At 41.6% G+C, this 144,179-nt stretch overlaps 2 protein-coding genes across 2 annotated transcripts; one reads left to right on the forward strand and one right to left on the reverse strand.

Moving 5' to 3' along the window:
• Nucleotides 1-20,156: 20,156 nt before the first annotated feature.
• Nucleotides 20,157-88,181, forward strand: SLC44A3 (solute carrier family 44 member 3). The gene is made up of 15 exons (XM_063105796.1): nt 20,157-20,183; nt 20,656-20,763; nt 24,104-24,246; nt 24,852-24,988; nt 25,904-25,997; nt 36,474-36,634; nt 38,456-38,545; nt 39,818-39,942; nt 44,576-44,762; nt 51,573-51,738; nt 58,384-58,540; nt 61,200-61,283; nt 84,394-84,531; nt 86,664-86,900; nt 88,056-88,181. Exons 1-15 carry the CDS (start codon nt 20,157-20,159, stop codon nt 88,179-88,181), a joined length of 1,980 nt encoding a protein of 659 aa, XP_062961866.1.
• Nucleotides 88,182-90,026: 1,845 nt separating this feature from the next.
• Nucleotides 90,027-114,595, reverse strand: CNN3 (calponin 3). Its single transcript, XM_063105163.1, has 7 exons — nt 114,267-114,595; nt 96,045-96,166; nt 95,782-95,848; nt 94,803-94,940; nt 94,319-94,435; nt 92,430-92,576; nt 90,027-91,130 (listed from the first exon to the last, which is right to left on the reverse strand). The coding sequence occupies exons 1-7, from the start codon at nt 114,321-114,323 to the stop codon at nt 90,789-90,791; spliced, it is 990 nt and encodes a 329-aa protein (XP_062961233.1). The 5' UTR covers nt 114,324-114,595; the 3' UTR covers nt 90,027-90,788.
• Between the last annotated feature and the right edge of the window lie 29,584 nt (nt 114,596-144,179).

Genomic DNA, 144,179 nt, shown 5'->3' on the forward strand with positions numbered 1-144,179 from the left:
GGGATTTTTGCCCAGTCAAACTATAAACTCTGCTCTGGAATTCCATTTCCCTGATTTTGGAATTTCTGTAACTTCTGTGACTGGTACAATGATTCTGCTTCCCCATCTCCTTCTCTAGACAGTGCTCTGCTTTTTCTCACCTTATCAGCCTGAGCGAATCCACTGACAGAAATCTATATTAACTTGTCCCATTACACAGGCCGCAAAGCTGCTCCCTATTCCAATATTATACCTTAGGCTATTGCATTCCTCATGAAATGATGACATCCTGTCCAAAGAAAACAGTTCAAACTGAGCTGTCCTTGTGTTTACCCATGAGTTACAAACCTTAAATGGCATTGTGTGTGGGTGAGGAGACTCATTATAAAAGAAAATGGGGAATTACAGAAATGCATGGAAAAAATAATTTTAAAATCATCCATTGTTCCTCCAAAGTCCATTATTAACATGGTAGTACATTTCCTTCCAGTCTTTTTCATTGTAGAGTGATCTTAGGTTGCCGTAGTCGTATTATAGAAACAATTAAGTAAATCTCTTTCTTCACTTGGTATTAAATCAAAAGTATGCACCATGCTATCATTTAATTTTCAAAAACATTTTAATGACTGCGTAAAGTTTTCCTGAGTGAATAATTTAATCATTTTTCTTTTAAAGGACATTCAGGTTGTTTTCAGGTTTAAGCTATTATAAATAGAACTTTGAAAAAAGATTTGTGCATGAGCCTTTTATGTATGTAAAATTGTTTCAGCTTTTTACACGTGTAGAATCCAAAAAGTGAAATTACTGTGTCAAAGTTTATAAGCATTTTAAGTCTTAGGGTATTTGTTGACATATTACAACTGACTGCATTATCTAATAACTTTCCTCCACTGGAGATGGCATCATAAATTGTTAGAACTTTAAAGAAAGCACTGGTAATAAGGATTAATTTATATGCAGTCTTGTTCCAAAAATCTTGAAGCAGTTTATAAAAAACACAGTTAAACAATATTTAACTGGGAAAATTAGGGTGAAAGGGGAAGATACGAAAAGCAACAATTAGCACTTATTGAGTACTTGTTGTGTATCAGCATTGTGTTAAGTCCATCTCATATAATCTCATTTAATTCCCACAGAAAAGAGGTAGGTATTATTATGCCCATTTTACAGAGAGGAAAACTGAGGCCTGGAAAGTTGGTAACTTGTCCAACTTCACAAAACGAATAAGGGACAGAATAAATATTCAAACTCTGGAATTTGAGTTTTTAACCATTATTTGAGCTCTTGACTTCATTTGGGAGTACTGAGGTACATTTACTAAGGCTGAGCCAAAATAAGTCTTTTTTCCAGTGGTCTATGCAGAGAGACAGGAACATGTGAAGATTCATAGTGTTTATAAGATAAACACGAAACAATTTCTTCTGTGAGTATACCTATTTCATAACACTCTCTCCAACATTTGGGTCGTTTTATTTTTAAATGTGTATAATTAAGATGTTTATGTCAGTGAATTCTGTATCACTGTTGTTTTCAGTTTAGTTTCAGGAGTTAGGCATTTTTCCATATGCTTATTTATTTCTGTGTTTGTATGTCTTATATGTGTGATGTGCTGTATCTTTAGACCATTGAATCTGCTCCACAGAACTGTATCCTTTCATTGTCGTAGCTGTTATTATGCTGATTAACAACAGTACTCCCTTAACGGCTCAGTCTCCTTTTGCATTTGACTTCTTACCTGAATATACACTTAGATAAATTTTAAGACTATGTTACCAAGACTTTTACTCCACAAAATAATCCCATTGGATTTAGCTTGAAATTGCATTCAACCTATGAATTAATTTTGAAAGAAGTCACATCTTCACAATTTTGTCCTTTCCAGTGCCACCCAGCCTTCTTTTGCATTGCTCATTCAAATCTGCGCCTTTGTTCCTATCTGTCACATTTAGTTCTACCTTCTCCTGTCCTCTCTTTAGTTTCACTTTGTATCCTCCTGTTTCCTTAGAGGATGAACCTCCAACATCACACAGTAGGACTTTTATTTAGGGTACATGAGAAATTCTGGATCAGTTCTTTCATTAAAAAAATAGTTAACGAAAACATTGCCAAAGAAGCCCATGCTGCACCTGGAAGGGTAGAGTTCTCTAAGCCATTGTTTTATCTGGTTAATAACTACTTAGAATAAGAGAGCTGTGTGCTCTCTTTAAAGTTACTTGGCTCTATCTTCTGGGTTGAATTTCAGGTATTTGGAGAAGGGACAGTTGAATGTTTGCAGAGCAGGGCTTGGACTAGGATGAAGTGAGGTGGGTGCCTACAGTCAAGGTCTAAGGAAGCACCTGCCCTCAGGCCCCCCGTGCCTCACTCTCTCACCCTGGCCCAGTCTGCCGCAGTGCCAGTTAGTATCTGGCAAGAGGTTGGGAGAGGGAGCCACCCTCTGCCCCAGCCCCCACAGCTCTGCCTCAGGGCCCATAGGGTGGGAGTTTGTCTGTCACCATCTGTGAGGAGCACTTGGCCCTGCCTGACAGATAGCCACACCCTTGCTTATCCAGGTCACTTTTGCATTTTGGTAGCAAAAGACATCTGCAAGCCAGAACAGTATGACACCCATCTGAATGCTTTTACAAGCTCCCTATAGCCAATCAATTTCAATTCAAGAAACACTTTGTTTGAACTGTTTTATTGGTCAATGGGGTCATGACCCTCACTCTGGCCTCTGCTACCCCGAACTCCCCATAACTGTCCGGAACAACCACCAACCCAGAAGTACCCAGAAAGGCCTCAAGCACAGGATCCAGTTAACAAAATCCAAGAGCTGAAAAAAAGCAGATGAAAGCAGCTATAATAAAATATTATAAAACCTAAATGTGGATATATGTGAGGCTGGATTTCTATAGTCTTTGTGTAATATTCAAACATATAGAGGAAATGCTTTTGCTTTTGTGCTGTTTATATTTAGTAGATGTTTTAATATCTTTAATCTATGTACATTTTTGAAATCTTTAGTTATATGACTTTTGAAGTAAATACTCAGAAAATCATTGAAAGTTGAAGGAGAGGTTTGGGTGAGGAGAAATTTAACTTAGTTAACAACAGGGAGCATACATTCTCATTGGTTAAAAATGGCTCTAAAAACAAAGAATCTAAGATGATAAAATTCAGAATGAGAAATGAAAGAGAAGGGAAAAGAAAAGTGGTGGAGGAAATAAGAATGAGAGAACACTGGAGAGCAGAAATGTGACCAGAGCGGCAAGAGGCACTCACATGAGAACACGAAGACCCTGGGACCAGGTTCCAGGCAGCAGGCAGGGCTGGGGCATTAAGTATAGGGCAAATGGGCCTGCCCTCCAACATCCCACACAAATTGCTCATAATAATCCTCAAAACTATCCAGTACAATAATTTATCTTCCTAATAATGACCATTTATGATCAAGAAAGTCGAGGCATGCATACCTCCATTTAAAACAGACATATTGCTCTGTTTCATTATAATGCTATTTATCTCTGAAATAGTGTGCTATAAAAGTAAATACATCAACCCATACAGGACACCATGGTCTGTATTTTCCCATGCTCTGAGTGGTGCTGTAAGCTCTGTGACAATAACAGCTGTCTCTCTGGCAGTGAACGTTAACTCACATCTGTAAATCCTCTCAGCCACAGAGCCCTCTACTGCCCCCTCCTAAGCTGATATCCAGCACTGTGTGTGTACTCCACCATGGTCTTGCCTCCAGTCTTTTAACTTGTGTCCTAGAAAACAATTTTGACCCAGAGTGGGAGACCAAGTAAACAGGAATGATAGTGCTAGACCTGCCGCTAAATGTATATGTATACATACGCCTGTCTACATACGCACATATGCAAGCATACTTCAAAAAGTTCATGAAAAATAGAACTGAAAAACATTATGAATCTTTCCACGAGCTTTTTGAAGTACCTTCATTGCACATATACGTATATGTATATATATGATAGGGAAATAGATATAAATTCAAGTTTTTTGGTACCTTTAGTTGCCTTCAAGGAAAATGTTTGAAGAGGAAGACAGTTAAGTTCAGTAGAAACCTTGATATTTTGAGGGGCATCATAAATGTCACTGGAGCCTTGAAAGTCTGACCAGAAATTGCATGAATGGCAGCTGGAAGAAAGCGTACCCAGACACAAGTCACGACAGTGGGGGCTGGATGACCCTGGGAGCCCCTCCTCACAGAAACCTTGCTCTGTGTAGAGGGCTGATCCAACTGCCCCTTCCAGCTCCATAAGTGCATCTCCCAGCTCCAAATACCACGTATTCTATTCGCTGTGCTCTGTGTACTGAGAAAGAGAACCTGAGCCTGAGACATAGGAAGCCATCAACAATATTTGTTTGAATAGATAATTGTCACTGAAAATGTTGAAATAGTGTTGTATTAGTTTGCTAGGACTGCCATAACAAAATACCACAGACTACGTAGCTTAAATAAGAGAAATTTATTTCCTCACAGTTCCAGAGGCTAGAAATCTGAGATCAAGGTATTGGTGAGTTTGGTTTCTTCTGAGGCCTCTCTCCTTGGCTTGTAGGTGGCACCTTCTCCCTTTGTCTTTACATGGTCTTCCCTCTGCACGTGTCTGTGTCCTAATAGCCTCTGATAAAGGCACCAGTCATATTGGATTAGGGCTCACCCTAATGTCCCCATTTTAACTTAGTTACTTCCTTAAAGCCCCTATTTCCAAATATAGTCATATTCTGAGGCGCTGGGGGGTCAGAGCTTAAACATATGAATTGGGGGCTTGGGGGATACACAATTCAGCCCATAACAAGTGTAGACATTTAAAAAATTAAACTTCAATTATCTGGAACTCTCACTCCCCAATCTAGTGTCCTTATTTTCTGACTATTTCACACAAGAAGATGCACTTCTTCACTGGTAGTGTCGTGACACAAGACCCACTCACAAAAGTGGCAGAATATCCTGCAAATGCAGCTGACTGTGACAGGTCAGCAGTTCATAGGGAAGTGGGAAGAGCAGATGGAACCAGAGCTGCCCTATAGTTTCGTTTTTCCACCATCCAATAAACAAATTAAAATCACCATATCATTCATGTACTAGAGAAATTAAGATAAATTAATACAATGCCAGCACTAGTCCATAGGAACTCATGTTCTAGCTCAGAGTTATCACACTTTTGTGTCCCCACAAACAGTAGATAGAACTTGTTTAAAGGACAGATTTTGTGCCCCATCTCTAGAGATTTTAATCTAGTAGGTCTGAGAGGGCCCAGGAATCTGCTTGTTTCCCAAACACCCCAGGAGATTCTGTTCTGGGAACCACACTGTCAGAAATGATAAAGCAGTGCCACCTGGGCTGAGTGCCAGGTGAGGGCCCGTGCCCGCAGCCCCCAAGCCAAATAGCTAATTCATTGAATACACAGGTGCACTCTCCCAATTTGTTGTAAATTAAAGATGTCTGTTTCATATTTCATTGGTAAGCTAAGCTTTTTAAAATTATATAACACTAGCTAGAGGTTATTGAATCTGTTTTGGGCCAAGTTATGTAGTGGGCATACAATAACAATCTTCCAAATAAGTCATTGCTATTACCATTTTAAAGATGAGGAAACTGAGGCTTAAAATAAGTAACTTTCCCAAGGTCACACAGCTGGAATGTGTCTAAACCTGGCTTCAAACCTCCGAGTCTCCCCAACCCCAAAGCTCCCCTGATCCCCAAACAACTACATAGTACACTATTTAAAATTCTTCAGTAAGAACTTTTATTCAATGCTTTTAAGTTCTCTGTGCAGGAAATCAATTCATTCCAGACAGTGCTAAGATTCATAACCTACTGAATTTGTCCATTCTAAGACAATTGTAAGATTTAATAAGAAGCAACATCAATTTAACAACAGCTTTGGGGAGCATAAAACACTACGATAAATATTTATGTCGAGTATAAGATGCCTCACAATTTTGGTAATAGTAAAATGAAAAAAATAATAAAAATGAAAATAAACATGGGAGAAGCTACGTTAGAACCAACTAAAAAAAAGTATACAATTTGTGGCTGGTTTGACAACACAGCCACTGGCTTATGGTGCCACCTGCTGTAATGAAGTGGCAACCACATTAGCTTCAAGCTAGGGTTTTACCAGGGCTCTTAGGAGGGATGGTAACCTCTTTATTGCCCAGGTGTCTAACTGAGCAGATGCCCGTATCTAAGGCATGAATATGGAATAAAGGGGAAAATACAAGTAAATTAAATGCTTTAAAATGTTCTATACAGAAAATCAATTCATTCCAGATAGTGCTTAGATTCATAACATATAGAACGTCCTCCATTCCAAGACAAGTGTAAGATGTAAAAAGAAGCAACATCAATTTAATAACAGCTTTTAGGGAGTATAAAACTCTACAGTAAATATATATGTCTTTATATATTTACTACGTATATGTACTTAGTCTATATGTATGAGGGTACTTCAGAAAGTTCATGGGAAAATTGAAAGATAATACAAATCTGTCCGTGAACGATATATAAACATATATATTTACTATATATGTCTTTATATATTTACTACAGTAAAAACATATAAAGTATAAGATGAGAGGGGAAAAAATTAAGAGAATGGGAGAGGAAAAGCAAAGCAAAGCAGGGAGGAGGCACCATTCTCAGTATGAGATTAGTGTCTACCTCTTCTTATTACCTGCCAGGTATTTTGCATATTTTATCTCCAACCTGTTTTATTGGTCTGTCTTACCAGAGGCCTGCCTCTTTTTTCCCCCAATCTTTTCAAAGAACAAGCTTTTGTTGTTATTGATCATCTCTATTACGTTTTTGTTTTCTATTTTACTTATTTCTTCTCTGTCATTTGCATCCTTCTACTTACTTTGGGTTTTTAGTTTCCATACATAGGCCATGTGATTTTAAATCATAGAATTTCAGGGCTGGGAGGAGACAGAAGAAGCTGGATCTCTTCTCTCACTTACAGACAGGCCTGGAGAGAAGGGGGATGTGGCGTGTGTCCTACGGCTGGCACTAGGGTTCCACATTCACGCTTAATTGTTCTTTCTCCATTCATACCACCGTGTTCCCGTGATCCCTTTTTCTCTCTCCCTTTCCTTTCCTGCTTCCTCTCACTCAGAACAGAAAAAGATAACACTGTTGGATTGATAAAATTTGGGATAAATAGGCAAATTTCCCCCTCAAAAGATTTGCATATGAGAATTTTAAAATCAGAGCACATTTGTGTTGGTGGTTAGTGGTTTTCCTGTTTTAGAACCCTGCACATTTACTCCAAATGAACGGGTCACCTGATGAAGGAAGAAAAAGTCACAGGACATCAAATGCAAACACATTTTAGAAAACAAAATTCAATCTGCCTTGTAGAAGCTTATACTTGTATCCATAAGTATCCATAAGTATGGATATAAATTCTGATATTTATATCAAACATTTGGCAAGAAACAAAAACAGATGGTATCTTAATTTATCAGTAATCAGAGTCAAAATGCAAATGTAGTCTTACATTTCAGATTAAACAGATGAGCACTGCCAAATTTATTGAATTGTGCAGTAGACTGGCCCCAAGAAGGCTTTTAAAAAGCGGAAGTTTGATTTCTGGGCCCCATCCTGCTTTTCATGCCACCTCTTGGCCTCCAGAAGCCCTGGTGGCCTGAACGTCTGGGTCTCTTCCTCTCTCCATCAAGACCTGTGATAAGTAAAGAATCTGGTATTAGTCACTCATAACTTATTAAGGGTCTATTACCCAAGGGCCCTCTCCCAGGGCCATTTGTATTTTAAGCTTTCCTTCAATGTGTGTCAAAAGGTTTTCTTCTCTCTCTAAGAATTTTAGGTGGCATTATCGGGTAGGGTGGGCAGGGGGAGGGGGGCATTCCAAGTGCCTTGGAAAGCATTCCACTCACTCTGAGACTCAGCATATTTCAAAACAAATTAAGTTGTCCATGTCATCCAAAAATGTACAGTCTTTAACAGCATTTCCTAAAATGTGTTAATAGTTGTTGCGTGTATACAGGCGAGTGCACACACACACACACATACACACACACACACGCACACACACACAGGGACACTGTAGCCAAATATCTAATATGTTGATGAACATTGTGATACTCTAAAAGAGGAATAGAGAGCAATATTTCCAAAACATGTCTAACCATAGAACATTTTCTTCAAGGGCCATCTACAGGTCTAATGTTCCTCAGAACACACAAGAGGGATCAGGTCACAACCTTCTCTTCTGTTCAGTCTCCAGCACGAGAAAAGAATCATTTGAAGGACTTTCTTGTAGCTTTGCTGTTAGAACTCTCATTATTCATTAGAAGATGTAGAAAGAAGAAAATGATTTCTCAATCGTGGTGTGGACCATAAAGAGCTTCAGCAAGAGGTGTCCTAGACACAAGTACAAATACTTGGTGAGGAAAAGTAGATTTCTTGAGGTCATTCATAGGAGGGCTCTGCCCTGCACAAATGCAGAAATGTAAGAGATGAGGTGGGATTAACATACTCCTAGCAGTAATACCTAACCAAACAGAAGCGTGGGACAAAATGAAGCCAACGGCTTAGTCCAACCAGCCAGCGCCTGGCAGTTCATGCATCTTCAACAGAATTTGAGGACTCAGCAATCTGACTGCTTTGCTCTTCTACACCACACTCAGAAAGTCTGCGGTTAAATTGTTTGGTTCAGTCTATAAAGGGCCAACCTCAATTTTAAAAACCACGCATGACAGATCCCCATACTGGCCAGCCGCCAAAAAGAAAAAAAGAATTAAAATCAATCACAAATGAAAGAAACAAAGTTGAGTGAAAAAAAAGTTCCAGATGACTTTCTCCCATACACCATTTTATGTAACATCCCTAAAAAGCAAACTAAAGTATGTCATTTAAGGAGTAAAGTAATGTGAGATAATAAGTATATTTAAGCAAGGGAATGATAAACAAAATTCAGAACAGTGGTTACTGCTGAGATTGAAGGTTGGCAGGGGTTGTGTCCAGGGAGGAACATTATGGTAATGTTCTAGTTTTTAAATTGGGTGGTGGGTTCAGGGGTGTGCATGTTATTATGCCTTATAACTTAGATATGTTACATGTTAATGTACGTGTGTTACATACAATTTTATTATGCAATATTTATATCCATAAAAGAATATATTAACATAAACAATGTAATTTAACATATATGATCTTTTGTAATTAAAAAATAATTTTTTTTAACCAAACCAAAAGTGCCTCCTTGGTACTTGAGGAGAGCTTTGTTCCAAGGAACACGTTTAAGAAGGGCACCTGGTGACCCGACTGTCCCCAGGCCCCTTCCTCATAGTTTTCTCACTTGATTCTTGCTGTCCCCAGCAAACTCAGCCCTGAAATTGTCACTCCCACTCCCCTCTTCTGAGGTTCTAGAGGAACACAAGCTCCTCTCTTTCCAGTCTTCTGAGCATAACCAAGTCAGGGTAGCATTTTCCAAAAGCTGTTCTACAAGCAAATGAGGAAAGATATAATCAGAGAAAGGCAGCTCCCTGGTGTGGCTTCCTGGGCCCTAAAAGCTGGGTGCATTCTGCCTCAGACACATCCCTTCCTCTCCTTGTCCCTCCTTCCCTCCTCATGTTCATTCTCCAGCAGTACTACATCGCTTGGGGCCCTCCACGCACTTCCATTCATCCAGGCCTTTGTCGTGCTGTTTCTTCTGCCTGGAATGCCCTCCCCACCTTTCTCTGCCTCACCATCTCTTATTCATCTTTCACCACTTAACTCAGGCATCCCCTGCGAGCAAGGCTTCTGGGAACCACGGCACCGGGCAAAGAACCCTCATCATTAACCTGCAACTGAGAACAACCTTCGTGAAGAGGGCAAATATACCTTGTTGGTATTTGTGCCCCTTGAGGTGGCCCAAGTCCTGGCAGAAGGCAAGAGTTCAATAAATCCTTGTTGAACAGAGATAGGCTAAAACTAACCAAGGTTCCAGAGATCAAATATCTGATCCAAAGATTTCAAGGAGAAAAGAAGGACTTTTTTGAGACTCCAATTTCCTCATCCTGAAATTACATGATCCAGCTCCAGAGAGCAGGGACGCCTTTGCACATACACCTTGCCTGGCTCCCTTTCCCCCCACCTCCTTCCCTGTCTCTTAGCCAAATGGTCCCTGGTGTCCCCATATCTGTTCAGTACATCTTGGGCCATTCCTGGACCAACTACAAAGACCAAAGTTCAAACCCAAGACCCCATGCCTCTCTCATCTTATATCTGGCTTCCAGGCTGAGGGACGAGTCTCCATGGCTGTCGGGAAAGGCAAGACGATGAAGGGTCTGGACCTTTAGGCCTAGGTCAGTGATCCTGCTCCACCTGGAGACTCTAATAAGTGACTCTCTAAGGTGAGCCCCTTCTTATTCATGGAAGAGAAATTGTTTTATCAGAGCTTAACTCCACAGTATTTTAACCATAGGGTTTCAGGCTCAAAGCATGGTGGGAACTCAGCTATGGGAGCTGATGAGAAGGAAGCTTGAGAAAAGTGAGATAAAGGAAAATCTGACCTTTCCCAGGGAGCTAGGCCCAAAGAACAGCATCAGTAAGGTATGCAAGCTGAAGCTTAGGCCTGCACCTGGGAGACCTGACCAATAGGGGTGATGACCAGGCACTTGAAGCAGAGCAGGCCATTTGAGTGGTTCTGATTGCATCTTCAGTGGCCAGATTGGTGCTCCAGCATCTGCAAGGAGCACCTACAAATTCAGGAAGATGCCAAAGCCTTTTGGAAGAGATTTGGATTCAAATATCAGGAAAGACAAATATGAAGATCATGAAAAACTTAGGGATAGATGGCAGAAGGAGCGTGAGGGAGGTGATGAAGAGACACACAGACAAGAGGAGAAAATGTATGGCCAGAGTGCTACCGAAGCACCGTGGCCTGGATGGGGTAGGAGTGGGGAGATTCCGTGGTGGGTAAACTGTGAGACCTTGGCACCTTGACTTGAATAGTTCTGGAGACACAAGAGCCTAAGGCCCAGCAGAGGGTGTTGCCTCAGAGAGAAATGGATGGGGTCAGGCCTGAGTGCTCAGGTTGCAGAGGGAGCAAGGGAATAAAAAAAGCAGAAATAAAGGAAACAAGCAGGTATGTTCAAGAACAGGTCCATTCACACAGAAGAATTAAAGCATGCCTTGAATTAAAGCACTTCCTAAGTGAGACTCAGGAGGTGGTATGCATTTGTTTTCTGCACATGCATGTGTATGTGTACAGTTTCAAATGCACAAAAGTAGAGAAAATAGTTTAATGAACTCCTACATATATTTGCCCCAACTTTAGCAATTATCAATAATGGTCTGTCTTGTTTTCCATGTACCTCTACCCATTTCCCTTTGCCCTGGACTTTTATAAAGTAAATTTCTGACAGCATATCATTTTGTAAAAGTTTCAGTATGTAAATCTAAAATATAAGGACTCTCCTTTTTAAAAATTAACCCCATGCCAGCATCAGATCCCCAAACCCCTTAATATAAATTACTTAGTATCATCCAACATCCAATCAGTGCTCACATCTTCTGGATTGTCCTCCAAATGGTCTTTTCTTTTATTTTTCCATTTGATCTAATCTAGACTTAACAATGTCCTTACACTGTAGTTGTTAAAGTACCTCTCATGTCTCTCTCAATCTGTAGGTTCCCTCCTCTTTTTTTCTCATAACGTTTTTGCCGTCATCGTTGTTGAAACACTGGGTCAATATCAAGACTTTCCCATTCTCAGTCTTGTTAAAGTCATCCCTGTGATGTCATATGACTTACTTGTTCCTCTTGTCCCTGTATTTGTTTTAATTAACACATTGTAATTATACATATTTATGTTTTCATATGTATATATGTTGTATAATGATCCAACAAAGGTAGTGCATCCGTCACCTCACGTATTTGTCATTTCTTTATGATGAGAACATTCAAAAGCCTCTCTTCTATTTTATGATATATAATACTTTACTATTAATCATAGTCATCCTGCAATAGAACACCAGAAATTAAATCTCCTAATTGTGATCATGTACCTGTTGAGCAACCTCTTCCATCATCCCTGCCCCCCTCCCCTCCCATCTCTGGTAACCACTGTTCTACTCTCTGCTGCTATGGTACTTTTTTTTTTTTTTTAACATTCTACATGTGAATCCAGTCCTTCCGTGTCTGGATTACTCCACTTAACATGATGTCCTCCAGGTTCATCCGCATTGTTGCAAATGACAGAATTTCATTCTTTTTACGGCTGAATAGTATTCCATTGTGTATGTATACCACATTTTCTCTATCCATTCATCTGTTGTTGGACAGTCCCTATATCTCTCGTAAGTTGGTAATCAGATTCAGCTGGACTCTTCTAGCATGACTGCTTCACGGGTGGCAGCATGCTCTTTACTGGGAGGAGGCTGATGGCTGGTTGTCCCTCTTTTGTGACATTTTAAAAACTGTGATATCTTGATTCTTCCATTCCTTCTGCACCTATAAGCCAGAATGTCTACAAAGAAAAACCTTCATCATCAATTATCTGATTACCCTGAAGTATTGTTTATATAGGAGAGGCGGGATATATGCTTGATTCTTTCCTTTTTTGAGTTGGCCCCTAGAATGTTCTAGAGGCAAACAACAAGGATTTCTTTTCATTTAATACTATTTTGAACTTATGACTATGAACATATCCACTGTGTTTCAAGGATGGGATATTTATATGGCTTTTAGGGTCGGGTATAAGATTGGTCTTTCAATGTGGGAGGCCGACTCGGATTCAACTGGGCAAGTTTGTCATATAATAGTTGAGGGTGGACACAGCAAGGGGAAAGTCTGCAGTGAGCCTTGAAGGGCACAGTCATGAGCTAGCCCAGTTGCGTGATTTGTGCTTCTGAGGAGGGGATATTATCCTGATAAGAGCTAGTTGAGTAGCCAGTCTTTGCTTTAATAAATGGATTTTTAGGAAACTCCAAAAAAAAAACAGTAAAGGTATTTAAAATGTCATCTTAATTCACAAATGAAATACACCTTTTTTCCCCCTTATGTAATTCTTATTTGGTTTTGGAATCAAGATGATGCTTACTTCATTAAACAACCTGGGCAGTTTTTCTCTTTTTCTATTTCTGCAGCAACTTGTGTATTATAGGAATTAACTGTTCCTTAAAGGTTGAGTTTGTTAAACGCCTCTGGACCTGAGTTGAGGGTGGGAGGAGGGTAGGAGAGATATTTGACTACCATTTCAATTTACTTAACTTTTACTGGACTATTCAAGTTATCTATTTCTTCTTATATCAATTTTTACATTTTATGTTTTTTAGGAATTTACTCATTTTATCTAGGTTTATATGTATTAGGGTTTCTAACACTTTATAAAAATTTAACCTCTATAGTTATTTTTTCCATCATTCTCAGTCTCATTTTGTTTGAATCTTCTCTCCTTTTACTGGATCGGTCTTGCCACAGATAGGTCTTATTAACCTTTTCCATCGAATTAGCTGTTTTATTCATCTTCTCTATTTTTCTCTCTTACGCTGATTTCTGCGCATATCGTTATTATTTCCTTTCTTCTTGTTTCATTGGATATGCTCTCACTTCCTGAGTTCTTACTTCTTAGCTCCTTTACTTTTAACCTTTTTTGTTTCCTGATAAATATATATCTAAATGTACAGGATAAACATATGAACTATACATTTCCATCTAAATGGCACTTTAACTGTATCTCACAAACTTTGACATGTAGAATTTTCATTATTCAATTCTAAATATTTCTTAATTTTCTTTATAACTCAAGTGTTGATGTTATTTTGTTTCCAAACATACAGAGTTTTTTGGGTTTGGGCTTTAGTTTTTCTTGTGGGTTTTTTTGTTTGTTTGTTTGTTTGCTATTCTGCTGTATTATTTATTATACATAACAAATTACCACAAATGTAGTGACTTAAAACAACACATATTTATTATCTTACAGTTTCTGTTGGTCAGGAGTCTGGACACAACCTAACTGGGTTCTCTTTCTTATATAATGTAACGTAATCAGGGAAATGACAACCAACAGGATAAATGTATATGTGTATAAAGAGATTTATTATATGGAATTGGCTCATGGGATTATGGAGACTGACAAGTCCAAAATCTGCAAAGCCAATGTCCCAGTTTGAGTCCAAAGACCAGAAGCTGCTATAGAACCAAGAAGAGCTGATGTCCCAGTCCAACGGCCATCAGGCAGAATTCTTTTCTTATGCGGGGAAGTACCAGCCTTTTATTCTATTAAGGTTTTCAACTGATTGGATGAGGCTCACACACACCACAAAGGGCAATCTGCTTTACTTGGTCTACCAATTTAAATGTTAATCTCATCCAAAAACTCCCTCACAGAAACACCCAGAATAATGTTTGATCAAATATCTGGGCACTCTGTGACCCAGCCAAGTTGACACATAAAATTAACTATCACTATTGGTTAGAAGCAAGACATAGGTCCCACCCATACCCAAAGAAGGGAATAATACAAGGGTGAAAGCACAAGGAGGCAGCGATCGTGGGGGCCTTAAAGTCTGTCCACCACACCAGTCATTTGTCATTATTCCTAAGTTTATGACACTGTGGAGCTCATTGAGCCTCCCTTTAAGACCTAATACACAGTTTATTTTTTGCTTCAATGTTCACATATACGTGAAAAGGGAAAAAATATGTATTCTCCATTTGATAAAAATGTGTAGTTGTAATATCTAATAGCTCGTTTATTAATTATATTGTCCAGATATTCTATATCTATTTTGTGTGTGTGTTGGGAGTGGAGAGGGAGTGTCTACTTGATCTATTTGCTTCTGAGAGGAGCGAGTTAAAAATCTCCAATTACAATTTTGATTTATCTATTTCTGCCTAAGTTCTGTTAGCTGTTGCTTGATATCAAATATGTGTCTAACAATACAGCTTCAATATATATATTTATGGCATCACTTATAATCTTTTTGTCTTAACTTCCATTTTGTTGGGTTTTAAGATTACTGCATGAATGACACAATTAAAAAATGGGCAAAGGACCTACACAAACATTTCTCAAAATAAGACATATGAATGGCCAACAGGCACGTGAAAAAATGCTCAATGTCACTAATCATCATGGAAATGAAATTAAAACCATAAAAAACCATAAATATCATCTCACTCCAGTTAGAATGGCTATTATCAAGAAGACAGAAAATAAATGTGTCAAGGTGTGGTGAAAAGGAAACTCTCTTACATTACTGGTGGGAATGTAATTAATACCGCCATTATGGAAAACTGTATGGAGGTTCCTCAAAAAACTAAAAGTACCTTATGACCCAGCAATCCCACTACTAGGTATAGTCACAAAGAAATCAATATATTGAAGAGAAATCTGCACTCCTGTGTTCATTGCAACACTATTCACAATAGCCAAGAGATAGACTTGACCTAACTGCCTATCAACAAATGAATGGATAAAAACTGTGATATATATACACAATGGAATATCATTCAGCTATTAAAAAAATGAAATCTTGTCATTTTCAGCAACATGGATAGAACTGGAGACCATCACGTAAGCCAGGCACAGAAAGACAAATACCGCATATCACTCATGTGAGGAATCTAAGGGGGAAAAAGTGGTTTTCATAGAAATAAAGAGAAGAATAATGGTTTCCAGAGGCCAGGAAGGGAAAGGAGGTGGAGGTAAAGGGAAGTCATTGACTAACAGGTACAAAACTGCAGGTAGATAGGAAGAATAAGTTCTGGTGTTCCAGTCTACTAGAACTAATATTACTATACTGTATATTTTTATTTATTTATTTTTATTTTTTATTTTAACTTCTCAATATACATTGTAGCAGATTTTGTGACCCTTTACCCATTCCTCTCCCCCATTCCTCTCTCCCCTCCCCCTCACATCATATCTATTCACTTATCTTAGCAAGTTCAAGGAATTGTTGTGATTGTTGTGTCTTCTTCCCCTCCCCTTTATTTGTTTGTGTGTTTATTTATTTATTTTTAGTTCCCACAAATAACTGAGAACATGTTGTATTTCTTTTTCTGTGTCTGACTTGTTTCACTTAATATAATTTTCTCTAAGTCCTTCCATGTTGTTGCAAATGGCCATATTTCTTTTTTTTTTTTATAGCAGAGTAGTATTCCACTGTGTAGATATACCACAGTTTCCTTATCCACTCATCTAATGATGGACATTTGGGTTGGTTCCAACTCTTGACTATTGTAAATAGTGCTGCAATTAACATTGAAGTACAGGTATCCCCTTGGCATGATGATTTCCATTCCTCTGGGTATATTCCCAGCAGTGGAATAGCTGGGTCATATGGTAGATCTATCTGTAATTGTTTGAGGAACCTCCATACCATTTTCCATAAATCAAGACCACTTTGAGATATCATCTCACTCCAGTCAGGATGGCTAATGTCCAAAACACTGAGAATGATAAGTGCTGGAGAGGTTGCAGAGAAAAAGGAACTCTCATACACTATACTATATATTTCTAAATAGCTAGAAAAGAGGATCTTGACTGCAATCATCACAAACAAAAGACAAATGTTCAGGAGATGGACATGCTTTCTATCCTAAGTGAATCATTGTACAATATATGCATGTATTGAAACAACACACTGTCCCCCACAAACATGTACAATTAAATTTTGAGAAAAAGAAAGAAAAGATTACTACATGAACTTTCTTCAGTTGATGTTTGTCTGCCAAATCCATTTTGAGCCTTTTAGATTTAACCTTTCAGAGTCTATTTGTTTTAAATAAATCTCTTGTAGAAAACATATTCTTGAATTTCTTGTTTTTATTCAATTTGAGAGAATTTGATTTTTAATTGGTGAGTTTAAGCCATTCACATTTACTGTAATTGCTGCTCTATTTGGGAGGCAGTATGGTATAGTTGTTCCAAGTATGGGCTCTAAATCCAGACTACCTGTATTCAGGTCTTGGTTCTATCAGTGTTTAGCAAGTTACTTAACCTCAATTTCCCCATCTATAAAATAAGGATGATAATAATAATAGTACCTACCTCATAAGGTTATTATGAGGATTATATCAGAAACCCTCAGAAAAGCATCTGGAACATATTAAGTGGTCTGAAAAAGTGAGTTAATATTAGTATTTTACTTTTGCTATCAGATTTCATATATTCCAATTGTTATACTTTCTTTTTATTCCTTTTCCCCCTCTTTTCTTGACTTTCATTGATAGAATTTTATTCTGCTGCTTTAAAAGTCCTGCATTCAATACTTTCCTTTATGATATCTGTCCTAAGAGCTAAACTCAAAAAATATTTATTTATTAAAATTAGCAACATTTTCACCTTTCCCCTAATAATAGTCTAATACTATTGGCGTAGTACTCTAACCCAGTACTACTCAAAGTGCCATTCCAGGAGGAGATAAGGAGCTTGAACCTGAATATAAATCAATACATAGCTTCCTTCATCAAGAAAGTCCTATGAAAATAATGTCAGCTGAACCAAAGAGTTAACTCATGACATAGCTAATCTGCATTCTGGTGCAAACTCCCCATCTCATTGAGAACCATTATCAAATAGCTTGTGAACCACCCTTTCAGCAGCATTTCTTTTGACTGCTGTCATATCATTCAAAATCTCATTCCTCTCCAAACCCTATATCTCTCACAATATTAATATTGTCTAGAATTTTAGCTGTGGGCTGTTATGAAGGTACTTTTCTTTGTTTCTAGTCTATTTTTTTAGAGTTTTAAAATGTCAGGTTTAATGACATATAGTTTATATACAGTGAATTAACCCGTTCTAGTGCACAATTCTGTGTACAGTTTCTAGTGTACAGATACTGTCAGGTAATCACCACCACAGTCAAGATGATAGAATGTTTCCATCACTCCAAAAAATTCCCCCAGGCTCCCTTCACCCCAGCATTTCATAATCATTGATCTATTTTCTGTCTCCACACTTTTGCCTTTTCTGAAATGTCACTTAAATTGAATCATAGCATAGTTTATTAGACCTGGCTTCTTTCACTTAAAATCTTTTGAGATCCATCTATGTTCTTGGATATATAAGAAGTTTGTTCCTTCTTAATGCTGAGTAGTATCTCATTGTATGGACGTATCACAGTTTGTATAGCCATTCACCCGTTCTTGGATATTTGGGTTGTTCCTAGTTTTTTATAGCTATGAATAAAGTTCCTAGCCTTTTTTTTCTAAGACAACAACAATAAATTTAGCCTAAATATTTGGCCATTCTCTTGCTATATGTACAGTATCATCTCCTGAATATGTTTCTCTTCTTGTTCCATTATTATTCCTTCAAGAATATCATCCAAATAAGTCTTTCATAAGAATATTTTTATTCCATCCTCACATTCTAATGATAATCTGGTTTAATAGGAACTATTACTTTAAAGTGATTGTTCTTGAATAATTATATATGTAAATATTTTGCTTGAGATAATGCTTTCAATCTGAGGCTTACTTCTTTCTTTCAACCTTGGAATTTACCTTTTTTGTCTTCAAATATTTCTTCCTCTCTATTTTTATATCACTCCCTTTTTGTTCTAGTTGTACCTTTGATATGTTAGAAAAAATTTTAAGTAAGCTACCTTATTTTATTTTTTAAAACTTTCCCCCTGCTTCTGGAGAGTTGCTAAAACTGCTCTTCTGATCACTAATTCATGTTCAGCTGCATCTGTTCTACTATTTATCCCACATTATTAACAAATACCATGAATAAATATTCATTCTATTATATTTTTCATGCCTAATATTTCTATTTATCTTAGCTTCATAATATTTTTCTTGATTTATATTGCTAATATCATACCTCATCTCCTTTATTTAAAAATCTCGGTCCATATGCTCTAATAATTCTGTTTCAGATGGTATATGTTATTCAGTTGTGGTCTTTTGATAGTTGTATTCCTCAGGTGTCTAGTTATTTGTCCTGTGAATTCACAGTCCCCTGGAGTTTCAGCTACTGCCTGTTAAATGCACCCAGTTAGGCCAGAGAGTTTGGAGTGGGAGGGTGGTGACGAGCCCAGAAGGAAGTGAACCGCATTTTCTGACATTATACCAGATCATTCCTCCACTCAGGTTTCCACCCCTCAGGGAGAAGCAGCACCGAATCGAAGCAAGAACTAGCAGCGCAGCGGGTGCAGAGGGGGAAGGACAGAGGCGTGAACTGGGAGAGCGGGGAAGAGAAGAAAAGATCGGTCTGCAGTTGTTTTTATTAATTCGTCACCCCAGCAACACTTTTCTGCTGATCTAACATTACCTGGACAACTGCCCCGCCAGTGCCTTCGGTGGTGGCTACCATTGCAACGTTGAAGTTTGGCAATGTGGGAGGGAGTTCAGAGCGGAATCCAGAATTCCTTCCCCCCACCCACCTCCTACACACGCACAGAACAGGCAGTCTTCAGGCTTCCCGGGGATTTGTTCTTGTTTTAGTTCCTAGAATCCGCGGTTCTCCAGGCTGGACGGTGCGGGAGAGAGCCAGCCGCCTCGGGGAACGGGAGACCCCCGAGTGTCTGCTGAGGGACCGCCTTGAGAGCCTCTGTCGCCTTGAGTGTCTAGGTTCAGTTCCTGCCTCTACAGCTTACTTGCTGTGTCTCCTCGAGCAGGTTACGTCGCCGCTGTCCTGTGCCTCAGTTTCCCTCACCTGTAGATTAGGGATAGTTTCCGCCTTGGTGATTACTTAAGAATACTTGTAACGCGGCCATTACAGCGCCGGGCACACAGGGGACGCTGCTCACCTGTTAGCTTCGTGTAACACACCGCTGCGCTGCTCCCGCGCTCAGGACGGACGTGCCGAGACGTTCCACCTCCGGCCCGCGCGGCGGCAGACCACCTGTTAGCGGGGTCGTGTCGGGCCGGCTCTGCCCCGGGGCCTCCGCACTTCCCCGGGCAGAATGCACCTCCTGGGAGCCGCCGCCGCGAGGTGGTTGAGGCCGGCGGGCAGGGAGGCGTCCGGGGCCTCTTCCGAACAGGACAAGACACCGGCTGAGAGTGGAATGAGCGGAGCAGCAAACCGACGCGGAGCAGGGGCGGGCCGGGCGGACGGCGGGGCCCGCAGCCTCTGGGGAGGGCGGCCGGGACGCGGGCTCGGCGCACGGAGGCGGCCGCGGGGCGGCGCTGCGCCCTGCCCGCCCCCGCTCGGCCGCCCGCCGCGGGCGCTGCGTCCTAGTCCCCGGACCCTACTGCCGAGCGCACCATGCAGTGCCTGGGCGCCGAGTACCTGGTAAGTGCCGGGCCTCGGCTTTCGGGGGTTGAGCCCCGGGGGAAGCGCCAGGCCCCTCCTGCACGCACCTGCCCCGTCGGCACATTTCTGCCTCCCCCACCTCTCTGGGATACAGCCGCCGTGCCCTGGGGACACTTGGCTGGGAGGGCCCAGACCCAACATAGGTGCGGGGTCGGGGGCGCGGGAGACGCTGGCCCGCGGGGCACGGATTTGGGGCCGCTGCCTTCAGGTGCACCTCCAGGTAAGGACAGGTACACCTCCAGGTAAGGACTTGGCGGATTGGGGAACTAACGTCTGCTTCGCACGGAGCAGGTGTTTCGGGCGTGGTGAAAGAGCTTCAGATAGCCACGTTAAAAAAAAAAAAAAAGATCGGTTATTTACAGCAATCTTCGAGTAGGTGTGGGTTTGGTTTTCAGGTAGAGTCCACCTGGTTATTTATCCTTTTCTGCTCAACTCTCCCTTTTTCTGGAAGGTTTCTGAAGAGAGAGCCCCCAGGCAAAGAGAGTGGCGACCTCAGATTTATAGAAAATGCACAGATACGGCATGGTTATTCCTGTTCTTTCTCTTTTGGACTGGTTTGGTAAGTGTGGGTGCTTGGCAGGGAAGAGGCCAGAGTGTCCCGAAATAACTGTGCCCCAAATGTAAATCGCTTAAAGTTTGTGCTGCAATAAGAGACTTATGCCTTTAGCCCGGAATAAACATGCGAGTCTTCGGGAGTTCTTATCACGCTGTCTTCTTGCTGCAGGCCATCTTCCAATGGCTGACGCCATTACGAAATAGGAATACCAGTTTGCAATGGGGTCGTTATATAGTAGGGCCAGAGTGTCTCCTCTTATTAACCGAGCTCAGTGAGTGGAAATTATTTTACCCAAAATCAAATATTCCTCAAGCTTTTGCTGTGCCTCTAACAAAGGAAAATCCAGGGAAAACCTAAAAATAGATTACTTTTACTTGAGCTGAGCATATGCACCCACTGTTAATATATTGTGTTTAGCAACGGGCACTTGCTATAAACCCTCTAGTTAAATAGGTAGTAATTTTTCCTACTCTAGTTTCCAGATGTGTACGACTGCTTGTAAACCTCATCAGGCTGTGCAATGTTAGTCCTTAGTCTTTTGGAAGTTGAATCTTCACATTTTTATACTTATTTTGGAGTTGTGTGTAACAGCAGAAAAAGCCTCACTCAACTTTTTCAAAAAGTCATGTTCATGAAATCATCCATGCCAGGTTGAGACATTCTACTTGCTGCATGGTAAATGATTAATTTGTAAAGCCCGATAATAACTACCAGATTGTGATTACCTTTGATGAAAAGAATTCAATTTGAATAGACCCTAAAATATCATGTTTGTTCCTCTTTCCAAGTAAGAAAGGTATTTGTTCACTTGTTGACTTTACCGACTGGTTTTAAACAGACAGACTTGGTTACAGGCACAATGGAAGGTTGGACCTGAAAAGTATAACCGGGTGTTTTTGTTGCTTATATTGTGGCCCTTGGAACTCTCCTCTAGGAACCTAGAAAGACAGTGCACCAACAACACCTTCTGCTTAACTTTCCCACAGATGGTTAGTGTTTTTAATCTGCATCTGCTGTTGTATAAATGCAGGGAGCAGCCACCCTGCCTCATACCTGGCAACTTTGACTTTGGGCTGTTAATGTTATTTAATAACCCCCTCACTGTTCAAACCTGGTTGTCACTACCAGACTCACAGCCCAGCTGCTGTCTGGGGAAAGGATTTGTAGAAGACCCATCACAGCCTGAAGAATTATAAACCAGCTGAGAGGTGGCGCAGAGCTGGAAACTACTTTAAAATTACATTTCATTTGCAAAGTAAATCTGAAGGTTTCAATTTGCCCAAGTTTTCTTTACTGCATTCAGTTCTAATAATAAGAGTTCCTTCTTAGCTGACTGACTTTTAGTATCTTCTGCAACATTTTTTAGCCACAGATATTTAAAACAGAGCAAGGAGTGTTTTTTCTGTCTCTGCTGTTTTGCTTCCAGGTCTTGTGACAGACATCCTGACCTGTGATGTGTTGAACAGGGTTATTGATGGTGGTGCCCTGAGTTAGGGCTGGACCAAGGAGACTTGGGGGAAAGGGCCAGAAGTACAAGCAGGGATGGTCTCTTGCAAATAGAAAGAGCACCAGCCTGTATTTATATTTGCATAAAACACGCAGAACAGAAAGTCTCAAAGTTTGGTCCATCTCTGCCTCTGCTTACCTCTGCAGTGCCTTCTCCCAACTTGCCCTTTCCTATTTATCTTTCAAGACTCTGTTTCCCTGATCTCCCCAGACATAGTTGACGGTGACCTCCTTGGTGGCCCCACCAGGCCAGGATATGAACTTCCTGTATCACGTGTCATATGGCATTGCAATTGCATTTTTGAAATGAGGACAATGATGGTTTAAAGTAGTAGTTTTATGGCAGGGGCTCAGGAATACCCAAATCCCATCCCCACCCCCCACCCCCCTAAATTTTCCATTCTTCCCCACAAGCATTCCAAGGGAGATAGCACATAAAGAATGATGGTAAATGGAAAATAGCCCTTCATTATTAGATCTCTGGTGAGCGGGCAGAAGCACATGACCCCTTTCCTCCAAGTCCAAACCTTACCACAGTCGAACTTGGAAGGACAGGAGACAAGCATATCAGGGCTCAGTCAGCCTATCATGCCAGCCATGTGGGCACACAGACAGTCACACCTACATCCAGCCTTTAAGTAAAGGGTGAGTGACCCTGTCTACTAGCAAAGGTGACCCGCTCATTCTGGAATCTGACCAATCGACGGAAGAGGAGCTTGGGGAATGGAGAGGGATAGGGAGCCTCCTTCCCCACAGGGTGTGCTCTTGATAAGTCCTGCTGGTTCTTCTGGCCTGAGTTCCTTGAGGACAGGGTCTAGGTTTTGTAGATCTTTTGTGTCCTCTACAGTAATGGAGTCTCTGGCATGTACTGGGCCCTTGAAGAATGTTTGGTTTTTTTTAAATTTCTAAATTAGTAATGAATTCAGAATATCTGAAACATTTGACTTTGGGACAAGGTACCCTTGGAACATACGGTATCAATATTATATGTCACTGAATGGTGTACTGTATCCTTTCTCCTGGAATGACCTTGTCAGTATCAAGCATTAAATGCTATTCAGTGTATTGTATATTGGGAAACTTACAACAGTAAGTTTATGTTATGGGAAGATACATATTTAATCTTCGTAGAGGACCTGTCAATGCATATTAATGGAACAGTTGTTTGAACTGAAATTTTGAATATTCCACATTCACTATCAGATTGGATAAAGATGACTATAGATTGCAAGATGTTTTATCTAACAGAATTCCTGAGATTCTTCATTTTATTTTAAGCTGTTATTCCAAAACACCATTTTCAGACTTGTGAACAGTATTTTGGTACATATCAACTGTGTTACCTCTATGGAGTCCCCTAAAAGTAAGACAAAAAGAAAACCCGGGTGGGGGGGAGAAAAGAAGGAATGAAGGGGGGGGGAAAGAAAGAAAGGAAAAGAAACAACTCAGGGAAAGAATTAGCATAGCACAGATGCACTTAGAGAAAGCAGGAACCTCAAGAGGAAAAAAAAATGAGTTGTCCTGGTGAAGTTAGACCAAAACCAAAAAATGACGGACTCTTGAGTAAGAGGGTAAGAAGCATAAAGAGGGACGAAAATGGAGAGGAATATATTCCAGTGGATTAGAATGGTCTCTTTACCTAAGCTGCTAAAACAAGTATTAGAATAGCAGGATCCTATTTTGAGTTGCTGATGTTGTTGCTGAAGGACAGAAGTGCGGTGATGCTTGAAAGATTCATTTTTTACCTGGTTCCATTTCATATCAACATTTTCAGGGAGGCGGGGACCATGTTTTCAGGCCTTTGGCCAGGCTCTCACGTGCCCCTGGGTTTTGCTAGATGTTCATCGTGGGCTACGCGGTGGTGGCTGGAGCCGCAGGAAGACTCCTCTTTGGCTATGACAGCTTTGGCAACGTGTGTGGCAAGAAGAACTCCCCCGTGGAAGGGGCCCCCCTTTCAGGGCAGGACATGACGCTAAAAAAGTAAGTATCTAAAAAAGTCCCTGACCTGTAAAGGGACTGCATTTCAAAACTTTGTATAAATTGGTCCTTTAGAGCCTGGAAACTTTTCCCATTCAAAACTCTATTAGCCCAGCTCATAAAAAGGGAGGTGGGGAAGGGGGAAGCCATTCATTCCCAGCCTCGGCCCCTCCTTTTCACGTCTCACTGCCCTGTGCTCGGTTATTCTCTGAAGTCTGTTTCAACACTCTTAGGAACAAATATGCTTTCTGTGGATTCCATTGAGTAGTTTGTGCACTGGCCTGACCTCGCAATCCATAGGCTGTATTATCAATCCCTCTCTTCCTCAGTGACTTCCTCAGGTAGCTCCCTAGTTTTACTACCCCAGAAAATGCTGAATCTGGTGACAGTAAGCTTTGTTACGGTTTGTGCGTGTTTCTCAAGCTGCACAGCTCTGCAGTGACCCCCAGTAAGCATAATAAGTGTTCAGTAATGCTGAAGCATTAGAGTAGAAAAGTTTGCCTTAGTAATTCCCGCATTTGATAGCATGTGGATATTTTTTAAGGTCCACAATTAAACCCAATGAGAGGTAGTGCTCTAAGACATTCTTCTGTTTTGTCTCTCCGTAGACATGTGTTCTTTATGAACTCCTGCAACCTGGAAGTGAAAGATGCAAGGCTCAGTTCCACTGCCCTGTGCGTATCCAGCTGTCCTGAAGAGCAGCTTGACACCCTGGAAGAGGTCCAGCTCTTTGCAAACACCAGTGGTAGGCACTGAGGGGCTGGACTCTCTGTCCCCCAGGGTGGGGTGACCTTCGGGGACTAGATGAGATCCCTGACCCAGACCCTGCTTTCCATGGAAAGTTGAAAATTGTCCTTCCTTCTGGGTGCCTCTTCTTGTGTGGAAAAGGCCATAGACATTTTCCCTTGAGCTCGTTCAATTTCTTTCAGGTCTGTCTGAGTTACCCAAAACCCTAGCTACTCCCCAGTGTTCCCTGCTCACTGCAAGGAATGGTCTTCCCTAAAGAGCACAGAGGAGATAGCCCACATTTTGGGCCCAAAGGCAGAGTAAGATGAAGGTCAGAGAGCTCTGTGCACATGGGCATATTCAGTCCTAGAGAGGCCTCGGGTCTAATTGCCAGCAAGTAGGTTCTTTCATTAAATTGTTGAGGCCAGTGGATACTTGCAATGACCAGTGGGATAGCTGTAAGTTGTACCAAAAGCACTTGTGTAGCTGAAGTACCTGCTCTGGGCCTGTGGTTCAGAGTTTTAAGGCTTAAACAAACAAAGGAAAGTAAAAGAAATTTGAGCAACACACTGCAAATTTTATCTGCCTGAGAAATGGTGTGCCAGGTTTTTAAAATTATTTGCAAAGCCGGGTTAAAAAAATATCAAGCCTCTATAATAAATCATCTTCAAATAACCTTCAAATAGTTTTAGGACCCATCATATAACTTTCAGTTTTGCATTTTGGGTTTTGGAGAGAAAGAAAGAGAAGCCCTAACTCAGCCTCAGATTGCATGCTGATTCTTTTTGTGTTTAGACCACCTGTTTTCTATATCTGGGTAATGGATTCTGTCTCTTTCCTGGTTTGGTAAAATGGCTGTGTTTTCCTTCCTGGCTCCCCTAGGAGGATAGGCCCAGCATAGAAGGATGGTACAGTCTATGTCTTCTGCTTCTAGGGTCCTTCCTGTGTGTTTACAGTTTGAATTCCTTCAACTACACCCAGAGTCCACAAGCAGACTCATTGTGCCCCAGGCTACCAGTTCCTCCAAGGTAAAAGCTTCCATACTTTTTCCTTATCCATCAACAGAAGTTATTGGGTACTTGGTGCATGTCTGTTACTCCTCCAGGTATTGTGGAAAGCACAAAGGAGACATGGGATAGAGCTCCTGCCTTCAAGGAACTTACAATCTACAGGAGGCCAGGGATAAACAAGAAGGGATTATTTGCAATATCCATAATGTACAATGGATTAGTAACCAAGCTCAATAAGGAGAAAACTTAGAAAACAATACAGATACACAATAAAGATGTAGTCTTCAAATAACGTGAGAGCTGGCAAAAGTAATATATGAATTAATCATGCAATGAGTGATTTTAGAAAGTACTTAGTGTAGGGCCGAGCCCGTGGCGCACTTGGTAGAGTGCTGCGCTGGCAGCGCGGCGACGCTCCCGCCGCGGGTTCGGATCCTATATAGGACTGACTGGTGCACTCACTGGCTGAGTGTTGGTCACGAAAAAACGACAAAAAAAAAAAAAAAAAAAGAAAGTACTTAGTGTATTTTTTCTACTCCAACTGTTTATCACAAAGTATAAATCATTACTCTTGCTTTTTTATTACAAGCAGACATTGTTAGTTTTTATAGCTCTAGATTTCTCCATAAGTAGCTACTGTTCCTTTCTTGTCAATGAAAACAGAAATCAAGAACCCACTCAGTGAATTTCTTGCAGTTCACCTCTATCAACTAGTATACTACCTGGCATGCAGGAGGCATCTTATAAAATTTGTAGAATAAAATTGTAATGATGCAGCAGTGGTTGTCATGGTCAATGGCTCACGTTTGCACCATTGAGAAGGCTAAGGGAAAAAATACAATTAATATTCTTTGCCACCATTAGGGTGCTGAGATGTTCTAAAGAACGTTGATTTATTTTGCAATGTCATTCTTTTGAAAAATGTAAGTGTGTTTTCAGTGAATGAGACCTCTGTGCAAAATCCCTGAGAAATACTAATTTAAGTTAAACAAGGCATTATGCCAACTGTCTAGTACAGTGTTATCAAATTCTTGGTTGGGATCCACAGTAAGAAATTATATCACAACCCTAGTACACACATACTTTCATACATACTTAGGTATACAAAATGAAAAAGAAATCTCACAAAACAAGATTTCCTCTTATTACATGTGATTCATACTAATAGTTTCTATTCCCTTTCATTTTTAAAAAAATAATTTATTTCATAATATAACTGGTTGCACATGCAGCTTGAAAAATGCTGACCTAGCAGGTATTTTTTTAAAAGATTCAAATAGAGTTTAACTGCATAGGAGGCAGAATATAGTTAGCCATCCTTCTAACATTATTTCCAAAATAATTACTTGTGTTATAGGAAATTGAAGGTGAGAATTATTATTTTTTTAGAGAATTATTTGCAGAGGGGAGTACTCATTCCATTTTTCTATAATATCTTATTTGTAAAATTCTGGTTATTGTCAGATACCATAAACATGTCTCAATGAAACATAACTGAATCCAGGAAAAAAGTAGAATGTTTTAGTAGGTTGAAGCATAATTATTTAATATTTGGAGAGAATGATTTTTTAAAAAAATGCTATTTGTAACTGTACCTGCAGGTGGAATTGAAAGAGAATGGAATTTTTAACATTGTAATTTAACCAGAATTGAATAAACTCTCCTACTATAAATAGGATGGCAATTATAATTCCACGGGAAGCTCGTATCTTGATACTGATGATGATGATAGCAAACATTTATTGAGCTTTTGATACTTGCCACATACTTTTCTAAGCTCTTGACATGTATTAACTTATTTGGGTTTCACAAAACCTCTGTGTGGTAGAAATTGTTTTTATCCCTCTTTTACAGCTGAGAAAACTGATGCAGAGAGAGGATAAGGTCACACAACCAAAAAGTGGAAAAGCTGGCATTCATACCCTAGCAGCATTCATATTTGTGGCTATAATCCAAAATAAACAGTCAAGGCTGGGGTGGTTTTATTTTGCCTGGCAAGTAGCCTCTGTAGACTCACATCAGCTGCGGGGGAAAGTCCTGTACTGTGTGTCCTAAGGTCACCATCTCTTCTACCTCTCAGGCCACTACTAGTCCTTTTCACCCTCAGTTGTGGACCTTTACAGTACTAACTTTTCAAGTGAAGACAAAACTGTTGACTGGCTGGCCTTTCTTGGACCAAATAAGGGAGATAGAAATAGCCTTGAGGGCTCCATTTCCTTTTCCTACACAAGCAAGTGTTTGTTTAAGATGGAAATGATCATATTTATCATGGAAGAGCAGTGCCAAGATTGAAAAGCTGGAAAACATGAGAAGTGTGGCTATAGGGCCAAAGAACATTTTCTAAATAACTCTTTTTGACTGAACTGATTGTTTCTTCTTTCTCTGTCAATCACGTGAGGTATAACATACCCTTTTAGAGCAATAGCTGGTTATCAAGAAGGTTTGCATACCTAGATGTGAGCTTTTAATTGCAGGGGAAAAGTACTGCAGAATATAAGCAACATATCTTTTTCTCTTTGGTGTTCAACGTGATACTGTATTTTGAATCTCGCCAGTATTTAAAATCTAAAAGCCTTGGGATTTCCCCACCCAGTAAATTCTACTTCTAGGTGCCTGTGTGTATCACTGAATCATTTGCTTGGATGAATTCCATATATAGGGTCATTAAAATATAAAGGCAGCTCTCCACATTACTTCCTGTGAGTTTGAGTGGCTTTGCTAGTGGAAAGAAGAAAAGCAGAAGTGGGAAGAAACCTCAGGCAGATGCATCCCTGCCCCAGCTAATGGAACACTCATTGGGCAGCTGGCCAGCCACCCAAGGGTGACCCAAATTTAAATGCTTCTCTGTGTCACCCTCAAGGATAAGATAGGTCATTCTTTACCAGCAAAAGATTATTAAATGCTAAAAACATCACAGTTGACAAAACCATGTTGACAAAATTAAGGCCTTAGGGAGGATTGTGCCTGGGGAAAAACAAATAAAATGACATTAAATCTTTATCCGATCTTATATTTTAGAAATACTAAATGAAAGTTCAGAAGATGTTTGCTTTCAAAATAATTCAGATTTATTGGTGTTAATAATCTGTTTAGTAATAGAAAAGAAAAAGAAATTCAAGGTTTAAAAATTGGAAAGCAGGAGGTAAAATTACTACCCTGCAGATGGTATGACTATAGACCTGGAAACCTTAGAGAACTAAGTGAAAAACTCCTACAGATGATAAGAGAACTCATTTAGGTAGCATGGAACAGAATGGATATACTGAAACCTGTAGCATTCATATATTTTTAAAAGACTCCTTTTGCCACAGCAAGAAAAAACACATGCAAAAACACAAAAGTGCCTAGAAATAAATTTAATGAGAAATATACAAGAACCATAAGAAGAAAACTTTAATATGTTCTTGAGGACCAAAGAAAGCTTGAACAAACAGAAAGGTATACGGTGTTCTTAAAAACATAATGCAACATTATAAAGATATCATTTCTCTCTGCATTATAAAGATTTCATTTCTCCCTAAGTTGATCTATAAATTTATCATGACTGCAATAAAAATGATAATAGGATTAGACCCAAATTCTTACAGGAATTTAGTACATGATGAAACTGGCATCTCAAATCAGTGACAAAAAAATAACTATTCAACAAATGGCGTTGGGACGACCAGTAGACATCTAGAAGGAAAAGTTGGATCCATACCTCATGCCTTGTATGAATAAATTCCAAATGGATTAAAGTTTTGTTTTTTTTTTTTGTCTTTTTCGTGACCGGTAAGGGGATCGCAACCCTTGGCTTGGTGTCACCCACACCGCGCTCAGCCAGTGAGTGCACCAGCCAGTCCTATATAGGATCCGAACCCGCGGCCGGAGCGGCGCAGCGCTCCCAGCGCCGCACTCTTCCAAGTGCGCCACGGGGTTGGCCCTGGATTAAAGATTTTAATGTCTGAAATAAAACCAGAAGGTCCTAGAAGAAACCATGAGAGAATTATTTTATAACCTGAGAGTGGGGAAAGGCTTCTAACTATAACTTAAAACTCAGAAGACAACTCAGCATCCGGGAAATGCAAATCAAAACCACACTGAGATACCATCTCACCCCAGTTAGGATGGCTAAAATCCAAAAGACTCTGAATGATAAATGCTGGCGAGGTTGCGGAGAAAAAGGAACTCTCATACATTGTTGGTGGGACTGCAAAATGGTGCAGCCTCTATGGAAAATGGTATGGAGGTTCCTCAAACAATTGCAGATAGATCTACCATATGGCCCAGCTATTCCACTGTTGGGAATATACCCAGAGGAATGGAAATCATCAAGTCGAAGGTATACCTGTTCCCCAATGTTCATCACAGCACTCTTTACAATAGCCAAGAGTTGGAACCAGCCCAAATGTCCATCATCAGATGAGTGGATATGGAAAATGTGGTACATCTACACAATGGAATACTACTCAGCTATAAAAACGAATGAAATACTGCCATTTGCAACAACATGGATGGACCTTGAGAGAATTATATTAAGTGAAACAAGTCAGGCACAGAAAGAGAAATACCACATGTTCTCACTTATTGGTGGGAGCTAAAAATTAATATATAAATTCACACACACACACACACACACACACACACAAAACCGGGGGGGGGGAGAAGATATAACAACCACAATTACTTGAAGTTGATACGACAAGCAAACAGAAAGGACATTGTTGGGGGGGAGGGGGGAGGGAGAAGGGAGGGAGGTTTTGGTGATGGGGAGCAATAATCAGCCACAATGTATATCGACAAAATAAAATTTTTAAAAAAAAGAATTGTTTCTACAAATAAAAAAAAAATTTAAAAAAACCTCAGAAGACAGAAAAGAAAAAATTGATAAATTTGACTATATAAGAAACAAACATTTCTACATGATTAAAAGCAGTAAAAGCAAAATTAACAAGCAAATGAGTTGCAATTCATATAAGAAAAGAGATTAATTTCTCTAATTTGTAAAAAGTCTTACAAATTAATTTTTAAAAGACCAATATCTCGTTATAAAAATGGGATAAGACAAATAGACGCTTCAAAGAAAAAAAGCACAATGTTTCTTAAGCATACTAGAAGAGGTTGGACCTCCCTTGTGATACGGGAAATTCCATTTAAGACTGCAATGTTTTCACCTAGTAGACTGGCAATGTCTAAAGGTTTGACAATGTGCTATACTAGCAAGGGTGTGGGGAAATAGACACTTTCATTCATTGCTGAGGTGGTGTCCTAAGGAGGGAAATTTGTCAATATCAGTTATGAATGTACATACCTTTTAATCAGTAGTTCTCCTTCTAGAAATTTAATCTGCAGTTATACTTGTACCCATATGGAATGGCATTTGTTCAGGGTTATTCACTTCAGTGTTTGTAATAGCAAAAGAGTGAAAATCTAAGTAGCTGTCAATGGGAGGCTGCTTAAATAAATTATGGTATATCATTTAATGTAACACTATTTAGCACTTTTTAAAATGAGAGACTAGCAAATTAGGAATAGCTAAGAACTTTCTCAGTCTGATAAATGGCATCTATGAGAAATCTATAGTTAATAGTATGCTTAATGGTGAGTTACTGAATGCTTTCCACCTAAATTAGAAACAAGGCAACGATATCTGCCCTTACCACTTCTACTTAACTTTGTAACGGAAGTCCTAGGAATTGCAAAAAAGTAAGGAAAATAAATAGAAAAGAAGTAAAACTATCTTCATTTAGAGATGACCTGATTGTTTACATAGAAATATCCAAAGGAATGTACAAAATTACTAAGCAAATTGATCAAAAGTGCAAGATATAGGTCAAATTATTTCTGTAAACTAGCAGCAAACAATTAGGAAATAATTTTAAGTCCATCTTCAGCAGAATCAAAAAAATATACAATACTTAGGAATAAATGTAACAGAAGACGTGTAAGACCTCAACTGAAAACTTTAAGACATTGATGAGAAAAATTAAAGAACTTCTAAATAAGTGGAAAAATACACCTTATTCATGAACTGGATTTTTTAATATTGTTAGGATGTCACTTCTCCCAAAATTTTTCTGTAGATTCAATGTAATCCCCCTAATGTAATTTTTGTAGAAATTGACGTTTGTTTTAAAAAACATAAAAGCTAAAAATCTAGACACAAACAAATCTAGAAGAAGAACAACATTAAGGGATCACACCACATGATTTCAAGAGTTGTTATATAGTGACGGTGATCACGACTGTGTGTGTCTACGGCCATTCCACCTCGAACATGCCTGAGCTCTTCTGAGCTCAGAAGCTAAGTGGGGTCGGGCCTGGTTAGCACTTACTTGAGAGATTGCCTGGGAATACTGAGTGCTGTAGGCTTTTAAAAAGAAAGACAGTGTGGTGTCCAGAACAAGGATAGACAGATATATAAATGTAATAGAATAGCGTTCCGAAATGGAACTACATATATGTGGTCAAGGCTTTTCAACAAATGGTGCTTGAACAAGTGGAAAGACATGGGAAAAAAAGATTCTAGACTCTTATCACATACCATACACAAAAATTAATTCAAGATAAATCTTAAACCTAAACATAACAGCTAAAACTATAAAGTTTCTAGAAGAAAACATAGAAGGATATCTTTACCACTTTAAAGTAGACAAAGATTTCTTTGAGAGGACACAACAAAAAACACTATAAATAAAAAAATGATACATTGGACTTGATCGAAATGAAAAACTTCCACTCATTCAAAGACACCATTAAGAAAGTGAAAAAGAAAAAAAGCCACAATCTGAGAGGAAATATTTACAATACACATATATGACAGATGACTTAAATCCTGAATATAAAGAATTTCTTTAAATCAGGGTCTGTATGTACTGTTTTTCTGTAAAAGTCCAGATAGTAAATATTTTAGACGTTGTGGATCAAGACGGTTTCTGTCACAGCTACTCAACTCTGTCAGTTAGTGCAAAAGCAGCCATAGAAAATACATAAACAAATGGGCTGTGCTGTGTTCCAGTAAAACTTTATGTACGAAAACAGGCAGTGGACTGAATTTGGCTGATTCTAACCTTAGGTCAATAACCAAAAGACAAATAGTCCAATAAAACCATATAGAACTGGTAGGAGTGTGAATAGTGTAGCCAGTTTGGAAAAAAATTGGTAGTTTCTTACAAAGTTAAGCATGCACTTACCATATGAACCCAATAATTCCACTTTTAGGTATCTATCCAAGAGAAATAAAAAGGTACATCCGTAAATTGTAAGACATGTATAAAAATGTTTATAGTGCTCAAATGGCCATCAACAGGAGGATAACCAAATTGTCGTGTGTCATGTAGGGGAATAGTGCTCAATAATTAAAAGCATAATATGTTGATACATGTAGTAGCTGAGTGAAAAAAGCTGGACACAAAAAAAGTTTATTCTATGATTCCGTTTAAATGCAGCTATACAAAAGTCAAAACTAATTCATTGTTGTAGAAATCAGGTCAGTAGTACCTATAAAAGGATGTAAATTTGTTTATCACAGGGGTGCTGGTTAGCAATTCTAAAACTGCATACTAGAGTTGGTTATAAGGGCCTAGAATCAGTGATACCTCAATATCAATGAGTCAGAAAGCAAGGAACTATTCAAGAAAAAAAAAAAAAAAAGAAAAGGATGAGGACTATTCAAGAAAAAAAAAAAAAAAGAAAAGGATGAGACATAGCAAAAGGACACAGGGGCCAACCTTAAAGACCTTCTTGTGGTGAAAGCTGGAGCAATCTGAGCAACTGAATAGATAATGATCATATTAGATTATAACTCAAAGAACAGAATAAATATCCATGAGTCCATGCTGTTGTAATTGACTGAATAAATAAACAAATGGGGAAAAAGGGATAAATCTTTACAGAAGAATCCTGAATAATATATGTGGATATTTTTCCCTCCAGTAGGTGGAGCTTAATTTCCCTCTGCTTGAGAGTGGGCCAGACTTAGTGACTCACTTCCAAAGAACAGAATAAGGAGAGAGACAAATAGTAACTCTACAGTGGAGAAACCCAGCAGGTACCACCTTAACCCAGTCATCAAGGGCTCAGCAGTATATCATGTTCCCTGACATGATTCTATGTGAAGGGCACTTCACCTCTGGGTGATCTTGCCCAAAACCTGTGATTGCAGTCTAATCATGAGAAATCATGAGGGAAATTCTACTAATTGAGGGACATTTTACAAAATACCTGACCATGAATCTTCAGAAATGTCAAGGTCAAGTAAAAACAAAAAAGAATAAAAGGATATGTCATGGTCATGAGAAACAAGGAAAAACTAAGAAACTGTCACAAACCAAAGAGGAGACATGACAACTAAATACAATGTGGTATCCTGAATGGGATCCTGGAACAGAAAAAGGATGTTAGTGGAAAATGGTGAAATCTAAATAAAAGCTGTAGTTTAGTTTATAGTATAATACCAGTGTTAAATTTTAATTTGCACAGATTACTGTGGTTATGTAAGATGCTAACTTTAGGAGAAGGGGAATGAAGGATACACAGGGACTGTACCATCTTTGCAATTTTTTCTGTAACTCTAAAATTATTTCAAAATTAAAAGTTTATTTTTTAGAATGTTCTTCTAATCAACTTCCAGCCCTTTTATGCTCTCAGTGTGGGTGTGGGGTTTAAGAAAAATTTCACCAGTTTTCTCCCACCTCTTTTTTGGCAAGCTCTGTGTTGGTGGGGTCTGGTGTCTCATTTCAGAGTATAATTTTTATTAGTTTTGAGCTCAGCTCCATTTAAATTTCCTATTACATTTACATATGCTAGAAATGTCTCTAGAATGATATGCAAGAAACCAAAAACAGTGATTGCCTACAAAGAAATGTACTTCAGAGGCTTGGGGACCAGGAAGGGCAGATGGTTGTGGTTTAGTCTAGTGTATCTTTTGGAATTTGAGCCACGTGAACATATTACCCCTTCGAATATTTAATTTAAAAAACTGCTCTGTAGTGTTACTCTTCTGTTGAATCACTATTCAGTGACTCACGAACTGTTTCTGTAATATTGTGACTTTCTGAGAAAGATTCTTTCACATGTTCCATGCTGTGCTTCAGTAGAAGTTTTGAAAGTCCTTTTTCTCCTCGTGGCAATGTACTATTGTTTGCATTCGGGTTCTCCTTTGTTTCATCCTCATACATCACACGAAATGACTGGTGACTACCTAGATTTTTAGTAGCTTGTTAGATAATTTGTCACTTCTTGGGTTGGGATTATTTCCATCATTTGGGGCCCAGGGTTAGAAAAACAAGCAGGACCCTGGGAAGGTATTGGTGGCCTCCTTAAGATTCATTAGAATGTGTATTCCTGGGCATTTTTACATTTCAGGATGGGGCCCTTAAAAGGTCACCTCTCTCATCTACCCATGGCAGTTATCAACAGCATCAATCACATGTGTATTAAGCACTTTCTCTGTTCACAGCAAGCCTCTAAAGCACTTACATACCTTCCTAAAAAGGGTAGAATAAAGCTGGTAGTGTAAATGCAGCTTTCGGATGGTCCAATCCATATCCCTAACAGTCCCTTAAAGAAATGTGATTCTTGTGTTGTTGGAGTTTGTGTGTAGGAAGGACCAAGACATGAGAGTCTAAATTGTTGTTCTCCATAAAGAAAGTGTGTGTGTGTGTGTGTGTGTGTGTGTGTGTGTGTGTGTGTAGGAATATTATTCAGCCTTTAAAAAGAAGGAAATACTGCCATTTGCAACAACATAGATAAACCTGGAGGACATTATGCTAAGTGAAATAAGCCATATACAGAAAGACAAATACTGCATGATGTCACGTAATCTAAAATAGTCAAATTTGTCTGGCTGGTTAGCTCAGTTGTTTATAGCACAGTGTTATAACACCAACATCAAGGGTTCAGATGCCCATACTGACCAGCTTCAATAAAAATAAAAAAGTAAAAATAAATAAGTAAGTTAATTTTATGCAGACAGTAGAATGGTGGTTACTGGGGAATGGAGGGGAGAGGGAAGAGGAGGGGGAGATAAAAGGGAGATGTTGGTCAAAGAGTACAAGATTCAGTTATGAAGGATGAATAAATTCTATAGATATGTACAGCATGGTGACTGTAGTTAATAAAACTGTGTTGTATACTGTACTTGAAATTTGCTAAGAGTGTAAATCTTAAGTATTCTGACCATAAAAAAGTGGTAACTGTGAGGTGATAGATAATGTTAATTAGCTTGCCTGTAGTAATTATTTCACAATGTATATGTATATCAAAACATCACCTTAAATATATACAATTTTTATTTTAAAAAATGTTGCTCCCCAAGTTTAGGTTTTTGGTTTCTATGGGTTCCTGTAATTAGTTTAAATCATTATAACAGAGCTCAGTTGCCTGGCTTTCTAAGATGTGCTTTGTAACAGAATGCTAACCCCCTTTTTATTACTGCAGACCTTATGTAAATAAACATCTTTTTTAAGATAAGTAATCAAATAAACATTTTTGCCATCTATTCTTTTATTTTAGCAAGTCTTTTCCTTTGTTTAACCGATGCATACCTCAAACACCTGAGTGCTATTCCCTGTTTGCATCTGTTTTGATAAATGATGTTGACACCCTTCATCGAATTCTAAGTGGAATAATGTCAGAAAGAGACACAATCCTTGGACTTTGTATCCTCGCATTAGGTAACTCTCTGTTAATTTTATTTTAGTAACTATTTATGGAATGCCAAAGTTTCTAGCACTTATATGCGTTGTACAATGAAAATTAGTTCTTGACTTTAATAAAAAACTTCATATTTATTTTCTGTATAGATATTTTCAATGTTTCAAGTTCAAGTGGGGGAGGGGCAATAAGAATGGGGGAAGACCGTCTGGCTCTCTGCTGAAAATCCTCATTGGGTGGGTTGACTTGATATACTGACCATGTTCCAGTGTCTGGTCCTCAACTCTGCATAAGATGGGAATATTTAAAGCACACTGCCAATTTATGAATTGGCCATGAAAAGTGCAACTGTCAGCGGGATGGGAAACCATGTCTTCTGGCCAATATGCCCTCTACCTGTAGGTGATCAAGATCGGAAGGCTGCTTGGTGAGCAAGGGAAGGAGGTGTGTACATCCACATTAAATAGAATCAGACTGCAGTGGCCTAATGTGCCCTCCTCCTCAGAGGAACACACTTGCTTTGGGTTGTAGGTAGGTCAAGGCCTTGAGCTGAGGCATGCCTTCTCTGGCATTTCTGGAAGCAGCTACCCACTCTTGGCGCTTTGACATCCTATGTTCTATGTTTCTGCTTGCTGAGCCCCATTAAGAGTCGACTTTCTCTTCAAACAGGTTAATCCACTCTGCTACTTTTAGACAATAGCAATAATAGCCTGTTATCTATCCTTCCCAGTGGCGGCCCTCCAGCCTCTTGGTTGAAAGATACACTTCCATCAGCCATTAACATATCTCTGCCAGTTTACCAATTGCGTTTTTCATAATTTTATTACCAAAAGGTTACTAATTCCTGAATGCTTTGGGATACTTAACTAGTCACCATTATGTAACTTCCAGACTTCATATTTAGGCTGAGAATGACTTCAAATGGCCCAAATAGGATGCCTTGACTCCCAAATACTGGCATGTTGACCATATATACCAAAAAAAAATTTGGATTATTCCTGATATCATATATTGTGACCTAATATCCCCACAAGGACTGTGTATTTATTAGATTCATAATGGTATTAACAACTGTCACTTACTGAGCACTTATCATGTTACCTGTAACATTGTGCTTATTCTTACCTCATTAAAACCTCATCAGAATCCTGCCCCCACTTGCAGGAGAGGAAACTGAGGCTTAGCGAAGTTAAGTGACTCGACCAGGGTTACACATCGAGTGGAATAGGGAGGTGTCAGAGCTGAGACTCAAACCCAGATCCTTCTGATTCCAAAACCCATATTATTAATCACTACACTGAAATACCTATATGCAATTTCTTGTTTAGAAAATAAAATAGTATTTATAAATTTACTCAAATAGCTAGGAAAAAAAATTGTAAGACTAAGAGCCCAAATACTGGCAAATTAAATGCAGTATTTTACACATAATAGCTTACTTTATACTAGTTAGAATCTTAAAATTTTCATTTTAAAGGCATTAATCTTTCCTGTTTAATAAGAGTATCTGAGAACATTTAAAGTTAGAATTTTTCATGGGTCCAAATTGGAGTATTTGGGAATAATACCCGTTTTTGTATTTTTTTTTTTTTTTCAAATTCAAGAAGAATGCTAGCACTTTCAGAGACAGGCTTACTGTAGCCGATTGAACTGACCTGTGCTTCAGAGAGTGCCCTGGGTGTATCTGGTTGCTTTCGTTTGGTGTTTGGTAGGTGTCCCAAGGTATTCAGAGATGGAATAAAGTCTTCAGCTCTCACTTTTCCAGAGGTTTTGGTAATCACAGCCCCGCTGTCGCCCCTACCCTTTGTTGTTGGGTTCACACGCTGTGCTTCATTTTTCAGCCTTGTCTTTGGCCATGATGTTCACCTTCCGATTCATCACCACTCTTCTGGTTCACATTTTCATTGCACTGCTTATTTTGGGATTGTTGTGTAAGTATTTCTAATCGATTGATTTCTTTTTGATTAAATGAAAAGCCCTTCCTTTAAGTATAGAACTTCAGAGTTGGAATTTTTGAGCTAATTGGGGTCTTAGAGAGTACCTAGTTCAGCCTCATCATTTTACAGATGAGAGAACTCAGGGCAGAGAGGACAATGGGAGTTGCTTATGTATCAAATAATAGCAAAGTCAGTGCCCGATCTGTTATTTCTTCTACTACACCATGCCGCTCCTGAGATGAGCCTTCCAGTTGAATGATCCTGGCATCCATGATGTTAAAAGAGAATTCCAGTGCCTGTGGGAAGCATTTTAAAGGATGTCTTCTGACCTTGCACCCTACCCATTGGCATGTGGGTGCCCACAGTTGTCATGCAAAGGCTCTGGCCAGTCTGAAGAGACACAGGCCTGAGCAGGAGCAGGGTCCTGGAGACCCTGTGCTGTGCCCCTGTTTCCCTCTCAGCTGCTGGATTGTGGGTCTAACCAGGGGTTGTTGGGAAAGGGGGTCCTAAGGGAAGGGGCATGTGGGAGTCTCAAAACAGCAGCTGTTTATCAATTGGTACAGGGTATTTTAATTTTTAATAACTGATATGACTAGTGTTTCATTCGACTGAATAATCAGCTCTGCCCTCAGCACCATAGAGCCTTGTAGCCTGTGCTGGAGGACAGGCACAGTGACTTGTGAGGGACACTTTTCCCCATCTACAATGAGAGAAGGCAACTGTGACCTTCCTATGGTTTCTGTGGATATGGCATAAGGTGGTGTTTTGTTCCTCAGTGCAGAGTATTTACAATGTCAGGGTGTCCTCAGAATGAGCCTCAGACTCACACGATTTCCACAGGCCATGTAAATCTGCCCAGTTTCACAGGTGAGAAGCCAGTATCCAGGTTCCTGGTTACTGTTTGAAAGTTTTAGACTTTGGGCTCTAATGTGTTCCTCTCACCCCCTTGTTGGTGCAGTTACCTTCCTGCTCATGCCCAGACCCAACCTGTGGGCTAAGCACCTGTGCTCTGGGGCCACCTCCCTGCATCTCACAAAGACAAGCATCCATGCCAGGACTGGTGGGTCCGCTGCGGGCTGCCCTGGCTCTGCTCAGCTCCTACAGAGGGCAGCAGTTGTCTGCAAAGCCCCCGGGAACTTGGGACCCACTGCCTGAGCAGGGCCACTGGTCAGCCAGTGTGGCTGGGTTTCCACATGGGGTTCTCCAAGCTGGGGGCAGATGTCTCATGGCCTGCGTGCTCAGCTTCACTGCTGTTTTGCTTTCTAGTTGTCTCCGGTGTCTTGTGGTGGCTGTATTATGACTATACCAATGACCTCAGCATAGAATTGGACACAGAAAGGGAAAATATGAAGTGTGTGCTGGGGTTTGCTGTTGTGTCTACGGCCATCACGGTAAGAAACCCCTTACAGCAGTAGGTCAAGTAGCCAGCCAGAACTCTGAAATCCAAATGATTTGAATTCTAGCCAAACACAACTAGAATTTGTTTTTCTTTCACCTCAGAATGTGCATGCATGATTCAGTGCCTTTGGATTTGAGATACCTGCATAGCAATAAATCAAAACCTCCAAAAAATAATAAAAAGTTCTTTCCAAATCTCATGTCTGCCATCTCCCAAAGACTGATCTGTTGTCCTTGCTGTTGTTCCGTTTTCACCTCCAAGGGCTGTGAGGTAGAGAGGCCGTTACCACGGTTCCCATTTCCTGTGTGTGAGGAGAGGCGCGTTCCTGCCAGTGGAGGCTCAGCGCTCAGGCCCAGCTCGGCTGCCCGCGAGCACACAGGCCCTTTGTTTCCAAACCTGCTGGCCACAGGGTTATTTTGGTTGTTAGAGAACCTGCTGCCTCCTCAGTGAACGCCCTAGTCGCAAACAGGTTAACTTAGAACATTGAGGTGGCAGATTCTGGGAAGGGTGGTTGGCAACCAAAAATCATCAGGTCATTCCCCCAGGCGGCGTTGGAAGTGCTACCGTCACAAGACCCTGGGGAGGGTCTGGAACTGACTTCAGGTAACCCATGGTCCTCCTCGCTGGTGTGCTGCTTACTCACCATTTTATGGAGGAGCAGCCAGGGGTTTCCACAAGCCCATTACATCTTTCAGCAAATGAACATTCTCTCACCAACTCAATACTCTCCTCTCAGGAAGTTCTTCAGGTCCCCATTTGTCACAGTCTCCACATTCTGTCCTTTCCACAGTGAGGTTTTGGGTTGTGATTGTCACATAAAATGTGTCAGAGAGCAAAACTACGACAAGTAAAGCACTGCCTCATGCATCCTCGGGCAGGGACCGGCTGTGCCGAGCAGGTGTGTGAAGGAGGCTGGAGGAGAAAGGGCTCCCCACGCCCAGGCTGGGCTGCTGGGGCTGCTGGGCGCAGGGAGGAGATGTGGTGCTTGGAGTTGGGGGGTGAGCCCAGGTCCTCCCTGAGCCTCCACAGGACTCCTTTTGTCTTCACACACTGCATCATTCATGGCCACCAGGTCCCAGGATCAGGGGTGCATTCTCCTCCTCCCCGAGGGTAAGGGCAGGGGAGGCTGGGAAGGAGAGAGCAGCTCTTTCCACCCGTGTCTGTGAGGCCCGCACAGGCTGGCCCAGAGGGCAGGATGGAGCCGCAGCTCACTACCATTCACCTGGCATGAGTTCCTACTGAGTGCCGGCTGCTGGCTGAGCTGGCAAATGCTTATCATAGAGCCCCAGATTCCTTTTCAGCATCACCATTTCTGCATGGCCCCTGTTTGCACAGGGCTCTGTACTAAGCAGTGGAACCAGCAAGACATAAAATACAAGACAGCACGTGCCCTGTGATAAGGTGAATTACACAGCAAGCAACGTCACAACGTGGCACACAGGGAAACACAGGGAAAGAGCCCAACCTTTGCAGTCTCAGGACTGCTCTGAAATCCAGGCCCTTTCACCTACTCTGTGACCTGGGAGGAATGACCTGGCCTCTTAGGCCTCGGTCCTCTCATCTGTCCAATGGGAGTACTGTTGCAAAGTTGCCCACTGGAGTATCGACTTCCCTTCCACTAAGGGGTTTATCCACCAGGGAGCCCAGCGTTCACCAGAGAGCACCCCCTGCCCCCTCCCCCCATGCTACCTGGCAGGCTCACTCACTTGGCTGAAGAGTTGTCTGGGGAAATTGGTCTGGCTACAAGGCAGGAGGATGCCTGGGAGACCACTGCCCACCCCGCTTTGCACCCCTGCCTGCCAGCCCCGGCTCTGCTTGCACAGACGTTGCACAGGGCCTGCAGAAACAGAACTGAGAGAGAAAGCTGAGTTCTGTCCCCCTAGGCAGGCACTGCTCCCTGCCCCAGCACTGGTGTCTGAGGGGAAAAAGGAGTGATCAGCCTCCCCTCTTCCCTTCTCTCTAACCCCTTTTTCACTCCCAATTTCCAGGGAAGGGGCATAAAGGGGAAAACCAACATTAGCAGGAGAGGACTAAAAAGAGAAGGAGGGTCACCTCCCTCAACACTCATCCTTTGCTCACCTCAGAGAACCCGGCTCACTGACCACCCCCTCCCTCCCTCCTGTGTGCAGCCCAGCAGTGACCCAAGAGCCTAACCCATGGCCTGAGTCCCTCCTGGGAGGGATGTGTTCCTGGCTCTTGAGTTCCCAGATGCCGCCTTACAAATACACTTGAGAACATTTTTCGGGGAAGATGGGGCAGCCTGTGCCTATTATTTAAGTAATTTCAGTATAACTGCTAGCAACGATGAAGAAAATGGGGTGCATGGCAGTAAGTGCTTGCCTCAGGGCATCAGCCTAGGAGGGTAGGTGGAAATGCAGTTCCCTGAAGCTGAGGGCCCTGCGTGGTGAGGAAGCTCTGCTGCCTGCGCCAGCCCAGCCCTCACCTAGCCCAGCCCTCATCCCAGCATCATCAGGATCAGAAGACACGACCTCCCTTGGTTAGAGTTAACTCAGCACTTCTGAAGAACATCCTTGCACCACATTTAGAGTGCCAATACGGCATTCTGTGCATACACATAGTACAAGTTGTGAAACACACACATTTATATACACACATATGCTAGCATTCCACTTAGGAGCTAGAAGCCAAGTTTATTTGCCTAAAGATTATATCACTTTGCTTTGTTAAAATTTTAAATAAAAACAAGCAAAAGTCCTACTTCCTTTTTGATTGTGTTAAGCACTGAGAACACAGAGAAGGGATTTCCTACTCATCATTTACAACCAAGGGGTCTCCTCTGGTGTCTTGCTTGGCCTCTCCAGACACACACCCCTAGCCTCACCCACAGGGTCAGAAGGTTCTGCTCCCAGATCCCAGAGCAGCTTCTGCACAATTTATCCCACTGTCCTCTGACTGTCTTTTTTCCACTTGACTGTGAGGTCTTTGAGGTCAAAAATGCTCCAGGCCAGCTGGAAGAGAAACTCAGGCCAAGGGAACAACATGCACAGGATCACATGAGCAGGAGAGTGACCTGCAGGAAGTTCCTTTGGCAAAAGCCAGAGATGCAGGTACAGGGAGGATTCATGTCCGGAAGGTCTTAATCTGCGGTAATAGTGAGTTTGATCTCTATCCAGAGGCACTAGGGAGCCATTGATGGATAATGAGCAAGGAGATAACATCCTTGGCTTTACTCTTTACAAAGGTCCCTTCAGCTGTGGAGTAGAGGGGGATTGAGGTGGGAGCAGGAAGATTAAATGCAGAAAGCTAATGAGGTTATTGGGGTCTAGATGAGAGAAGATGAGACTGGAGTTGTGACATCAGTCATGGGGACAGAGAGGACAGGATGGCTTGAGAGGTATTTAGGAAACTGAATCAGAGGTGACTGGGATTGTGCTGTGCACTTTGTCAGTCCTGACAATGAGGATGGCTCTGCTCTCCAAGAGCTCAATCTAATGGGAAGTTCAGACAAGTAAAGCTTCTTGGTAGAATATGTTAAGTACTACAGTGGGATAAGTTGTGGATAAAATGGAAGCACACAAGAGAAGACCTCACTTATTCTCAGAGAGTCCAGAAAAATTAGAGCCTCTGGAGATAGGGAATGCAGGGGGAAAGAGAGAGAGAGTAGTATGAAGATAACGAACTTGGTTCAGGACAGGTGGAGTTTGAGACACTGTAGGACTCCCATGGCCTTGTCAGTAACTGGTGTGCTTACTCACCCAGCAGCTGGAGAAAGGTGAGGCTGGAAATTTGATTGATTTGAAGGTTGTCAGTATCTAGGAAGGATGCTGAAACCACAAAAAAAAAAAAAAAAAAAAATAGGAGATACTCCCAAAAGATCCCGAGAACTAGAGCCAAAAGAGAGAAAAAATCTTGGAAGCCAAGGGAGGAGAAAATTTCAAGAAAAGCGGAGTGGACAAGAGATTCGAATGCCATGCTGAGGTCCAGCAAGACCTGGAATGTTCCACGGGATTTGACCTCGGGGAGAGCAGCCTCAGCAGAGTGTTGGGGTCTGGAGGTTTGCAGGCAGTTGAAGAATGGGTTGGGGTGTGGAAGTGTAGATGGTGAGTGTAGACAAGCCTGGAATCTTGGCTGTGAAGAGAATGAGAGACGGCAGCAGCTGGACGGGATGTGGGGGTGAAGGATGATTTCTTTTGTTAACATGAGAGATTTGTAGATATTTCGATGCAGGGAGGGAGAAGCCAGTAGAGAAGAAGGTACAGATGATTGCTCGTACTCACTGCCCTTGCCCTATGCAGCGTGTTGGGATCTCTTCATATCCTGGGTTTGGGGCAGGGGGAGGGAGCAGAAATAGAAGAAAGTTCCCTGACCCTAGAGGTCCTTACTCTCATTTTCTCTTGCTCTCTAACCAGACTGCAAGGTCTGTTAGGGAGGGGCCGTGTCTTGTTCACTGTTATTGCTGTAAGATCTAGCATGGGGGCCAGCACATAGTAATAGATGTTCAAGCAGTGTTTGAGAATGTATCTGTCCAATTATAACAAAAGTAATGAGTGACTGTCTTCAGTGAACTGTTTGCTGAGATGTCAGTAAAATATTAGGGTTTGTTTTAAGCTCTACCCAGTTTTTCATTATTTTGAAATAATTTACTCTCACCCCTTTCTCACCAGGCAGTCCTGCTCATCTTGATTTTTGTTCTAAGAAAGAGAATAAAGTTGACAGTTGAGCTTTTCCAAGTCACAAATAAAGCCATCAGCAGATCTCCTTTCCTGCTGTTCCAGCCACTGTGGACATTTGCCATCCTCATTTTCTTCTGGGTCCTCTGGGTGGCTGTGCTGCTGAGCCTGGGAACTGCAGGTAAGGGACATGGGGTGTGAGTTCCATCACCTTGGGGTCACACACAGAGGGCGTCACCATCTGGGAACCATTGGCCTGTTTCTGGAGGCACCTAACCTCTCATGCATGCAGAGGTGTTCGGTGATAACAGTGACAGTGCTAGGGGTTGTGTCGGGGGGAAGAGGGAAGTTCTTTTTCCTCTTTTGTGTTGGCTTTAAAGAAGCTGGGTTTGTGTTCATGAGAGAATAAATTTAGTAAGTACTGAAAGCTTTAGGAAAAACGACAGTATGAACAAAGGCCAATAGAAAGAATATTTCTCCAAGTTTAAATTTTATCCAAGGTAATTTTCCAACCTCTGTCAAATCAGTGAGTGATAGAGAACCCAGGAAAGACTCTACTACAAGTTTGTCGTGCCCAGCAGAGCCAGCGGAAGTTTACAGCAAGTGCATCTAGAAGTTGTTCACGTTGCTTTGGTCCTGGAAAGATAATATGGTACCCTCCACCCTCCTATCATATCCAAACAGTGGTTCTCTACCATGGCTACTGCTCACAATCAGCCTCGGTGCTTTATTCCAACACAGATATGTGGGCCCCATCCTCAGAGATTCTGACTCATTTGGTTTGGATTGGGGACCAAGTATAAATATTTTTTAAAGCTCTGTAACAGGGTAACCACATTCTAGAGCAGTGTTACTCAGTGTGCTGTCTGAAAACAAAAAGCTTTTGCCAGACTGTATATTACTCCATTGCTTCCTTCACTGAGAGAGTCTTGCTATGAAAGAAAAATGTCAACTGAGAGAAATGATGTGTTTAGTGATGCAGTTGTTCTCCTTTCTGGCACAAGCTCCTGCCTCATTGCAGGCTAGTAACAGACCGTGTGGGGACAGGCAGCTAGTCTATGGACCACTCTCTGAGTGTCGCTGTTCAACTTCTCTGATTTGCTTAAGGTCCAGATTCGTTCCCTGATGTGGGTACAAAAGAGTACGTTTCTTTCTGAGACCGTCAGCAGGCAGATAAGAACCACAGCAGATGTCAAGTCTACAGAGCTGATGCAGTTCCTTAATGTTTTATCAGGTTTATTTTGTCCCTTATTGGCTCAAGTAAGAACAACTGCTGTGTAGTAGATTCTTAGTAAACGTGGTTCCCATCCCTCTCCCCTGGAGTTAACTAACGCCCCGGAGTCAAGATGGTCCTCAGGCTCCCTGGGAGTCGCAGCTCTTGGAGGCTCATATTTCTGGCTCCAGAGATGGAGTAGGGGTGGTCTCTTCTGCTGGGGGTCTCTGGGAACTTACCAAAGGCCTGCAGTGAACCTCTGATAACTTGGTCAAACAGGGATAGGACCGTGATCAATTAGGATGAGGTTTGGCTGGAAGTGAAAGAAAACGCACAGAAACAGTGATTTAAACAAGAGGGAAGGTGGTCTCTCTCGCACAGATGAAGTCCACCAGGGGGAGATCCATGCCAGCATGGTCGTCCAGAGGCCAAGCACCCAGGCACCTTCTTTCCTGTTATCCAGCCTCTACCTTGCTTCCCCCTCTTATATGAAATGGCTGTTTGGGTTCCAACCCTGTGTGTTATTCCAGCCACTAAGAAGGTGTCAGGGAGGAAGAGGAGCATGCCCTTCCCTGAAGTCAGGCAGCACTTCCAGCTACACCCTAGGGGCCAACCCTTGTTACACAGCAACATTGTCTGTGAGGGAGGCCGGTAGTTTCATCTCGGGTAGCCATGCACAGTAAAAAAATCAGAGGTCCTATTACTAAGGAAGGAGGGAAGCAGATACGGTGGGACAGTTGGAAGTCTTCTGCTAGAGCAACCCAAACGGTCTCCGCTCGCTTGCAGGGGTCTCAAGCAGTCCTGCTCAGCAGGAGGCAGTGGCCTTGGAGATGAAGGGAAACAAGACTTTGTTGAAAATGTCCTAGATTCTCAGCTCTGTATTAAGCGCTTTCTTACATTCTCTCCTTTAAGCATCACAGTCCTCTTGTGATGTGTATGGGGAAAGAAACACACTGTTTTTCCTCTGCTCTCACAGCATAATCATCACACAGAAGACTTCTGTGACCAAATATATAGGAATTTTTCCCTACCAGTAAGCAACCAATTCCCCAGTGGACACCAGCTGGGTGTACTCTAATTCAGTTCCAACACTGTCTACCTGGAGACAGCCTCAGATCCCACAGGTTGAGGGCTCAGTCCCCAAAACTGCCGCCCCCATCTTCTGATGCCAGTTGCAAGCTCCAGGTTGTTTTACCTGTGCTTCTGACCGGTGCTAAATTGGGATGGCTGGCCACAACCACTTCCATGGGTTTGATTAATTTGCTGAATGACTCCAGAACTCAGAGAAGCACTTATGTATACCACCTTATTGCAAAGGATATTTCAAAGAATACAGATGAAGAGAGGTATAGGGCAAGGTATGGGGAAAGGAGTGTGGAGCTTCCATGCCCTCCCCAGGCACACCACCTTCCAGGAACTTCCAGATGTTCAGTTATCTGGAGGCTCTCTGAACCCTGCATTCTTGGGTTTTTAATGGAAGCTTCATTATGTAGGCATGATTGAAGTATGGACAACCGTGCTGAAATGTGATTGGACAAAAAGGGTGTGATCTAATACTATTAGACTGGGGAAACCTGGCAAGGCCTGTTTGTTCAGGTTCTTCTCGGCCTCTCTGTGCAGCATTCCATTCCTTCCTCCCAGGTATGGGCTGGGTCGCCTTCTGATATGGGGCTCTTATGACCTACAATCACGGTAGGTCAGAGAATTTCTTTATGGCCAGCTCCAAGACAGAAAGGCAAGTGAAAGTTAGAACAAGACAGGAACCATGGATGAAAACCAAAATATACATATCCTAATATCACCCCGTGGAAGGAGCAAAACACTTGAGAGAGAGGAATAGAAAGAAGGGCAGGAAAGGAAGCTGGTGCCCAGGACCTAATGTGGGCATCTGTGGGCAAGTGGATCTTAGGCTTCACAGGAGAGAATGTGCCACACAGAGCCACTGGCTCCGCTCCCCACTGGGTCAGGCACTGGAGGAACCAGATTAGCTCGTCCCCTCAGGCCACCTGATTCTCCTTTCCATTCACCTGTGGGCTGGCCCAGGTGCACAGAATCCCCTTTGTTTTCAAAGGCCTTTTCACCCAGTGCCAGATCGACCCAGCCCAGGGCTGGCAAGTCAGCAGCGGCATCACTTTTTGATCTTCAGAAGGTGCCCCAGCTACACTTGCAAGAAACTTCAAGCTGCTTCCACATCTCAGGAGGAGAGGGGGAGTCCCTCAAGGTCTATGCCTCAGTTAGAAGAGGTAGTCACAGGGGTGTGTGTGGCATATATACAGTGTCCTTGGGACAGACAAGGGGCCAGCTCAAAGAGGAGGCAGCAGGGTCAGATAGAGGGTTTCCCAAGGGTTTCCCATTAAAGGGCCTGGGATCTGGGCTGGCTCTGGCCTTTCTTTATATTAATCCTCTGTGCCTCCCTTTTGCCATTCGTGTAATGGAAAAATGATGTGAGGCTGCCTCACAGGATGTTAGGAGACTAAGATGGGCCGAGAGCTTTGCTTTGCAAATAAGGGACCATATGTGTTCTTTATATTAGGAATTAGTGTTGACTAAGGAACATCTAGTACTACCTTCAGCTCTGTGGTTTATTCTCTGATCTGCCAGGCATATTTGAGAACACAGTTTAAAAGAAAAAAAATTTTTTTAAGTTATCAGAGATCCGGAAGATAATTGAACTTATAAAGGCCTGCTAGCAGCCGAGCCCTGTCCTAGGATCAGAGTAAAGGGAGATTGCACAGGAGGGATTTGAAACAGCTCCTGTTTCTCACAAGTTCTGGTCCTTTTGGGAGGGTGCGGAGGAGAGCAGTGTCCCTGCACGTCTCTGTGCCTTTGCTCCTGCTGTGGTCCTCTTCTGGAGTCCCCTCCCCTTCTCAACTCTCACCACAACTTTCTACGCCAACTGCTTCAGAAACTAGTCATTATTCAAGATGTGTTTTGAGTATTATATTTCTTGGAAAATCTCCTATGAATTTCTCAAGTATACTTAGATATTTTTTCTTTGCATTTTGTATATTCTTTACTCTTTCAACAAATATTCATTGCATACCTGCCATGTGCTCAGCACTGGCATTGTACTGTGTGCCTGCTAGTGAGCAAGAGAAGGCCCTGCACCCCAGGCACTTACATTCCAGGAATGGGGCAGAGCAGCAGTGAGTAGGTCAGTGTATTACACATCTCGTGGTGATCAGTGCCATGAAGAACTACAGAGCAAGGAGTGTTGTCACCCCACAAGAGGAAGAACACCTTGAGGGCAGGGACCTCGGATTTCTTCCTGTCTCTGAGATGTGACTGTCAGCCTGTGTGACTCTCAAGCTCAAACCCATAACCAGTGCCCCAAGGTGTCAAATCTGAGCCTGGAAGCAAGACTTCTCCCAGTTCAGTGCCCTTTCCACCACCAGCCCATAAGACCCATCATATTTTTGGATCCATCCATAGTCCAGCTCCGTTATCACCATGAGCTACCCCTAGCAGTAGCTGTAGTGTACAGCCCATAGTAACAAGTTACTGGTTGTTTGATGAGGGGATCTTGCCTGCACTAACACAGCCATCCAGGAGAGGGCAGTCATGTGCGCATAAGCATGTCTGCCCCACCAACGGGCTCCGGGCTGCATCCCACTTCTTCCAGGTTTTCACCCTGATTCTTTAAAAATGTGTGCTTAAAGCAGTGGTTCTCAAGCAGTCCCCCCAGGTGACATTTGGCAATGTCTGGAGACACATTGGGTTTTCATTACTAGAGAGAGGAGGAAAGATCTTCCTGGTATCACGCGTATAGAGGTGAGTCATGCTGCCAAATAGCCTACAATGCTCAGGACAGCCCCCACCCCCACAAAGAAGTGTGTGGTCCAGAAATCAATTGATTTCATTGAGAGGTTGAGAAACCCCACCCTGAAGGAAAGCCCATAAACAGCCTGGTTAACTGGCCCAAAGGAACAAGTAGAAGATGGCTTCAATAAGGTTGTTCAAAAACAGCTGCGGTCAGTCAGAAATAACTTATGGATTCTGCTTCTTTGGGGAATGCTGAAGGTTTTAAGATCTAAGCAGATCTCTATTTCTCTCTCTAGCTGCTCCCCCCGCTGACTGTTGCCACCAGTGTGCCTCGCTGGGATGTGTGAATGTGTGCTCTGGCAGCACAGGGTGGCTGGCAGGAAACACTGTCCCCTTTAGCATCCTGGCCTGTGCACTTACCTTTTGTCTGTCGGAGGAAGTCATCCCTCCTGCTCTGTGGAAACATTCTCCACCCCCAGACCATTTGTGATGTTGTGAACCTGTCCTTGCAAAACTGTCATCTGTCCCCTGGGAGTTAGAAGGTGAGCAGTGTGCCTGTTCCCTGGCCCCAGCACTTCTCAGGTTCAAGGGAGTGAGTCGCAAAGTCTCTACTGACCTGGTCTACCTAAACATGCACTCTAGTTGGGAGGGGCTGCCTCCTTTGGAATTGGGAATTTTTTTTCTGAAACATGCCCATATTGGGAAGGCATAAGCCTTTACACGTGCCTTATCTGAAACAGCGATTGCCTCCAAGCCAAAATGAGCCCAGTGTTCAATAAAATATTAACTTCTCTCAAGTCAAGCAGCTGCACCATTTCTTACAACGTGACTTTTGTTCCACAGAACACAGAGCACAAGGAAGTAAGACTGGCCTTAGTCTGTGGAATCAGTTTTGTTCCATAGCAGGATTACCTTTACCCACTTCCTCTGTGCACAGACCCTACTGTGAAAGTCTGAAAACACATGAGTTATGAACCTAAAGTCAATTTATGGCTGTCTTCTTCCATAAACTTCTTCCATAGTTTATTTAAAATCCATAGAAGAAGGACATCTAAAAATCACATGCAGCCACAAAGCTGGGATTTGCATTTACCAGTGTCTTCATAACTAAGTCAAGGGCTTCTTTAGATGGGGGGAAAGAAAGTAAGGTATAGCCATGTGATGGCAGGACATTATGAAGGCTAGTTTGCTGGCCTCAGTTTAATGCGGTACTGTGTTCCTGAAATTTAATAATAGTCATTATCACTTATGGGGTGATATTTCTGCACCCTATACCAAGCATTCTCCAGGTACATGCTTTACTCCATGCTGGAAACTGCTACCAGGAAATGGGTACTCTAGATAAAGATACTAACTTGTCCCAGGCTACTCAGGAAGGAGTAAGGCTGAGATTTGAACCTAGGAAGGTTAACACTGAGGCCCAGTAGACATTTTTAATATGCTCTAAGAATTTGCTCTTGAAATGAAATCTGAATGGAATCCCTTTGAGAAAACAAAGATCCTTGTCTCTTCTATAAAGTCTAAATTTTGGGTGAAGTAGGGTTCTAGAACATGGTCCTAATGGCTTTGTGTGGTTTCATCAACAAAACAAGTTTAGTTTGTATCACAAATTGGTATGGTAGAAAAACCATGGGTTTTCGAGTCCGTTGTGTCTAGGTCTATATTGTCTTTCCAATAATCATGAGCAGTGAGACTTTACAAAGGTTACTTGACTCTTCCAAACCTCAGTTTTCACATCTACAAAGCAGGATAAGTATTAGAGTACATGTCAGGTGTCTTGCAGATTGCCTCCCAATCAGTCACTGTAATTATTGATGTTGGTATCATTTAAATGTGTGTTCTTAATTTTCAGTTTTTGCTATGGAGATTTTAAATTTCGTTGGTACTTCCAACTTTACTTTGCATCTGTGTTTCGTGTTATGCTAAAGGCCAAGCATGAAGAAACATGGCCTGTTGAACTGTCTTCCATGCTTAGGAAGACACTGGTGTAAAGCACGGTTGTGTTTTAAACTTTAGGATCTGCCCGGGCTGTCAAGGGCGGCCACGTGGAATATAAGCCTCTTTCCGGCATTCGGTATATGTGGTGGTACCACTTAATCGGCCTCGTCTGGACTAGTGAATTCATCCTTGCCTGCCAGCAGATGGCGATAGCTGGGGCAGTGGTTACTTGTTATTTCAACAGGTACGTCCAGCATGTTTCTTTTGTCGCTTGTCTATGTGCTTCATGTTGTGTGCCTCAAAAGATATTTGGGAGTTTTGACCTGACATTTTAAAAGGCAAGAGTAAAAGACTAAGCTAAAAATTGGGCTGGACACCCATTGGGTAGTGAGAAGAAATATTATACCTTAAATTTGCCACATTTCCAAGCTCTTTTGCTTCAAGCTAGAAAATTTAGGAAGAAGCCAAACAGGGAAGTGATCACGTTGCTTGGAATTGAAAGATATCTGAGAGGAAGGGTTGAGTTCTCTTATAAATATCCATTCTTATTGACTTCAGACTTGACAAAATTACTGGTCTACTCTGAATACAGTAAGTTCTGTGAACCTCATTTTGTCCTATGTAAAATCAGGAGAATGGTTTCTTGGAAAACAACTTTAAATCCTAAAGGAATTGTATGTAACTATAAAATATAATTCATGTCCATGTAGATAAGCACTAGTGAATTAATTACTTGCTTCTATGTTTATACACCATTACCTCCTGAAAATGATTGAGGACAGTACACACACCTGAATCCATTACCTCTTGTGTGTGTGACTTTCCATGGGGCAATGATAAGACCTCAGGCCAGAAGACACAGCCAGGACAATGACAGGGTTGGACTCACAGAGGAAGTTTACTCCCAGTAGAGCTGATTCTCCTCTAATCTCTCAGACCAAATGAGTAGATAAACATGAGTTTCCATGGGGTAAGAAAGTCAACCAGGGATGATTCATGCCACTGAGCAGTTATCTCCTGATGATAAAGAACACTGTGGGTTTTTAATATAGTGGTGCTGTTTGGGAGCCTCCATCATTAGAGACTCTGGAGGACCCACAGAGGGCCATTGCCCTTGGCATTGAGAACCTCCAAGCAGCCAGAAGTGGGTGGTGTGTGTTGCTTGCTCAGTAGGGGAGCAAAGATTATTTTAACCAAATTGGCCAGGGGGTAACATTTGTCTGACAGAGTGATTTTGTGCTGTCTTTGAATAATGAAACCAAAGCATTTTCAATGAGGGCTTTTGATGTGGACTTCCGATGAAGCATATGCATGTATCTCCTAAACCCTCCCCTCTCCCCAGCCCCCACCCAAAATCATGAAAGAATGACAAAGGCACAAACACACAAGGGCAGTGAGAAACTGAGTGGCAGTGACAGGAGCAAGAAGTATCAACCAAATGGTGAAAACCAAAGAGAGGATGGTAAGTGGTGACTGTGATCATGCTGGAGAAGATGGAAGAGCCTCTGCGCGTGTGCTGGCTGGCTGAGAAGGTGCAATAAGATGAGGCTGACGTGAGCCCCAAACCTGGAGAGGCTCAGGAATTCATGTGTAAAATGTACTTCTGGAGATTAGCTGAAAGTCTTCCTAAGGAGGACATAGACCCCCAGATCCCCTCCTCCATACCAGCAGAAGAAGGGAGCTTTACTCTCTGGAAAGATAAATCAGAGTGGGTCTGGATTTGGAATATCTGGCAAAGCTGAGGCTGGGGTGAGGCTCCATACTGAAGAAGAGGGAGTAAGCAAAAGTCTAAATGCTGAATAGTGAGGACCACCCCCCTCCCACCAACACCCCACATTCCATGGCTCAGCTCCCACGATGTGGGCAGCCAGATTGATATCCCCCAGGAAGAGGCTAGAGGATTCTTCTCAGAAGAAACTGTCTAACCCAAAGTAAAGACTTAAAGATGGTGCCACATGGGAGCCCCCAATGAAGTGGATTCCCACACAGAAGCCCCTCACACAGAGCTCCCAGGTCTCTCTTTACAGGCTCACTCTTAAATTTGAACTGCTCACCAGTGATTATTAAACACTTAAAGAAGCCTCTAGTGAAAGAAAGAGATCAAAATGAGCAAAACAAACAAAAGGAATTTAGGGAAAATGGAGACAATGAAGGCTGCAAAAGAAAACTACAAAAAGCAAAACTATGATATTATCAGAGAGAACAAAAAATATTGCATCCATAAACCCCCCAAAAAAGAATAGTGAAAGAACAAGAAAGACCCCTTCGTAATTGAAGATGTGATTGCAAAAATAAAAATGTTCTAATGAAGGATTAAAATATGAAATTGAAACCTCTTTCAGAATGTAGAACAAGAAGAGATGGAAAATAGGACAGAAAGGATAAAAAGTTAGAGGATAAATTTAGGAGACCCAACATCTGACTAGCATGAGTTCCAGAAATAGAGAACAGAAGAAAGAAAAAAAGAAAAGAAAATTGTCAAAGAAAATTTCCCAGGGCTAGAGGACATAAGTAAACAGAAGATCCCAGAAGCTTCTCAAGGGAAAAAAAACATCACAAGCGAAAGATCAAGTACTATTATTAACATTAGTCTCAGTAAAGTTGGTATAAAACACTCTCACTGCTAAATCTGACTCGAAAAAAAAAAAAAAAGATGAAGAACAAGAATGAAATCTGACTTTCAACAGCAACTCTGAACCAGGAAAACAGTGGAGCAAGGCTGTGAAAATTCTAATGAAAGATTATTTCTAACCTAGAGTTCTATACCTATTCCGACTATTGGTAAAGGAGGAAAAAAGTCATTCTCAGACATGCAAAGTCTCAAAAGGTTTTCCTCCCCACATCCTTTCCAGAAGGCTGTTCCTCCACTGAAACTAATGAGTTTCAGGGAGTTTTCCAGGGAGGAAACATGAGTTTCAGAAAATGGGTTTCAGAACAGAAAAGAGAAGGGAATCGCCAGGGAGGCAGGTCTGCAGCAGGTGTAGAGAACATGCAGTCCAAGGGGGAGCTGGAGGGCAGTGGGCTCCAGGAGGGATGTCTCCAAGAAAAGAAAATGAAACTGAGAGAATACCAGGTGTGTTTGAACATGTTGAGAAGACTTACACTTCAGTGAAGCATTTGATGAAGCCCATAGAAAACTAAGTAGGTAAAAAATGTGAAACAATTACTAACTTCGGGAAAAACCAAAAGTTACACAGGAGAGGAAATATCAGAATATGCTGCTTGGATCAGTTTTGAATGTTATTCACAGTACATATTTCTTATGTACTCATAATATAAACACTAGCTAAAAATAATGTAAACATTAACTAAAAACTTTGATGCAATTACATTAGGATGAAAGGGGGATGGGAAAATTAAAAAGGGGGGTGGGGGTGTACGATTTAGGCTCTGTAAGAAAATGAATCCTGAATCTTCCATAGTGGCAAGTCAGCAGACAGTATCTGAAGCTGAAAAATTCAAGAAATAGCAGTAAGAACGTGTAATTTTGAAATGTGGAGGTGAGTTCCAGAAGAAAGAGCTAAAGTATTATCTCTAGGGAAAGAAAATTAGAGATGGGGGAAAAAAACTGCTGTTTTTCCTATTAAGCCTAGCAATACTACATGGCTTTTTAAGATGCTTACATATTTCTTTTATAAAAAAAAAAAGAAAAGAAAACACATGATTTATTTTTAGCACTACTATTTCATTTATTAAAGAGTTCTGCCTTCTTTTTGACTTTCTGCCTAATTTTGAAACCTCAAGGTTTTTCCTTATCTCAGAGTTCACAATTCTTTAATGCCGTGTTCTGACCTGTGCATAGGGTGAGGATTAAATGAAGCCAGAGTGCATTCATCTTCATCCTTCGGTTAAGCACTAAGAGGGCTGAAGAGTTCATACAAAGACCACCAAGTACCAGGCTATGGGCAACCTGTAAAATTTACCTTTTACAACCATTTGCTTGAAGAGGGGTCAACTGAGAATCATAAAGATACTGTAAGGGATGTGACAGGAAGGAGCTAGAACTGTTCAGCTTGGAGAAGGGACGCCTGGGGCATGACTTCATCATCATTTTCAAATATACAAAAGATGGTTTCCAGCTGTTCTGGATCTGCTGAGGAAGAAGTGAGGAAATGGATTCTAGTAGAGCCTAAAGAATTTAGGTTAAAATAGATGAATTTCCTAACCCTAGCAAGAATTACCCAGGACAGCTAAAGAATCCTAAATCCTATCCTTTATAATAAAGACAATTGCCATTTTCTGTAGGATCGGAGGGTGGACCTTACAGCTTCCTCATGGCCCTCCCAATCCATCTTGCAGTGATTTTGCTGAAAGAAATATCAGAAAGAGACATGGTCTTTGTGGGGACCATACAATTCTCCTTCACTTGGTACCAGCTTTACATTAGAGGCCAATTCCATTGCATGCAGCCCAGACCTTGTCCAGGGGCCTTCACACAAAATTAATTTCCATGATGTTTGAAGACTTTGTAGTGAGCAACAGGCCCGGATCTAACCAGAGCTAAAACATGTTCCTTGGACCCTGAAGTTGCTTGCTTGGCTTTCTGCTCTGTGTTGTCCAATGGAACTAGTTGCAAACAGTACTTATGTACCATGACCCAAAGTTTCTATAGGACTTGGATGGATGGGACCATTCAACCCTTTGCCTGAGGACTTGGACTGATGCGGTGTTCTGGGGACCCCGCTTCATGTATGAGGCCAGGAACCTTTAGCTCTCAAGGCAGCCACAAGTTTAAAAGAAGGGGAAGCTAGGCTTCATGGGGCACATCCTGGAGTCACCTTACCCTCTCACACTGACTGGATTGTCCTTACTTCCACTCCCCACAGAATTGGGGTGGATGTGTCCCAGTGGGAGGTACTCAGCACTCAGTACTCCCTGGGAACAGATGAGTAAGCCTTGCTGGAGGCTCAGTCCTCCCCAGCCTCCTATTAAACTCATCCCTGAGCTGCCCAATATGCTCAACACTGAAGTGCCATCCCTTAGGTCAATTCTCGAAAAATGGTTAAGTCCAGACATAAGTATTATTTTCAGCCTTATTGGGTGAATCAGATCCTCTTTGTGAAGGCAGGTTTTGCTGGGTGTGGGGGCAGTGGAGCTGAAGGCATGAGCCACATGCACAGCGAGGAGGAGAGGGTGATGTTGTCTTTGAATGGGGAGAAGGATCTAGAAGAGAAGGTGGGGCTCCCAGACACTCCACTTATCTAGCCTTTTCTCTAGGGCTGTTTCTAGTTTTGAGGGCAGGTGTTGAGTGACTCTTGGCTCCGTGAGCTGGCTGGGGTTGAAAGGGCCTCCTTTTTCAGCTCCCTCTCTCATCATGTGATCACCTAGCTTCTGGAACCTCTGCATCTTCTTCCAGCCAAGCCCTGCAGAGCCTCAAGTCAGGACCAGGATGTGTTATGGACTAGAGAAATCAAGGCAGTACAGACCTTCCCCCGCCTGTAAGGGTTAATCCTATCGCAGTGAAACCTTCTCAGAAAGCTGCTGCCTAACCCCAAACTTCAGTACCTGGAGGGCTAGACTCCAAGGCCTCATTTGCAGTGGCCCATGAATCATTTGTGTCCCTGCCAGATGGAAAGCAGGTGTTGTCCTCTCCTCCCCGCATCCCCTCTTGAGCACCATAATAAGTTCTAAGGCACATAAATCTCCTCAATGGAAAAGTAAACATTCATCCTTTAAAATGAAAAAAAAATATGAGGAAAGGGAAAAAACGTGTCAGATTTTCCTGTCCTACGCTGCTTTTCTGGTTGATCACATCACAGTGATTTTCTGTCAGCAGCAATTTCCGTGGTCTTTCCTATTTTAATTAATATTGGGTTGAAGCGCACGTCACCTCTTTATGGGACAACTGGGTTGCAGTTGTTCTGCTCCCGACATTACTTTCATGTTCTCTTTTTCTTCCTGGATGATTTAAGTAACAGCGAAATACAGTCATTGCCAACTCTGGAAACATTTCTGGCTGCATTCCCTTTCCTCCCTCAAAACCTAGGCTGTTGTCAAAACTTTAATTCATCGTGACTTATTTGTACCAGAGCAAGTTGTAGAATAATCCGTTATGAAGACACCAAGCTTCACTTGGAACCCATGAAGTTGCTTCTCGGAAAGGGCCTCATTTTCTAGAACTGGCATCAGCGGGGATGCAGCGGGTCACCCAGGGGCTCCAGCAGACGGCCTCTTTTGTTCGTTCAGTTTGGGGGCAGGGTGGAGGCTGTGCCCATTCCTTTCTCTTCCACTTTTTTCCCCTGCCTGTGAAACGGACTTGTACGCATTCTTGGGAGCTGTGTCATGACAAGTCCCGTAAATGATTCACACTGAAGTGACCTTTCAAGAGCAGAGTAGAAATCAGCTGGACTTTGGGAGCCTAGGGCTGTGCCAATGCCAAAACAGCCAGGGCTCTGCATCCCTTCCTGTGAAGCCTGAGCTCACTGTTCCTTCTCTGGCCGCTGGTCATGGTCATGTGACTTGACGATGATTTTAGTCTCCAAGCTTATGCCACAGTATTTATGTATGCTCCTGTGTAATTTGAACTTTGAAGGCTGTGGTATGATTAAACTTTTGAACATAAAAATGAGATTAATAGGCAACTTAAAGGATTGGTAAAAGGGGTAGGAGTTGTAAAGAGGGAAACGGGTCTATTTTAAGTCATCAGTATTTTTTTTAAAAAATTTTCTGTTTGGTATTTGTATGTAGCATTGAGTGCCACCAAAAGGGATTAAATTAGTCCAAGAAATAACTTAACCTTAGCTACCAAGGAGTATAACATTTTTGCCAAATGCTTATTGCATCCCTGCTTTGCAAGTTGTTGGTACTGTGGATGATTTGAACCAGAAAGCAGTTTTTTGTTACTTTTTAAGTAGTGTTTTTTAAATGCTGTCTTTTTTCCTATTCCCAGAAATAAAAATGACCCTCCTGATCGTCCCATCCTTTCGTCTCTCTCTATTCTTTTCTGCTACCATCAAGGAACAGTTGTGAAAGGTTCATTTTTAATCACTGTGGTGAGGATTCCAAGAATCATTCTCATGCACATTTATAACGCTCTGAAAGAGAAGGTAAGGCAGCACCCTAATACATAGTGTATTCTCTTTTTGTTTTGTGGAGAAGTTAATTACTGGAAAACTACAGCGGGCCCCAGGACAGGAATGTGACCTGTGACCACGGCCACTCAGAAGACTCCTGTGCTCCTCAAGTCCCACCCCCAACCCCCAGCAAGCTTTTTTTCCTGAGTCTGTTTTGTTTATGGTCACATTCATTGGGTTTTCTCCAACTTGGAGATGGAGGTGGGGTGGGGACAGAGTCAGCTGGTTTTCCTTCTTGTTTAAATGTTGAACAAATGAGATGAATTTTTAAGGTGAAATTTAAACAGGTTTTTGTGGATGTTTATCATGCTTTTTTCTTTTAAAGTAAGAAGAAACACTAGAAGATAGGGATAATATTTGTTTCTGTTTTAATGCTAAAGTATTCCCTGCCTTTTGCGTTTGCCAGAGGATACCATGGGAAGTTGCTAGTGTGTGGGGAGGAAGGGAGGGAGAGTCTGAATGAGTGTGTGTGTGTGTCTGCACCCACACGCTCAAGAGTGAGAAATGGGCAAGCTGACCTACATCTCAGCTCAAAGGACAGAAAACTGTGGGGCTTTTGTGCCTGGAGGTTTTCTCCTCCCTGGTTTTTATTTCCACGCACATTTGGTTATGAATGCCAGTGGAAACCAGAACACCAGGAAAACAGCTGTTCTCATGGTACTTCTGGCCTGCCAAACAAGGGAAGATTGGACTTTTCCCAAATTTTCTGTTCTCACACAATGTTAATCTCTCCCCCATCCCCACCTCAGGGTTGGTGACTTGGTCAGAGTTTCACAAACTTATCTGATTCCAACCTTTTGGGTATAGCTATGTGTCCTTAGTAAATTGGGGACATTTTATACGTGGGTTTATATTGTGTTTAGAACTGGGTTTTGCTTGCTGTTTTAAACAGAAAACAATTGTTGATATTTTTTAATTTGTAATCAAAAGTATATCATAATCATGGTCAGTATATCAATTAGAAACTATTAAATGAATTTCACATAAAATTATCTGGCTTCCTTATCTTGAAATGCATGCCAAGCAGTTGCCCCCGATCATAGAATATTTTCTTGTATTTCTAGTAAAATCTTGCCTGGTTACATTTTGGTGACTTAAAGAGGCATTTCCACATCCAGGGCAAATCTAGCTATTTCTGGCTCCTGCATTTTGAAATTGATCCTTAGGATCAATGATCTTAGGAAACTTGGAGAAAGATTTCTTGAACAACAGAATAGCTTTTTAGTTTAAATATGTTTGCATGTGATATATATATAAATAGATAATACATATACATATATATGTTTGTATGTGACATATAAATTATATATAAATAGATAATTATACATAATTTATATATTTAACAGATAATTTATATATAATTTATATATATCGCACACATATATTACACAAACATGTATGTGTAATAGATAATCAAAAGTTATCCATTACTAATGCATATATATCAGACAGAAACATATATGCGATTTATATATATGCATTAGTAATAGATAATCATAAATTAATGAGCAGCAGGGAGTTTGCTATCCCTTGTACAGCTAGGCATCTTAAACTCTTCAGGGAAACAGCCTTCCATAAATCTAAAAGAGAAGTCAGTGGAAGACCCAAGGTCTCTCTGACTAAGGTCTAAAAGATTATTCATCACTCCCCAGATCCCATAAGGTCTGAGGGGCCAAACTCCCTTTTAGTGATGTCACTGTTGGGGAAATGTGTCCTTTCTGAGGTTAAAAAAAACTGTATTCTTCAGCAGCCTTACTGCCCAGTACTGTGTCTACAATTTAAACATTTCACACAGCCACTGTGAGATCTTGCCTCCATTAAATAGGCTCATTCACAACCGCAGCCATGCTGAAAAGTATCCAGATCAAGTTTCATCCAATTGAATTAACATTGGGACAAGAAATTGTCCATATAAGGCTGAGTTATTCCTGGGGTCCTCATAGCAGGCTATTTCAGGATTTTTTTCAGGGATTTTTTTCACTCTGGGCAGAGAGTAGGATGCGGTCAATCGCCCCTCCCCCGAGGGTTTCATTAAATTATTCATTCTTGAGTTATGCACAAATTCAAGTTATATTTCAAAGGACTAATTTATCCCTTGAAATTTAGCCCTGAAAGTCTCACTATAGGATTTATTTTCCCCAAAGTTAAACTTGATTCTTTATTTATGTGGGCACATAACTAGTATCTGCAATATATTATTTGCTTTTTCTCTCTGGGATGTGAATTTTTCATGAATATAAACTTTGGTTTGAAAAAGCAAAGTGTACCATTTAAGACACTGAGGGGCAGATGAAGAGGAAAGAGGTTCTTTTTACTAGAACCAGAAGCCCACTTTTCCTTTGCCACTGAATACAGACTAAGCCATTTCCCCTTCTGCTGAGGTTAACAGCCGCCCTAACAGGTAAGCCCACAGGAGAGACACTTCACTCGTCGGTAGGAACAGTGGTTAGCAGGAGTCGCGTGCGTGGGACAGAGGGACATGTCTCATACTGAGAAAGTGGCTCTTGCGTTGGCGTGGACGTGAAGTCTGCCATGGAAACAAAGTGAGGTCTCCTCAGAAACCGCCTACTTAAACCTTCTTTCCTGTGTTGTTTTTCGCTCTGCTCCTTCGGTCTGAACCTGATCCCAGCAGCGCAGTGCATGGTCGAGCTGCGCGTCCAGATGCTGCTACTGCTGCTTCTGCTGTCTTGACAAACACCTGCGCCCGCTCAACCAGGTACATCTCCTACCACTTGCCCAGGAACACACAGAGGGGACCTAGGGTGGATTTCATCTCTTAGGTCAGGGATTGGCGATTTCTTCTGTAAAACACCAGACTATAAATACCTTAAGCTTTCAGGCCATACCGTCTCTGTCGCAGCTACTCAGCTCTTCCATCATAACTGGAAAGCAGCCATAGACAAAATGTAAATGAATGGGCATGGCTGAGTTCCAATAAAACTTTATTTATAAATGCCAGAATTTGAATTTCATATGATTTTTACATATCAAGAAATATTTTTCTTCTTTTGATTTTTTCCAGTCCTTTTGAAATTGTAAAACATCACTCTTAGCTCCAGCCAGGGGGAAGATAGGTTGTCTGATCTGGCCCCCCAGGCTTTACTTTGCAGACCCCTATCTTAGAACTTTGGGCCATGAAAGCTATTCTTCAAATTCTGAAAGAATTGAGTCTCTTCAGAAACAAAAAGGAAAGAGTCTTTAGAAACCCAGTCATAGTGAATATGTATCAACTAAGAGCTAATTTTCAGTGTCCTCTTTAAGAACTATAATTTTCCTGAACTAGGAAAAGAATTGCCTCCCTAATTTTTAAATATTTCACCAGCCTTTCCCTTCCAAGTTATGAATATTCCTTTAAAAATCATAAAAATTATATCCTACCATTGTTTGAACTTCAGATGTTTTTCCTCTCTTGAGTCTTTCAAATTGATGGAAATTTAAATATGTTTTATTTTTCTGTAGATCATTTAGGAAATTTTAACAGCCCATAGTCAAATTTACACAAAGCTGCATTTTTGTAAGTCAGCAGGCTGTTTTATTATTTATTTATTTAACTAATTTTTTTTGGTTGCTGGCCAGCATAGGGATCCAAACCCTTGACCTTGGTGTTATAACACCACACTCTAACCAGCTGAGCTAACCAAGCAGTCCTATAATTTAAATGTTCACAGAAATCTCACTTAGAAAAGTGCTTTTATTACTGCCCCTCTTCCTAATAAGAGCATGATTAGAAGTAAACAGACAAATTAGACCATTCATGTTTAATATCTTCTAAGTGGTATTTAGAATACCTTTCATTTTTCAGGGAAAAGTGCAGCCTTCTTATAGTAAAGCTTTATTTTTAAAGCTCTACTTAAAAATCTTGGAGTCCATTTCAGAGAGTATTTAGTTTTCATTTGTATTGTTACAAGACAGCGTATACAAAACACAATAAAGTACCATAGCACCTTTCAGAATGGTGGTCATATAGCACGTCAAGCCACACCCTATGAATACACTTGTCATTGTGTGAGATGCTGTGCCTCTCTCTTCTTAGAGCTGTGTGCACAAATCCAGACACCAACTTACTCCGCAAAGATTTTGAGATGCATTACAAAAATGTATTAACTATGATAGAGTATATATACGTGAAAAATCAAGACTAAGAAACATGTAGATAGACTAGAAAGACAAAAGCAGTGAATGGGACCATTGATACACAAATGTGTTGGCCATATGGTCCTTCAAGGCCCTAAGGTGGAGTTGCGATGCCCTTTTACTATATTATGTAAATTTGGGCTCTTTCTGCATCCCTCTTTCACTCATGGTTTTCAGACTGCCCTGTGGAAGCCTAGAGGCTCCTTGTGGATGCTGCAGGGACCCCCACTTCAGCAGGGGAGAGGAATGGGTGAGGAGGAGGAAGGGTGGGTCCTGGCTCCATACCATCCCCACCATACCCTGCCTTTCAACCAGAGCAGCTCCACTTTTATGTGGTTTAGGGGTGGAAGTCCAGTGAAAGTTTCATTTGAAAAGAGATCTTCACTGCTAAAAGACATTTGAAAACCACTGTCTCATACCATTTTCACATTTGTTTTCTCTGCTCTGTTATTCGGAGGAACATATTTTCCGCCTTCTGAAATTTCACCACCTTATACTAACCCAGGACCTTTTCTCTCAGGAATTCAAAGTGTTTCCAAGATCATAACTAGTGTTCATGTTAATCATGCTATAATTACCATCCTAAAGGTGATGAGTCCTTATAACAGATATACAATGGGAGTAATTGTCCTTGAATCACAAAAAGGCTAAGCTAGCCTTGCTCCAGCTCCTGTAGCAAATCAGTGGTGCAAACAGGGGTAGGACTGTTGGATTCTAATCGAGGTGTTTGTGCACTGGGCTGTCACTGCATCTTTCCCTAGGGGTGACTCCTACAGAGCTGGCAGGCCAGCTGACGTGGACACTGCTGGGAGGCCTGGGGTTTAGGAGATTGAGAAAGAGGAGGAGGAATAATGAAAAAGAAAGAGAATTGATGGGGACGAAAGGGTCACCTCTAGTCTAAATTGACTACTGGAAAGCAGAGTGAAATAAAGATTTTTAAGAGTAAAGATTATGACTGTATAATGGTGATCAGAGCTATTGTTGATCTCATTTGGCTGTGGACAAAGGAAAGTGAGTGTAAAAGGAGAAAAGGAATTTAGATTAGCCTTTGAGAAATTTCCTGGCATTGAAATGAGTTACTAGGGGAGGTTTTGGCATCTCTGTCTCTGGAAATCAGATTTAAAAGGGCTAAGGCCTATTTTATTTTCCTTGTTTTGTAGAATAGGAGCTACAAATGCTAAAAGGGAATGAGATCCATTTGTTACCATCAAAACCCAGATGCTTTCTAATTTAACATCAAGGAGCTGACTGTGTTTTACCATTGCTTTTTAAAACCCTAGTCTGTCTTCACTGAGTCCTGAGAGGGAGGCAGGTGGCAGTTACTGCATTTTGTAGACACCCAGCCTTAGGCTGCACAGTAATTCACTTGCAGAGTGGGGGATAAAACCCAAATCTTATTTCTCATTTACTTGTCGCTCTACATTGTAAATACCAAATGTGCGTAGACCTGAAAAAATTATGTGTTCACCTCACACATTCATTTCTTCAGCAACCATTTGTTTATTTGTGCTGTATGCAAACCATCTGAAGCCGAGCATGGTGGGAGAGGGGAGCACTGTGATGCAGAACCAGTGTACAGCCTGAGCCAGGCCTTCAAGTAGCTGGCAGGCTCATCTGGGGCAGGGGGACAGGAAGAGGCATACGCAGGAGACACGTAACAGTACAGTAAAGTGCACGTTTAAGTGCTGGAATGAAGCCTGCGCGAACTCAGAAAAGGAAAACCTTTTCTGATAATCGGGGAAGGTCATCGCACTTGGTAACTAGGGGAAGTTTCATGGAAAAGGTCAGACCTGTGTACAGAGAATCCACTGGAGATCACCAGCTAATAACAATAACACCAATAACAGCTGTGGACTATTGGCCCTTGACTGTATTGCCAGTTGCATACTGATTGAGTTTGGATGTGTTGTCCCCTCCAAAACTCATGTGGAAATTTGATCCCTAATGTGGCAGTGTTGAAAACTGATTGAGTCATGGGGACGGATCCCTCATGAATGGATTAATGCTCTCCCTAGGTGGGGGGAGCAATGAGTGAGTTCTCACTCTATTAGTTCCCATGAGAGCTAGTTGTTTATAGGACCCTGGCACTTCCTCTCTCTCTCTCTCTCTCTCTTGCTTCCTCTCGCCATGTGATCTGCTTGTACCCACCAGCAGTCTGCCACTTTCCTCTGTGAGTAGAAGCAGCCTGAGGCCTGTGCCCGATGCAGCTGTCCCAGAATCATAAGGCAAATAAACCTCTGTTCTTTATACATTACCCAGTTTCAGGTATTTCTGTTATAGCAAAACAGAATGGACTAATACATATACTAAGCACTTTTCCTACATTATATCAGTTGTTAGTCTTTGAAATAATATCTCCAATTCGCAGATAAGGAAACTGAGGCTTAGAGAAGGCAGAGTTGTTGGCAGAACTAGGATTTGAATACAAGTCTGTTTTGCCTCTGAGACCCAAGCCGGTAGCCAGAGAAGCACTCACGACCACCACCTGGGGCTGTTCTCTTCAGCACCTTTCAAAGCCAGGGTCCAGATAAGTCAGTTTGCTGGTAGACCAAGTCTTATTATGCGACAGATTTTTGTGGAGGACGACAGGAAAGGTGTAGGGGCGCCGAAGGCTGTGAACTGTGAATCATGCAATTACAGATCCAGGAAAGACTTGTCAGGGTGAGCTGCTCCTGCCTCCTCTCAGGAAAGTCAGCGGTCAAAGATTCTGGGATTTGATGAGGATCGCATTGTGAATCTACAGATCACTTTGGGTAGTATGGACATTTTTAGAATGTTAATTCTTCCAATCCATGAGCATGGAATATCTTTCCTTCTCTTTGTGTCCTGTTTAATTTCTTTCAGCAGTGATTTGTAGTTCTCATTGTAGAGATCTTTCACCTCCTTGGTTAAGTTTATTCGTAGGTTTTGTTTTGTTTTGGTAGCTATTGTAAATGGGCTTGCTTTCTTGATTTCTTTTTCCACTAATTCATTGTTGGAGTATAAAAACTCTACTGACTTTTGTACATTGATTTTGTATCCTGCAACTTTACTGTATCCATTCAATAGCTGTAGGAATTTTTTCATAGAGTCTCAGGTTTTTCCGTATATAGGATCATGTCATCTGCAAACAGGGACAATTTGACTTCATCTTTTCCAATGTGGATGCTCTTTATTTCTTTCTCTTGCCTGATTGCCAGTACTAACATTCATACAAAACAACAAAAGACCCTGAATAGCCAAAGCAATCCAGAGCAAAAAAAAATAAAGCCAGAGGCATTATACTACCTGACTTCAAATTGTACTACAAGGCTATAGTGACCAAAACAGCATGATACTGGCATAAAAACAGACACCTGGACAAATGGAACAGAATAGTGAACCTGGAAGTTAACCCACATACTTATAGCCAACTGATCTTCAACAGAGGCACAAAGAACATGCATTGGAGAAAGGACAGCCTCTTTAATACATGGTGCTGGAAAAACTGGATATCCATGTGTAGAAGAATGAAACTAGACCAGTACCTCTCGCCATCTACCTAAATCAACTCAAAATGGATGAAGAACTTAAATATAAGACCTAAAATTATAAACCTCCTAGAAGAAAACATAAGGGAGACATTTCAGGATGTAGAACTAGACAAAGATTTTATAAATAAAGACCTCAAAAGCACAGGCAACAAAAGAAAAAATAAACAAATAGGATTATATCAAACTAAAAAAAGCTTCTGCACAACAAAGAAAATAATCAACAGAGTGAAAAGACAACTTACTGAATGGGAGAAAATATCTGCAAACTATACATCTGACAGGAGATTAATATCCAGAATATACAAGGAAGTCAAACAACTTGACAGTAAAAAAACAACTATCCCGATTAAAAAATGGGCAAAGGAGCTGAATAGACATTTCTCAAAGGAAGACATACAAATGGCCAACAGATACGTGAAAAAATGTTCAACATCACTAAGCATCAGGGAAATGCAAATCAAAACACATTGAGATATCATCTCACCCCAGTTAGACTGGCTATTATCCAAAAGACAGAGAATAATAAATGTTGTTAAGGATGTGGAGAAAGAGGAACCTCCTACACTGTTGGAGGGACTGTCAATTAATGCAGCCATTATGGGAAACAGTATGGAGGTTCCTCAAACAACTACAGGTAGAACTGCCATAGGATCCAGCCATTTCACTACTGGGTGTATACCCAAAAGAATGGAAATCATCATGTCGAAGGGATACCTGTACTCCCATGTTTATTGTAGCTCTATTTACAGTAGCCAAGAGTTGGAACCAACCTAAATGTCCATCGATGGATAATTGGATAAGGAAAATATGGTGTAGATACACAATGGAATATTACTCAGCCATAAGAGGAATGAAATTCTGCCATTCGCAGCAATATGGATGAACTTGGAGGAAATTATGTTAAGTGAAATAAGCCAGACACAAGAAGAGAAATCCCACATGTCCTCACTCATAAATGGCAGCTGAGAAATAAATTTAAAAAAAAAAAGAAAGGAAGAAAAGAAAAGAAAGAAAGAAAGAAAAGATTATAATAATATGTTGAACTTTCAAAAGGAGAAAACATCATAACTCTGGTTATTAGATATGGGAAAGGGTGAGGGGGAGGAGGGCTAGCAAGAAATTGGTTAAGGGTCACGAAGAATGATTACGTTTTGCAAAGATGAGTATATAATTATCCTGATTTGGTCATCACATATTGTACACAGGTATTAATGTTCAACTTATACCACACAGATATGTATAATCAGTTATGTTTCCGTTAAAAAAAAAGAAAGGAAAAAAGAAATAAAATGATCATTGTTGCTTCAAGCCAAAAAAAAAAGAGCTTCTGGGAGTCTTGGCTAGCTCAGAGATTTTCAGGCAAGGAGACCCTGTGGCCTCTTCTGTCCCTCTCAGTGCTTTCCATGGGGCTGGCTGAGATGCCCCTCTGTGAGAATGGCATGGCTTTTATTATTTCTTATGGTGTCCACACACAGTTTTTCATAGAAATGTCTCTTTCAGTGCATATCTCTTATCCACTGTGGACCCAGACATCTCTCCCAGCTCTAATAATTTTGGATCAGTGGTTTTCTAAGTGTGAAACCCACTGGTGGGCTGTGGGACTCTTCCTGATGGTGGCAAACTGATCCAAACATTCCTGAAAATTCTTTTTTTTTTTTCCATAGGCAAATAGAAGAATTCTATGGGTTTTCATTTTTGCATATGAGGGGCTATTTACAGTCCCTAAAGTAGATAGTGTGTTATTAAAGCTTACTAAAATGTGTTCTTTATGAACTCAAATTGGTGTTTTAGTTTCCTGAGGACTCAAATTCATCATTCTGTTAAGATGTCTGGCTGCTAAGGCAATGCCTGCAGCCCTGCAAAGTTTGTGAATGTACACGTGCAGAGAGTGGGGATTTTGCAAACTGGGAAAGGACACGCTGCCACTACCAGTGTTGCCTTGAGCTGACTGTGTTGTTCGATTGCAGTCATTCTTGTCCTAATTAATATTTCACTTTTGTTGATTATTTGATTCTTGTTTAATTCATTTTACTTTTTATCATTTTAAGCATTTCCTTCCTCTTCAATCTTTTGTTTCCTAGCAGAAGTGGGAATGAGTATGGGAAGTGAGCCATGGGCTAATGTCAAAAAAGTTTGAGGACCAACATTTCTATTCCAGTCTTCTGGGAGAATCTTCCAGGTAAAGACAACACCTTAGCAGGTGAAACAGCAGTGAGTCACTTAACCTTACTGAACTTCCTCAAGATGGGGGCAGAGAGTTGGGTTAAATGACCCCCAATGTCCTTGTGTGGCTTTCTGACCCTTTTAGTTGTGTCCAGCCTGGAGGTGGGGCACATGGGTGCCAACCAGCTCTATCGAAGCCATAAGATGCTTTGTGGGGGATATGGGGGGAGAATGGAAAAAATATGAACTTTTGTTTTCCTGTTGTGTTCCAAAATAACAGGGTCATTTTTTTCCATGTACTTCTTATCCGTGGCAAGGACTTACCCTGGAATCACAGAGATCAGCAATGCTTTATGTGCCCTGATCCTGAGCCTCCAGAATCTTGTAGAGTGGCCTGAGAATGTGAGTGGACAAAGAGGAGCCATCTGTCTGTACCCACTGATGGTGGTTCTCCCAGTATACTGCAGTGCAGTAATAAAAACAAAATAAATGAAATAACTGGCAATGAGATTCTGGTAAAATGCCAGTCACCTCAGTCATTCTCAACAGTGGGAGAGTGCTGTAATGTCCAATGGCTTTCGAGTCCCATTTCTGCTGTGGACAATTGTACAGGATAGCTAGCTAGGTACCTGAGGAATCTCCACTGTTTTTCCTTGAGCAGGTGACAGGTGAATTGGATGTACCTTGCTGCAGTCTGTAGAGTGTGCGGTCTGCTTTCCTTTGGCATCCATCTCGATATGAGCTACTGAGCAAATGTACAGATGCTCTTGGCATTTGCTTGGAAATGCCAGTGGCTTCCTATCTTTTTGACTAACAAATATACTGTTCATAAAGGTTTCAGATAATTTTGTCAAGCCCAGTGCAGAGAAAAACTTGCTGTTTCTTGGGAAATGTACACATCTCTTCCCTCCCTTCTGCATAGTCCGCAGCTCCCCAACCTGCCCTGCCTGCCAGCACTTTCTTTTCAGTGAATATAATGTTGGTCTCTGTCTTCTAAGCCTTTGTAGCAGTCTTGATGTTGTAATATCTCAAAGCCTCTCTTTCCCTCCCTTTCCTTGCAGTTATCTTTGTTTCAATGATTCGCTTTCTCGCAGTCCATCAATAGCAAAAGCACTCGGTGACTTCCTATGTCAGGTTTTGGTTCATCCCAAGCCAACTGGCAGATCCTCAGTGACTTGACTTCTCTCTCCAGAGCAGCATGTGCATCTCAGAAAAGAGAAAACAGTATGGATATTGTGCAGTTTCTCTAACTAGATTATGAAAATGATATAAAAGTTCTTGAGAAGAAACCGTTGTTTCCGTAGCTGACAATGCTGTAATAGGGATGGTTCTGAATCCCACCATCCCCCACCGACTGGCTCAGAGCTATTCTGGGTGGCCAGCTGATGGTGCTTGTTCTCAAGAGATGCCTCATGTGCATGTTTTAGAAAGAGGCTCACATGTGTGTCCATATGATAGTTTGCATTCAGGCTCATATATAGACAATGGTAATCCCCACACCCAGCTGTTCCCTGGCAAATGCTACTACCCTGGCTTTAGATAGAAGGAATTGAGACACCTGTTTGTCAGAGGCCCCAGAATGTCTGGGAGAAAACAAACTGAGTCCTCGTGTTTCCTGGTGTGTGGCTTAGAAGCTGCTGGGCATATGGCCTTGGCTTTGTGTGGCTTTCTTGGGAGCCTAGCACCCACCTACTGTGGGCATTTTGCAAGGGTGAGGGCTCAGGAGGGTGAGGCCCTAAAGCCCTCTTCTCCAAGTGGGCCTTCCCACCCTCTCAGTCCTTTGGGTAAGGCCCAGTGAGCAGCTGCTGTCTTAGATGAACTCTGAAGTCCTTCCTGACTTAAAATTTTCCTACCTTCTCGGAAAGGCAATTAACATCTGTTGAATGAATGATCACATCACTGTAGGAAAGGGAGAGAAAGTTATACAAGGGCACTGGGACAATGAGGAAACTCCCCTGGGAAGCAACAAGTGTTTGGCTTGAATTGCTTTGACTTCCTGCAAGGTGTGCAGCTCCTGAAGACAAGAATATCTGCCACTTACTGGGCACTTACTATGTGCCAGGTACTGTGTTATTTTATGCATATTAACTACCTGTATCCTCACAAATCATCCTGTGAGGGATGTACTGTTGTTACCTTTTTAAAAAAACTGTTGAGAACACTTAGGTTCAGAGAGGCTAAGTAGTAACCTGCCCAAGATTAGACAGGAAGAAAGTAACAGAGCTGACTGTTGAGGTTTTGAACACCCAATAAGTCATTTCCTATTCCTTGTCCAAGTTCTGAACAGTTGAGAAATGCAAACATGAAGCAGTTGAAGATTAAAAATATCGCCTTGAATACCAAATCATCTGGTTGGAAAATGTAGGAACAGCTGTAGACAAGTAGGCTTGTTAATGTTTCACCCCTGAGTCAGAAAGACCAACCCACCCTCTCCCAGCCTAGTCAACAAGGTAGACCTCCCCCTGGAGCTGAGAAGCTACTGTCTTGGTGACAGGTAGATCTCAAAAGAGAGTGAAGAAGGGGCTGACCCAGCCTGTGCTCTCCAGTCAGCCTTCTCCCCTGGGAATGAAGAGGAGGTATTGCCCCAGTGGAGGTCCCTGGCCATGAGAATACAAAGCCAGGTGAATCAAGGTCACCCCACACCAGGTCTTCAGCAGTCCACTGGGCACTCTTTCCACAGGTAGTAACTCAGAACCCCAGAACCGTAGAGATCATGGGACACCCTCCCCTCACTATAGCAGAATCTGGGGTTGCATGGTGGCCAGAGCTCTTTGTGACTCCCTTCCTCTCTACCCTGTATCTTCTCTTGCCCTGCCCTTCGAGCTTCACTGAGATGCTGAGGACAGACAAGTATGTCACATTACACAGTATGAGCGGCCCTGGCTTACCTTTTGAGCAGAACTATATGTAGCTCTCCCCTATCCCTTGTGCAGTATGGAAGACAGGTCCAAGCTCATAGGAGCAGGAGGGTGAGGAGCATTTGGGTCCTGGGAAGGTTGGGTCTCACCTTCTATTAGTGCTTCCAAGTCCCCGCTTCCTTTTCCAAGTTTCCCCTGTTCTCCTCACATTTTAGCTCTTCCCTTCTTCCAGAAGACAGTTGCCCACATCTTATGAGAGCTCCCTCTTCCTCTCTCCTTCCCCTCCTTGGGTCTGGGTCCATGTATCCATGCTCCCAGCAGTGTGATAGGGTGAGAAGAATGCAGACCTGGAGGCAGACAGGTCTGGATTTGAAGCATGGCTCCTCTGTCTATTGTGTGACCTGGGACAGGTTACTTTACCTCTCTTTACCTCTGTTTCCTCATGCGTAAAGCAAAGTTCTCAATACCTACCTCACAGGCAGTTAAGAGGGTTAAATAAGCTGATACATATGAGGGCACTTCAAAAAGTTCATGGAAAGATTCGTATTATCTTTTAATTCTGTTTTTGCACAAACTTTTTGAAGTACCCTCATATAACAATTAAAGCATCGTGTCTGGCTCTTCATATATATTCCATACATGTTAGTTTGGTTTTTTTTGGGGGGGGGGAAGGAGATTTAGATACTTTACTCATTTGTTCACCAAATATTGGAAATCTGTGTGCCAGACAAATGGGGTATAAAAGTATCTATCCCCCGGCATTATGATAAATAATTAAAGAAAGAACATTTGCAAAGCTCTTAGTTTTGTGCCTGTAATGTAGAGGTACTCACTGAATAAATGGAAGTTATTATTCTCAACCCACTTAGTGTAATGTAGAGGTACTCACTGAATAAATGGAAGTTATTATTCTCAACCCACTTAGTGAGCTCCTGGTTATATCCATGTTGAGAGGAGTTGAATTGCTAAGAGCTGCCCCTCTGGTCTTTGTAGTCCAGAAAATTGCCCAAGTTTTCCCCAACATGAAGGGTGGTGATGAGGGAAAGTCCAGCACTCAGATCCACACCCGTGGCTGGGAGACAGAGAGCAGCTGTGGCCCGAAGACTGAGCAAGCATGCGCCCACAGCCCGCCAGGTCTCAGAGGGGCCCTGGCCCTCTCTTTTCTGCATCAAGTACACGTTTTCTTTTCACTCCCGTTTTTCAGCAGTCAAGAGCTGTTGTGTCACAACCCAGCACTGATGACTTAGACTTTTCCCAACAACGCTGGTTGAAAAGGTCATCTGATCCAAGGAACTGTCATTTGCATAACTGTAAGACTTCTTGCACAAGTCGAGCTCCATGGAGAACATGAAGCACCCCCTGGATGTGCTTTGTGCCTTCCGTCATGACATGTTCCAGGTACCCCAGAAATATGCTGAGGAGACCGCCCATGTTTTTAACTTTGATCTATGAAAACCACCTTTAGAGTCAATAAGATCCAATTTCCTCATAATTAAGGAAGCACGTGACATGCGAAAACACTGTGCTCTGGTGAATGGCGTTTGGATGTGGAGATACGGCCGCGCAGACTAACTCCTCCTGTGATCCCCCCATGTGCAGATTAGGGTCTGCGGTGGGTGCCATGCGTGCCTGGAACCTGAGGCTGGGCCAGGCCATCATCTGTCATCACAGCTAGGACGGGGCTGGGGTGGGGGAGGTGGTTCAGAATGGACGAGGGAACTTTCACAGCCCGAGTTATCCATATTACCCCAATTGCTTAAGAAATGTAAAGATTATGGATTAGCTTTGGCATTTTCCAGATTCATTTAGTGTGGGAAATGAAGTTTACCCATGAAGTAGCTCCTCCCCCAACTCTAATCTCCCTTGTAATGGAGAGCAGCTTCCGTCATGTCATTTCTCTTTGTCTGGCTCTTCTCCTGGAGCAGAGTTATTGTCAGAGGGCTCCGACCACCCGCCTCTGAAGCCCACGCCTGCCCCTCACCTTCCACACCCTTCTGAGCAAGGCAGTGGTTTGGGGACACTCCTCAGCTGTCATTCTCCAGTTGTCTTTGTCCTAAATGTTGAAGCTTCTGGGGAGAAGGAAGTGGTTGTTGGCCAGACACTAAAGAATGCATTCATTAAAAAAAAAAAAAAAGAAAATGAAAGGAGGTGCGAGTCAGTGTGGTTGAGGGAAGAAAAGCTGCTCTGATTTAGCGGTTATTAATTCGTGTTCTGCTACAAGCTGGAAGCCAGCGATGCTTCAGGCTACCACCACCTGAGTCTCATCTTTGAATGACGTCCGCGTGGGTGTGAATCTCAGCTGCAAACTCAGATGTGCCAGAAATACTGCATCATGTCTCTCAACCTAGTTTCTGGCTTTGAGCTCCAATTCCACGAGACTGGCAGAAAATTCAATCTGTGATTCTTGGGCTTCCTCCACCCCCCACCCCATGGCGTTACATGATGTTTTAGGTATCCCCAGGCATTAGTAGACACAGGTTGCCTTTGAGATGTCATCTTCCCATCTTCATGGCTCTTTCAAGCCCGGCTTGGGAAGTAGAACTCTGCTAAAAATAAATAAATTAATTAATTAATTAAAAAAAAATAAAAAGTAGACATGGCCCCCTGGTCAGGACCCACAGACCTCTGTTCTCCTCTCCCAGGCCCGGGAGCCTCATTTTCTAATATGAGGCTACGAAGACCTACAAAGCCACCTGCTGCTCCAGGACATTTATCCATATGGGGAATCCCCTTTCTTCACCTTTTCCACTAATAGATAAGGACTTAAAGAGCTTAAAATTTTGGAAAACAAAAACTAGTAAGAGTCGTGGACTGGGTGTCTTCTTGCCCCCACCAGGACCCTTAACCTTGCCTGGAGGGATGAGCATGGAGCCTGAGTCCTGCTTGAATGGAATATGGAGAGGAGAGAAAGAAAACACACCAGGAGGAGAAACGAGAGAGCTAAGTAAACCATCACATGTATATTGAGGGTAGCTGAACAGTCCTTTTATTTAGAGTCTCATCTCTACAGACATTTAAGAAACAAGTTCTATAAAAAGTAGAAGACGCAATTAAGAGAATTTTGGTTCAATTAGCTTTCTTATCTAGGTGGGGCTAGAAAGTTCCCAAAAGTTTTGGCACATGGATCCAGGCTTTGGGAGTTCTTCAAGTGGTTTCATCTTCCCCCTCCTTTTGCCTTTCACAGGATGCCTCAGTTGGCACAGGGTGGGGTAAACAGAGCATTTGCCAGACTTGCGTTCATCCGAGGAATGAGACAGCTGAGGCTGAGTGACTTCCCTGCGATGCACCGCAGTGGGGAGGAGGAAGGCTCTCTGGGCGTGCAGGCCATGCCCATGTCTTGTCTCCATCAGAGCAACAACAAAAACTCTGAGGTCCAAAATTACAAGGCTACCAACCTCACTTAGTGTCCTGCCCCAGTCCCCAGCCTGGAGCTTGGCCAGAGCAGACCTTCTGTACATGTCTGGATCGCAGCATGAGCATGAGGGCCCGTGCGGCCTCAGCACAGCCCTATGTCTGTGCTGCCTTCACACAGCTTTCAGCACCTGTGAAGAGGAGCAGGGAGGCAATAAGGAAAAAGGAAACACTCATTCAAAAGAGCTGCCCTCTCTTGTTGGAGCTGCTCTAACCACATCTTGACTGGCTGTAAGGGAAACTGCATTCTGAGCAGAAGTGCCAGTGGAGAGAGGAGGCCGAAATGGGAAGGCCAATAGTCAGTCTTTTCAAGTTCAGAAAGAAAACATCTGTCATATTACAAATACACAGTCATTAAGACAGTATGGTACTGACATAAACATAGACATGGACTAGATAGATATATAGATCATTGAAACAGAATAGAGAGCCCAGAAGTAAACTCTTGGGTATATGACCAAATGATTTTCAACAAAGATGCCAAGAATATACAATGGGGAAAGGACAGTCTGATCACTGAACAGTCTCTTCAACAAATGGTCTTGGGAAAATTGGTTATCCACATGCAAAAGAATGAACCCTTAACTTACACTTTATACAAAAATTAACTCAAAATGGATTAAACCCCTAAAAGTAAGACCTAAAACTATGAAGTCCTAGAAGAAAAGATACGGGGAAAGTGTCAGGACATTGCATTTGACAGTGATTTCTTGGATATGAGACCCAAAACATAGGCAACAAAACCAAAAATAACAAATGGGACTGCATCAGACTTAAACATATCTACATGTCAAAGGAAACAATCAACAGAGTGAAAAGACATTCTGTGGAATGGGAGAAAATAATTGTAAATCATGTGTGGTAAGGGGTTGATATCCAGAATATACACATATTAAGAACTTCTACAACTGAGCAACAAAAAACAAATAATCCAGTTTAAAAATGAGCAAAGGACTAGAAGAAACATTTCTCCAGAGAAGCTATACAAATGGTGAATAAGCACATGAAAGATACTTAACATCACTAATCATTAGGGAAATGTAAATCAAAACCATGAGATATCACCTACACCCATCAGGGTGACCACTTTCAAAAGAGCAGAAAACAACAAGTGTTGGTGAGTATATGGAGAAGTCAGAACCCTCATGCAGTGTTGGTGGGACTGTAAAATGGTGCAGCCATTATGGAAAACAGTACGGAGATTCCTCAAAAAATAAAAACAGAACTACCATATGATCTAGCAATCCCAGTTCTGGGTATAAAAAAGAATTCAAAGAAGGATCTCAAAGAGATATCTGCACACTCGTGTTCCTCAGGCATTATTCACAATAGCAAACAGGTAGAAACAACTCAGGTGTCCATTAACAGATGACTGGATAGAGAAAATGTGATATGCATGTACAATGGAATATTGTTCAGCCTTAAAAAAGAAGAAAATCCTGTGCTATGCTACAACATGGGCGAATCTCAAAAAAATTATGCTGAATTAAATGAGCAAGTTACGAAAAGACAAGGACTGTATGATTTTACTTATATGAAGTGTCTAAAGTAGTCAAAAATCATAGAAACAGAAAGTAGAAAGGTGGTTACCAAGGGCTGGTGGGAGAGGGAGTGGGAATAAGTGTTTTGTGGGTACAGAGTTCCGACGTTGCAAGATGAAAAAGTTCTAGTTTATTGCACAACAACGTGAACATACATAACACTACTGAACTCTATCCTTTAAAATGATGAAGATGGTAAATTTAATGTTATATGGTTTTTAACCACAATAAAAAGAAGAAAAGAAAGCAAAGCTATGTTATTACAGTGAGTGTCTTTTAAGCAAATGCACTTTTCTTCTAAGAGTTTTTCACTGCAAGGAGGCCCAGCTGCGGCGCAGAACTGCACTTACTCCTGCAGCCCACCAGCCTCTGCTACTCGCTGTGTCGCAGGCCTTTTTCGTGCAGCCTGACAGGGCAGGTCTTGCGTTGCCGCTCCTATGCCCTCCCACAGTGTGCTCATGGAGGGACAGACATCTGACTTAAAATTATTTCCCCACAACACACAGTATATGAAAAACGTGAACATTCCCATTTCTTCTCTCCATCTCTCTCTTGACGTTTCCTCAGTCCTGAGCTTCAAATCAGAGGTGTTTGACATCTTAACTACAGAACCAGTCTCTTACAGTCTGTAAATAGCCATTCATTAAGTTTTTACAATATGATGGGCACCACGGTAAGCATTTTGTATACACAGCCTAAGTTTATCCTCTCAAGGACTCTGTGTGTTAGGTTGGTATTACTCCCATTATACAACTGAGAAAACTGAGACCCAGAGGCTGAAGAGCTGATCTAGGACGACCACACTACTGTGTGGTCATTCATGTGATTCCAAAAGCTGTGGCCTTACCAGCTTCCTCGTGCTGCCTGGAATTCCTTGTCAAAGATCAGGATAAGGAGGAGGGAATGAGTGAATGGTCCTCACCAACCAGGGACAGGCCCATCTAGTTAATCTTTCTAGCCTGAAGTCAGGAACGGAACAAGCATTCCCCCATTCTCTGCATTTCCTACTTTACAGGGCCACTGTTTAATTTGGCCTTACAGAAGACCAGGCCTCCCTTCTGCTTGCTTAATTCTCCACTGACTATACGCAGGTCAAATGAGATGAATGGATGTGCCAACTCCCTAACTGGGAAAGAGTTTATTGGATGAAGGCGGCACTTCCACACGGTCCTGCACCCTGGACCTGCCTCGTCATTAAGAATCACAACACTGTTCTGGTGGGTTTTTGCTGCAGAGTGCAGAGCTTTGCCAGCAGATCAGTGAAGATGCAGTTGCCTGATTTGGCTTTTTCTGAATTTGTGGGAGGACAGGCTTGTCTAACACAGAGTTCACTGGCTGTGAATACCTGATTCGTGTCCCATCTCTGTCACCTCTGCCTGATCACTTCGCCTGTGAAGATTGCTATTTCCTCCTCTGTAAAGTGAGAGGGTTTTCCTAGGTGACGTCGGGGGTGCCATTTAATCCTAACATTCTGCTTAAGGAAGAAACGGACTAATCAACTGAATTTGGGTTTTGTATGAAGAAATATTATTTGGAAGCCATTCTTGGTTTGCCAAAAGCATCCTCCTTTATCCATTCAACAAACATCAGCCCCACAGAGAGGATGGGGGTCCGGAAGGGCATTTCAACCAAGGGAACAGCATCTGCAGAGGGACTGCCAGGGCCCCACTGGACAGTGCAAAACGCAGGGGCACAGAGCAGGTGTGTGGGGTGGCTGTCACAGTGGCAGTGCTGGGTACACCTCACTAAGGAACTAAGACTGTTCAGATGTGGAGCAATAGAAGAGGCTGTAAGTTTTGAAAACTCTGACGAAGTCATAATAATAATAAAGCTCACTAAAATTAGGATTTGGGAGAAAGTGTGAAAGGACTTATCTTTCATCATCGATGAAACTTAAAATACATACTCTAACCTCTTAACGTTTTTCATTTTATAATGGTTTAAGACAGATATTTTAGAAACCCAAGTCTTGCCAGTGAAGGTACGATTTGTCTGAAATTCAAATATTCCTTCAGTTTCAGTTCAGTTTCGTTTTCTTTTATTGAAATCAAATTAACATTTGTACTTTATTTAAAATACCATGTAGAGTATGGTTCCATTTTTATAACTTATGCTTGTCTCTCCATCCATCCTTCCGTCCATGTGTATTTGCAGAGGAATGTTGGCATGAAGTCCAGGTCAAGGTAGCAATGGTTACTTGTGGGGTGGGATCAGAGTGATTTTCTTGCTTCTTTGTCTCTTTCTGTGTTGCTTGATTTTTTGATGAGCATGAAAATAATACAGCCATTATTCTAAAAGTTAAGCAAAAAGCAAGTAAATTTTAAAAGAACAAAAAAACAATACTGCCTTGCGCCTGTCTTTACAGGCAGCAGCAGCTCTGTGCGGAGGAAACCTCTGTCTTCCACCCCACCTCCCATGTACCCTGACCCCTGAGCAGACTGGCAGGTCTCCCCGCTCACCAGCTCAGGGGACAGACTGTGACCAGTGAATTCCTGAGGGGTTCTGAACAGTGAGGGCAAGGCCCTGGGAGGCCCAGAGGCTGTTGGTGCACTGCCTCGTTCCCATGTGTTTGTGATAAAGATGGAGCTCAAGATAAAACTGGTTTGGGATGGTTTCTGCAAGTTTTGCTGTAGATCCGAGCAAGGACCCTGGATGTATGGGGATGTGTCTGGCCTCAGATTTCACTGTATTTCTTTCAGTTCTGAGAAAAGTATGAATACCAGTGTTATTTATTCATTATCCAGTTTCTTATGTTCGTTTTAGTAGTTTTTGCTTTATTTTGAGTTAATAAATATCAGAACTCTGCTAGGAAAGCATTCCAGAAATAAAGCTGGCTATTCATGGCGTGGTTTTTGGCAAATACCTCCTCTCCTCTATGGAGGGAAACTCTGTTTACCTTTTTGAAGTGTCAACAAAAACTCAGGTTCACGATTCTGCCACCAAAAGAAGAAACCACTTCAGTTGACTGAAAGGACAAAGTGCTGCTCTCAGCTGCTGAAGGACAGAGAGCCGACCTGTGCTTCGGTTTGACTTAAGGAGCAAACAATGCTCTTTCTATGTAAAAAGCTGCAATTAACATTCCTGGGTAACTCTCAGAGTAAATGAGGTAATCTAGCTTTTTTGTTACCTAAAAGTACACTTAACTGTCTTTCATTTTTCTTCAATAATTAGAATTCTCCGTAAAATAGGAATAATCATACCATGGTGTTTATTTTGCTGAGCTGTGGTGAGAAACGGATGAGCTCAAATGAGATAAAAACACGGGGTGCCTTGTCCCCTACGGAGCAGTAACCACACAAACATACAGCATCGCTAACTTTAGAGCTGGCAGAAACCTTTTACAAGCCTCAAAACACAGCTCCTGAGTAGTGACATGACTGTGGAGGCCACTCAGCGAGTCTTCAGAGGCAACACAATTGGACCCAGCCTCTTTCCACTGAACCCTCCCCCCACCCCCGCCACATCCCTGCCTCTTTTTAATGGTTCGTCTCATGAGAGCACCATGTCATTATTTTGAACCTTTTAGAAAGAAAAGCACAAAGTGCATGCAGCTCAAAGTAAATGTTTTCCTGTAGGCGGGCCTGAGTGAGTTGGAGGTCCCCTGCACGTGAGAGCGATGTAGCACCCGCCGCCTGCGTGTGACTGGCACGTGCTGGCTAACCTTGCTGCCACGTGTGACCTTCCTCAACCACCTCACCGCCTTGGGGGTGTTGGGGGGGTGGGGTAGGTGAGTTAATGCATTCAGGGGATGCAGCACAGAGCTTGGCACGTGGTGTGCTCTCAATGAATGCTTGCATTATTATTTACTACTATTATTATTTATTTACACACAGAAATTGCACACCTGCCTACTGACTGAAGGAAAGAAAAAAGGGCACAGGTACAAATTAGGAAGCTACTGTCAGATCTGTGCTGAGCCATTTTGGGAAATATCACTAAGGCCTCTCCTGAGGAGTGGGTGGAGGGGAGACAGAGAACTTGGGAAGAGTTATCATTCCTAATACTCCTATTTTCTTCCCCGTGAAGAGCTCATTGTCTTTAGGCCCAGCCCCTGACTTATAACTGCTAATGGGGTCAGCGTGTTCACAAACCCCCGAAGAGCCCAGTGGGCATGTTGGAGGTGCTTGGGGTCTCCCTTAAGCTTGGCTGGGAATGAGTGTTGGCAGGTGCAGGGCTTTGTGGCTCAGCAGAAGATGGTGATGAGGGAGATCTGCCCCGAACCTTCCCAGGGCAGCCTGGGAGAGCTTCAGAAGCACAGGTTGAAAATCATGAGTCCTTCTAAATCTACGTGTCGCTCCCCTTGCTCCCCAGCATGTCATTTCAGCTCCACCCACTGGGATCTGGCTCATGACTCCCCCAGGCCCATGTCCCACTTACACTCCTCTGATCAACCCCACCACACCCGCATCTCACTCACTGTCTCCTGCCGCTGCCTCGTTCCCTGCCGGAGACAGCCAGCAGGGGGACCAGTTCAAATGCCACTTCCATGAAGTCTTTCCCAGGCACTCCCCCCAGCCACGCTCCCTCCTCCCCTGCACCCCCAGCTTGCTGCTCTCACATTTGTGCTTGTGTTACAGCCACGCAGGACTGTCCTCGTTTGAGTCCTTCCCCCAGCACTCTTCGGCAGCTTGGGACAGTCCCAGAGGGGGCCCATGAAAGTCTGAAAACTGATCAACCTGTACCTAGAGGGAGTTTTTAATCCCATAGAAGGGAATGAGATTCCAGACCTAATGTTGAGGTGCCACCATTGTCAAGTTGGGAATTCTTTCTTGTATTTGGTTTGTGTTCAGTTTCAAGATGCAGAAATACCCACCTGTTTTTGACACTAAAGAAACATGCACACTGAATTTTGTTGGGTAATACAGTAAATTAAAAGCCAGAGGCCACTAACTCTTGCCTGCTTGCTTCACAATTAGCCTCCAGGATCTCCTGATTAACTTTCACAACCAACAAAGCGTGTTCCCTAATCCTCATTGTAGTCAGTCCTTCTCACATGTTCTTAGGGCCCACAGATTACCTTAGTGTGTTAACCTGAGTTCTGTCAGGCCAGGAAAATACAAATGTTCCAGCAAAGACTTACAATATTGAAAATTTAGTATAGCTCATCTTTCAGCTGCCTAACATGGAAGCAGCGTCTACTCAGAATAAGTATAAATTAGCCAGTGCTGAAACTGCAGAAAGTCCAATCCATATCCTGTGTCTTGAGGGATTCTTCCCTCCTCCACCTATTCATTCAGACATTAATTCTAGGTCTCTCTGTGGCACTCAGGGTTGAATCTTGCGGTGAAATACTAGTGGTATAGTAACGGCAGGAAGGCATATATAATTTCCCTGTCAGAGTGGTTGCTGCCTTCTTTCAGTGGGCACGATACATTAAAGAAAAGATGAATGGTTCTGGCCCTCAAATCTGTGGAGTCAACACAGGCATGCAAAAGTACCACTTTAACCTTTAATCCTGTTAGCTATGGAGCAAAATCTATTTTTATTGCTTGTGAGTGATGGTGCTAAATTGACTATGAGGCAGTGGTCTGCAGGAAAACAAAGTCCCCACAAGAACTGTACTCCCTCATGTGCCTCTGAAAGTACACTGAGAACCTCGGCTTAGAGCGGGGAAAGCAGTGGGGTGATGGCAGGAGACAGAGCCGAATGAAAAGCGAGGAGGCAGAGAAGGAGGCTGGGCGGCAAGTGGAGAAGCCCTGTTGCAGGGCGAGACCACCCTGGGGACTAAAGTGTGCTCTGAGAAGCACGTCCTGCCCTTCCTGGATCCCTGCGAGTGTAAGGGATTAAAGCCTATGGAAAAAGAAACCATGGGTCCTTTTTCCGCACCTCCTGTTAAAAGAGTTTAAGAGTGCTTAAAGAGTTGCCTCTGTGTTCCCAGTTGTGAATGAGGTCATCTTTGGTGAGGGCTGGATGATAATAACCACCCTTTATTGCACACTCTCCATGTGCCAGGCGCTTTGCTAAATGTTTTATAGGGTATATGTTCTTTAATCTTCCCAACATCCCTTTGCAGTAGGTGCTGTAATTCCCCTTACAGAAGAGGAAATTGAGGTCTTAGAGAAGTTAAATCATTTGCCCAAGAACAACAGCTAGTCAGTGGTAGAACTGGGATCTGACCCCAGAGACAGTCTGGCTACAGAGCCTGTGCTTACCTTAACCACTGCACTTTAAAATAGCATTTTATCCTAATGAAAATTGATAGTATAATATCCAGAAGGTTAGAATTAAAAAAAAAAAAAAATGTTCTGTGACTCATGGATTCACTGGGAACCTGGGAAAAATGCCCTTGATCTTGGTTTCTAATCATTCTTATAAAAGAACATTTATGCTGTTCTTCATCCACCCACCCACCCACAGATGTGTTCTGAGGATTAATGAATTGGTCATCAGGGCTCTGAGAACCTGAGATGATTGCAGATGCTTAGTTAAATAATATGAGCAAATGAGTTTCCATATCCCTACACAAGACTCAAGTCCCCAAACTGGAGCAGCTTTCTGCCAACAGCTGGCTTGGGATTTTTTTTTTTTTAATTATTTTATTTTTTTGGTGGCTGGCCGGTAGGGAATCTGAATCCTTGCTGTTCTCTAACCATCTGAGCTAACTGGCCAGCCCCTGGTTTGGGACTTTAAAAGCAAATTTCATATGCATTCTGTGTGAGTCAGACACCAAAAGTTCTTTGTGAAATATTATTAAAGCATTTTTGCAGGGACTTCATCTGACACTTGATTGAAAATCCCCTCTGAGGCAAGCATGGTGCCCTGTCAGGGGAGAGATTTACCAGCCTTTTGTTTTTGAGAACCAAACGTTCCTCTCTAGTTGGCCTTGGTGAAGAGTGAGTTTGGTAAATGGGGTCAGTTAATTCTACTCCCTTAATCCCATACTTGTTACTCCTGTTTATCTTCTCTTACATGTACACTGATTAGGACTGGCACTTTGGGGGACTGGATTACTGAACTAGATTCCAAACTGGTTCCCTTATGATATTTTTGAAGGGGTGTGCAAAAGGGTTAATTTGTATATGATGAAATAAAAAATTTTCACCTTATCCAAGCCAGAAGGAATGATAACAACCCAAGCAGGTAATATTCCAACATATTTTCCTACAAAAGTTATAAATTCTATGTTGCAAACTGCAGTGCAAGTAGCAGTTTTAAAGATTTCAAGAGATATATAAGAAATAGATGGTCTGCGAAATTATCATATGTCATTAGGGGAAAGTATTTTGGAAGAATGACCCCAAAGATCTTATGTGAACATCAACACACACTTACACATACACATATTTGTCATGCTTGATTCAGTAATCCTATTTCTGGAAATTATCCAAAATCACGCAGTTTGTTACATAGTTATTTATAATAGCAAAATACGTGAAACTGTCACTATGTCCCAGCTACACAGGTGTGTACATGACAGAATATGCATTTTTAATAATTAAAATGATAAAAGCCACGTAGCAATATGAAAATGCTTATATAAAGGAGAAACGTCAGATATATAATCAGGACACTGCACCATTTAACTTGCATATATTTTATTTCTGGAATTTCTGTTCAGTTTGTTTTCTACTCTGCGTCTTCATTTTTCATGCCATTCTATTTATTCCTTGTGGTTACTGTTCCCTCCAATTATCTCCTTAGCTATCTTAAACATACCTTCCTGAATACTTTTTTCCTGATTGTTCTCAGGGTATGAATCCTGAATTTGTTTAGGGAGCTTGGTTCCCTAGCAAGGTCCTGAGCATTGTGTCTTACCCTTCAGGGGTTAAATCCCCAGTGCCCAACCTCTCAGGCCTTTACTAATTTCCATGCTTATTGTCCCTTTGGGGTTCACCTCTCACAAATCACTAGGTCTGCTTTCTTTCTGGTACCTAAACTTTATTTCCTGTCCTCAAACTATGTTGTGCATTAAAAAATAGTTTATGCTTTATCCATCATTTCCATGTTTGTAGTGGTACCTTCAATCTCCCATATTGACTAGAAGTACTTATTTATCTTTTCCATCTACTTCAACTATATGAAAATATATGTGAATATAATCGGAGACTGGAAGGGACTTTGAAAATGAAATGGTTTGTTATGGGTAGAGACTGTAGGTTTGCAGTAACTATCTCTATTTTACAGATATTCTGTATGGTCATTATATTGTCTTTAAAACAAATAATTAGAAGGATCTTCATCTTTTTAACTATTGTCTTTTGTTTCAGAATGCATATACTACAACTGCCATTAATGGGACAGATTTTTGTACATCAGCAAAAGATGCACTCAAAATCTTGTCCAAGAATTCAAGTCATTTTACATCTGTTAACTGCTTTGGAGACTTCGTAATTTTTCTAGGAAAGGTGAGATGTCTTGGCTAAATAAATAAAGGAGCCTGGGATTCAGAAAGTTAACCCATGAACAGTTAGCTTGAAAAGCAACTAATATTTCTTGTAGTAGATGCTGCACTTCATCGTCTCATTTAATCCTCAATTCCATGAGGTATCCCTGTTTTGCAGATGATGAAACTAAGGTTTAATAACTTGTCCAGGATCCCACATTAGGTAGAGCCATTATTTTAGTCTTAGTCTTACTCTCTTACCTGTGATCGATTCTCTCTGCCATTCTGATTCCCACTTTTTCATGTCTAAAATGAAAATGCTACTACCCTCAGAAAATGAATTCGTTTGAGGGGGGGTTCTCATAAAAAATATGTGGAAATAGTATTGAAACTTGATGAAATTTGTACATTATTAAAAGGCAGTAAGTCTATAAATAAGATAGGATTGTTAACGTCCTAAATGAAGCAAAGGTTATATTTGTGTTGTCATCTAAATAGTTTTGTTCAAGGAATTGTTATGTAGAGTGAAGGAGCATCTTACAGCTCCAGCATCTCACCGTGTAGAGGACAGAGCTCTGAACTTGGAATCTTTCACAGCTCCAAACTGTAGTTTTCTTATCTAGTAATAAAGATAGCCCATGCCCTTTCTAGGTTGTAGGGGAGAGTAACTGAGGTGCTGATGAAGGTGGTGCACCTGCCCCTGCTCCACCTCCACCCCCCCTGCTCCACCCCCACCCCCTACTTGACCACGCCTCGAGGTAGAAGATTCTTTATACTGGGCCCTAGTGTGTCTCTCCATGTAATTTTCACCCACTGGGCCTTATTCTGGATATGTTTGCTTGATCCTGCTTCCACTTGATGGCCCGTCAAATTCTTGACCACACAGACCTTGACCTTCCTGCCCTGTCTTCTCTATTCTGAGCAAAATATCCTTGCTTCTTTCAACCATTCCTCCCCATGACATGAACACTGCAATTTTCAGTGGTGCCTAAAAGTGAACAAGCTCTTGGTCTCCAGTTGTGACCCAGCCAGTGCCAAATACGGGGACCTGTGCTCCTCATTTAGGATTTTGTGCTTCTGTGGTATTTGGTATGTGCCTCTGGCGCATTACTATCAGTTAGCTGTCAGCAACAAGTTACAACATGCTTGGAGCTCACAGGTGTGTTAATTGCACATATATTTAAAGCTCAGCTGGGCCCCAGAGATGTTTCATGTGACAGTAGCAACAGAAACACAAAATAATGATGCCTTTCAGAACAGCCCAAATAATCTAAGTTATGGTTGTATTTACATGGATAATATTATTTACATTAGCTTGGTAGGATTGTGAGTGATATATTTTCTAATAACTACTTCCAAAAATTTTTGGAATAAGATTTCATTTTTTTAAAAGACTTATTTTTAATTTTATTTTAGATAATTCAATTTCCCGTTTCTCACAAGGAACGTATATAATGGCTAGTGAGCTTTTAAATGAGTATGTAATAAACAGTGATTGTTGGTTTTTTTGAATGAAGTAGCATTCAGACTTCCACATTCATCTGTGTGGACATGCAGGGCAATGGGGACCCCAGATAGACTCCATTACATCTGTTAGAGAATTAGGCACGTCATGGTCTATAACCATATGCCTGAAAATATACTTACATATAGCAAAAGCCTGGAGTACTCCTATTATCTTCCCACCAGCACTGAAGGCCTTTCCACTGTAATCCCCAGGGTAATAATCACTTATTGGACTATAGAACATTCATTCAGTGGACTGTTGCACTGTTGTTTACAAAATGGTGTTTTTGTTTTTTTAATAAAAAAGTTAAATGAAAATGCATATTGTGGTGTTAGTGAAAAAAACAATAAATTTTGTGAGGTATTATTACGTCTGTGTAAATACATAAATGAGGCACAGATGAAATCAAAGTATAAATACTGTTCCCACCCACCCCTATTAACTGGGCTTCCTTTTGGTATCATAGCTTTTCATTTTTTCTTCTATTTCATTTTTCCCAGTTTTCTGACAAGCATGCTTCACAATAGGGCACGCACACATACATGCATATATATGAAATGGTTACTTGTAACTGACAAAAAATCTATTCTAAAATATTCTAGCCAACCAGCTGATAAAGAGTTTCAACAAGCTCTTGTTTTGGACAGGTACTGGTGGTGTTTTTCACCGTTTTTGGAGGACTGATGGCATTTAATTACAATCGTGCGCTCCAGGTGTGGGCAATCCCTCTGTTATTGGTTGCTTTTTTTGCCTATTTAGTAGCCCATAGTTTTTTATCTGTGTTTGAAACTGTGCTGGATGCACTTTTCCTGTGTTTTGCTGTTGATCTGGAAACAAATGATGGATCGTCAGAAAAGCCCTACTTCATGGACCAAGAGCTTTTGGTAAGCAGACATTTCACTTCCTGTTGCAGTCTCCATCCCCACCATCTCAAATGTGTTCAAAAGACTCCTACAGAAAGGAGGCTCAGACCCAGCCTCATTTTCTCTCCCAGAGGGCTCTGTGGGCTTCTGCTACCACCTGGTCTGAATGTCCTGTGAGATTTGGGATCATCTTTTCCAAGGCTGAACCCACTACCCTTACTGAAACCTCTTCCCTAGAGAGAAATGAGGCTTAACAGAACTAATACCCATTAGCTGAATTCCTCAGTAGGAGCAGCACCAAAGACCCTGGGGAGGTGTTCTGGACAACAGGAGTCATCTAAATCCCTCTGGTGCTAATGGCTTGGTCTGGCTGTTTGGGGATCTGGACGTTTAACAGTTGATCTTTTTTTTAAAGCATTCTTGCCTCCCCAAACATCATGTCATACCCACTCCATGTTAGGGAGAGCACACTCCAGTGTAAACTAATCCTCTTCTGTGCCAGTATTGACAGATCTGCAGCTCTCAGGCCCTTTATTTACCAAGGCACACCAGTGTGAGAAAAGCCACACCCTCAGTAGAGCCTCCACACTGCTTATATCTGGAAATAGCAGGCAGCTGTTTCCAACAGCTTTTGCAACACAGTTGTGGCTTATTTGCTTTATCCTGTGTAGACAGAGATATTTTAACAGCTGAATGATGTCTCATCTCTTTTCCTTGTCTGGGTCATGTGACATTTTAATTTTTTTCATTCTGTTGCCATAAACCTTAGGTATCAAAGCCTTTTTAGCTTTAAGCAGAGCATTCAAAGCACTCTCCAGTTAAGCAGATGCTGAAGTTTAACAAGCATTTCTATAGTTGTATAATTAATGTATCTACATCCTTTTCCACATAAAACATACAACTTTTAGTTTTTACTTATTTTGACTAATTTGTATGTACTCTAAAGAAAGTGTTTCTAATAGTGGTATGAAGCTAGCCAGGTCTTCTTTTACTGATTCACACTTTTCTGGTTAAAAATCCACCCTGAAATCTACCCTCCAAAATATTTTAATTCAGCAGGGAAAACATTCTTAAGGATTTAATTCCCTGAAATTTATATGGCCAAAAATCCCTAGTAAATGGTTACCAACAGTGCAGATACATAACACTGGTATAACTCATTCTTTTGTTTTTCAGAATTTTGTAAGAAGGAGCAACAAATTAAACAACGAAGGGGCGCAGCGAGACAAAAACTCATTAAGGAATGAGGAAGGAACAGAACTCCGGCCCATTGTGAGACAGGAACCCATTTGTACCTGGTGAAACTTTCCTTCTTCTAAGAGCCATTTACAGAATAAAAGATAAGACCTGATAGACCTTATTCTTCTTCATTGTTCTTGTCCTTTGACTAGTTACAATATTGGAACCATAAAAGTTTACAACTGTTTTTGTACCTTTTTGTACTGACGGGGACCGAAAAACTTTTTTTTTTTTTTTTTTTTAAAAAGATGACTGGCAAGGGGATCCTAACCCTTGACTTGGTGTTGTCAGCACCACGCTCACCCAGTGAGCCAACCGGCCATCCCTGTATGGGATCCGAACCCATGGCCTTGGTGTTATCAGCACCACACTCTCCCGAGTGAGCCACGGGCCGGTCCCCAGAAAAACTCTTTTAAACCACGTATATATGCATCATTTTAAAAAAGCACAATATATAATACTCAGATGAGTTTGTGAGGGCACAACCAATAAATAAACCTTTTTTTAAAAAAGGGTTTTGTTAGCAGAAACCTCTGGAATGTTGCTTTTGTGCAGGGCAGGACTTTTCCCTACTCACCCAATCCTGGAAATATGCTAAATATATTAACTTTTCAGAGTATAATTCTTAGATTTAGTAACAATAAAAACTGAAAGTTTAAACTCTAACCAGAACTATCACCTGAACTGGGCAAGTACAGGAGGAGTAGTTTAACCAATATGACTTAGTAGGTCAAAAGCTCGAGGTACTCCTACAAATCAGCAAACATTCTAGAGAAGTGGTTTTCAAACTCAGCCACACCTAAGAATTGCCTAGAGAAATATTTTTTAAAATACTTATACCTGGGCCCCACCCCCAGAGATTTAGATGCGGGGGGGGGGGGGGGGGGGGGAGCTTTTCCTTTTTAAATCTTTAAACAAATAGTAACATTTGACATGTTGACTGGCAGCCTCATTTGTTAAATGGGCCAGTAGAATTACCACTCTCCTAACAGGAGGATCAGTCTGACTTATTTGGCAGGGCAGGTAGTGCATGATGTGATACTTACCTTCCATAAACATGTCTTCAAAGATGACAAGAAACAGACTGACAAGCTCAGGTCTACTTTAAACGCAAATTACTTTTTTCTTAAATAGCACCACTGACTTAGTTTAGCTTCCACAGTCTCCCTTTTAGGAAAAGGATTTTCAGAGCAGTTTCCCAGAAGCATTAAATTTAGTTATTGTGGAATGATGAGCAAATAAATTTGCTTTTGTGCGTTCATCAAACCCACCACGTGTACGTCCCTGTTATCTGCCTTAGCAAGAAAACAAACAGGCACGTTTCCACATCCAGCCTAGGAGAGCCAATCCTATCAGAAGAAATCGCTTGGCTGAGACAATGTCAGAAAGTGTGTTAGCAATTTTCTTTCAGTGACTGCATTCTTGTCACTGTGACATTTAGTTCTTGTTTGCCCTTCTCTCTGTCAAGACTTAACATTTAGGTTTTACTGTAAATCTAGCTAATTATCAAACAGCACACTATTTCTGAGGCAGTTTCTCTTATTCATATTTGTTCACCCTAGGATGTGAACATAAAATTCCCCCTGCTCCCAACAATATTCCTGAAGATGATTTTAAGATTATTCCAAGTTGAATTTAAGATGAATTGGGGCAGCCAAGTCACAGCAAAATAAGCAAGGGTTAGACAATGCCTTGAATCTTGGATGTCATTTGCTATGTGCAATGGGCATGTCCCCTCATTTTTCTAAGTTTCAATCTCCTTACGTATGGAGTGCGGTGTCAAGTGGATTAGATAAAACAATGTAAAAGTACCTTATCAAATACCTAGGAAAGAGTGCCTTTAAAAAAAAAATCTGACTCTACCTCTATGGAAGCTAGCCAGAAAATAATCAGCCTGTGGTTCATATGAATGTTCAAAAAAAATATTTATTTATAAAAAATACAATGAGATAAGTTTATGCTGAGAAATGCAGCAATAAATACAGTTGAAGAAAACAGCAACTCTACATTGATACATTGGCACAAACAGGTAGAGCAAACATGCCCCCCAGACTTAAATGTCTTCAGGCCATTTTTGTGCTTGCTCCTTCAGAAACACCACTCGGAAAAGATCTCATCAGCTTAGGTAAGAAAATGAGTACACATATAATCACAAATGCACACTGATCATGACTTTATTTAAAAATTAGCAAACAATATTGTAGAAACATTGATATGTAAATTTCTAAAATGCTGCATCTTAGATTTAGTTGGCAAAGACCACATTTAGCAATAAGCATGAGTTTAGTCTTCCATGTTGAAACCAGATACACTCAACTGTTAAAAACAAAAATTTTCTATTGTTTGAAAATACCAGCTTAAAATTGTAAAAATGCATAGATCTCTAATAAAAGAATTGGCTGTACAAGAGTACTCTTCTTTCACAGTATTCCTTTTTACTTCATATGCAAGTTAATGGTTATGCTGTAGGATTTAACTGTTACAGCACTAAAAGGCAACTATTTAGGGAAGAGGCAGAAAAGGAAAAAGGAATGTATGTAAGGCAATTTTTTTTCTTAAGGTACAATAAGCATAAATGTTTAAGGAAGACAAGATAAAAATTACTCAAGGCTAGCTTGGTTCTCACTGAATAAAAACAATGGACTAAATACTGAGCTTCTCTGTGTAAATCTAATAATCAATGCCTTGGTCGCCATATTGGTAATCTCTGGGGTAGTCATCTTGGTACTCGCCATGATATTCATCTGGGTATTCTGCCTGATAATCACTATCACTGATTTCCGACCCATTTGTTCCTGTTCCTTGACTTCCATTGTGAATGACAGGTTCTGTCGGAGCAGCACAGTATTTGGGATCATATACTTGCCGCCCAAGCCCGTACACACTCATTCCTTTCTGGGAAGCAACTTTGTTGGTACCCATCTGCAGAGAAATTGTCGAGTTGTCCACTGGTTGTAATGTTAACTTCTGATCGTAGATGTCTCTTCTGGTACCCGGTGCTAACATCCCCGCCTGATATTAGAACACAGTATAAAAGTTAAAACAGCAGCCCAAATCTATGCTTGTTAGTATTTTATACATTATGAAATTTACATTGAATGTGAACACTAATATAATAACTTTCATTTGGCTCAAGGGTAAAGCTAACTTGCCAAAATATCCTGATACTGAATCACTTTTATGAAGCAATATTCACTGGCTTTTGAGCTAAACCTTCCTTCAAATCCTTGCTCTGATATAAAGTTGCAATGTGGCCTCAAACAAGTTAACTTACTTTTAGTTTTAGGTTTCCCATATGTGAGATGGAGACAATACTACCTTCTTTGGATTATGGGAGAGGATTAGCCATAAAGAAAGTAAAAACACAGCATAATGCTGGCACACCTGAAAGTTATATTTGAATGCCTGTTATGACCATATGCACTATTCAGCTTACCACTTTCAAAAGCTTATAACACATTCATCAAGAACTATGCTGAGCAGACCTTAAGGACTTGAGTCTTTTCAAAAGGCGCTGAGACACACAAGCCACCCACTTCAGGACAGCTACTCCACTCTCTTCCAGAGTACAATAACTCATATCTCATTTCCGTATGTATGTCAAACACACACTTCCAGATTTAAAGTGGGTGAAAAAGCAAACTTGAGTGGCAGCTATGACACACACAATGACATGTGTGGCAGGATGTGTTCCATACAGGGCAAACAAGTTTCATTTTGGGGTCATTAAAAAAATGTTTTTCAAACCATATCCCCACTTTTGTTGGATGTGAGACCTGTCTGCTTGCAAACGGTTATCAGAACCTCCTCCTGAGGTGCTGGTGGACTATTCTTAGCAAGGACATTTTTCTGTCTTGGATGTGGTGGTAGAATACCAGCATTTTCACCACGTTGTGTTTCTACCCACTTATGCTAGTTAAACAGTTCTTAGTAGAACACCTGATCATTTTACCTATCAGCTTAATTGACGGCTCCTTAAAAAAAAAAAAGCCACCAATTAAGTGAGCAATCTTTTATTTGGATTTTGGAGCACGAACACTATAATGAATCTATCTTTTTTCTTCTGGTTTGGTAGAAAGGCCAGCTGTTCTAACTGCCAACAAAAACAATGATACCATACTTTTGTTGCTATAAAAAAGATTCCTTGATTTTTTTGCTTTCTCAGGAAATCTACTTTCCTAGGAATACACTCTAAAAATATTATACAAAAAAATACCTACTTTGAACTTTTAGTGAGTAAGAATAAGGTAAGGGCTAATTTAAAGTAGCTCTTTGAACTCTTTGCTACTAGTGTAAAAAAGTATCGCTTACCTGGCTGGCTCCTTTGTTAGTGCCCATCTGCAGACTAATTGTGGTCTGGTCAAAAGGTTTGTCAGTTTGCATTTTGGGATCATAAAGATGCCTCCTGGTCCCATAGGCTGTCATGCCTGCCTGGCTGGCACATTTGTTGGTTCCCATCTTTTGAGTTAAAAATAAAATTAGCACTAATTTTCAGAAGTCAACAACATATGCACCGCAAACAAAACTTTCTGTGCCACTAAAAAGATGGAAGGGGTGCAAATGACAAGTTCCTGAGCTGAGGCTCCAGTCATCTAAATATAAACTCTATGCTTTTACAAACAAATTTCAAGTGCTAACTTTAAAAAGGAAAATTTTCAAAACATTCACTGTATATAAAACGTCACAGCATAATTAACCATACCTAAACATGCATACATGAACAGATGGATGGATGCACGAAAAGCTATTACAGTGGCAAAATTATGAATAATTTCCTCCTATTCTCTGTAGCACAGATAACCAAATTAAGGGGTACCTGCTTCTGTTATTTAATTGAACAGAAGCACTCTCAGGCCAGGCAATATTCCTTTCTACTCCAGATACGTTTTACAGAAAATGTGAAAGCAAATGCCAGGTGTTTTCTCTGGGAGCTTAACAACTTATTTAAGTTTCAAAATCAAAAATGATATTTTCATGGGAAAAGAGCCATATTTTATTCTTCCAACTCACATGTTACTGGACAGAGCCAGAGAGAGAGGCAGAATGAGTAATCTGAACTCAACCAAGTCCAGAGGAAGTATAATTAATTTCTCTTCCCCACTGAGAACAATAAGGCTTCAGGACTAACCAGCACACCCTGTTCTACTGGTTGGGGACATGTATCTACTGTTGGCCTTTTTTCCTTAAAAACAAGATTTATTAAAGAAGCGCTTTATAACTAAAAGTAATAAAAGTTCATTGGGGAAGATTCACAAAACATATATAAGCAAAAAGGAAGGGGGAAAAGTTATTGTAATGCCACCATCTGGACATTTACTGTCAACATTTGTGAATATCTTTCTAGCTTTTTTATGTCATCTGTGTATATATTTATAGATACAAATGTACATACACACATATACATACAAAACTCTGCATGTGCATTTTTTTTAATTAAAAAAAAAAAAATCACAGTGACCACAGTATTTTATAACCTGGTTTTTTTCTCCTTAACCTATCTTTTCAAACTCTAGTGTTTCATTTTTACATTACAAGTTCCTTTTATGGAACTGACTACTGTTTGGAAATTTACATTTTCAATTTCTCACCACTAATACAATTTTGTACTATACAAAAATTAAGTCCACCTCACATGAACTCCATTGAGAGGGAGAGGCATCGTATCAAGCACATATCAGAGTCAAGCCCACAGCATTTAGGGCATTTAGTGATGATATTTTTGTGACACTCTCCAGGGGAACGAAGTGAAGGGAAAAAAACCATCTGAACTAAGTATTTCCGAAGAATTCTGACAACTTCTAACAGGGCTTGGCTGCTGTATCATGCTTTACTAATGTAAATAAATGACTGTGGCATCAAAGTTTTATAAAATTGCCTTATTTGGTCAACAACATTTAGGAATTTATAAAGTACATTTTCTTAAAAACAAAAAAAAAGACAAAATGATTAGAAAACAAATTTTATTTCCTGGAGAAACAATGGTCAAATCAGGTGGCATACATGAGGCTTCTTTTAAAACAGTCATCTTCACTGTCTCATGAGCTTTATATAAATTGTATAAACCACATATCCATCCCTCCAAATCTACATTATAATACTTACTTCTATCTATTCTTTACTTGTCAGAGACTTAACATTTTGTATGGCAAGAATTAACGATATTGAATAAGTAATTGAATAAGCAATACCACATTACTGACCTGCAAACCAATAACACTTTGACCAGCTTTTAATTTTCCTTCATCAAAACGTCTTGTTTGTTTTTCTGCATATTTAACTCCAATGTCAATGGTTGTATGGAATCCTTTTGTTTTAGCCTAGACAGAAACATACACACTAACTGAAAAGGAACATTTAAGTAGATATTCTGCCAACAGAGTTTTACAGAAGGAACAACAAGGAAATACCTTCATAGACAAAGGCTTTATTAGGTAAGATCCAAACTAGAGGTGAAACCAAATTTAAGACTCTTCAGTAATAGACTGTACCCTCTAAAATGTGAGTATTATAATTAAGCTATCTAGTAAAAGGCAGCTGATGTCAGCAGCCTTTACACAAAGCTAATAATTACAGAAGAGACAGGCCCCTCCCCACCTAGACTAAAGCCCCACGGGAGAGCAATGACGCAATCCATTACTAACGTGCTAGGGATTTTTTAACCAGCCATTAAAGACATGTACGTACCAGACCTGCTAGAGCCACCAGTGTAGTCTGGACCTGGGTCATGTTTCCATTCTCAAAAAGATCATTTGCTTCAAATATATCATGTGGCTTCATACCATAAGCCTGAATAGCTTTAATAAAGTTGCCAATATTCTCCAACTATAAAGAAAAAGAGTCATATAACTTTCGGGGCTAAATATTGACATTCATAATATCTAAGAATTCCGAGTCTTCATCACTAGTTATAAGATGCCAGACAGAAAGCTACTTGGCAAGGATTCTAACGAAATACATACTAAGCACAGTTCTCTCTGGAAAAGGAAAGAGTATCTCTCAATGTGGGTCACATATAGTCAATATTTTTAAGCAGTTTTTTCAGCTCTTTAAGGGCAAGATCTTATTTATACATTTTTAAGAACTTTGTGTCAGAGCTATCCAGGCCTGGAATGTTCTATGTCAAAAAGCAGATAATTACATTAATAAACAACTCACTATGTGCTTTAATTTTAATTTCAAAATAATGTGTGGTTACTAAATGCTCATTCTCTCATATTACAAAACACACACTCAAGATCAAATAAATATCCAATTTTACCTAACCCCATACATTCACAAACTAAGATTATGTCTGATACAGTGTTCTATAGTCAACCATTAGCTGTAATATCAAATGCCTTGCTTTTTCCCTAGTTCATCCTTATGGTCTAGGTTGTATTTCTCTGTGTAAGCTATATCTATTCCTTTCTGAAAAGAGATTAAATATAGGAAAACTTCTAAGCTAAACACCTAATAATTACAGAATCAGTTCAATAAGTAATTATGGAAGTATTTTTTTAAATGGCAAAAAAACTAAATATAGCCATATGCACAAATTTCTGCTAAAACGTCCACTTAAAAACTGTAATAAAAAACCAAACCAAAACAAAACAAAACTGAAATCACATGTTCACTACATAAAAAATAACCAACTAGAACCAGAAGTTGCTGGTTTGGCTGTTACCTGAGGCCAGTTTAATGAGGATTCGTTGACCTTCTTCACTGAGCCTGGCTGTAGCTTGTTTATGAGTCTGAAAAGAAAAATATAGGACACCTTGTTTATTGGTCACACAAAAACAAGGTTTGGAATATAAAGCCTGTTCCTTTAACATCAATAAAGGAAAGCGTTAAGCACAGTGGCAGAATATCAAGATTTGACACCTGGACTGGGAAGCCTGTGGAAAGGACTGCAAGAGCAGAAACAGACATTCAAGGGCCATAACTTACTCGCAGAGGATGATGCCATCCTTCAAGCCCAGCTGGAAGTTGGTGCCAATGCTCATGCCTGTCACCTCTTCTATCCAATTGCGAAGATCTTCTTCCGCCTGATGATCATACTTGGAAGCAATCTGAAATACAAGTTAACTACCTTTAGAAGAACTTCACTAAAAGATCAAAAGCTGCTGGTTCACTACTTGCTCTGCTTTCATTATCAAGACCACAGCTGTGACATGCAGTAAATTACACTCAGTAGAGTTCAATGGCAAACTTAACTGTTAGAGCGCCAGTAACTAATAAATTTTTGGCAAAGACGGTGTTATACAAAATTTTGAACAGTACAGACAGAAGGTGGCACTGAGAGGGAGAAACTACCCATAAAGATAAGAGATTCCCTTTCATGACACACATGAAGTGACAAGGATTTAATAGCATATTACAATACGGCACCAGACATGACTTACACTTTAAAGATTATGTCATTAATCGCCATATTCTAAAAAAAGATGGGGAGAGGATTCTGACATGTGCAACTACTTTACACAATATCTCAACTGGCCAAAACATATCATTCTAATAGTTTTGTTGCCTGGAAGTTCTGGTGTTTGACTTCTATTCGACCAAATACATGCTACTCACTATACACACACACTTTTCTCAGTACTACTTACTGTACTTATAGTACAATAGTAAAATTCTGTTTTTGTAGTCTCTATGTTATTAGACTCCTTACCAGAAAAAAATAACATTTAATTCACTTTTGTATCCTTAGTACACAGACATCCAAACATTTCATAAAACTAAAAGAAAATTTAACTTTTTACTTGCAAAATTCTATAATAAAGGCAACTTACAAACGCAGAAGCTATGCTATTGCACATGCTAAAACTACCTGTTAAACACAGGTTTTGAAAGATCCCTTCATAATAAGAGCATAGACCTCAATTAAAAAAAGATAATAATTTAAACAAAATATTTTAAAAATCACATGCTCAAGTTCCTAAGTTATTCCTTCTTCTAGAGTCCTTAAAGGGATGGTCAATCAGGGTTAAGAAGAACACAGCTGGGAAAAAGGAAAGATCATGTATCATGTGGCCTCTCACTCGCACAGGTGAAAATGCCCACTACACCCAGGCAATGCCTGGGGACAGAAATCGTGAGCTTGGGAGTTGATTACAGCATTGCTGCAAATGGAAACGAATGGTAGAAATGTTGGCTGTCCATAAAACATAATTAGCTTTAATTTCTGAAAGAAATGAAATGGCATCATGGCATTTTAGCCAAGAGGAGGTCCTTCAAGTCCCAGTCTACACCAGTCACAGAAACAACTGTGAGAAATGCCCTGGGCTCCTGGTGTCAGAAAATGGGACTGTGGGCTGCATTAGGGTCCTTTCCAAGAGACAGGAACCACGGATCAGCAGGAGCAGGACGGATATGAAAGAACCTGGCCAGCTTACATTTAAGTCACCCAACAGTGAAAACCAGCACCGGGTCTTAAAAAGACAAGCTGTTGCACTTGATCACAGTCCCTTTTCATGTCTGTCAACAGCTATGACAGCCTTTTATACTTTTCAAGGTAGAAAAAAGATTCCATTTCCCAGGTCAAATAAGTGGAAAAATCTACGTTCCATGTAACCCTCTCACCGGCTCACTATGCACCTGAGCGTGCAGGTATACATCTCCTAGCACACAATTAGACCACTCCTCGTGCTGTTCTCAGAGGCCCTCTCCCCGTCCCCCACCACTGAGGGGGTAAGGCTTCTGCTTTATGTACAGAGAGCAAATGATTTCACTAATTATTGCATCATTTAGAGATGGCAGTTCTCGATCCTCTGCAGAGCCCCCACTCCAAGTCAGAGAATGGCTCTATACCTTTGACATAATAACAGATAATTTATTTAAATTGTAGATTTACTTAACCAGAATTATAAAAGGAAACTCAACGAGTTTATATTTTCATATTAAGATAACTAACACTGTGCAATGTTTCACGGATCGAATTTGGTCTGGAGGAGAGTTTATAAAAGATAGTTTTATGGACAATGTAAAGCTACCTAATGTGTGGTGATTCCTGCCCCACTCCCTGAAAAATACATGTCTATCTATATTTCCTGCCAGTTTGGGTCATGTGGACATATGGATGGGGGAAACAGAGAAGGAGGAGATAGAGATGCTGGAAGATTTTGCACAGGGACACACCTTGCTCCTGGGATGCAGGGCATAGCCACTACTACTGTTATACCTCAGATAAACATTCTTGGATAATGTATTTCCTCCAACAAATGAAACAAATCCATTTATACATGGCACCTTTAGAAAACGGAATTAATTTTAAATTGGTAAACAAATTTTTAAGTCTTGACTATATTTTCACACTGGAGTCTTGTTCTAGGTGGCTAGAAAATAAATTCTCTCCATATAAACTGGAGGTTGGGGAATGGAAGGGGACAGGCAGAAGAGAAAAAGAGAAAACAGGACTTTGACTATACAACAGGAAGGCTGGATTTGAGGAGTACACTAGGTCCCTTTCTACTCTAAGCTGTCTACACAATTTAGTAATTAATCAAAAATTGTGAAGAAATATTTTCTCTTTGTTTTTTCTAATGTAGAGATGAAGTTATGTTAGAGGGGTTTGGGGTTTTTCACAGAATGGTGATGGTAATTGTTATAGCAAATGAGACCAATTATTATTTAACCAGAAAAATATAAAAACATATTTATGTTTCCTTTGTTCAAAATGTGTCCAACAGATTGGGTGTTGTGCCCCAAACCACAGAGTGATTATAGACATAACTTGAAATATCCTATTCAATCCCAGTGAGAAATTTTCATCTTCTCTGTTGACAGTTCTCATCAAGGGAGTGATGAGGTAGAAAAATCAAGCACCGGAGTCAGATAAACCTGGGTTCAAATCCTGACTCTACCAATGTGGCTGTGGGGTAGGGCTCTGTACAGGTGGCTACATCTCTGAGACTTAGTATACTGGCATGTGCACAGGAGAAATCCATCAGCACATATATGCAAAACTCAGGACCCCACATGATAAACTAAAACTTAAAACTAGGAATGCATCCCCATCATACAGCCATTGACTTTGACTTAGGGTTTTTCTTTAACTAAAGGAATGAGAAGGATTTTTCTACCCAAATACTGCTAATACTTTTCTAATGTGCGAGCTTTCTGCAGTCAAGCCAGCTAATTAGTATTATCTTTTAAAATCAAGAGACTGCGAGCAATTAAAAAGAAAGCTTTGGCCAATAAATTTTTTTTACTATTTTCATCTAAAAGCTTTAATTTCTAACATCAGGCAGAAAATGCTGACATTTTCTCCCTTGCAACAAAAGAAAGTTAGCTTTAAGAAATTATTTAGTTTCAAAAAAAATTACTTAATCTTATTACTCACTTCATTAATACCACATGGAAATTTCACTCTAATTTGCTTTAAAATCACTCTTCCAAGTGGTTTGTAAACACGATTTTCTTCATTCTTCAAGATGTATTTGACTTGAACTTCCCAAGCTACTTTTGTCCTTTCTACCTGGTCTTCCAAATCCACAGCAGCCCCCTTCTCTATTTTCCCATCCTTCCTTTCTGAAACACCCATGGATTCTCAAAAGGGTGCCCCACAACCTTTTTCGTGTCAAGGAGCAGGTGCGAAAGCCCCACGGCTGAGGAGACTCGTGTCTGGGCACATCTGCTGGAGGATCCTCACTGAGGCTCACCCAACATCCCTTTGGCCAAACACAATCAAAGAGCAAAGAAAATGAAGACCAAGAAAAAAGCCTCCTGGGGTATTTGATAGGGTTGATCATCCTCCCTTCCTGTTGTGCCCTCATTTCTCCAGCAGCTTCAATTGCTCTCTTCTTCCTGGGCCTGCGTCGAGGGCTCATCCCAGCTGGCTCCAGCCTTTCTGTTCTTCCCATGGCCCTCTCCTCAGAACAGCTAAGAGTATCATTTGGAGTCACCCTTCAGTGCTTCATTCAAATGCAAATCAATACTTTCTAGTTGCATGACCTTTATTTTAGATTGCTAAAATAATACATGTTTTAAAAAAAAAAAAGAAATAGTACAGAAATATGTAGCACATGCATTCTCGACAGGGTGATACTATCCCCAAAGGGGTGAAAACTGGTTCTTGTGATTTATAGAGAAAAATGCCTTGAATATTACAAAAACTTACTACCCTCTAAAGCTCAACCTTACCCCAGATAATCTTACTTCTTTGTGTTAGATCTGGTGGGGACCAGGAGGCAATTAGGAAAAATGTTTAAAATGATTCTTGGGGACAGTGCCAATGAAACAAGGTGGAGAAAGAAACACTGAGATAAATTGAAATGTACTCGTCTCTCTTCACTCCTCTCCCCCAAATCACACTCCCTGCCCAGAGGTAAGCTCCTATACTTCAGCCAATTCTTCTTCTAGATCATGTGCATATGTATTACAATTAATCATATATAAAACAGCACTGGATAAGATCCCTTTCAAAAACACAAGTCCTGAGGGCCTATACTTCCTAATAGTAAAGAGAGACACTAGATCAGATAAAAGCCTACCAGTTGCTACCAAACAGCCAATTCCTTCCTGGCACTGAGGTTTTAAGAAGTTTCCCTCTCAGAATTCTCCAAAGGGGAGACAGTATCAAGGGAGACAAAACTTCAAAAATGTCTCAACAACTGACCCAAAGCAAGATTCCGACATTGTCTTATGTGCTTTGCAGTGTAAGCAGGGAGCATTCAGCCAAGGTGCAATTTGGTGAAAAGATGGGGGTGTACCTGGCATGAAACAGAGTGATGACGTTCATGTACAAGAACTGTCTGATGGCCCCACTTACACCCAGGGATACCCTCAGATCTACTGAAGAATGAAGACTACTTGTCTTTAACACACATTCCTTCTCACAATATAATATTCTTGTCAAAGAGCTTGTTAAAACCTGGAAGCAGACAAGTCCAGGTTATTGTTTTGGTGTTTACAACAGAGTCTCCCAAATTTCGGTTGTGTCTGAATCCTCCTAGGCTCCCTGTTTCGAAACACTAGGACAATCCAACATGACCCCAAACTCTCAAAGTAAAATCATTCAACTTCGGCTTATCTCTCTTTCAAGCATTCCCTATGTTTTTTGGATTCTTCTTTCAACTTCTTTCTCTATTATTCCAACATCCTATCCTCCATTCAAATGGCTAGTGCAAACCAGGCATGGGTCAAAGGCAAAGTCCTCACCATAAAAGTTCACATTCTAGCAGAAAGAGACAAATATTAAATAAAGTGTGTTAAAACACACATATATACATATAAAGTAGGGAATTTAAAATAAAGGTAGAACAATAGTAGCTACCACAGTTTTAAAACAGGAACCAAAGAGATTTCCATCTCAAATATCAAGATGCCTCTGCCTTTCCTTTTCATTTTCACTTGCCATTCTTAAAACAATGAACAAGCTTCAACATTTTTTACCTACCTTAAATCTCTCCCCTAACGGATGCTATAAACATGTACTAAAGATCACATGCTTTGAAGTCAAACTTCAAAAACTTCAAAACACTGTGCTCCCAATTCCAGTGTGACCTAAGTAACTTAACCCAGGTCACGCCACTTGTCACAGGTAGTCTCTTTCTTTCCAGGGCCTCCATGAGGACAGGTAAAGGGCTGTTCCATAGGTAAAGAGCCCATTCTATTACCTGATACTTATAACAATTAATGCCCTCCATTTGTATCAGCTTGAGTACAGAGGTACATACCTATTATCTGAACCCCACTGCAACCTGTTCACACTTTATTGTCCACAATCAAGAAGAAAGCTCCTGTGCAGACAAGCTCATCTGGGATACTGGCCTTCGCCACAGCTCATTCCTGCCTCTCCTGTCTTTGCTCAAGCTCTTCTCTCTACCTAGAATATCTTTGCATCCCAATTCTCTTCAGATTGTTGCTGAAGTAACTATTTTTTAAAAAGAGCAGGTTTGTGTCTTATGGAAGGTAGTAGTGGGAATTCTAGAGGAAATCACTTTACCTTTGGGACAATGATGTCAAGGAAGACTGCATGCTTTCTCAAGACCACCACTGAATCTAAGACTCATTCAATAACTTGCTAAGAAGTTGGATCAGAAATGAGCGGACATTTCAAAGCCATGGAAAATCACATTTGCCTCAGGTAAACAGGAGTGCACCTAAGAGCATTTTAAAGTCAGGCTGTTTTCTCAGAAGTGCAGCTGGATCTTCAGGTCAAGGTATCGGCATATGCTCCAGCACAATTTTGTCCCTCCAAATATGTATAGTCAGATAAAGACAAAGACACTGTGACTCAATGTACAAATACTATGAAACTGACAAGAAACTAAAGCTTTAAAAATAACTAAAGAGGAGTTGGTCCAGTGCCTACAGCAAATAGTATAACAAATGGTAGGAAAAATGCAAAACAAATAGAATGTCAGCTTTGCCCTCTGTTTAGAAAATGACATTCAGACTATAAAGTTTAGAACACACCAAGGTAAAGGCGGATTTTGAAAGTTCAAATCTACACAAAGAGGGAATAAGTATAAAGGCTGGATTCCCAGAAGAATCTAGATCAGAAAAAGTGAACAAAAATGTGCATATCCAATAGCTCACAGTGAAAGAAACCTTGGCAAACAGTAGTAAAAAGAAACTAGAGACAGGCCTAGTCCTTCCCCATCCCACCCAGAAAGCAAGGGTCTCTCCATTACTGGCTGCAGAGCCTGACTGTCCTCCTAGAGTGGACTCCTGGTGATAGAGTAAGCACCTGCGGGAAAGTGCAGTCGCCACCGGTAGCCTGTGTGGGCGTGCCAGGCATGTCCAAGAACACCTGCCCATGTTCCTTCCTTGAGGGCATGACAGGCTCTTGTTTATCTCTGTACCCTAAAGCCCATTCCCAGTGCATAGTGGGCACTCAATAAGGGATTTTCACCTCCTGATAGTATTACCAGACCAGGGAAATGCCTCAGATTAAAAGATCTATTTGGTTATGAAAAGGAATCTGCATTTGAATGCTGCCGGTTTTTATGGGCTTCACATCTCCTTGCTCTGCCAATCGAGTAATCTTAGATGGATCACTAGAGGCATATTTGCTTTACTTTCTGATAAAAGTCCCTTATGTCTATGGCACTCCTTAGGTCTAGTTCAGTCACCCTAGAAGTAGGGTTCGGTCAGAAGGAACACCATACCCACTGTGCTGATCCATGTCAAGGCAGGAGGAGCACATAGTAACCTCAAGTCTTAGATTCAGATTTGTTTTCTTCTGTTTTGGTAATTAATGATTTGGAAGCTATAAGGCATACTTATTAAAAGTGGGAATCAGAAAGATCTTGCTTAGCTTAATAGACGAATTACTCAAGATATATGTAAAATACTGCCGAAAGTTCTAGAACTAGTAATGTTTACTCAGTTAGTTGAGTAAGGCAGATTTTAAAATCCCTGCTTGAAAAGCCAGTTATACAATCCCCTTTAAAATATCATTGCTTGTCTTATTTGTTTGAATCACAATAGGCCCATTTGATAGCCAAGGAAAGCCTTATTTACAAGAAATGGGTATGAAAGGAGTATGTAAGCTATAAAACCTTATGCAATTATCATCCTACTTTATAGAGAAGAAAAATGAATTTGCCAACAGCAGGATTAGAATCCTTCTACATGGAAGTGCTTTATCTACCTCGCCAGGTTATTACATTGATCAAAACAGGAGTTAATGCTTTGCAGTCAAACAAAGGAAGTTAGGTAATAATCTCGCCGTACCCTGGTAGGTTAAAACATGTCTGTGACATTACTGTGATCAGTTCTGAGTGATGCATCCTAAAAGGGGACACTAACAAACTGACATCAGTTTCTAGAAGGAGCAAACTGAGTGGTGAAAGGATCAGAAAAATCATACACAGCCTATTATGAGAACTGGCTAGCCAGAAGTGGCTATATTTGACCTTAAAGGAACTCTGGGGGTTTAAGAGAAACAGGCTAGCTACCATCCAAGCATTTAGATGGAAGTCATATTGATTAGGGAGTCAATTTATTCTGAATGCCACACAGAGGACAGACCCAAGATAAATACATAGAAAATCCAGGGAGATGGACTAAAAGCAAACAGGAATGGAAAACTACCATGTGAATGCCAATGAAGTACAGGCAGGTAGAGGACCCGCAAGAACGCCCGCTGGAGAACATTCTCCTGCTGGGAAGAAGGCTGGCTGGATCTTGAATTTTAGAGATCTGTAGAGATTGTACTGAACGGGGACCTTAGCTGAAGGCCCATAGGTGAAACAGGTAAAAACAGACATGCTCTTCAAGCCTTGTTTTCTTTGTTTCACTGCTAGAATATTTAAAAGGCTACCACACTCATTACCTACAGCATTTGCAGGTATCAGCTCTTTGCTGCTGTCCAGATTTTCGAGCCCTTGTCTCTTCAGCAGGACTCTAGGTGCCTCCAAAATAACCTGAGTTGGGCACATAGGTAGCACTGAAAAGTTGTCTTCTCTTTTTCCATAATGACATGGCACATTGTGGCAGCAACTCTTCTGTAGCTTTGGAATGTATACTCCTCATCAACTCTTCAGCAAGTTCACCTCACAGAACAAGTCTTACAGTCTACTGGGACTTGAGGAAGACACGAAATCCACTTCAACATTATTGTCCCAAAAGTAAATTGAATTGTTCTGAGAAGGAACTAGACTCTACCAACCTGGGAAACCCTCTTCACTCCCAAATCACAGCCCAGATCACATTTATCCAAGTGCTCCCATCTGCAGACCTCAAAACTGAGTCTAAACACTACCTGGCTCTCTCAGTGAGCTACCCATGGGACAAGGCAGAAAAGGAGGCCAAGGAGAAATGGGATCCCAGCACTTTAGTCAGCCTTGGGCAAACCTGGAACTCCTCTTGGAAATCTAGATCTAGATCTCAGATTGTGAGTGCCAATTTTGCCTGCTACAATGGAGTCTGACCATTTGAGAAAGATGGCTTTCTACAACCAGCTAGAGTTGAAACACCCAATTTTAAATGTGAGAGATGCTAGCTAGTAAAATTTCATGAGTCTTACAGATATATTAAGTGTTCAAGATAGCACCACTTTTTCTCCCAATGAAAATTAAAGGATACAAACTTTCCATTAAAAAAAAGGATGGAATTTCCCATTTCCTTTAAGAAAAAAAAAATTTATACTGTGCCTTATGAAACAGCATACAAAGACATATGATACTTTTTGACACTTTGAATAAAAAGGTGTTTGGTTCATTTTGTTTTCATGGAGAAGTGTGAAAAAAGATGAAGTCAGGGATAAGGCTCAAACACCTGCATGCCACCAAGTCCTACACAAATGCCACCAAAGATAGGTTGGATGCAAACTGGAGTCCAAGCTTCATATACACCAAGATAAAGAAGGAAATAACCAGCTACAGGATTCAGAGTTCCTTAAAACAAATAAGTCAATCTGAACATGGTTCCCTTTTCCAGTCCTGAAGCCTGAGAGGACCCTGTGAGGAGATCCTCTCCATAGACAATAAAGGCAACTCTACATTTTACATGACTGTAATGCAATCTGAGAGAACGAAAGAGGGAGAAAATAAGTTCCTCTGGAAGCACTGCACCTTCCATCAGAGTGCTGAGACCCAACACAAAGGTCTCTTGGAGGTTATACAATGAAAGCTTGCTATATACAACCAGGCACGAACAAAATGAACCCAACTTCCCATCCCTTCCGGATCAAGGGCAAGGGAACAAGGAGAGAGAGAGCAAGTGCCCAGGCTGCAAAGAGACCTTAGCAGGACTTAGTAGAGAAAAGCAGCTGAATCAACAGCGTATTCCACGCTCAGGCCTTACCTGGACCATTTTTTCCTATCCTTGTTCCCTACGCCATCAGACATCAGAGGCTCCAGGATAACAAGGTCAGGAGCAAAGTAACATTCCTATTTCACATGGGAAGAGGAACAACAATGGCAAGGGAAGAGGAGATATCTTGTCCACATGGTTCTGAATTTTCAAAGTCCTCTTCCTTTCTCCTTCCCAGCATGGCCCTTCTTCTGATGGCTAACCCTCTTCCCTCTGCTGCTTTGCTCCCACCTATCATGTATACCAAGCCCTCCCCTTCACTTGTTCCATCCGTGGGCACAGGCTACTCCATCTCGCCTGAAACAAGCAAATCTTTGATTGAACCTGCTGCCAGCCTCAAACACTGTCCTGCTTCTCTTTTATTTCATGCCAAGCCTCTCTATTTCCTCACTTAGTACACCCTCCTAACCCCATAGAAATGCGCTCTACTGAAGATGATCTCTTAAAAGGTCACCTGTGACCTCTCAATAGCCAGCTCCAGTGGCCTGTTTCCAGTGCTCCTCCTGGCCTCTCTGCAGCACACAGTACTTTCCCAGAGGCCCCTCCAGTCTCTCCTCCTACAGCTTCTTGTTAAAAGACACTATCCTGGGGCTTCTTGTTCTGGCCTGCCCTCTCCAGATACATTACCCTTCTCCTCTACCCCTTGACAGATACCAATTCTCCCTCAGCTCTGGCCTTAGATTAAAATGGTTAGGAGCATGGGAAACTGCTGGAAACTGAACAGTTGGGTTAGAATCCCATCTACACCAAGCAGCAAGTTTCCTCTGCTTCAGTTTCCTCATGTGTAAACCAGAGATCATTAGTAGTACTTGTATCACAGGGTTGTTGGGAGGAATCAGTGAGTTAATTCATGTAAACTGTAAGAACTCAACTATGTCAGCCCTTATCCTTCTACCTATGTTTGCTGGCCATACCTATATCCAGAAACTGGAAAGATTTCCTCCTTCAAATTCAATATACTGTAAAAACCAATTACTTAATATGACTTGATAGCCATCGCGATGAGACCATTTTAATGCTGCCTAAGCTTTCCATTTAAAAAACTACTTACATTATCAATCTATGAAAGAGATGCCCTCACCCCATGCCAAAGCCTCATGCCACTGCCAGCTCCCACCTGAGTCTGGTGGGGCGAGAGATGGCGTAGAGATCACAGACATCAGGGACTCATGACTTGGTAATAAAGAATTAAAGCAAGTGACTTAAATTTTGAAGTCCACTTTGAATCAGTTTTGTTTTTTAACATCAAGAGGAGAGGAGATTCTACTTCTCTTTCATACCATTGGAAGAAGTATAAACTGATTTTTTTAAAAGAGCAATTTGGCAATACCATATTATACATGTAAATGTTAGGTCAAAAGTTATGCACTTTTCCACACAAGTACTTTGTAAGGAAATATCCACCAGTAAGGAAGTAGTGAATAAATAGTGGAAATCTATATAACAGACTATGTAAGTCAGTTTCTAAAATATTTGAATGATAGTCAAAGTTGTATAAGTGGTTGGGGATATAGGATATAGTACACTTTCACTTTCTTACTTTTATATTTTGGTACTGTTTGCATTCTTCCCAACAAATATTTCATTCATAAAATAAAGATTTTTTTAAAAAGAGAAGATTCTCATGAACAAGGAAGATGGCGCCCTAAGGTGGATCTACTGTCTTCATGCAGAGATGACTTATCCAAAGGCTGTGGGCTCAGCAGGAATTTGGACCCACATCTGGCTCCAAAGTCTCAGTCTTTTCCACTACTGGATATTTCCCCATCCCTACCCCACCAAGCTGAGAGACAGCAACTCTCTATACTGTAATTTGTATATAGCACATATAACAATGCTACCTTCCTGAAGAGGGTAAAGAATAGAGAGCAGGGTGATGGCTTAGACTCTGGCTTAACATAAAGTCCTTTTCAACTCATGAAGAAGCAAGAGTACATCCAAAAGTACACTCTACCATATCACTGTATCAGAATGATGCACACAAATATGCTGCCAAGTTAAGAGAGCATTGATTCAAACCAGCCCACTGAAATCTGTAGTCTCAAAGGGCGTTGCCAGCGTGGTTCAGAAGTTCAAATAACATATTTGGCAGAGATATCTCAGACTAAAAACAGTTTAACTCTTCCACTGTCCCCTATAAAAAAGTCTCCTGCCACATGCATGTTTTAGAAGGTGCTGTAAGAGCAAATGCAAGAAAAGGGTCAATACCAGACCTGTCACTGAAAGAAGAAAAAGAAGGGGAAAAAAAATCAGTCCCAGAGAGGAAGCACATTAGAAATGAAAACTAGGCTGGCAAAGTACACACCTGTGTATTTACAACTGGGATGAGGAGGGAGTTGTGGAGGGGGATGCGGGTTTTTTTTCCAATACAACAACTAGAAAGAAAGGTAAGGAAAAAACAGAAACAAGCACCCCAGTCTTCAGAGCAGAGAATGGGACCATTCAGAGGAAGGCATCTAGCGCTATGTGGATTCTGAAGAGCAGCCCTCGGGTTCCAGATCAGCTGCTAAGGGCCAGGAACCCTGACAAGCTTGCAATATGATGTTTAGTGTACGTATAATATCTATACTCCATTAGAAGTGTAATATGATTGCTGTTGCTATTTTTTCTTTCAAAGTAGAATCACATGTTTGAATTAACCAACAGAATGAGAGAGACTTGCCACACACGGTATTGATTATTTTCTCTCCTATTTCCTCCCATGAGAAACAAAAGGAGAGGGAAAAGTGCAATAAGAAAGCCCACATCCACTCCATCCATTTGCGGAGCACATGCAGCACTAAGGAGAGCTGAGAAGCTGGGGATAAAGATCAGTGTCCAAATGTTTGGAGCAGGGGAGAGGAGAAAAAACGAGGCTGAAATTATAGCCAGCCCAGGCCAGCCACTCCACAGTGAGGATCGCCTAGAAAATTCTTAGGGAGAGAAGGAGGAAATAACCATGAACACTTAGGTTATGACTTACCCAGAAGTGTCCCTCCAAGCACAAAAGGCCTCCTTTTTCCTCTGCATTCAGGTCCTTAATTCCTGGCCTTCCTGCAGCAGAGGTACCGCCCAACAGTCACACCCACACCCTGAAGCTTCCCAGTCCTGGGAGCAGAGGGAAGATGCTGAGGAAGTTCCCTCCCTATCTTGTGGGGAAAACTAGGAATTCATCTTCTCTGCTTCACACAGGTCTAGGCAGAGCCTACATAAGAACACTTAAAACTGCAGGCCTCCAGTGACAAGAAAGATTCAAACACCGAAAGGTAAATACATTTACCAGTCAGCTATGGAAGAATACAAGCCCTATCTGAAACCAGGAAATGAAAACTGTATGTTGTTTAAGAGAATCAACCTTTTAGGCAGAAAAAGCAGAATACTACCATGCTCAGAAATCAAGGCCTCTAGCTCTACAGAAACTCATTGGCCCTGAAGGCCACATGGACCAAAAGGAGCAGGGATAGAGACCCCGGGATTTCACTGTGGAAACGCATCGCAGGCCTCCTAGCGGGAAGAGTCTTGGATAAGTAAGTACAGGGCGTGGGGGTGTGCAGATCATTTCCCTGACACGGTAATGAAACAGATAGTATTGCTAGGTGTCATGGTCTCCTATCTGCCAGAGCCTCATTCAGATACAAATTCATGAATGAATGTTGAAGTTCTGGAGATAGTATAAACATCTAGAAGATAAAAGAATCTCAGAACACAGGACGGAGCCTAATCAGCAGAGAACCAGCCAGCAAAATGGAACAATGGCTAACATTTATATAACATGAACCTTTGCTTCTCGGCATTATCCTAAACACTTTACATGGATTATCTATCTTACTTCTCCCAACAGCTCTCTGCAAAGGTGAGCATTACGATATATCCTCATTTTACAGAGGAGAAACAGATTACGTCTTTTCCCTAAAGTCCACAGTAAGATGCAGAACCAGGATTCCAACCCAGTCTCCACCACATTCTTAACCACTGGGTTCTACTTACTCACTGACAAGAACCTTGGATAAGAGCTACTAGGGCATCTTCAAATTCACAAGGGTTCAGGTGGTCATAAGTTTTTTGTAAAACCTGCAAGATATTTTTGTATTTTTTGTAATGAGGACACCACAATTACATAAGCCTCAGTTCTCACAAACAACCTGGATCTATCCTTGGGCTCCAGAAATCCTTAAAAATCTAAGGGTACAAGTATATATGAATAACAGTTAAGAGCCCATTTGTGGCTATAAAATGAGTTCAGAGTTAAGGAGAACCAATGCATGTGGTATATACCATAGGAAGCTAAAGCCTAGAGTAAAATGGAACTTGCCAAAAAATCCAAAGGACAAGCTTCCTCCTACCACCGCCTAGTCTGAGAAGGAAAATAAAGCACTTCCTCACTCTCTTGGATATTATGATAATGACAGGCTGGAAAACCAAAACCATCCAATTGTGCTTCCTTGTTTCAGTGCCATAGATAATACCCTAAGGTGATGGGTCTTGTTTGGGGGAAAAAAAGCTAAACACATCTACACATTGTTACCAATATTCTGCTGCTCTAGCACCAAGACAAGGCAGACCACCTTTCATAGCTGGAGTCCCCATGGGGTTACTCTGAACCGAGGTACTCTAGGAGAAACTGCTTGTCCAAAGGGCACTGTGCAGACACAGGCTGGGAAGATCTCATGGGACATTGGATCCTACCTAATTACTACTACATGTTGTTTCATTTACTCTTCAATGACCTATGATTTTCAATAATAAATCTTTATATTTTTTTGGTGGCTGGCCAGTATGGGGATCTGAACCCTTGACCTTAGTATTACAACACCTAGTATTACAACACCTTGCTCTAACCAACTGAGCTAACCTACTCCTACCAAAAAAAACATACTGAGGTAAGATCATTTCAGCTCCCCTCGCCCTGCCCCCTCCACCACCAATCTATTGCTTCCCCTTTCCCTGAGACCTATAAAAAAGCTCCCCGCAGCATGTGCTAGAAGCCTGGTGAGAGCACGCTTCATTGCATCCTCAACTTTACAGGAAACTATTCTGACTCCAACATTTTGTTCAGAGCCAATGTCAGGAAATTCTGTGCTTCCCTTGAGGACCTGTTACATGTTTTCATGGCTTATAAGGCACAGAGCTGTTTCCCTTTTCATTTTAGTCCCCAACATGCATTTTAGAACCTGGCTCAACATGCATAATACACACACAGGACCCATTACTTCATGAGTGTTTCCATCCCACTGAACTATCTACATCTACCAGCTTCTACGTTTTCCCTGGCCCTTCTACTCTATTACGGTTTTTATAGACTGCAAGTTATTGATCCTTTTGTTGTCATTTTTTTTTTTCTTTTATTGTTATTAAAGAGACTTTGGTCATATTCCAGGCCCAAAGATCCTAATTTTTTAGATTGTTTTCCAACATCTTCTAGCCCATTAAAAAAAGTAAGTTTACATCTTCTGCCATCTATCTTCTCATCAAACAAGTGCCTTAAAGATTTTTCTCTGAAATTGTACTGATTAGAAGTTTTTAAGATCAGACTTCCCCAACTCATTGATGAACTGCTTTCACAGCTAGAATACAAAGAGACCAAAAGCTGATTAATACAAACTGAATACTTAAAGAGTCAGGGACATACAAATCTAAAACACATAATACCAATAACCAATTACTAAGAGCTAACAGCTACAATAGTCACTGAGTACTTACTACAAGCCTGACACATCTCAACAGCGCAGTGTTTGAGGGTGATAACTATTATTACCCCCATTTTATAGATAAGGAAACCAGGAGAGAGATGTCAGATAACATCATACACAGCAGTCAGTGGCAGAGGGGGACTAGAACCCACATCTGCTCCAAGGTCCACTCCACACTGTCTCCCCAGGATGTTATACTTTTTTCATTTTGTTAAAGGAGGTTTTAAGAAAAAAAAAAAAAAAAATCTGACATTTAAGCAACATGTCAACTACACAATACATAAAGAAAAAGCAGGAAGGAATCAAAAGGTTTCCAAACCAAACAATGCCAAAGTTAACATTTCCATATACCCACTCTTCACCTAGCCAGCCATCTTGAGCCCTCAGTCAAATGGCAGTGTCTCAAACAGAAGCCTAGCAAGCACGGATATTTGATTTCTAAGCCCAGAACAGACTATAAACAGTATTGTATGAATAATCACAATGTCAAGAGACAGGTGGACAGCAAAAAGGGGGGGAAGGGTCAGACAATAATGATTTATGTAGAAGAACATTCCCAAGTACTTCACTAAACTAAGACCTCACTTTTAGAGTTAAAATTCTTAGAATATGCCAACTTTTTTCTGTGACCTCGAGCAAATCACATCCTTTCCCAGTTTAGTTTCAGCATCCTCATCTGTAAATGATGTCGAGTATCCCAGCAATCCTTCCCACCTCACAGGACTGCTCTGATGAGATCAAAAGACTTCCTGTGAAAGAATACTGTATGAAAGGACCACGTCAATGGAAGCACTTATTAAAAACTAGGTTTGGTGCTTAAAGGGATAAACCCACAGCCTTTATAACTAACTTTCCAAAGGTTCTAAAAAGTGAGGTTTTGCTGTTTTTAAACATTTGTAATAATTATAGTGACCTAGCTGCAGTCTGTGCATTTCCTTGGGTCTGCTCGATAATAAGTAGGAAAAGGGCAGAAGCTGCTATATTAGTCAGCAAAAAGAAAATTAGCATGGATATTAACATCCAAGAAAAGTAAGTCACTTGAAGGACTGCCAAAGTTATCGGCACCTCATTTACAATGCAAAAGGTAAAGAGACACAACTGCTGGCGGCCAAGAACCACAGGGGCGAATTATAATTAATGGGCAAGCCAGGCCAGGGTATTACATCCAACAGTTCCGACGTGCTGATTCCTCTGGAAGGCTTCCTAAAACTTGGCTGGTAAACCCTTTTTGCTACGAAGTGTTCAGTTGGTGAGGTTGGGACTTAATCATACACAAACTACTCACCTTTCTGTTCTTTAAAAAACTGTTTAGGAAACTTTTCTAAAATGGGTAACACATTTGAAAAGGTAAAGGACTTCAACGTTTCAATTCTAGACACACTAAAATCAACTCCTTGCTTCAAAGATCGTTCAAAATCTATTAACAACTGAATTATAATATGATAAGTAGACTGGACCAGCGGGAGAGATGAGCCTCAACTCTCCCTTGGGGTTTGACAGCGGTGGGCTTCATAACCTCTAATTCACTTCACACCGCGTACACCGCAGCCTTGGGACACTGCAGCTCTGACAATGCCAGTGTATTCCCCCAGCGATCGGACGATGCGGCGGCGATCCTAACATGCTTCGGCTCCCGGGAGGTTAATGGGAATTAAATCACAGCAGCCCTCCTTTGTGGCGCTTTGGCCAGAACAGCAGAAAGGAGACAATGAGCGTTCTGTGCGCAGTTCCGCGCCGATTGGCTAGTCTCTCCCCCCAGAAACCCCTGATGTCATGGGCTTGGAATGTAGGCAGGGAGGAAGGAAGGAGAGGATTTGGGGAGGGGACGTCTCTCATCTCTTTCCCAGGCCAAAAGTCCCAAAGATAAACCCAATGCATTCTTACGCTCAATGGCAAAGCTGAGCGTCACCAGGTCCCAATCACTCCAAACCACAACCCGCCTCAGCAAGTAAACCCGAAACAAAAGCAACCTACAAAGATACTCCTTGATATCGTGAAAGTCGAATGTACTACAAACTTCTCAGGATCCTATAAAAAGAGTCAAGTCTACAGCAGATAACACTCCCAGAGCGCTGCGCTCAAGCTCTGTCTACGTTTCCCGCAGAAGCAGCAGCTTCAAGGCACCGAGAACCGGACACTGAAGGGTCCTGGACCGGCTGCCATTCCTCCGGGGGCCCAGGGGTCGGTGAGACCCAGCGGTCTCCCTCCCAGGAAGGAGGCGAAGAACAATGAGGCCGGCTCGGCCACGTAACCGCCTAACTCCGCTCGCTGCTGAACTGGGCCGGGGGGCTGGGGTGAAGGAGGCGCCGGGTCGGCCAGCAGCCTGGGGCGGACGGCGGGGGCTACTCGCTGGGTCCCCGGCCGCGCGGACCGGCCCCGCCTAAGGGCGAACGACCACGCGGGAGCGCCCTCTTCCCGGAGCGGCGCGTCCTGCAGCCCCCGAGCGGCCCCCGCAGTCCGGGAGGCCGGCGCTGCGTGGTTCCAGGCGCCTGGGAACCCCACCGCCCGCCGCTAGCCCCGGCCCACGACGCGGGAACAAAACCGGGAAAGCGCCCCGAGCCCGGGGATCGGACACGACGGGGACGTGCAGCGACTCTCGCGCCGCCTCGACGACTCCTCTCCGCGACGCCAGCAAGCCCAGGCGCGAGGGGCGAAGCCCGGCCCGGCCCTGTCCCCCTCCAAGGGCACTTCGGCGGCGTCGCCCGGGGTCCCCCGGCCCACCCGAGCCCGGTCGTACCTTGTTCTTGACCTCTGCCGAGAGCCCGTAGGAAGGGCCCTTGTTGAAGTGGGTCATGGTGGTTCGGGCGGCGGGAAGAGGCTGCGATAGGGTCCGGGGGTCTCTTGCACTCGGCTCCTCCACTCCGAGCCCCGAGGAGTGACGGTCGCGGGGGATGCTCGGAGCTCGCTCCTCTGCGCGGCGCAGGAGACGCACGCGGCGGCGGGGCGCGGGCGGTGCCTCGACCTCGGTCCCACTGGGTCCCGCAGAGCCTCGCGGTCGCTCCGGAGTCCCGCTGGCTGCCTCGCCTGCGTCCGCACCGCGGCTCCCCACAAACGGCCCCCAGCCTCCTCCCGGGGCCTTCAAGGATTGGCCGGCAGGCCCGGCCAATGGAGGGCCGCCGCCTCCCGCCTCTCCCTCAAGGGGGCGGCTCGGCCAATGGAAGGGCCGCGGGCGCCGCGCTCCCTCCCGGCGCGCGTCCCGGTCCCCGCCCCCGCCCTCACACCACCCCGGCCCGCGGCCAGACGGCCCCTCCTCCCGGCCGAGGCCCAGCCTGCGCTGGGGCGCTTCCCGGCCGCCGGTAGTTCACGCCGACTTCCAGGCATTCTCCGCGGCGTTCGGGCCCACGGAGGGAGGAAGCCCACCGGCGCTGGTGCGCCGCTGACCCGAAGCTTCCCTGTGTCCCCCCCGCGGCCCGAGGCCCAGCGCACCCGGATGGAGGGCAGGACCCTTCCATCGCTGCTGGAAACACCATGAGCAGCCTCAGAGCCCCTGTGCCGGGGACGGGGGGTGTCCACTGACACCTGCTCCTTCCTCCCACACCTGTCGGTCTGACCTCCACCCCGCTGCCGCCACGGGAACGGGCTAGGCTTTTGGCCAAATTCAAGCTCGCCGTGTCTGAACCTCTAAATGCGGAGCAGGGAAAAAATGGAGAATGTACTAAGGCAAAGCCTGGGGCATTTCAAGTCCTTTCTGGATTCCCACCAGCTCCTCTTTACAAGCATCTTTCTCTGGAATTCAGCTAGTGCAAAAACCCAAGGGGCTGTTGCTTGTGTTTTGGAATCTGAGGCCTCTTTGAATCAGGAGTCCTTGAGTAGAGATAAGTATCCTCTAGACCAGAAGAGGCCTCCATTCTTTCGTGATCCCGCTTCCTACCCACACTTTCCTTGTAATCCCGAAGTCATTCGATAGAAAGGAGAAAGGGAACAGAACATTCGTCACCCGCCTACATGCCTGGGCACTGTACTAAACTAGATGTCTTCCAGACGTTTTCCCACTTACTCCCTTGAAGCGACTGCTAGTTAGACTACACATTGCTTTTAGAGGTGAGAAAGCTGAAAGTCAGAGACTTAAGTACATGGCCGAGGTCTGCCGCCTCCAAAGCTTCACCTCTTGCCATCACTTTCTGGTGCTCACCTGGGACAGGTTTCAGTCCGTGAGATCCAATTCGAGAGCTTTGCCAAATACTAGCCACTGTGCCCGAAGAAATCATGGAACCAGGTGTGGCAACCTGCTTGAGAAGAGTAGTCAAAACACCTCACCATAGTTGAACCATACTGGAATAGAAATGAATTAGGCAACTTGAAAAGGAAATGCATAAAACTGCTATTAATTTTGCAAGGATTTTCCCATCGACTTTGAGGGGTGGAGTTTGAGAGACAGGGAGGAGGCAAATAGGGAGAGAAATGAAATGATTTATAAATGATTTGCTAATTTAGTCCGGAGGTGGTAATGATAATTAGGGCATTCTTCCCACACAAAGATGACACAATTGACCTACCATTAGTGCGGTAAGCAGTTTGGGCTGTTTTTCCAGTAGTGACGGCAACAGTGGGTCATTCATAAGACTTCACCCACTTTGGGACCAACAAATGTGAGAAAAGGTGACCAGATTCCAGGTACAAAGCACAGTACCTAGCTGGTAAAGCTTTCCTGCAGTGGTCTAAGCCTGACTGCTCTGGTTCTACCGCAGTAGAGGTAGAAAAGAAAACATACAGTCAAAATAATTTTAATCTACTTAAAGGTCATTCCTTGTAAAATATTCAGGAATTGTGTTCAATTTTGTCATGAAAAACGTGACTTTTATTGTTTAATGGGAGTTATTGTTTAAGAAGTACAGACTTTCAGTTTGGAATGGTGAAGTAGTTCTGAAGATAGATGGTGGCAATCGTCACACAACAATGTAAATGTACTTAATGTCACTGTACACTTATCTGGATTTAAAATAAACATTAACATTTACATTTGTTTGTTTGGTCAACTATTATTCTCCCCAAGGTTCTTGAAGTTCTTTCTGACATTGCCACCAGAACGTATTATTTAAAGTATTGCTTGTCCTGTTGGATTCTGTCAGTGCTCCAGAGGTTTCCTTCGTTTCTAATTTAACTATTGTGTAGGAATAAGTAGCACTATGTTTAAAAATGAGAAAGGGCCGAGCCCGTGGCTCCCGCCGCGGGTTCGGATCCTATATAGGACTGACCAGTGCACTCACTGGCTGAGTGCCGGTCACAAAAAAACGACAAAAAAATAAAAAATAAAAAAAAATAAAATAAAAATGAGAAAAACTTAAAATTTGGAATAATTTTAACAGCTTTATTGACGTATAATTGATATACAACAAACTGTACATATTTTAAGTGTACAGTTTGATACATACACCACATACATACATACACATACCCGTAAAACCCACCATCACAACCAAACAATGGACATATCTATCACCCCCAAAAGTTTCCTCATGTAACCCTCCCACCTCACCACCCTGTAAGCCCACCCCTCCTTCACACTCCACCTCACCAGGCAACCACTTATGTGCTTTATGTCACTATACATTCGTGTGTATTCCCTAGAATTTTATATAAATGGGATCATACACTGTATACTGTCTAAAGACAATATTACAACAAATTTAGTTTAAAGATCTTAATTGACTGTGCAATTCTAGAGTTGGGCAACACTTCATTCTATAAAATAGAATGAGTGTTCCTATAAGCTGAGAAGAGGAGACATTAAAAGGCAGAGGAAAGCAGAAACAGAAAACAAAAAGCTGATTGGTCATTTCGAAGTTACTTTTCCTATAAAGGTTAAAGCGTAGGGACTTTCTTATCACGCTGGCTAAAACTGACCTGTTTGAGGATTTGACTATTAGCTCTCTACTGATTTCTTGGAAGTTCAGATAAAGATCTTAGTGGAACCTCAGCATGAGTGACTTAATTTTTGGTTTGGTCTGTTGGGCCTACTGGAGGAGCTCAGTACAAACCAATGGCCTCCTATAAATTTTATTTAACAATAAAATTTTGTTTTATCTGGTTTCTTTCACTCAGCAAAATTATTTTGAGATTCACTGATGTTGTAGCATGCATCGTTAGTTCATTCCTTTTTATTGTTGAGTAGTAGTCCATTGTAGGAACATAACACAGTATGTCTGTTCATTCTCTTGTTATGAACACTTTGGTTGTTTCCAGTTTTTGGCTATTACAAATAAAGCTTCTACAAGCATTCATGTACAAGTTTTGTGTACACATATGCTTTCATTTCTCTTGGATAAATACAAGTGGAATGGCTGAATCACATGAAAGCCATATTTAACTTCTTAAGAAACTGCCAAACTTTTTCCAAGATGTTTGTATAATTTTACATTCCCAGCAGTGTCTATGCGAGTTCCAGTTCCTCTGAGCCACGCCAACACTTAGTATGCCCAATCTTTTTAAATTTAGCCATCCTAACAGGTGTGGAGTGGTGTCTCATTGTCTTAATTTGAATTTCTCTAATAAGCAATGATATTGGGCATCTTTTCATGTGTTTATTGCCATCTCTATATCTTTTTCATAAAGTAAACATTTTCAAATCTTTTGCCCTTTTTTTTATTGGTTTATGTGTTTTCTTATTATAGCACATATCTTTAACTTACCACTGTCAGGATAAATTTAGAAAACCCTGACCAAATTCTAACAGTAGAATGTGTCGTCAGCAAATGCTCCAGTTTAAGTAAAATGTCACATTACAAAGCAACTTCCAGGGCGTGGTCCGATGTTCTTAAGTATTTTCACTGGAAGCTCCTTTAGTATGCAGAACACTTTGAACTAAATGTTGTTAGAGAGATCAACTCTATCTTTCCAAATTCCTATTAATTAAAAGCAGTTAGTGGAGTTTTAAGAATTAGTTAAGAAAGTATTCTTTTACAGATGAAAATCTGTGGATCGTATTGTCATATCCCTTGCCATCAAGATAATAGTAACAAATGTTTAGAAGAATACACCCTGTAAATCCACAATGCCAGAGAATTACAAAGGAATTGATCAGTTATATTAAGGGCAGGAGGACCCTAGACGGCTCAGAGACTAAGAGACTTAAGCACCTATTGTGTGCTTAGCACTATTAGGGGTACATTATGGACAGCGATATCATATAATTTATCACCCAAAAAGGGAGACTTTTAAAAGGGTATTATTAATAATATCATTTTTTTGTCTCAGCCAGTCCCGGTAAAGCCCCTTAATAGTGTGCTCACTTTCACCTTCAAAAGTGTCCCTATTGAGAAACAGTCATCCCACTTACAGGTATCACTCACAACAACCCTGTAATGGTAATATTGTCTATTCACATTTTATAATCAGAAACTAAGATTTAATGAGGAAGGATACACAACTTGGCCAGAATCAAATGGTTATCAGAGAGCAGAATCGGGAGTTGAAATCAGGCCTGGTTTAGGATGATTTCTCAAAAACCAATTTCCCAAATCCCTGCAGAATTTGAAATCACTCTCTTTCTTTGGATGCATTATGGACTTTATTATAAAAATGTTCCTATACTTAATATCTTTTTTCTTCTAACAACAACTTTGTATGGGATTTGACCATGACCTCTTGTTGCTCATCTTCATGTGAGATCAGCTTTCCCAAACATGAACAGCCAGAGGAAGAGATGTGGATGAGAGATAAGAGAGATATGAGAGGCATGGGAGGAATGGGAGCAGGGCATGGAGCTCCCATGCCCTCCTCGGCGTGCCACCCTCCAGGAACCTCCACGTGTTCGTCCATCCAGAAGCTCCCTGCAATCACTCTTTTACACCCTTGTAAGGCGCACCTACTCCTTCTTTTGCCCCCTGCACTGCATCTCCTCCTTTTGGGGAGTGCTCACCACTCACTCTAGGTGACACTGTTAGCATATCAATCATATGTCACCATTCCACCAGAGATGGGCATGTGGAAGATTTGTCAAAGGAATTTCTCTATCCCCCCTAGGCCTAGCTACTGGGTCCAGGGAGGCATGTGACCCAAGGGGGGGGCCCACCAGAGCTATTTATGGTGAACAGACATGGAAGCTGAACATTTTGGTTATAGCAGACAGAAAACAAAGTCAAACTGACTTAGACAAAAAGTGGATATAATTGGTTCATGTCACAGAAAGGGCTAGGAGATCTAGCTTTAGGCATGGCTGGATTCAGGGTCTCAGTCAAAGGCATCACAAGCCACTGTGTCTCCACATGCCATTTCTTTTTGGTTGACTTCCTCTGACCCTCCCGCTTAGTGGAAAACTCACCACTAGAAGGTCCAGGATTACATCCTAAAGTCTCAGCAGCCACATCAACAAAGAGAACAGAAAAGTGAACAATTTCCCAGTAGTTTCAATGACAGTCCCAGAATTGAGTCTCCTTGGCTTGGTTTGGGTCGCTCACCTATCCCCACATCAAGCCCTGTGGCCACAGGGAGGAAGCTCTGGTGGCAGGGCTGGTTAGATGTGTGGAGACGGTGTGGGAGGTGACCAGGAACTGAGAGAGGGAAGACGCACACCCCAAAGGAAAATGATGGTGCTGCACACGCTCCTCTCTCTCAGGTCTACATTAGAAGGGCCCCTCATTTCCATGGGCCCCCTCAGAGCCCTGCACTTAAGTTTTTATTCATTCTTTTTTATTCTTTTTCTCAAGGAGGGCCTCTAAATGTGAATAAGCTTCAGGCCCCCCCAAATCCAGAACTACCCTATAAGAGAATCATCCAGAATACCCCCTCCCCCTTCTCTTATTGCCAGTTAGGCACCAAATTCCTGTCCATTGCCTTCCTTCCATTCCAAACAGCTTGAAATTGAGGTTCTTATCATCTCTTGCTACAGAATGGCACCCTGCCCCCCACCTTCCCCTCCCAGCTTCTGCAGATTCATCTCAAGAACTGTAGCCAGACAGCATGGCAGTTCCTCAAAAAATGAAAAATAGAACTAATATATGATCCAGCAATTCTTCTTCTAGGCATATACCCAAAGGAATTGAAAGCAGAGCTTCAAAGAAATATTTGTACACTCCTGTTCATAGCAGCAATATTCACAATAACCAAAAGGTAGAAGCAACCTGTGCCCATCAATGGGTAAATGGGTAAAGAAAAGATGGTATATACATGCAATCAAATACTATTCGGCCTTAAAAAGGAAAGAAATTCTGACACATGCTACAACATGAAAACAAAAACTGATGCCTCAATAACTTTTCTAAATATACATGTGATCACGGTATCCACTTTACTTAAAAGTCTAGTAGTTCTTCATTTGGCCACAGGACCAAGCCCAAGCTCTTCGGTCACAGGGTTGCTGTAATGAGGATTTAAAAAAATCATGTATGCAAAGTGTTTAATAATACAGCAGTGCTTGAAGTAGGGGATTTGCTCAATAATTGGGTCCTATTACCATTATTATTACAAGGGTATTATCTGGCCTCTCCCTATCTCTCTAACCTTGTCTTCTATCTCTTCCAATCTTGTGCTTAAATTCTAGAAACAGCCCTGAATAGTCCATGCTGTTTCACACTTAGGTACCTCTCCATAGGTTCTTTTCTCTGCTTCTATTTGTTAACATTTATCCTTCAGCATCCAACTGAAATACCACCTTTTCCCCATAGCCTTCCTTGTCTCACAAACCTTCAATAGATTTATTCACTCCCTTTTCTATGTGTCCTTTCTATTTTGTAAATGCCCCTGTGGTTGCTCATGACACAGTGTCATGTAATTCCTTTGTTTACATGCTCCTTCCTAGATTGTGAGCAGATTTAGGGCTGAAAACTGTGTCTTGTTCATTGTTTCATTCCTCAAGATCTTATATTGAATACAGCATAAAGCAACAAATGTTTGCTCAGTGAAGAATACAAGTACTTTCTTAGGCATTTTTACAAAACTTAGGCCATTAAATCCTCAAAATAACAATTATAAGGAAATATTATTGTCCTCATTTTTATTTTAGATGAAAGAAAAGGCTCAGAGAGGTTAGTAACTTCTTTTAGGTCACACAGCAATGAGATCAGAACCAGAATTTAGGTTTCTTTCTGCTTCTGAAACCTATGTTTTTCTTGCCACACTACATTACATCATTATAATCTATAGTTTCCTCAGGGAGGCAGTGTAAAGAAAACAAAAGTGAAAGCTAAATTCATATTTGGAGAAAAAGAAAAAGAGAGCAAGTAGAAACATAAAAAAGTACAAAGAAAATCTCCAAAATGAACCCAGAAAACTAGGAAGAAGAAAGTTTTATGGGAAAAAGTGAGTAACCATACAAGGTAAATGAAGAAAGAGAAAAAGACCATGTTTTTTTGTTGTTATTGTTGTTTTGTGACCGGTAAGGGGATCGCAACCCTTGGCTTGGTGTCGCCCACACCGCGCTCAGCATCCAAACCAGCGGCAGGAGCGCCGCTGTGCTCCCAGCACCGCACTCTCCCAAGTGAGCCACGGGTCGGCCCAAACCATGTCATTTTTAAACATGGTCTTCTCATTGAGAAGCCTCAAGGCCACAGGTCCAGTAGAAATCAAATTATTGGGTAAGGAAGGGAAGAATTGGTGAAGAAATGAAGGCAGCAGATCTAGAAAACCCATCTATTATGGAAAAGCAGAAAAAGAAGCAGTCCTTAATAAACAGGCAGCTGGGTTAGGAGAAGCAGAGAAAAGAATCCATAGTGGTACTAAAGGAAGGGGTCAGGAGAGCTGGAGAGGTGACAGTTCATGGAGTCAAAGGGGCTAGCAGGAGCTGATGGGGTAAAGTGCTTATTCTGACATCCAGAAAGGAGGACAGTCCGCCTCTCCCATCACCCACCTCTTGCCACTATCTCTTTCTTTTGATCTCTTTCCTTCCTCTCCTCATTCCCATAATCACTCATTCATCCATTCTCCTTCTCTCCCTCCCCTTCCGCTCTCTCTGTGTCTCCCTTCTCTTCTTTTCTCTCTCCTTTTACTTTTATCTTGCCTTATTCCCGCTAGAAGCAATTGGAAGTACCCCACCAATTTTATCTATTGTTATTCAGGATCAAATAAATTGCTGACTGTTTAGGTTTGGTGTTGACAATAAAACACAATGCTTTGGCAGCTGCCATAGGATTTGGCAATCTAGAAAGGGAGTTTAGGAAGAGGGGAGAGGCCCCAGTCAGGGCTATCTTGTCTGGGGTTCATAACTTTCACAAGACCTTTATACAATGATTTTTCTGTGTGTATGTGCTCATGTACATTTTTTGGGAGAAGATTCCAGTTTTTATTGATTTGTAAAGGAAAAAAGAATCCAAAAGTTTATGAGCTCCCCTGCCTTTCACCTCTATCAATTACCAGTTGCTCAATTTTAAACTTCTTTATAATAATTTGTGTTCCTGGTTTTCATAATGATACAGTTTAAAAGCTTTTGTTTGTAAGGAGTAGGGTTAACATCAAGAATCTCAGCTAAGCAATCTGTGTGAAGTACAAAATGCCTCACATGCCATTGTCACATTCCAACCTTCTTTGTTTCTTATCAAAAACCTTAGATAATTTAATTTAAGATGGTATCGAAATACTAACGCAGTTTAACTCCTTAGTAAACTTGTTTATGCTGAAATGTGCAGGCCAGAGTTCCCCACTGAAATGCAATTCCTTTTCACTACTTGAGACAGTGGGTATCATATTCTTAATGGTCTAAACTTCAGCACAAAGCACTGTTCTGACAAAGAAGTATATTTCCAGATTACGTAGAAAGTTTCTTAGCACCTGTTTCTTAAAATAAATGTGTTTACCTTTTGGTAATGAAGGCATTAGGAAAATAGGCATTTGATTCAATAGTATTAAAAGCATTCGTACAGTAAACAGAAAACTCAACCAACAGAATTTTTTTTTTTTCACTTCACATTAGATTATAAACTCCAGCAGGAACCATTCTGTTCAACATTGTATCTCCCACATTTATACACAGTAATCATTCAATAAACATTTATCTTGTTAAAATAATTAATTAGAAGGCCAATTCATCAGGCTGAGATGGCTCCAGTGCCTTGGGTCCTACATAAGCAAATCAAAACCCAAATCAATATAAGCAGTAAAATGAAACTTAAGCTTAATCAATCAGAAACTACCAACTAACCTATGACTAGGGACTTTCTGCTTTAATCAATCAAATACTATGTTTGTCTTGCTTCCATGAATACCTTACGAAAGTTTTCCCCTTCCACCCCTCGGTGGAGTGCTGACCAGCCTGTGGCCTGGTGCTGCCTGATTCATGAATCACCGTCTGCTCAATAAACTCTTTAATGTTTAGATTATTTTTTAAAAATCTAACAAATGAGTGTAAAAAAAAGAGCAAATAACAGAATATAGTTGACAGAATCTTCAGAGGCTTATCATTTGGTCAACTTTATTTTGCTCAGTTCATTTACTATTTTTGAGTGCCAACCCTGTACTGGGGACTCTTCTAGGCCTTGTGAATACAATGGTAAATGAAAGGGTTAAGATCTTTCTTTAGGGGCTTTCAATTCTAGGACCATATCAAGCAAGGGATACTATTTCAGGGAGTCAAGAGCACCGTGAAGACAGTAAACCAACATTGCGCTAGAGAGTGTGTGTGTGCTGCTTGAGAGAGGGTGGTCTGGGGAGGAGGGGATGCTCAAGGGGAAGGGATAATTGGGAAATGCACTGTCACGGCAAATGTATTGAGAGAATGAGCTTGAAACAGAGAGAAGTGGCCGGAGGACTGAGCAAGGGAGAGAAGGATGAAATGGGAGGGTAGGCAGAGAGAGGCCAGATTAAGCAGAATTTTGGAGGCCCTGAAGAAATTGGCCTTACAGGAATTACGATGAAGATCTGAGGTCTTGAAAAACTCTTCTGTGCTTGTTTCCTGAATTAAAGAGAAATTAAAATAAACTCAGATTAAATATTGAGATGATTTAAAAATAGAAAGTCTTAAGTCATGCATCTGATAACTCATCAGAAAAATAAAATTAAGTAAGTGGGCCCATTTTCCAGCCATTCTAGATAAATAAGTACCTATTATAAAATTTGTTCAACTGAGTCTTATGATTTAGGGGAGAAATGTGGTCAACATAACAGGAAAGAATTTTTCCATTCCTTTTTGTGTGTTTAGAATTGGCCACTAGTTTCCATTTCTTTTTCCAACTTTGCATTTTTAAATTGCTTGGATCATGATCATGGATTAAAAAAATATTTTGGCCTCACCTAAAAGTTTTCTTTTTTTTTTATGAAAAGTTTTCAAGGAAACTGCTTTGCAAGGGGATTTGAGCCATTTTTACTTTCAGCTCTCAGTTTGAAGAGGGTGTGATTTATAGGCATTATTCCAAATGCTAAACTAAAATATATATCCATTTGGGTTGTTAAAGTTTACCTTTGAATTGCCTGATTTTACTACTGTCTAACCAGAGTGATATGGTCTGAATGTGTCCCTTAAAATTCATGTTGAAACTTAATCTCCAATGCAATAGTACTGAAAGGCGGGGCTTTTAGGAGGTGATTAGATCATGAGGGCTCCTCCCACATGAATGGGATCAAAGCCCTAATAAAAGAGACTTCCTTCCGGCAGCATTCAGTCCCTTTTGCTCTTTCACTCTTCTGCCATGTGAGGGTGCAGCTACAAGGCATCATCCTGAAGCAGAGAGTGCAGCTCTCGCCAGACACCAAACCCACTGGCACCTTTATCTTGGATGTGCCTGCCTCCAGAACTGTGAGAAATACATTTCTATTGTTTTGTTAAAACAGCATGAAAGGACTAACACAAGAAGTTAGACAGAAGGAAAAAAAAGCCTTCAAGAAAACCAGCTACTGATTTTGATTATTTTCAGAAAGTATAGTGTGTGTGTGTGAGTGTGTATATATATATATGTATGTTTTGTTTTTCTTGACATCATGTTTTCTGGAGCAGATTCTTAATGAAGATTTTGAAATAAAGCAGGTAGTACAGGGTAGAAGTTAAGAGAACGTCCTCCAGTTGGCCTGAGTTTGAAGCCATCTAGCTGTGTAAGCAGATTACTTACCTGACCTTTGTAAGCTTCAGCTGTCTCATTTGCAGAATAATACCTACCTCTCATAGTTGCATGAAATTTAAATGATAATATATTATTATTTCTAAGCATATGTTCCCAAGGTGAAATTGCATTTGCTTTATAAAAACTAACCTTCAATTATTTATCTTACACTCTACTTATTCTTGTATGCTTGGCATGTATGAGTTAAACTACCATCAGTCATTATTGCATGATTAGCCTGCATAGTGACCATTCTTCCCTCATGCATGTTATTCCCATCTTTACATTACATCTTAAAACCATAAGATAGGGGTCGTGTTTTATATCTGTTCCTCACTGGTCCCTAGCTGAGTTCTGTGTACAAAGCAGGTGCCCACTTACTATTTGAATTGAAACTGCAGTGTTGCCTCCTGAGGACTGCTGAGTCATTCATATCACCATCCCAAAGACTGGTTAATCTATAACTTAATAACATGTTGACTCCTTCAGATGTAAGCCAAAAATACTGTTCTAGTCAGCACCAACCCACAAAGGATAAACAAAAGTTGGCAAATGGTGCTCTTAAAGTACACACATCTTTTCAGCCAATTAATTATTCACTCAACAAAAATCTGTTGAGTATCTACTGTGTACCAGGTTCTGTTCTAGACTCTGAGGAGACATAGCGAGCATGCCTTGAAAGCTGTGTTTTCCCCTGCTTGAATTTTATGATCTGAACTGACTTAGGAAAAGTCAAGGTGCTTATTCTTACACCTTTCACTTGGCCAAAAACACATGTGCCAAGGAGAGCAGCACAACCAGCCTTGTCTTTTTATTGCGGGACTCATCTGTGCTTCCAGGATGAACTTCTAATATCTCAGAGCTTACAAAGCCCTCTTCCCATAGAATGCCTCACTGATAACTCGCCTGGATAAAAAAGGGTCTCATATTCTATATTCTAGTCAATTGTCTGCTTTTAGAAATCCACTAAAACAGCTGTGTCCAGAAAGCCTTTTTCCATCTGGTCCTCTTCTGCTTTACCTGACTCTCACTGAGTTCATCAGATACTTTCTCCAGGAAGCCTTCCTTGTTCCCCCAATCTGGTTAAATATCCACTTCTGGGTTCCCACGACTCTTCATTTTTAACCTTTAATCATAGAACTTAATTCACTATATGAGGGGTCTTCAAAAAGTTCACAGAAGAATTTACATTATTTTTTAATTCCATTTTTCCATCAACTTTTTGAAGTGCCCTTGTATTATAATTACCTAGGTTCTCTTTTCACTAGACTGTGAGCTCTTTAAATCTAGAGACTAATTCTTTTACATCTGTGATGAATATATTAAAAGAAAAAAAGAAAAAAGAAAGGGAAGGTTATGGTGAAATTGATAAAAATTCTCCCAGAGCCAATTTTTTGGAGTCAGACCCATGTGGTCCAAACTCAGCACCACCAATTATTAGTTGTGAGACTTGGGGCAAGTTACTTAACTCAGCTGGGTCCCTTACCTCTGGCATTAAGCAGGGGCTTTATAAGCATTTGCTTCATGAAAGAATAACAATGACTGTCAGAGGCTTAAATTAATAATGATAGCACTTACTCTGTGTGAGGCACTCAGCTGAGCACTTTCCATATACTACCTCCCTTAATCCTAACATACCCCTGCAAGGTAGGGAATATTCATTATATCCCTTTTACAGATGAAAATGAAGAAACTGTGGCCCAGGGAGGGCGACACGCCCAGGTTACTCAAGGGAGCTCCAGAGTCCATTCACTTAACTGTTACTCTGTACTGTGTGTGCAGGCTGCAAAGGATAATAGGGGAAGATGAGAGACAGAGCATAATGATGAGCACAAAAAGTCCCCTGCCCTCACCAAGAAAAGCATTCTCCCCTGATGCTATTTCATTTCCTGGGGATTACCTCTCCAATATTCCAAAAGGGCTAATTTTCAGTCTGACATTCTTTGCTTATCGACTAAATGTTTGTGACCCCTTAAAAAGTCATGTTGAAATCTAATCCCCAAGGGGATGGTATTAGAAGATTGGGTTTTGGGGGTGATTAGGGCATGAGAGTGGGATGAGCTCTCTTAAAAGAAGAGAGACTTTGCTCTCTTAGCTCCATGTGAGGCTACAGCAAGAAGTCGGCAGTCAGCAACCAGGAGAAGAACCATTACCAGACACTGGATCTGCCGGCACCTGATATGGGACTTCCCAGCCTCCAGAACTATGAAAAATAAATGTTAATTGCATAAGCCTCCCAGTCTATAGTATTTTGTTATCATAGCTCATGCTAAGACAGAAATTGTGTTTTTGTTTTTGTTTCTTTTTTTTAAAGACAGAAATTGGTACTGAGAAGTGGGAGCTGCTGTAACAAATACCTAAAAATGTCAAAGCAGCTTTGAAACTGAGTAATGCATAGAGGCTGAAGTTTCCAAGTGCATGCTAGAAGAAACTGAGATTATCACGAAGAGACATTTAAAGTCAATTCTGGTGAAGGCTGAGAAAGGAAAGAGGAGACCTGTAGAGAAAGGTTTCATCTTCCCAGGGAATACATAAATAATCATGTACAGAATGTTGCTAGAAATATGGATAGGAAAGGTCATCTTGATAAGGCCTCAGATGAAAATGAAGAACATGTTATTGGACAATGGAGAAAAAACCACCTTTCTTAAAAAGTGGCAAAGAATTTGGCCCAACTGTGTTCTGTTCTAGTGTTTTGTGGAAGGTAGAACTTGTGAGCAATAAAATTAGATATTTAGCTGAAGAGATTTATTTTCTTTTTTAAAAATTTTATTTATTTTTTTATTGAATCATAATTGATTATACATATTTTGAGGGTTCAACATTGACGTATGTTGATCAAATCAATATTATTAGCATATATATTATTACAAATCATACTTATTCTTTATGCCCCTTGTCCAATCTCTCACCATCTCCTGCTCCCTTCCCCCTCCCACCTCTGATAACCCTAGATTTCTTCTCTTCTTCTGAAAGAATAACAGTTACTCTCCTGACATGTTGCCTAGATGATCTGTCTAGTGCTGAGAGAAATGTGTTCAGGTCCCCTCTATTATTGTAGAGTAGACATTGCTTCTGTCACTCTGGAATGGGCTTTGTGGAGAGAGACATCCTCTTCTCTTCTTTGGTCTCTGTTGGTGACTCTCCTTGTGTCAATGCACTCAAGTGGCTGCTGGACCATCTGCAGTGGTTGTAGTGTCTAGCCACTTTAGTGGCAGCTGTGGCTATTGTGATGGCTGTGGTCACATGGAAGTGGTGTTTTTGGCATGGTCTTTGCCTGGCTGTGGGAGGAGGGATCAGTCCTCGGCTCCATACTTCAGGACCCCGGGTGGGCCCATGGCAGTGGCAGCGTGCCTCATTGTGGGAGGAGGGTCAGTCCCAGCTCCAACTGTTTTACATTCTAAAATGTTGTTGCAGAGCAGTTGGGTGGGAGCGGAAGAGGTAAAGGGGGAAGGAAATAGGGTGGGAGAAGGAGGAAGGAGGGTGGTGTGGTTGAGGCCCGTGGCACCACCCTCATTCCTGCAGAGGAGACTAGGGGACTTCCAGTGGTGGCTTGGTCATTGCTGAGCTGAATGCAGATGTCAGGGGGTGTGGCTGAAGCCCTTGGCCTCCCCTGCCCTGGCTCAAAAGCCTGGGTTTTTTCCAGCAGTGGCTCAGTGATCATCACTGGGCTGGTTGTGGGTGTTGGGGGGGTGTGGGCGAGGCCCCCAATCCTCCCCACTCCCTAACTTGGAGGCCCAGGGATCTTCCAGTCCTCCTAGGTTTTATAGGTGTTCTTTGATGAAGTGAGAACTTTGCTATTTAATATCAGACTTTGTCTCTGGTCTGTGGGTATTTTGTTTTTTCTTTTAGTTCTGTGTTGGATTATTCGCTGTTTCCACTACTTAAACTCTGCACTGGAAGTAATTTGTTGTCCTTTGCTTACTTCTAAAATGGGGAATTTCCTGTGGGGACCAGCACTTGAGCCCTGTGGTTGAGCTAAATTGCTGCTTTGCTGCTGATTCCCTGGGGAAGGCTTTTTGTGTGGCTCAGGTTTTAATGGTTGACTTTGTAGGTACTTCCAGGTCTCGTGAAATCTGGTACACCTGGCTTATATAGAAACTCTAGTCTGGACCTCAGTCTTTTCAGCAAACTGCTCCCCCAGCAGTTTTATATTCCTGACCAGTCTCCACTGAGTGGCCCTGCACTGACTGGGGGGTAGGTCAGCTGCCCAGGCTATGCCCCAGTGTTCCCCCGGTGGGCCCATCTCCCATACTGCCTGCACTCCAAACACTTCCCAAGGGATGGGCCATGTGTTAACCCCTTGCAATGACTCACCCACCTCTGAGTGGCTCCTTTTTCCAGTTGTTGTGGCTCTTCGGTCCTATATGGGTCCATGGGAAACCTGCTAGTGGTCTTGCTAGCTTGAGGGCCAAGGCCCTTCTCTCCCCTGCCACCTTCAAGCAGCTTCATCTGAAGGGCACAGCTGAGGCTTTTGCCAGCTCTTGCTCCATGCGCTCACCTGCTCCAGACTTGAAGCGGCCAGGATTCGAAATGGTAGGAGCAATCTTTTCTTTCTCTCATCGTGGCTTTTCCTGCCTTCATGCACTCCATAGGTCTCTCTTCCTCTTCCCCTGAGCTCTAGCAGCCCAAACTTTGGCTGTCATTGCTTTCTAATAGTTGTAAATTGGTTGATTTTTGGGAGAGAGTGATTCTGGGGACTGTCTATTTCACCATCTTGACTGTAGCTGAGGAGATTTCTAAGAAAAGTGCTAAAGAAGTGACTTGGTTCCTCCTAATTGCTAATAGTAAAATGTGAGAAGAGAGAAATGACTTGAAGATGACATTATTAAGCAAAAGGAACTAGAACTTAAAGATTGGGAAAATTATCAGCCTATCCATATTGCAAAAAATGAAAACGCACATTTGGAAGAGGATACTCAGAGCATGGCCAAGTGAATAGTATTCAATAAGAAAATTAGTACAGTGTCAACCATGGATTTAATCAGCTTCTCAGCAGAAAAACTTCTGTTTGAACTGAAGGGAAAGGAGAGGGAAGAAATTAAGGAAGGTTATCAGATTTCTTGGATTTTATAGGACAGTACTATAGACATATTTGGGTGCAAATGTGCAGTATTCTTCAAGACAAGGGAAAAATGACCCCAAGGGTAATTCAGAGATCAGGGTAGCCTCTGCAGCTTCAAAAGGGTGGACAACCTTGTTTTCAACAGGCCAGATAATCTCTACCCAAAGTTGTTGGGGTCTGACTCTCACCCAGCAGAACCTTGGGGGCAGGACCCCTGCCTAGCAGAGCCACAGGGTAGGGACTGCAGTTCCAGTGGGTCTGGAAGGTGGGACTGCCACCCCAGTGGGTCTTGAAGGCAGAACTGCTGCTCCAGTAGTCCTGGAGGGCCGAGTATGGAGCCCCGGAGGATTATTCTTGAGCCTAAAAACTCACAAAGTTTTCCTTGCTAGGCTTTGGATTTGCTTGGGACCCATCTCACTCCTTCCTTCCTACCCATTTCTTCCTTTTGGAATGGTAATGTCTATCCTATGCCTGTCCCACCGCTGCATTTTGGAAGTACATAACTTGTTTGGTTTTACAGGTTTACAGATGGAGAGGAATTTTTCCTCAGGGTGAATTGTATGTTGAGTCTCACCCATGTTTTATTTAGATAATATTTAGATGAGACTTTGGACTTGAGCCTCTATAGTTGATGCTGGAATGAGTTTAAAAATCAGGGGACTGCTGGAATGGAATGACTATATTTTGCATGTGAGAAAGTCTTGAATTTTGGGGGGTCATGGGCAGAATCTTAGGAACTAAATGTGTCCTCCCAAAATTCATACACTGAAATCTAATCCCCAATGTGATGATATTAGGAGGTGGGGCCTTGGGGAGAAGATAAAGTCATGAAGGGAGGAGCCTTCATGAATGAGATTAGTACCCTTTTAAGAAGAGGCAAAAAATCTAGCTTGCTGTCTTTATGCCACATGATGATACAACAAGAAACTGACATTCTGTGAACCAGGAAGAGGGCCCTCACCAGAACCCAACTATGCTGGCACCCTGATTTCAGAATTCAGCCTTTAGAACTGTGAGAAATAAATCTGTTGTTTATAAGCCACCCAATCTATGTAACTTTGTTAAAGTAGCCTGAACTAAGACACCTTCCTTTCATCTACAACTCTCTCCTCCCTACCAAACAGATCTCATATCAGCATATTAATTATGTCTGATTTGAGGGTCTAGCCAGAGAACACAGCTCTTTGAATACTCTAGACTAAAGAACTTTTTTCCTTCTCTACTTGGGACTGTCATCCTCTTTGACAGAACCAGCAGCTTTGGAAGACCTGTGAGGGAGGACAAGGTTACCCGCTAGCTAGATTACCCCCTCGCTAGCCAGTTCACCCTTTAAATCTACAGGAGACCTTATTAATTGAGAGAGAAATGGTGATTTTCTTTCCAATTTCTGAGATTTCCTTCTTACTCACTTATCTGCTTAATGCATGTTTGGCTCCTACATGTTATAAATTATTTATTTCTAAAATAATATATAAATGCCTCTAGAAATGGTTGGTCTGAGTACAGAAGCATGTTGTCAACAAAGTAGATGACCCTCTTCTGAGAATGGCTCCCCCACCTTACCCCTCCCCCACTAGGGAGCCTCAGTAGCTAGGCTTGTATTCCTTGACCTCCCCTTTTAGTGTAGCTGACTAGAAGACTGAAGATGGGCCAATTCTCTTGCCAGGGTATTTGGAGTTGAAATTCTTGTTTGGTCATTTCAGCCAAGGTCTTGTAAATTTAGAAATGATAGAGTGGTCATTTTCCATCTTATATGTAAAAAAGCAAAGAAAGCAGTTTTATTAGTTAGGTTACAGATTCAGGTTTCTTTAATAAGACTCAATATATCACCACCTCAAATGAGATAGACATATGTTTCTCTCTCATATAAAAGTCTGAACCTAAGCAGTCTAGGCAGCACTAATATGATGGCTCCATGGAGTTAGAGACCCAGGCTCCTTCTACCTTATGGCTTTGCCATCCTCTACCTGCAGGTTCCATCTCTAGGTTAAAGACAACGACTTCCAGCTCCTGCCATCTTATCCACACTGAGGCAGCAAGAAGGGAAGAGGAGGAAGGGAGGAGCTCTCTCCTTTCTATGTAGGAGTATAACCTGGAAGTTGCACATATCATTTCTGCCCATTTCACATTGGTCTAGTAAATGTCTACAATTAGCAGCAAGGGAGGCGAGGAAGTGTATCCTTTAGCTGAATAGCCACGTGTCCAGCTAAGACTTTCTTCTCATTGAAGAAGGGAAGGAGTGATATCTTAGGTAGGACAAGAAGTGCAGTCTCAGCTGGCCTCAAGCTGATACAACTGGTCAGCACGGAGTGAGTGTGAAATAGAGGCTCAGAGAAAAAGAGTGGTGCGAGACATGGGGCCTCCAGGAGACAAGAAGAGCAATACTCAAGAGAGAAGAACCCAAGAACTGTTGGCACCCAGTTCTTGGGTTTGTTCACTCACTGGGACCCAGAAGCTTCAGTTCTCTTGCTTAAAAAGTCCTGGCTTTGCATAAGCCAGCCCAAGTGGCCTTCTGTTCCTTGACATCAAAAAGCCATCTAAGACCGTCAACTTGATTATTTGCTCCTGGAAAGCAAGGACCACCCTTTAATTTTTTATTCCTGACTCAGGGTTTAGGTGGTACCAATGCTCAGTAGACAAATATTGATTTGATTTCATGTACTGCTTCCTTTTGCAGTTAGATTCATTTACTATCTGTCTTCATCATTTTTGCCACTTACAGAATGTAGGCTTCCAAATTGCCTAAAAATATAGAATGGGTGGAGTCACAAGGGGATCAGACAATGTCTCAATAACAAAACTGAAAAGGAAAATACTAGCAGTTTTGGCACAGCCCTACCTTGAAATCTGTCAGCAGTCAGAGGGAGGGGCCGCCACCAGCAGCAACAAAGCAACAGCAATCTGCAAGGCACTGTTATGCAGGCCAGGAGGGCACAAGGGCTTGAATGCTTGCGGGTCCTCTGAGTTAAATACCAGCGCAATCAGCTCACCCTCAAAAAAAAAAAAAAAAAATGCTCTAGCCCAGACTTGGAGAAAAGGCTTGCATGAAACTTTTTTTTCAGTATTTTAAATTTAACCAGCTGGAAAGAAGTATATTTTACTAAACCCTTTTTAAATACGTTTTGCATTTTTAGTGGGAAATCTGCATTTCATCAAAAGAATGGAAAACAATAGTCTTGGACTAGTTCATTTGATACAAAGCCCTGCACAACACTACCCAGATACATGCTTTTGTTGATCATCTTCAACAGAAAATAAAGCACGGGTTTTAGAGGCTTGTCTTACTAGGGCTTTTAAGTTGCATTCTGCAGTATCATAATAAAAACTGCGGGACTCATATTAAACCAAAGAATTTTACACATCTGCCTGGCATGTAGAATGTATTCAATTAATTGCTGTTGAATGAATATGTTTTAAGCTGATGATGCTGAAAAAATAGTCTGGAAACATTTATAATTTGATACATTTACACTTCACTCTCAAAACACACAGGGTTTGTTGGTGATATCAAAATTAGCTTCATTTACACTGGGAAGGAAATCAAGTCTATTGGGGGAAAATGGTGTATGTGTTGGGGGGGTGGGGTAAACAAGGAGGCTGGAGCCAGAGAGCTTTTAAAGTACAATGACCTAAAAATTGTAAATGCTTGACAGTCTTTTTATCCTTTCTCATTTAGGAACACTTTTTTCATTTTTTCAGAGTCTTTTTATGAAAATGGTATGTTCATTCATCTACATTAAATTAGATAATTATTCTCCCCCCCCCAAAAAAAATATCTTTCTTTCAGAGATAACTAGTTCAGCAATGCATTGGGAGGTCCCTAAGACCACCCCTGGGTTCAATGATTCACCAGGAGGACTCACAGGACTCGGCATATAGTCATACTCATGGCTATGATTTATTCCAGCAAAAAGATACCAAGCAAAAGTAACAAAGAGAAAAGGCATATGGGGTGAAGTCTAGCAAAAACCAAACACAGGCCTCCCAGAGTCCTCTCTCAGTAGAGTCACAAAGGACACACTTAATCCCCCAGAGTTCTACATGTGCGAACAGGTGTGAAATGTTGCTAACCAGGGAAGCTCATGAGAGACTCAGTGCCCAAGGTTTTTAACTGGGGGCTGGTCAGGTAGGCAGCCTTTACCTTGCACATACACAGATTCCGGACTTCCAGAAGGAAAGCAGATGTTCAGCACAAACCATACTGCTTAAAAGAGTTTTGGCACAATGAGCCATTCTTATCAATTAATGATCTGATCCCTCACAAAATCTAAGTTCCCAGACACCAGCCAAGGACCAATCTTGCGAGGAGGCCTTTTCATGGGTTGTAGTCAGGCCTATTATGTTCTTTCTTTTCTGCACAAACACCATCAGTAGAGAATCAATAATTATGATAGTGACATTAATGAGTCTGATAAGTTTTTCCCCCAATAAGTTGTTGCTTAGCTCCTTTCTTTAATCATTATGTAATTAACATTCATGGAGCACTTTTCAGATGCCAGGCACATGGTTTATTTAATTTTTATAATAAATCTATTAAACAGATCATACTTTTGTCCCCATCGTACAGACAAGAACATTTAGATTGAGCTGAGTTAAGTAAGTTGTCCAAAGTCTTACAACTAATCTGTAGTGCTGGGATTGGACCAGGAGGGTCTAACTCTAGGAAACGGGCTCAGGGGGAGTTCTTAACAATTTCCTTTCTTCTTTGTCTCTATTATGGTCATCAAAAAATTTACACACACTCACATGCACACATACACACAAATCTATATCTCCCCAATGTTGTATTGATAGAACACAAATGCAACTAAGCACAGAAACTGGTGCAGACTGGACTTCAAAACTGTGTTGAGGTGAATGAACAAATACTGAATTCTAGCACGTATGTATTGTATCCTTAGCATATCAACTCAGTAGGACCCTAATGCAAGAAATCTGGGCCAATCCCACCAATAAGTACCTTAATTACCTTCCATTTGGACATTCTGTAAATTGTTTTAGTATTTTTTGAAGTACAGAAGACTGAATATCTTATTTGAAATAATGCACATATTCATCATCACCAAATTTTTTTGAGTCCTTACAATGTGCAGAGCAGAAGATTACAGCTTTCTTCCTTTTAAAATTTATTTATAAATAATGGAAATTTATTTCTCACAGTTCTTGAGGCTGGGAAGTTCAAGATCAAGGTGCTGGTACGTTGGTGTCAGGTGAGGGCCTGGTCTCTGCTTCCAAGATGACACCTTCAACACTGTGTCCTCCTATGCTTTCTTTTAAGAGATGGGTCCCAGCAGCTCTACTGGAGCCACCTTTGAAAATTTGGCCAGGATTCTTGCTCTTGCCCAGCACAATCTGATCTGGAAATATAGCCTCAATATGTGCCGCCAGTGTCTCTGTCAGTATGTGAAGGATATAGGTTTCATCAAGTTGGACTGAGTGATCTTCCTTGAATGGATTATCCAAGACATCTACCAATAAAAGAAACCACGCTAGTTCTTTGTACATAAAATATTAAAAAAATTAAAAAATTTTAAAAAACTTCAAAAATAAAATAAAACCAGGAGTCAGGAGTAATGGAAAGTGTCTGAGATCTGCCTACCTGGTGTTCCCACCTCGAATTTAGAAAATTCACAGATGTGTGAAGAGTTCAGCTTCTGCCCAGGTGAGGCCAGACTCCATTGTCATAAAGCAGGCATGGCCAAACATGTGGATTTGATTCATCAGGAAGTTAAGTGGAGGACTACGTAATCTGCTCCACAGACCTTGCAAAGGGCAGGATGACCTTGCATCTGTTTGTGAAGCTGGTAATATCCTCAAGGCAGGGAGGAAACCAAGTTTCCACAAAGCAGAATCAAGGAGCACAAGACCTCCAGGTAATCAGAGTTGAAAAGATTCCAGAAAGGGTGAAATTTAAGGGAACGATAATTATTTGCTTCTTTGCAATTAATTCTTTCAGGGTTCTATCCAGAGGTAATCACAATACCTAATTATATGATGCTTTATGGTTTTTTTTAACGTGCTTTCGTGTATATCATCTCAGCCCTTCCTCACAGCAGCCGGGAAGGGAGGCCAGATCTGTATTATGCCCATTTTACAGATGAGACTTAGGCACAAGGACAAAGTGACTTTCCCAGTGCCTCAGGACTAGTGACTTACAGTCATTTAATCTCAGACAGTGCTTCATCAACTTTTTGTTTTTCCTGGTGTCTGGCCAGTATGAGGAACTGAGCTAACTGGCCAGCCCCCCAATCTTTACGTGAAGACAAACCATCTAGGGGATCAGTAGGTTCACTAGGTCTAGGGTAGGGTCAAGATTCTTCATTTACAACAAGCTCCCAGATAATACAATAAGAAATCAGAATGAAGAATGCATTCCTTTTCTATTAGTTATTTTTTCTGTGAAATAAAATTTGCATTCACAAAGAGCATAAAAATTGCATGAATACTTTAGAAATTATTGTAAAGTAAATACCATGTGCCCCTACCACCTAGGTAAAAATTAGAACATTACCTTCTTCCTTATATCATCAAACCTATCCCTCCTCCTGGGAGAAAACACTATTTTGACTTTTGACATAATTATTTTATTGCTTTTCTTTAGGAAATTGATGTTTCAGAGAGATGCTTTCTCATTACCCTGGTGTAGTGAGTGCTTATAACTTTATGTTGCCTCAGCATCCATTTTTGAATATGTTTAACCTTCTCTTACCAAAAGCAGGTTGAGCTCCTTGCTTTCCCACAGTTTTCTTTATTTGATTTATTTATTTTTTCCCTCTGGATGAACACCATTTATTCCCAGTCTTCACTCTCTTCTCTGCAACACTTGACATTTTTGGCTACTTCTTTTTTTTTTTTCCTCTGACCACAATAACAAAAGGAAAAAAAGGAAATTTAGAAAATTCACAAATGTGTGGAAATTAAATAGCACTTTCCTAAGAAAACAATGTGTAAAAAGAAAAATCACAGGGAAATTAGACAGTACTTTGAGATAAAAATAGACATCCTCTTCTTTTTCTGGTCTCCACTGGTGACTCTTGTGTCAATGCAGTCAAGTGTCCGGCGGGCCACCTGCACAGTGGCTGTGGCTACTGCTGTGGTGTCAAGTCACTTTTGCGGCAGCTGTGGCTACAGCAGTGGCTGTGATGGGCCACCCATGTGCAAGTGGTGTTTTTGGTGTGCTCCTTGCCTGGTTGCAGGAAGGTGGGGGTGATGGCCTTTGGCTCCTGCCTCAGGACCCCAGGCGTGTTCTGTTGCTCGCCTGGTTGCAGGCGGAGGGGGTGGCCCTCAGCCCCCCACAGCTTTCCTTAAATGGACCATTTAGACATTTGTCTGAGAACTTAAAGTGACTATCTCTCCGTCACAGTGTGACCTCCTGGAACTGGTGCCTGCTTGCTTCAAAGCCGTCGATTAATGGCTCGCTAGGGGCTGACTGGTTGGCTCAGTTGGTTAGAGTGCAGCCTTGTAATACCAAGGTCAAGGGTTTGGATCCCCCAGTACAGACCAGCTGCCCCCAAATAGAAATAGCTCCCCTCGGGAAACCTGTTTAGATAACAAGCTGGGCCCAATAAAGGTGTTGGACCAAAGGTCCCCTCTCTCTCTCTGACCTCTGTGTATGTGGCCTCTACAGGGCATGCTGTATACCCCAGGGTCTGTAAGTACTAAAAGCTCTTAAACTTTCACATTGTGGTTGTGTCATTGAAGCCATGAGGCACACAGACGCTAAAGGCAGGGAAACCCCAAAGGACTCATGCAGGTAGGTCCCCTGCTGGTGCCCTTTGTCCAGGCCTCTAAGCTGTTGGGGACAGCAGCTACCAGCCAAGTTGATAGAGCTTTATTCAAAACACCTGGTTCCTGATACTTTGGCATCACCAGTATTTTAGACGATAAAGGTATGCAGGCCAAAAGGACAGACCTTATTTTTTGAAATCTTTAGTGGGAGAAAGTCCCTTAGAGGAGTCCACTTGGGTCCTGTTCTGCAAAAGTGTTCAGAAGAGAGGGTATCACCCATGCAAAATACTAACTTTAGAAATGGGGTATCCTGGAAAGAAATGGACCCTGGCTCCTGGCTCCTATATCAAATTAATAGTTAACAAACCAGTTATAGTAGTTCAAAGTCTGTTACTGATGGCGGGAGAGAAAAGAAATGTCAGTGTCCAAAGGAGACAATAAAACAGATGAGGACATGAGGACAGTGTTCCTAAATGCTCTCTCTGCCTTTGGATGGTCTTGCAAACAGTGGTTCCAATTCTCTTCACTTGATGAAATTATCAGTCCTGATTTTCATTAAAACAAAATTTCCTAAAACCACTGCTTATAAGTATAGATCTTTACTTTGTCCAGCCCCTACCTCGTCTGATTAAAAATTGACTGGCAGCATATTCAAAGGGGCAAGAGCGTAAGAGCTGTTGATACGTAAGTTTAGCACCACCTGTCCAGGAAGCCTTGGTGTAGAGAAGGAACTAAACTTTCAGATAGCTTGTGGAAAGGACTGGGAATGCAACAAAGAAGGGAAGTCTATAAAAGGCTCTTGCTTCTCTATAGACTGCCCCCTCCTCGTGCAATCTGTATTATATGTGGATCAGTTAACTATTGCAGTTATCAGTTAACTATCCCAAAACTTAGCGGCTTAAAACAGCCTATTATTTCTCACGATTCCTTGATTTGGCCAGGAGCTTTTTGTACTGGTCTCCCCTGGGCTCATTTTGGCTGAGGTGAGATAGACTGAAAAGATCAACATAGTTTCATGCACAGAGCTGATAGTTGGTGCTGGCTATTGCCTTGGGTGCATCAGACTTCCTCATTCTTACATATTTGTCCTAGGGCAGCTGAATATTCAGGATTTTTATGAGTCAGTTGTTAAACCACCGTAGTTTCAAATCAGCCATAGTGGGAGTATTTAAATCACAAAGTTGGCAAATACTATAAATCAGGTCTTCTTTTTCTGGAGTGCTGGTTTACCAAAAATACTGCTGCCTACATCTGTGTGTGCCTAGAGCTTTGCATGGTGTGGGTGCTCGGTGTGTGTCTGTTAAATTGAGTCCTCAGGAAGAGGCAGAGAGCTGCAAACACTGCTGTAGTCTTATTATCAAAAATATCAAACAAAGTAGATAGAGCATGGTGCTGATAACATCAAGGTCAAGGGTTTGGATCCTGGTACCAGCCAGCTGCCCTCTGCCCCGAGTTTCTTTTGGGGATATGCTGTGATTACTACACACACACACCCTACATATTGTAAACAGTATCAGCAGCTCTGTTAATTTAAACTGTCATGGTTTTTGGATGCAGAATTTCTGACTCTGTCATAAACATGTAATTACATACTTTTATCCTGAAATACAAATTAATAATCAAGTTTCCCACAGGACAGTAGTCTTTACAACTACACTGCTGTTGTATCTGAGAGATATATAAAGTTGAAGTAGGACAGTTCAGGAAACACGCCTCTTCATGTGTCCTTATCTCTGTCTTTCACTGTTGTCTGTGTTCTGTATATTTTGATTTGTGTCTTTCTGTGGCTGCCTCTGAACCCATCTCCATCTCTTCCAGCACCGGCTAGAGTGGCTAGTTTGTCTTTTCTCTCTGAATTTGTTTGGGTTTTCCTCAGATCTCTGTCCCAGTGAAAGAGGAGTGTGGGTAGCAAGGGTGGTTAGTTGGTTTTTGCATAGCTAGCTATGCTTCTCAGCTAAGCCTCTCCCGAGGGCCCTGGAAGGCAATTGTAAATGTCTCATCACTGACCTGATGTGTTTCCAGGGTTGTTCACATCCTGAGAATGACTTATTAGATCCTTGGGACTTCCTTATAGTACCATCCCAAGTATCTTCTTGGCTTCTTCTACTGTCTTTTCTTTTTTGACTGGCCAAAAAAAAGTAAAAAATAAAAGCAAAGTACATAAACATATTCTATCCCTTTTTAGCTGTGTTGCAAAACTCGACCTCCTCTGTTGGCTTTCCTTTCTCTGCCCATCTTCAAATGTTAACATTCCACAAGGTTTTGTCTTCTGACCTTCGGCTTCTGCCTCCTCTCGCTCACTGGATGGCCCTGGGTGATTTAATCCACTCCCAACTGCTGAAGCTGATGACCCAGTCTAGACAGCCTTACATCCATGTATTCACCTATGTACTGGACATCTGTATTGGAATATCCCAAAGGCTCCCAACGTTTATCACTCTATTTCCTTAAGCCTCAGTTAATGGGAGTCATTCTAGACATGTTCTCCTTCACCTTCAAACAAATCCTATGGATTCTGCCTGTTTCAGTTATTCATTGCTGCTTAATGAACCACCCAAAACTTAGTGGCTTAGAACAACAATGATCTATTATTTTTCATGATTCTCTGGGTGGACCTCTATTGGGTTCTCCTAGGCTTATTAATGTGCTTGCATATAGCTAGAGTCAGCTGACCTGGGAGGCCCAAGATGGCCTTACTCATATAGCTGGCAGTTGATATTGGGTATTGGTTGGTGGCTAGAGAGCATCAGTTCCACTCCACATAGCCTCTCATCCTCCAGTAGGCCAGACTGGCTTCCTTACTTGGGAATCTTGGGCAACCTTCCAAACAAGCAAATACAAAGCTGCCAGGCCTGTTAGGCCTAAGCTGCAAAACTCTTATGCATGTCTGCTGCATTTTACGTGTCAAAGCAAGTCACAAGGTGTATTAGTCTGTTTGTGTTGCTATAACAGAAATACCTGAGACTGGGTAATTTATAAGGAAAAGAGGTTTATTTGGCTTATGATTCTGGGACAGCTGTATCTGGCACGGGCCTCAGGCTGCTTCTACTCATGGAAGAAGACGGCAGGCGGCTGGCAGGTACAGACAGATCACATGGCGAGAGGAAGCAAGAGAGATTAAGCAAGAGAGAGAGAGGGGAGGTGCCAGAGTCTTTTTAGACAACCAGCTATTGCGGGAACTAATAGAGCGAAAACTCACTCACTACCCCTCCTCCCCCAGGAAGAGCATTAATCCATTCATAAGGGATCTGCCCCCATGACTCAATCAGTTTCCAACACTGCCACATTGTGGATCAAATTTCTACATGAGTTTTAGAGGGACAACACATCCAAACTCCATCACAAGGAGAGCCCAGATTCAAGGGGGTAGAAAAATGAAGTCTGCTTCTCAGCAGAGAAGCAGCAAGGTCACATTGCAAAGGAGCATACATACTGGAATGGGAGAAATTTGTGGGCATCAAACAAACTACCACACTGCCATGTTAAGGCCTATCAAATTTTTTCTATGTCAAGGTCTGTCAGAATCTGACCTGGGTTTTAGGATGATAACTCTGGTGGTTTGTGTACAGTGAGTTAGATAGGCCACAGATTAGATATAGAAAACCCAGTAGGGAGTTTGTTTCAGTAGGGTAGGCAAGAAGGAACGGGGCATTGTTCATAAGAATGGGATGGGGAATGCGAATGGAGAGATGAACGTGAGATATTTCTGAAGTGTAGAATTTAGAGAGAGTCAAGTATTTACTATTTGGTGAGTACTAGCATAGGTGATATAGGGAGATGTAATACAGATATTAGTAAAACATAATCCAGTCAACAAAGAGGTACTCATGTGTTTGTCTGGCTAATGAGGAACTTAAAATCTTTTTAGAGAAAAAGAAAAACCTAACGCGAAAAATTGGAGGTTATAGTGAACTGCACCCCTTTCCTTCATCTAATAAAAGAATCTCTCTTTCTCCTGGTGGACCCATTCTAATGTTTCAGATGGGATTGGTTAGCCCCTACACTCTCTCCCCAAATACACATGTCATTTTTCCCTGAAGCACATGGACCAGTACTATCCAGAATAGTCCACTCCTCTGGCCATAGTGTTGGTTCAATAATGCACATATGACCCAAACCTGGACAATAAGCACCTGCCCCATGCCTTCCCTTCAGGCACTAAAAAGACTGTCTCTGCTGGACCTGCCAAGCTGCGTGGATGTGAGGCTGAAGCTGCCAATGCCATGTTGTCAGCCATGTAGAAAAAGACTGTGCAAGGCAAGATGGCCAACTAGAATTGTCTGGCACACTCTCCCTGCCAGAAAAGGGACCAAAGAAACATATAAACAACTATATTTTGACTGGAATGACTGAAGAAGTATGCTGCAGAGCATCGGGGGAGTGATGAAATCCCTGTGGAGCACACAAGACTGGGATAACACCAGAGAGAGAAGAACAAGGTATCCTACCTCTGCCTCACTGTCTCCTTGCAGGGACCCACTGGAGTCAGGCAGACTTCTCCTTATGGAGAAAAGGTAAGCTGGAAAACCACAGCTATTTCTACTGCCAGCAAAAGTGCCATCAATCCTTGCCACAAGGGAGTACCTCAGTACTCACAGGCCCTAAAATTAATTTGGAGAGTAGCTGAGAGTTTGTGCAACTGCACAGCCTCAGAATAGAAGCCCAGGTAGAGCAGCTCCCACCCTCCCAACCTAAGTGGCTATAGCACAGAGACATCTTGACACTGAACCCACTGCTAGAGTGTGTTCTTCCCTGGAAGAGAGTGGAAACTGATTCCCTCCATCCCTGAGGCCCCACCTTCATTCTATCACATTCACATGGAGCTCTGCCCCCAGCAAAACAGTACCAGTGCTGGCATAAACTCCCACAGTATAGGCCACTGAGGAAATTGCAGACATCACTGAAGAGGATTACAATAGAAAAAACTGCACAGAAAGTATGTAGAATCCACCCCAAACCAAAACAATGCAATATATCCAACAGACACTCTAGGACCACCTACAGGTAAAAGTCTTTCTACATAATATATTCCATGAAATTGGGAAAAGCTACTACTTCATTAGATATCAATGCAGGGGCACAAGAAACATGAAAAAGCAATGAAACATGACACCTGCAAAGGAACACAATAAGTCTCTAGTATCAGACACCAAAGAAAGGAACAGTTACAAAATGCCTATAAAAAAATTTCAAATAACGATATTAAGGAAACTCATTAAGATACAAGAGAACTCAGACAAATGAAATCAGAAAAACAATTCATGATCTGAGTGAGAAATTTAATAAATAGTTAGATATCATAAAAAAAGAACCAAACAAATCTTGGAGTTGAAGAATTCTGTAAATGAAATAAAAAATACAATTAATAGCTTCAACAACAGACTACATCAAACAGAGGAGAGAATTTGTTTGTTTTGTTTTCCTTTTTTTTTTTTATTTAACGTAGTTGATTGTATGTATCTGTGGGGTACAGAGTTGAATATCATTACCTGTGTGCAATATGTAATGCTCAAATCAGAATAATCAGTATATTGAATATTGTACAATGCAGTTGTTTTTTGTGGCCCTTTACCAATTCCTCCCTTATTCTCCCTCCCACTCCCATTTTCCCATCTCTGGTAACTTCAGTTCTACTCTCTCTTTTTGATCACCAATGTATTATTGTAATTGTTTCTTTATTTCTTATTTATTTTTCATTTACTAGCTCCCACTTATGAGTGAGGACATACAGTGTTTCTCTTTCTGTACCTGGCTTTTTCAATGAACATAATTTTGCCTATGTTCATCCATGTCGTTGCTAATGGCAGATTTTCATTCTTTTCTACGGCAGAGTCGTATTCCATTGTTTATATATACCACATTTTCCTTATCCAGTCATCCACTGATGGACATTTAG

The sequence above is a fragment of the Cynocephalus volans genome, chromosome 8 (genome assembly GCF_027409185.1).
Source record: "Cynocephalus volans isolate mCynVol1 chromosome 8, mCynVol1.pri, whole genome shotgun sequence".
Lineage (NCBI taxonomy): Eukaryota > Metazoa > Chordata > Mammalia > Dermoptera > Cynocephalidae > Cynocephalus > Cynocephalus volans.

Coding starts and splice junctions, on each gene's coding strand:
- SLC44A3 (XM_063105796.1), top strand. CDS start 20,157: ATGCAGTGCCTGGGCGCCGAGTACCTG. Junction 38,546..39,817: donor GCTTATTTTGGGATTGTTGT/GTAAGTATTTCT, acceptor TTTGCTTTCTAG/TTGTCTCCGGTGTCTTGTGG. Junction 58,541..61,199: donor ATAACGCTCTGAAAGAGAAG/GTAAGGCAGCAC, acceptor TGATCCCAGCAG/CGCAGTGCATGGTCGAGCTG.
- CNN3 (XM_063105163.1), bottom strand. CDS start 114,323: ATGACCCACTTCAACAAGGGCCCTTCCTACGGGCTCTCGGCAGAGGTC. Junction 95,849..96,044: donor GATGGCATCATCCTCTGCGA/GTAAGTTATGGC, acceptor TTTTCTTTTCAG/ACTCATAAACAAGCTACAGC. Junction 91,131..92,429: donor CTAACAAAGGAGCCAGCCAG/GTAAGCGATACT, acceptor TTCTAATATCAG/GCGGGGATGTTAGCACCGGG.